The 144,179-nt window shown below is 37.9% G+C and overlaps 4 protein-coding genes and 1 long non-coding RNA gene across 5 annotated transcripts; 2 read left to right on the top strand and 3 right to left on the bottom strand.

Annotated features, from left to right (window-relative positions):
* The first annotated feature begins 49,500 nt into the window (after positions 1-49,500).
* Positions 49,501-74,087, top strand: LOC139145960 (uncharacterized). Its single transcript, XR_011555067.1, has 3 exons — positions 49,501-50,402; positions 52,574-52,698; positions 73,985-74,087. It is a non-coding gene; the product is annotated as an uncharacterized lncRNA (long non-coding RNA).
* LOC139145983 (MICAL-like protein 1) lies at positions 71,195-73,957 on the bottom strand. The gene is made up of 4 exons (XM_070717431.1): positions 73,929-73,957; positions 73,389-73,565; positions 71,829-71,875; positions 71,195-71,487 (listed from the first exon to the last, which is right to left on the bottom strand). Exons 1-4 carry the CDS (start codon positions 73,955-73,957, stop codon positions 71,468-71,470), a joined length of 273 nt encoding a protein of 90 aa, XP_070573532.1. The 3' UTR covers positions 71,195-71,467.
* Positions 74,088-96,761: 22,674 nt separating the features above from the next.
* LOC139145959 (uncharacterized) lies at positions 96,762-105,512 on the bottom strand. The gene is made up of 4 exons (XM_070717411.1): positions 105,111-105,512; positions 101,660-101,798; positions 100,158-100,358; positions 96,762-99,362 (listed from the first exon to the last, which is right to left on the bottom strand). Exons 1-4 carry the CDS (start codon positions 105,222-105,224, stop codon positions 99,127-99,129), a joined length of 690 nt encoding a protein of 229 aa, XP_070573512.1. The 5' UTR covers positions 105,225-105,512; the 3' UTR covers positions 96,762-99,126.
* Positions 105,513-106,958: 1,446 nt separating this feature from the next.
* LOC139145958 (uncharacterized) lies at positions 106,959-127,676 on the top strand. Its single transcript, XM_070717410.1, has 5 exons — positions 106,959-107,336; positions 121,358-121,589; positions 121,895-122,009; positions 125,059-125,159; positions 126,374-127,676. The coding sequence occupies exons 1-5, from the start codon at positions 107,263-107,265 to the stop codon at positions 126,443-126,445; spliced, it is 594 nt and encodes a 197-aa protein (XP_070573511.1). The 5' UTR covers positions 106,959-107,262; the 3' UTR covers positions 126,446-127,676.
* Positions 127,677-128,236: 560 nt separating this feature from the next.
* On the bottom strand, positions 128,237-137,155 carry LOC139145957 (uncharacterized). The gene is made up of 9 exons (XM_070717409.1): positions 137,005-137,155; positions 135,584-135,787; positions 134,995-135,028; positions 134,429-134,573; positions 133,288-133,401; positions 132,089-132,154; positions 131,766-131,909; positions 131,013-131,123; positions 128,237-128,487 (listed from the first exon to the last, which is right to left on the bottom strand). The coding sequence occupies exons 1-9, from the start codon at positions 137,018-137,020 to the stop codon at positions 128,314-128,316; spliced, it is 1,008 nt and encodes a 335-aa protein (XP_070573510.1). The 5' UTR covers positions 137,021-137,155; the 3' UTR covers positions 128,237-128,313.
* Positions 137,156-144,179: the final 7,024 nt, after the last annotated feature.

Genomic DNA, 144,179 nt, shown 5'->3' with positions numbered 1-144,179 from the left:
GGGAATTTACGAATTTATGGTGCAAATTGAAATGTCTAAAATTTAATAAAATAAGCCTACTCGAGCACTTACGTAAACTACTGCAAAGATAACCAGATACGAACTGTAAATGCTCACGTGTTTCATTATATATTGCAACTATGTGTAAATTTCAACCTTTGCCACATGTTTGCAACTTCATTGAAAGTATTATGATCAACATAATGAATCTTCTTTGAAAACATGCAATAGCGAAGGGACAAGCAGATCCTAAACGCATAAGCAAATGTCAACAACAAAACATAGGGCCAAAGTCCCTGAAGCTACTATAGACATGGATACAAAATTAAGTATTTCCTGACTGTATGAAATTATCTCACTAAGGTCATCCTAGGGACCTGTTAACCAAATATTAAAGCTCTCTGACCAGTGGTTTTGAAAAAACAAGCGACTCAACAGTTGACAGAGCTCTGCTGTGTTATGTACAGAATAACCTTTTGTGACACATGTATTGATGAAGAGGGTGGATATCTTTGATAGCTCATTTCAGGATGGCCTGACCAAAAATGGAAAAAAAAATTCCGTCAAAATACAGATTTGCATATTTCATCACAATTTGAAAAAATCTAAGTTGGGTTATCCCTAGGGACCTGTATACAAAATAACACAATATCAATAATTAATAAAAAGTTTCTCAAAATCATATATTTTGTCCACACAACAAATATCAAATCAGTAAGTACTGCAGTTCTCAAGATATTTGAGTGGACGGACGCCTCACAAACGGACATACATACATACATACATACATACTGACAGTGCACGCCGGACAGATACCCATACCAATAGCTTCTATAGACTGTATTAGTCTATAGTAGCTAATAAACGAGAGTTAATTACATTCTAATTAAAGTAAACAAGACTTGCTTAAATCAAGATTTTCATAAAAAAAACAGCATATCTGTCAGGTTATAAAAAATGTTAAGCTGGTTATCTTTTTATCAGTATTTTCATCCTATTAACCAAGCACATTTTAACTTTCAAATAAACATTGTAAGTTCTGTTGAATAAGTTGAGACTGTACATACTCAGAGAAAGCACACTGAAGAGACAAATGTTTGAAACTTAAGAAGTTCAAGGTTATCAAAAGCATCATGTAACACTTTCATTGCACTGTTTACACAGATTGCATAATTGCTATAAAATGGCACGAGGAATCTTACAGCCCAGCCTTACCATAAAAACCCTATCACTTTGACCAGTCTTTTAATTGACCACTCTATTTTTTTCCTCAAAAAGTAATTTTATTTTATCCTTACCAAGTCAACCATATATGGAAATTAGAACTTTCTCTATCTCTATTTATTTGACCGCCCTATCATGACAAACTATTTTGAGCAATTTCTTTTAGATAACATACAGGGCACAATAAATGACGGTTCAGAATATGTCAAAGTTGGGATTCAGGAAAGTTGCCTTTACATGTTTTAATCCTCCAAGATGGTAAGCATTTCACTATGAACTGTCAAAAAAAGTTGAACTTTCTGATAATTCTACACTAAAATTATTTTGGCTTTGATGATTTCCTAATTAATTCAATTATTTAAAATCATATTAATTATTTTTTTCTGGGTGAATTGATAGGGTTTTATACAGTACAAGAATTACATACAATGTAAGTCAAATTTTGATCAAAAATGACAAAAGAATTCCTCAAAAATACAAATTTGCATATTTCATCACAATTTGAACAAATCTAAGTTGGGTTGTCCCTAGGGACCTGTATACCGAATAACAAAGCTGTCTGGACAAAAAATTAAAAAAATAGCGTCAACGACACTGTAGCTCCCATCCTGGACTATTTAGTGTTTGTTCTCTGGTCAGATATTTGAACATGTGTGAAAGGGATAAAGTGCATGAAGTGAAAATACTTAAATGAAATGTACTGGAGACAGTGAAATATGTTTAATGTAATTATTCAGAATATAAAATGGAAAAAATACAGAATTAGATATATCGAATACTGTGATACAACCATTAAATCAACAAGTCATTTACAATGACATAGTCCCCACTTGTAATAGGAGTATTAGTCTTGATGGGGCAGGAAAATGTGGTCATTAAGAAGTATCACTGGAGTGTATATGTTGAGATCTATGGGCACATAGGTCTATGTTGTTTTTCCCAATTTGAAACACATGAGGCATGTCTAAGTTATGGTTCTAAATCGGGAAAAAAGATCAGACCTCTAGCAGTATTGGCCAGCCAAGAAATACATATGTGCATTATAAATGAGGTACAAGATGTGACATCTTAAGGTCTAATATCCTATCAAAATTGGAGGGTATAGAATTTGTGGTTACTGAGATATGCATATATATGTATAATCAAGGTCAAAGGTCATCGAGGTCACATGACATTTTGAAAAAAAAAATTATATTGCTAATTAATCCCTATATGCCAAAAAATCAGATCTCTAGCTCTATTCGCTTGCCTAGAATTAGATGTGTACATAATTAATGAGGTAAAGCGTTGTGTTGTCATAAGGTCTCCCATCCTACTCAATACAAAGGACATAGCACTTGTGGTTACTTATTTATTGACATAAACATATATTTTAGGTAAAAGGTCATTGAGGTCACATGACATTTAGTCAAAAAATTTCTCTCCTATAGTTATCCCTATATACCAAAAATCAGACATCCAGCTCTATTGGCTCACTCAGAATGAGATATGCGCATAATTATTGAGGTACAGTATGTGGCGTCATAAGGTGTCCAATCATACCAAACATGAAGGGTGTAGCACTTGTGGTTACCGAGTTATGGAAAAATATGTATATTTGAGGTCAAAGGTCACCGAGGTCACGTGACATTTTGTCAAAAAAATTGTTTTGCTAAGTTATCCCTATATACCAAAAATCAGACCTCTAGCTCTATTGGCTCGCTCAAAATTAGATATGTGCATAATTAATGAGGTACAATATGTGGCGTCATAAGCTGTCTCATCATACCATACATGAAGGGTGTAGCACTTGTGGTTACTGAGTTATGGACAAATATGTATATTTGAGGTCAAAGGTCACCGAGGTCACGTGACATTTTGTCAAAAAAATTGTATTGCTAAGTTATCCCTATATACCAAAATCAGACCTCTAGCGCTATTGGCTCGCTCAAAATTAGATATGTGCATAATTAATGAGGTACAATATGTGGCGTCATAAGGTGTCCCATCATACCATACATGAAGGCTGTAGCACTTGTGGTTACTGAGTTATGGACAAATATGTATATTTGAGGTCAAAGGTCACAGAGGTCACGTGACATTTTGTCAAAAAAATTGTATTGCTAAGTTATCCCTATATACCAAAAATCAGACCTCTAGCTCTATTGGCTCACTCAAAATTAGATATGCGCATAAGTAATGAGGTACAATATGTGGTGTCATAAGCTGTCCCATCATACCATACATGAAGGCTGTAGTGCTTGTGGGTACTGAGTTATGAACAAATATGAATATTTGCTGTCAAAGGTCACCGAGGTCACGTGACATTTTGTCAAAAAATTGTTTTGCTAAGTTATCCCTATATACCAAAAATCAGACCTCTAGCTCTATTGATGAAATGTACAGCGGTTTTGGAGTTTTTGATGTTGACGGACAGACATACAGACATACAGACACACAGACATACAGACATACAGACATACAGACATTTTCCTAGCCTATAAGAATAGTTTCCATTGCCATATATACATATGGCTATGGGAGCTAAAAAACAGTTCCTCAAAATCATATTTTTCATCTACACAACAAATATCAAATCAGTAAGTACTGCGGTTCTCAAGATATTTGAGTGGACGGACGCCTCACAAACAGACAGACATACATACCGGTACATACATACATACATACAGACTGACACAGGACGGATACCCATCCCAATAGCTTCTATAGACTATAGTCTATAGTTGCTAAAAATAGACAGACAAGGCTTAATAAATAGAAAAGGTGGGTGTAAAAAAATGTACAAGGGATCTGGTAAAAATGTAATGCTAACTCATCAATCTTCTAGCCCCTACCCCCTCCTGAATATCAAATGTTCCATCCCTTGGTATTACATAACGCCAGATGACAGGAAATATATTTACAACCTTGGGAAGTTTTTAATTACAATGGATGAGCGTTATCATTCTAATGTAAACAGCACTTAAGTTAGTTACAGATAGTGAAATTCCTTCCCCTGTGGACGGTGATTACAACATCTGGTATTATCCTGGATCCAAATTTCTCATCAGTTCTTGTATGTCTTACAAAGAAAAGTTGCAAAAATTTGGTTTGCAATGAAAAAATTTACCTCAGCTTTGTTTTATCTAATCAAATTTTCCTACAAATTGATACCAAATATGATAAAATTATGTTCACAGCCTTCAAAACTGTCTCATAATATATCCTGGGTTGGTGTAGGTCATTTAAGGTCACAAACTGAGAAAATTACCTAAACTATACAAATATGGGGGTTCCCATCACTTTGAGCAGAAAATTTATCTAATAACATCCCTCGGGACTTTATACCAAATTACAAAGCTATCAAACAAGTTATTTTGAGAACAAGTTTTCTTGACCAAAAATGACAATATTGTCTTAAAAATACAAATTTGTATATTTCAGGACAATTTCCACATATCTAACTATTGTCATCTCTGTACATCTGTGTACCAAATATAAAAGCTGCCTGTCCAAGGGTTTTAAAAAGAAAATACTGTTTAGGATTTTTTGACCAAAAATGACGAAATTGCTCCAAAATAGTAATTTTCCAAATTGTGTCATAATTTCAACAAATTAGAAGAGTAACACCTGCGCAAAGATCCAACCCAAATTTGAAAGTGATTGGGCTTGCAGTTTCAGAGAAGAATTTTTACTGAAAATGAGAAAAATCAACAAAAAATTTAGACTGAAAGATTCCGTCGCCTGCGGGCGCTCCGGCGCACTGCGACCTACGACCCTTTACCACGACTGAAGGCACACTGTTGAAATCCTATTCTCCAACAAAAGTTTTGTTGGAACCAATCGTATTACAGAAACGAGTTAATTGACAGTATGTAGGGTAACAACACCGCCCACATCGCTCACTCAGTGCGTGATCGTGATTAGCATATTCAAAACTGTCGCCTGGCTTTTGTCCCGCCTAAGCTTATGTCATGTCTCGTTTGTCAACAAACACAAAATGTTTTTTCAAACTCAAAGTATTGAAAATCAAACGGCTGAACTATACTCACGTTGACGTCTGTGTCTAGCGTTCCGATTTGATCATTATGGCCGATCCGAAGAATCGCCGACTCGCATTGCCGAGGCAGTCAGTAAATGTTCTGATGTACATAATATTATGTTGAAAACAGAGCAAAGGGATGCACTCAGAGAGTTTTTTGCGGCGGCAGAGATGTGTTCGCTATTTTACCAACAGGGCCCCACGGTATGGGAAATGTATGATTTACACGCTGGCACCCAAAGTTATGGACACACTTAAGAACCGTTCAGGATCGATCGTTCTGGGGATTTCGCCCCTGATTTCACTCATGAAAGATCAAGTGCAGAAGTGCTGCGAAATTGGTGTGAAGGCGGCTTTGATCGGTCCAGATCTCCGAAACGACGTAGGTACCAAGGAACAAATATTGTGCATGGTAAATTTCAGGTTGCGTTCAGTTCACCAGAGGCTATCATGACGAGAGAGTGGCGGAGATTACTCAGTTGTGATGTCTATCAAGAAAATCTTGTTGGAATTGCCATCGGCGAAGCACACTGTGTTTATTTTTTTACAAAGGCAGGCTCCGCTGTCACAGACGTCAGTTCCACTGTAAAGAGTTGCTTCAGTTTCTCGGCGATATCGGTCGTTTTCAAAAAGATCGACCTTTTCTTCTGAGAGTCTACAGTCTCCCCACAGACTGCACATTCTGCTGCGCTCAGCGAGAAAGACGCTATGGAGTTTTTTATAGGCGTTAATTGAGCCATACAGACAACTGTATATACATGTACGTTTTTTCTCCGACATGCGTCTAGCGTAAGCTTACACACACGTGTCGTTGTTTTAATCTGCCGAGTAGAGCGATTATGCAATGTCGGCGCTGCCGATGCACTTGATTGACATTGTCTTGACTACCGCGTGTTCATTATGCCCGTAAACAGCCCACTTGAGCAATATTCAAATTACACTACCATGATTTACATATTTTAAAAGTCTGTGAAGTCAGTTATGGGCGGTACTTTTTTTCTGTGAGTTTGCCACGGCCAAGTACAGTGTGCCTTCAGTCGTGGTAAAGGGTCGTAGGTCCCAGTGCGCCGGAGCGCCCGCACGCGACGGAATCTTTCAGTCTACAAGAAATTCAGCAAAAATACAAAATTAAAGATATCTTCACAATATTCATAAAACTGTATAAGGTTCACCTAAGGTACTTGCACACAAATTTTCAAAGCAATCAAGACAGCCGTTCTAGAGTTATTAATTCTTGACCATTTGCACATTTTGTAAGCTCATTTGCATAATTTTGGCAATGCAAACTTCATTTGAACAAAATCCAATCTATAGCCCAGGATGCATCCACACACCAAATACCAAGCTGAAACGTGCAGTGGTTTGCATGTTTTTGATGTTGACGGACATACTGTACATACGGTACGTACGTACATACATACATACACACATACATACTGTCTCGGGACCTCCAGTGTCCTATTGTTTTGTAATATATAACAAGTGTGCCATGAGCTTCGTTGAATACACTGATATCAAACAGCCAGGTAGCTGTAAACTGGGGCAAAATGGTTTGATCCATGCAGAAGCTTGCATAGGGAGATCGAATGGAGATAGCACAGCAGGCACAGTGTATGTTTTCTGACCAAAGTACCTTGGAGTTTTCCAAGGGATATTGGAAGATTGGAGGGAAAGTGATAGGGGCTTATCAAAGTTGGTCTGCGGTTCATTTGTGTGCTGTTGTAAGAGGCCTTTGTTCTCTCACGGAACGGATTGATCACACCATACATGTTTTTTATCCAAATGCACACACAAAACAAAGTCCCGAAGTAGCGAATTCCCACCATTTTCAATCCACTGTTGTCAGTGGGGTAAACAATATTCGCAAAATCACATTTCCAGGCTAATAGACTATGTTTTACGAAATCACACGTCCTTATCACGAAATAAAACGATCTTTGTCTGTAAATCAATGCACCAGTAAACAGGTCCAGCAGCTAGTTATGTCATCAAGTCTGTAATGTTAACGGTCATAACAAATGAGAGAAATCTAAAACATTAAATATGTTGTTTTTTATCAATTTTATTACCAAAAGCGCATGAAAATCTCTGATACTTTGAATCAGCCATCCTGCATATTTCTAACATTCATCTAAACCTCATTTCTGTTCCACAACTCATTAAATAGTCCACAATGCAGGATTGGTGTACATTCCAAAACTAAATATACTGGTATGAAAGACCCCTAAAATCGATTAGTTAAAGGGGGGGTAGAAATTTCCCAAAACTATCTCACCGCTGCTCCGTTTGGCTCCATTTTTCAGAATCGGAACCTTGGAACCAGTCTGAATATCGGTATCAAATATCAATGCAGTCTGTTCAGCAGTTTTTGACTTTTTGTCGTTTACGGAAAATGGACGACGTCTGACACCGGTTGAAACTAACCCTATATCACAACTTCCAGTTGTGATAATAAAACGGCATCTAAAAAAGAAATGAAAAAAGCTACGCAACATAAAAAGCCCACAGCATTACACCTGGCAAAGATATCCATGATAACACTGATACGGATCAAGATGTAAGTACCCAATCATTCCCTTTATTCTTACACACCTCATCAAACAACAACATTAAAGGGATACAGGAGTCACAGCTTCACTCAAAGTTTGTGTATGACCCATACTACCAATGTAAACACCATATCCAAAATACGATGGTGATTGATAAAAGTTAAAACTTGTCTGCCAAATTGCTCAGAAGGGTCTTTGGTACGCTGGCGTGTGGCAGCTATCACGGATGTACCACAATATGGGCCATATTTTCTTTTATGATAATTTTTTTTAGTTCTGTGAGGTTGGCCCTTGATCTTTTGAAATCAGGTATGCTGACAAAGTCAGGCAGAAGTATCCAGACCACATGGATGTGCTGCAAGTTAAGTACAAAGTAGCCCTTTGTAAAGTGGACTGCTTTGCCAAGTACCATGCCATCTAGTACCAGTCATAGCCACCAAATCCACACCCCATCCAAGTCAAAACCAAATCCATACCAAACGGCCCTTTTCAGGGCCAGCAAATCTTCCAACAAGAGAACACCAGAAAAAAGTAAAAATAGTGTCAAGGACACTGAAGCTCCTCAAGTGTGAGGCCAGTTGAAGTAGTTGGTTGTTGGTAAGCAGTAATTGACTTGGAGGCATGGGGTTGGGATACGGGATACACAAGATTTGTGTTAGATACATTTAATTGTATATACGGCATGATTTGGCGCATTAATATAAAAACAAGTTGCATATATTAACACCAATCTATCCTGATGGAGTATGTGGCGGTTTATTATTAGGCGACTAGTAAAGTGAGTAAGCACCATTTACTGCATTGGAATGCAGGTGAGCCACCATAATTTCTCTGTCAGCACTCTAGTGAAAATTGCTTCATTGTGTTTTTCAACATTTAAATTTGTAGTATACAAGTGAATTGCATTTTCACATTCATCTGCTTGACCAGAAAATTAATAAGCCTTTTGCTGAAGTACCTTTATATCTTCTTGTGTATATTGGCCAACTCTGAGACGATTAAGTAATTCTGAAAAATGTTTACCATCTTTCTGTCTGCACAGGCGCAATAGAGAAATAAATATGCAAAAAAGATGAAAGGCTATATTAGTATTTGTGAAATCGAGCCCAAAGGTCATCGAAGTCATGTGACATTTTGTCAAAAAAATTGTATCCTATAGTTATCCCTATATACCAAAAATCAGACCTCTAGCGCTATTGGCTTGCCCAGAATTAGATATATGCATAACAAGTCATCGTTGATGACACAGTCCCCACTTGTTAATGGGTACTTTGATTACATGTCCTCAGTGAGGATAGAGTCCTCTTCATTAATTAGGTCTGTGATAAAAATACTGCGATACAGATGGTGCTCAATGGCCAAGAATGAGTTCCATGGTGATGAAAACATAAAACCAATGTAGGCAACCATCCTAAAGTTCATAAAATGAGTCAACTAGGAATTAATCAACAGGATGTTGTAAACACTTTTGCATACAATCCTAACACTTAACAGATTATCACTGTTACCATATTTCTTGATGCAGTATCTACAACACTATAAGATCAACATCTGTATCAAGGTTCATCAAATTGACGTTGTATTAATTTGTGGCTATATCACTCTAATTAGGAAAGTTCATTACTTATGCAATTAAAAATTAATGAAAATGACACTGATAAATGTCTTTTTCAATGTTAAAGCAATGTGAGCTTAACATCTGTACAAAATTTCATGAATTTGATGCAGTATTTCTTGACATATCAGCCTACTTACGAAACTTCAATAATTGACATGTTACTGCTACATGACGTGAAACAAATTGACGAGCATATGTATGAAATAAGTCAATGTCCTTGTACCAACTTTGAATGATACTGGTGGAAATATGTCTGAGTTATGGCTCTGTACATTCGAAAATTGTAACAAAATCACAGCCATGCAGCGATATTTGATCTTACTGTTTAAAAAATCAACACGTATATGTATAACATAAGTCAAAGTCCATGTACCAACTTCGAATAAGATCAGTTGAGACTTGCCAGAGTTATGGCTCTCGACATGAAACAACCATAACAAAATTGCTACCATGTGGCCATATTGGACCATCTCGTGAAACAAATCGACATACATATGTATAAATAAGTCAATGTCCTTGTACCAACTTTGAATAAATTCGCTTGATGCAAGTCTGAGTTATGGTTCCGGACATGAAAAATTCAGAAAAAAAATGGCACCACTGCGGCCATATTGGATTGTATCACAAAACAAATCAATGTGCATATGTATGACATAGGTCAATGTCCTTGTACTATGTTTCAATAAAATCCATAAATAAAATCAGTTGAGATGTGCCCAAGTTTTGGCTAAGGACATGAAAAAATTGTAACAAAATGGCTGCCATGCAGCCATATTGGATCATATCTGAAGCAAATTGACGTACATATGTATGACATAGGTTAATATCCTTGTACCAACTTTGAATAAAATCGGTTGAGATATACCTGAGAATTATGGCTCTGTACATGAAAAAATCGTAACAAAATGGCCGCACGGCAGCCATATTGGATCGTATCACATAACAAATTGACATGCATATGTATGACATTAGTCAATCTCCTTGTACCAACTTTGAATAAATTCGCTTGATACATGTCTGAGTATTATGGCTCTGTACATGAAAAAATCGTAATAAAATGGCTGCCTGGCAGCCATATTGGATCGTATCACAAAACGAATCGATGTACATATGTATGACATGGGTCAACGTCCTTGTACCAACTTTGAATAAAATGGGTTGAGATATGCCTGAGTTATGGCTCCTTACATGAAAAAATCGTAATAAATTGGCCGCCTGGCGGCCATATTGGATCGTATCACCAAAACAATCAACGTGCCTATCTATGACATTGGTCAATGTCCTTGTACCAACTTTGAATAAAATCGGTCGAAACATGTCTGAGTTACGGCTCTGTACATGAAAAAATTGTAATAATATGGCCACCTGGCGGCCATATTGGATCGTATCACAAAACAAATCGATGTAAATATGTATGTATTGGGTCAATGTCCTTGTACCAACTTTGAATAAAATGGGTTGAGATATGCCTGAGTTATGGCTCCTTACATGAAAAAATCGTAATAAAATGGCCGCCTGGCGGCCATATTGGATCATATCACAAAACAAATCAATGTACATATCTATGACATTGGTCAATGTCCTTGTACCAATTTTGAATAAAATCGGTTGAAACATGTCTGAGTTATGGCTCTATACATGAAAAAATCGTAATAAAATGGCCGCCTGGCGGCCATATTGGATCGTATCACAAAAAAAATCAATGTACATATCTATGACATTGGTCAATGTCCTTGTACCAACTTTGAATAAAATCGGTTGAAACATGTCTGAGTTATGGCTCTTTACATGAAAAAAATCGTAATAAAATGGCCGCCTGGCGGCCATATTGGATCGTATCACAAAACAAATCGACGTGCATCTGTATGACATATGAAGTAATCCTTGTACCAAGTTTGAATGAAATCGCTCATTGCATCTCTGAGATATCTGCGTGAACGGACGGACGCACGGACGCACGGACGGACATGACCAAACCTATAAGTCCCCCCGGACGGTGTCCGTGGGGACTAATTAATAAGGTACAGGATATGGTACCATACGGTCTCCCCCATCATACCAAATGTGAAGGGTGTAGCACTTGTGGTTATTGAGTTATGGCCATATATATATATTTGGGTTCAAAGGTCGGCCAGGTCACATAATATTTTGTCAAAAAAATTGTATCTCATAGTTATCCCTATATACTGAAAATCAGACTTCCAGCTCTATTGACCGGCCCATAATTAGATACATGCATAATTAATGAGGTACAGGATGCGCGTCATCATCAGGTGTCCCATCATACCAAATATGAAGAGTGTAGCCCTTGTGATTACTGAGTTATGAAGAAATATCTATAGTTGATTTCAAAGGTCATTGAGCTCACATGACATTTTGTAATTGTATCCCATAGTTATCCCTATATACCAAAAATCAGACCTCTAGCTCTATTGGCTAGCCCAAAATTAGATATGTGCATAATAAATGAGGTACAGGATGTGGCGTCATAAGGTGTCCCATCATACAAAATATGAAGGGTGTAGCCTTGTGGTTACTGAGTTATGAACATATATGTATATTTGGGGTCAAAGGTCATCAAGGTCACGTGATATTTTGTCAAAAAAATTGTATCCCATAGTTATCCCTATGTACTGAAAATCAGACCTCCAGCTCTATTGGTCTGCCCAGAATTAGATATGTGCATAATTAACACAGAAAGTGGCTGGTCATGTGACATTTTGTCGAAAAACTTTGCTCCCATAGTTTTCTCTATGTACCATAAACACATTGAAGTTGATAGCCAGTTAGAGTGAAATCCGATCAAGCTGCAAAACTTAATTAGCCAAGGTATTGTGTATCAGCGATTTTTACGACATTAACAGCTGGGCTTGATGTGGTCTTGTTTATATCTTTAATCAGCTACACCTCTCAGTTACACATCACACCAGGGCCACTCCACTGTACCCAGACAGAGAAACATAAACAAATCACTACACTTTGCAATGTCATGTATCTTTCTTTTTTATTCGTGATGAACAAATGAGCTTGAAAGTTCAGGAAGGTTTTGAAATTTTTGCTTGTCCAGTCTCAGTGAATCTACATATTAAACAATTTTGGGAATTCCTGACAATTGGACACAATGATAAGTTATCTGTTACATACAACGGTCTATCATCATACATCATTGCAATCCTAGTTCTTACAAATGAATCGAATCATGAAATACTATGAGGGAACATTCTCATCACAGTATACCTCAAAAACAGAACGAAAGAGAAAGTACTAGAGCTGTTACAACTTTAAAAATACCTTAAAGCTAAAAATAGAAATAATAGTGAAAAATTTGTCTAAATGGTATAAATGAAATGAGCTACAAGTAATAGAACACATCATAATCATGTTTGCAAGTGTTTCAGTGAAAAGGATGCCTTGTAACAAACTGTCTTTTTTACGTTTTATTAGAATCGTTATGTTGAAAAGGTTCTTGCAGTGCACCATTGAGTCCAATCAGGAACTCCACGAATACATTTACAAATGTATTTTGAACATGTAAGTTTATATGATGCTGGTCTAGCCGGTCAATTCCCAAAGCTACCTGAACTTTCACGCTCACTTGTTCATCACAAATAAAAATGAAAGATATATGACATTGCAAAGTGTGGTGATTTGTTTATGTTTCTCTGTCTGACATTCATGGAGTGGCCCTGGTGTGTTGTGTAATTGAGAGCATGTAGCTGATTAAAGCTGTAAACAAGACCACATCAAGCCCTGCTGTGTTGATGTTGTAAAAATCGCAGATACACACCTACGGAAGCTAGTTGACCAAATCTTGACAGAAGGAAGTCTTGACAGAAGGAAGTAAAAGTTGATGCCGCCATTTCTAGTTTTCAATTCTAATAGCTCCTCAGTATATAAAACTGAGGAGCTAAAAAACAAAGCTTATTCGATAACCTCACATTGCTATACCAAATGTGAGCTAATTAAAAAATGCACATACCCAGTCACTAAGATGTACTGAGGCTTGCAAAATAAAAGATACTAAAGAAAATCTCAGATCAAATGTCATCACCACGCTTTCTTAAGACATGGCAATAACCTCTTCAACATAGACCAGAGTGCACTGCACAAATTTCTAAAAGAACAAAATCAAACTCCTCTACTCCATGAAGCTGAAGACCTTGAGGATTTTTTCCTGCAATCAACAGTGACCTTGAGTTGCATCACACTGAAAACTACCTTGTGAATAACATCATTATAAAACACTAAGAAATACAATAACCACCTTCTGCTCTGTTTTATTTTGCTTCCCTAAAATCTTTTAAATTGGTCCATCATACCCCCTTTAATCACTCCAAGTTCTGTCATTCTTTTGTACAGGCAGCGCAGTTGCAACTCATCAAGCCTTTTGGCAAAACGGCTCGTAAGACAGCCACTCATTTGGCCAGATAAGTAATTTACCAGTCAACTTCACTGGTCTGGTACAGCTACAGTATACAAAAGTCAGCAGCAGGAAGCCTTTCTCTGGCAATAAAATTGATACTGATAATGCAGGCTCTGTAGACATCGCAGTGGTACAAACCATTTGTCTCATTGTATCTAATGCAGGTCTCTTTTCAAATAGAATAAAATATTTTGATTTCAAGTGTGAGACGTTATGTTTCAATAAAACTTGGGTGTTCTGTATTCACATACTTTCATATTCCCGATTAATTTATCGTCCATTGCTTCGTTATTCATAAGCTCTGTCTGCACTGTTCTGTGAAAGTATTTACTAAATGGCTTGACCATTTTCCACTGCATTTTCTACAAGCAAGCATCATCAGAAGTCCACCATAGTTTATTTACCACTCCACTAAAGTCACTGCTTTCATAGCTTATTTACTATTCCACTAAAGTCACTGCTTTCACATTACTCTTTCAGCAACCACGCATGAAAATCATGTTTCTTGATTTTCCTTTACTCACTTGCGACCAGTGACTTTGCCTTTTTGTCAACAATCAGTTATAAAATTTATGTCCTCAGAATCTTCAATTGCGGAACAACCTTTACAGCAACATTTGGTACAAATTTAATGAAATCTATTGCTTAAAAGGACATTGCAGCTGTAACTTTTACCTATTTGTTAGTATTTAGATTCTGTGTATGACATTTCCAGTTTTCAATTAACAGATTGAGCAGCAATGTAGGTTCCAGTGTTTCTGTACCTATTCAGTATTCAAATGGCATCAAGGTGACTTCTCAGATCTGTGCTATGAAAATTTAAAGTCATTTCACCTGCTGTCAGGAACCACCGGTAGCCATACATGTAGGATATTGTCATTGTTCACTTTCAAAATGAATTTTAGTGGTTTTGCATGTCCTTTCAGAATGCATATTTTAAACTCAATGTTGGAATTTTTTCAGTGCTCTAATAAAATCATGACAGTTTTCGCCTTGCTCTTTCAGCTGTACAAATTTGTTTCCTGACTTATCATCTTCGATAAAGTCAGTGTTTTCACATTACATGGTAGCAACCATTCAGTGACCAGATATGAACTGTTTACGTTTAAGATTTCAATTATTCCAAATGGCAGTGTATTTGCCTTGTTTTGAGGCAGCAGTTTGTAAAAAAAGGGGGGGAGACCTTGCATTTGTATTTCCAGTTTGCAATTAACAGATTGAGCAAGAATGTTAGTTTCAGTGTTTCTGTACCTATTCAGTATTCAAATGGCATCAATGTGACTTCTCAGATCTGTGCTATGAAAATTTGAAGTCATTTTACCTCAGGTCAGGAACCACCAGTAACCATACATATAGGATATTATTATTGTTCACTTTCAAAATGAATTGGGGGTTTTACATGTCTTTTCAGAATGCACATTTAAACTCAATGTTGGAATTTTTTCAGTACTCTTAGACTCCTAAATTGACAGCTTTCACCTCGCTCTTTCAGCTGTACAAAGTTTTCCTGACTTATCACCTTATGTAAAAGTCTGTGTTTTCACATTACATGGTAGCAACCATTCAGTAGTAACAAGATGTGAACTGAATGTGCTCACGTGTTTTACAACAGATTCATTTATAGTAGTATGCTTCACAGAATGTTGGATATCCAGTAAACAGACTAGAAAATTTTAGCATTTACTCAACAGAACAACTTGACATGCTAATGTGACCCCTGAATGGAAGGAATGACTTAATGTACAGATGTACAGATTTTGAGTTTGACAAAATTCCAAACTTAGTTATCAAGCATTGAAATTGACTGCTGATGAGTCTACATGTATTGACATTTATCACACACTACTGGAGGCATGAAATAATACAGTATGACATGAATTACTGCATACTTTTTGACTGTTATGAAGTTGTATAAAACAATTGTACCTATGATCTGTCTCATTTTAAAAAGACAAAACAAGGAGCAAGGAGGTGTTATGCAACATACACAGACCTAAGGATAATCACTAACCAAAATAAAAGAACAAAGACAGACATTGAATAATCTGACAGCAGTTCAATTTAGCACAAGACGCCGGAGTGGAAGACAGACTTCTGATAAGACTAGACATGTATACGGTCTACTGCTAGAGCAACTATCTCTGATGAGGATTTATTGTATTATGTTTTTCAATATTCCTGTCAATAAACCCAATTCATAACAATATAATTGACACCCATGTGAGGCGTGTAATAAGAACAATGAGATATCTGTTATATCTTTATCTGTAGCAGGTTTCATCAACTTTCGCACTGTACTGTCAGAGTTAAATCACTAATTACAAAACTTTATTTAATATGTGACACAGCTAATTATTAATGTGACACGGCCAATGCTTCTCAGTGCAATTAAACATTTATCAGATCAATATCTGTAGCAAGTTTCATCACATGTAATGCTGTAATTTTGGAGTAATATCACTAATTACAAAGTTCATTAAATATGTAAATGAACCCTTAATTAACTCCATGCAACTAAATGCTTTACACAACAATTAGATATCTGCAGCAGATTTCATCAATTTGGTGCAGTTATTTCAGAGTTATAGGACTAATTACAAAACTCAATAAAATATGCTAATGAGCTATTTGGCAGTGTTAACAAAACATTTTTTCTACAGGTCAATGCACCAAAACCTCCAGCGACTTTGAAGGACAAAGCTCTCCCAGCACCATCCTCCACAGGAACTCCGATCATACCAAAACGGAAGAAAAGAAGGGCTCCATTGCCTCAAACAGAGAAAACAAAGGTTGGACCTATTATGCTGTCTACATTAGATTTTACGATTATTACACATTGACAGAGTAATGAATGTTTGAAAGAAAAGGTATACGTGACCAAAAGGCACTGTTTTTGTGGTTTTTGCTCCTGGTTCTGTTATGTATTTGGAAAAGAAGTAATTATATCTGTGCACCTTGGACATTTTGCTGAAGAAAGTCGCTTCATATTTAAAAGTTATAATTACGACAGAACATTTACCCGTTGGCAAAATTGGATGATTGCCTCAGCATCTCAATCTATATCGCCACTTTCCAAACTAAATAGAACATTTCCTCATTTCCCGTTCACAATTTAAGGGTTAAAAATGAAAGAATGATGAAAAAGGTCATCAAATTTGTAAGTAACATGTATTTCAATGGCAATCGTACTTCTGTTGTCATGTTTTTAATACGATCGTTAATGTTTACAGATATCAGTGAATTCACCAAGAGGTGAGATCAAGGCTGAACTCGATGATCTTAAAAAAATGAATAAACTTTTCGATGAGAAAATGGCAAATTTGGAAAAGAAACTTCGGGAACGCGAAAAAATGCAAAGTAAGAATATATTTTTATTTAGAAAATCATGTTACATTGTGCCTGACGTGCCTGTATCGATTTTTTAATCTTGTTATTCTAATGTAATTTATTTATATGAAGTCAAACTTGAAGTAACTTGTTACTTTTGACACTTCGACTAGAATTGATTAATTTTCCATGTGTCTGAGGTGATATATAAACATGTGACGACTTATAATTACATCTTTACAACTCATTTGATAGGAAAATATTGTTATTAATCAACCATTTTCATTCCTACCTTATCGACATTCTTACTTATTTTATAACCGAGCCAATTACCGACTTGTTTCTGCAGGCGACGAATCCCTGAGTACCGATGAATCCATTTTAAAAGAATATTTCCTGTTGGTAGATAAGAAGAATGGACTGATGAGACGAGAGCATGAACTTCATCAACTGTAAGTGTCATTGCTAGCATCTCAATCCTGATTTGACTCATGTATAGCGAAATGATTTCTATGAAATGCGACTTATCTTATAGAAGGACCGATTTGAATGAATTGAAATTGAGAGATGTTCTCTTTGAAGCTCGATTTATGATGAAGACCTAGATCTTCTGTTGTCAAAATCTCAGGATATCATAAATCCATCATGTTGTGCCACTTGTGTTGTATATGAACACTACTGTAATCATTATATCTAACATCATTGTTTTACAGAGCTATGTTTTACAGAGCTAACGAGCTCACAAACACTCATGAATATTCGTTTGATGTAATATTGTAATTAAGTTATATTTTCAATTAAAGCTCCAGGCAACAAACTTTGGAGGAAAAACAAGCCAAAGTAGAATCCGAGATTCGTCTCCTGCAAATCTGCCAAATGCTTCTCAGTACAATTAGATATTTATCAGATCAATATCTGTATCAGATTTCATTGACTTGGGTGCCGTGATTTCAGAGTTATATACCTAATTACAAAGTTCATTAAATATGCAAATGAACCCTAAATTAACTTGACACTACTAAGTGCTTTACATCACAGTAAGATATCAGTCAGATCAGTATCTGCAGCAGAATTCATCACATTTAGTGCAGTTATATCGGAGTTATATGACTAATTACAAAACTTCATAAAATATGCAAATGATCTATTTACTAACTTGACACTGCCCAATGCTTCGAAGGATAATTAGATGTATACCAGATCAATATTTGCTGCTCGAATCATCAAGTTTGGTGCAGGAATTTCAGAGTTATGTCACTAATAACAAAAGTTCATTAAACATGCAAATGAGTAGATCATTGACATGACACTCACTGTATCATCATAATGTTTTGAGATTGTCATCTGTTAAAAGTTTCATGAAATTTTGTGCTGTATTTCTTGATATATATCTACTCTGTCATTACCGTCTCCATAGGGAACCATTGTATGGAAAAAAATGATATTGCATAACTTCATTAATATGCGGGCCACACTAGCCACAATCTTAATCAGTTCTTGCAAGTAGCATATAGTACCTGTCTACCAAATCTGACTTGGAATCTGTTCAGATGTTTTTGAGTTATTGTGTCAACAGACAGACAGACAGACAGACAGACACACACACACACACACACACACACACACGGACAGACAGACAGAAATCGCTATGACATAAGCCCACGTGTGAACACGTGAGCTAAAAACAAGTTTAAGATTTCAATTATTCCAAATGGCAGTGTTTTTGCAATGTTTTCAGGCAGCAGTTTGTAAAAAAGTGGTAACTTTTACATCGACCAGATATTTAAGTTTCAGCATTACCTGTTCAGTACTCAAATGCCATCAAAGAGACCAGATTTTCCGCTATACAAATTGGAACTGTCATTTCACCTTATGTGAGGAACCAGTAGTTCTGTGTCATTGTATTTTTAAGTTGTTAATAAGTGCTTTCACCTAACTTTTTGTAGCCATTTATCTTGGTCTTCAAAACCTTGCTATGTCTGTACCCAGTGCACGTGGTCCACCCCATAACACATGACAAAGGGCAGCAGCACACACACTGACATGATCAGGAGTAAGAGCATACAGTTGTTTCCCTAAAAGGGACAGTCGGTCCCCAAATGAAGTCTGTTCCCAAAACCTGTATTGTAGGCCACTGAGAAGGAGACGGAAACGACGTTCAGTAAACAACCTCATTTCTTTATGTACTGCATCATGCACATCAAGACATGGCACTTCATTACTATCATTTCATTCATCTTTGATCAAATTCAGCATATTTTAGACTGCGCAACATGAAAACACCTGGACTTATCTGCATGTCTACTTATACATTACTCATCACTTGGGCCCCACCAAGGCTGCTTGCAGCTTTAATCTTCTTCTTCTTCTTCTTCTTCTTCTGTCACTTTTTTGCCATCCTAGATCTCCAAAACTGTTGCACACAGCCTTTTCAAACTTTCATGGCTTATTAAGCTTACTGAGGACTAGTGCACATAACACTTTCAATACAGTGGGTCATGTGACCTGGCTGCCATCTTGGATTCAAATTTGTTCTGCTTAATTTGTATAAAACTTGACCAATCAAAAAGCTTTGAACAAATTTTGTAAAATACAGTACTGAGCTGCCATAAGCCAAATTTCAAGGTTCATTGACCTTGCCGTTTTTGAAAAGATTTTTAAGTGATTAAATTGATATTTTTCCATAACTAATTAATTATGCAAAATCAAAGTATCCCAGGAACTACAGGGTCTACAGGTTTGGTCCCTTTTTCATAGGAGTAAGTATGGGGCCAAAAAAATTTTGACACTGTTTGGATGACCATGAATGACGTTTGACCTACTTTCATATATCATGGCTCTCATTCAAAGACCATTGTGCCAAATGACTTGCTATTTTACACATAGGTAAATCTGAAAGACAATTTTAATTTATTTGGTTACCATGTCGACTGATCACATGACCCAGCAGTTATCCTCAACAGAAACTTTTAAATCCATCTCATTTGCATAAAAATACCGTCAAGGACACTATGTGCTCACATTCGGTTTGAATTGGTCCATTCGAGAAATATTTAAACCAGGAAAAACAAGAATGACAAAAGCAAATAAGGTTTCCAACTTAGGTACTGGAGGTCATCTTTAGGAACATGCATATCAACTTCTATAGCTATGGGAGAAGCAGATCCTAAATACATAAGCAAATGTCAACAACAAAAAACTGTGAAGGCTTGATAAAAAGAAAAGGTGGGAGTGGGCAAAAAATGCACAAGGGATCTGGTAAAAAAAGTAATGCTGCATCATTGATCTTCTAAACCCTACCCCCTCCTGCATATCAAATGTTCCACCCCTTGGTATTACATAAGACCAAATGACAGGAAGTACATTTAAAACCTTGGAGATTTTTAATTAATGCCATGAGTGTTATCATTCTAATGTAAACAGCACTTAAGTTAGTTACAGATAGTGAAATGCCTTCCACTGTGGGTGGTGATTACAACATCTGGAATTATCCTGGATCCAAATTTCTCATCAGTTTTTGTATGTCTTACATAGAAAAGTTGCAAAACTAAGTCCAAAATGAAAAAAATCACCTCAGCTTTGTTTTCTGGATCAAGTTTTCCTACAAATTGGTATCAAATATGACAAAATTATGTTCACAGCCTTCAAAATTGTCTCACAACATATCCTGGGTTAGTATAGGTCATTTAAGGTCACAAACTGAGAAAAGTACCTAAAATATACAAATTTTGGGGTTTCCCAACACTTTGAGCAGAAAATTTATCTGGTAACATCTTTCGGGACTTTATACCAAATTACAAAGCTATCAAACAAGGGATTTTATACCAAATTACAAAGCTATCAAACAAGTAATGTTGAGATAAAGTTTTCTTGACCAAAAATGACAATATTGTCTTAAAAATACAATTTTTTACATTTCAGGACAATTTCCACATATCTAACTATTGTCATCTCTGTACGTCTGTGTACGAAATATGAAAGCTGTCTGTCCAGGGGTTTTAAAAAAGAAACACTGTCTAAGATTTTTTGACCAAAAATGACAAAATTGCACAAAAATAGTAATTTTCCCAATTTTGTCATAATTTCAACAAATTAGAAGAGTAACACCCTTGCAAAGAGACAACAAATTTGAGAGCGATATGGCCGGCGGTTTCAGAGAAGAAGAATTTTTACTGAAAATGAGAAAATCACAAAAAAATTCAGCAAAAATACAAAATTACGGATATCTTCACAATATTCATAAAACTGTATAAGGTTAACCTAAGGTACTTGCACACAAATTTTCAAAGCAATCAAAAAAGCGGTTCTTGAGTTATTAATTCTTAACCATTTTCACATTTTGTAAGCTCATTTGCATAATTTTGGCAATGCAGACTTCATTTGAACAAAATCCCATCTATAGCCCAGGATGCATCCACACACCAAATACCAAGCTGAAACGTGCAGCGGTTTGCGTGTTTTTGATGTTGACGGACATACTGTACGTACATACATACATACATACATACATACATACACACATACATACAGACGCCATCGACTTCAGCCTATACGATAAACTCACATTGGTAAAACCAAATGTGAGCTAAAAATTAATCAATCAAAGTTCTGTTAACACTATTTGTAGACCATAGGTCAAGACTCCTAAATGCTAAATTTCAAAGTCAAGGGCCATTTCGATTCAGGAAAAAAAATTTTTAAAGCATTATTTTTCACATTTTCAATGACTTTCGACCTGTACCATACCTCTGTAGCTAACCTATGGCAAAAGCTTATTCTGACCAATGCAAGAGTCAGGGAGGGTTACTGTATAACAAGTCATCGTTGATGACACAGTCCCCACTTGTTAATGGGTCCTTTGATTACATGTCCTCAGAGAGGATAGAGTCCTCTTCATTAATTAGGTCTGTGATAAAAATACTTTGATACAGATGGCGCTCAATGGCCAAGAATGAGTTCCATGGTGATGAAAACATAAAACCAATGTAGGCCACCATCCTAAAGTTCATAAAACTAGGAATTAATCAACAGGATGTTGCAAAACATTTTTGCATACAATCCTAACACTGAACAGATTATCACTGGTACCATATTTCATAAAGTTTGATGCAGTATTTACAACACTATGAGATCAACATCTGTATCAAGTTTCATCACATTTGATGTTGTATTAATTTGTGGCTATATCACCCTAATTTGGAAAGTTTATTACTTATGCAATTACAAATTAATTAAAATGACACTGATAAATGTCTTTTTCAATGTTAAAGCAATGTGAGCTTAACATCTGTACAAAGTTTCATGAATTTGATGCAGTATTTCTTGACATATCAGCCTACTTACGAAACTTCAATAATTGACATGTTACTGCTACATGACGTGAAACAAAATCGACGAGCATATGTATGAAATAGGTCAATGTCCTTGTACCAACTTTGAATGATACTGGTGGAAATATGTCTGAGTTATGGCTCTGTACATTAGAAACTTGTAACAAAATCACCGCCATGCAGCTATATTTGATCTTACTGTTTAAAAAATCAACACATATATGTATGACATAAGTCAATGTACATGTACCAACTTTGAATAAGATCAGTTGAGACTTGCCAGAGTTATGGCTCTCGACATGAAACAACCATAACAAAATTGCTACCACGTGGCCATATTGGGCCATCTCGTGAAACCAATCGACATACATATGTGTAAATAAGTCAATGTCCTTGTACCAACTTTGAATAAATTTGCTTGATACATGTCTGAGTTATGGTTCCGCACATGAAAAAATCGGAAAATAGGGCCACACGGCGGCCATATTGGATTGTATCACAAAACAAATCAATGTGCATATGTATGACATAGGTCAATGTCCTTGTACTAAGTTTGAATAAAATCGGTGAATAAAATCAGTTGAGATGTGCCCAAGTTTTGGCTAAGGACACGAAAAAATTGTAACAAAATGGCTGCCATGCAGCCATATTGGATCATATCATGAAACAAATTGACGTACATATGTATGACATAAGTCAATGTCCTTGTACCAGCTTTGAATAAAATCGGTTGAGATATGCCTGAGTATTATGGCTCTGTACATGAAAAAATCGTAGCAAAATGGCCGCAAGGCAGCCATATTGGATCGTATCACATAACAAATTGACATGGATATGTATGACATTAGTCAATCTCCTTGTACCAACTTTCAATAAAATCGGTTAAAACATGTTTGAGTTATGGCTCCGTACATGAAAAAATTGTAATAAAATGGCCGCCTGGCGGCCATATTGGATCGTATCACAAAACAAATCGACGTGCATATCTATGATATTGGTCAATGTCCTTGTACCAACGTTGAATAAAATCGGTTGAAACATGTCTGAGTTATGGCTCTGTACATGAAAAAATCGTAGCAAAATGGCCGCACGGCAGCCATATTGGATCGTATCACAAAACAAATTGACGTGCATATCTATGACATTGGTCAATGTCCTTGTACCAACTTTGAATAAAATAGGTTGAAATGTGTCTGAGTTATGGCTCTGTACATGAAAAAATCGTAATAAAATGGCCGCCTGGCGGCCATATTGGATCGTATCACAAAACAAATCGACGTGCATCTGTGTGACATATGAAGTAATCCTTGTACCAAGTTTGAATGAAATCGCTTGTTGCATCTCTGAGATATCTGCGTGAACGGACGGACGCACACACGCACGCACGCACGCACGGACGCACACACGCACGGACATGACCAAACCTATAAGTCCCCCAGGACGGTGTCCGTGGGGACTAATAAACATTGACAAGCAGGATAGATGTCTGATTTTTGGTACAGAGGGATAAATTTGGGAAAAAATTTTTGCCACAACATCCACAGTACCTTTCATCTCGATTTAACAATATGCCTGTAAATGCCTATAAAAATGCTATATGCTCTAAATTTGATCAGATGAAGCACTTAATGACATTAGAGGGTTATTGATTATCATTGTGGCACCTTTTGCCAGTGTTTGCAATAGTGCTTGGGCCCCAGGAAGCTGCTTGCAGCTTTTAATTATATTTAAAGTTTATGATGTCAAATGAAGCACTCAATAAGGATATCATCTTGTTTCCTCTAAATGATGATATTGACAAAGGATCTCATTGGGTTCTTGTTGTAATTAACTTCAAGAGACATATCATTACACGGATGGACTCTGCGCACAGTGACCACAAAACATTTTTTGTAGAGTACTCTTCTTGGTTGCTGCATGTGATGCAGGGTTGTCCTATCATCAAAATGAATGGGAACTTGTTTGTAAGTAATGACAACATTCGACTGCCAAATGGTTATAATTGTGGAATATACACCATTTTAAATGCATATAGTGTCATAACAGGAAGACTGTACGGCATTATTGACAGTATTAAAATGAGAAGATGGGTGTCGACGCTAGTAATTATACATCAATACAATCATATTCTTAAGTTTCATGATCTCCAAGGGCCCATACCACAACCAATAAATTATGCGATATGAACAAAATACAGATTGTTATGAGTTTGAGGATGTTCAAACACTTCCAACAGAAGTCGTCTCCATGAGATTGAAAGAAGGCCAATTACTACAGAGCAAGCCATTTAAAAAATTAGATTATAATCCTGAAGATTCCTTTATTTATAATTGTTGCCAGTATATCGAAAAAAAATCAGTGGGTTGTTAATGTTTGGGGCATTTGGACATGATTAGAGAGAGGGAGATGAAGTGTGGAAAAAAGTCAAAATGATACTGGCAACAATGTTATGGAATCAAGGTTTGCAGATTTAGCTGATAAACTCAAAAAAATACACTGAGATGCAGGCAGTGCATATTAAAATTCAGTGGCAGATTGCAGACATTTTTACTTTTAAAACCATGTTTCTTAATTACCTATTACAACCCCATACATTCAGCTTTTTTCTCCCGCAAAAGCACATGCTGCTTATAAGGATTTACACAGAAAGGAGCCATGTTTTAACAAATCTATACAAAACCCATCAATTCCTGCTGCTTTTTTTACTTTTTAAATTTCTAATTGCTTATAACACTTCTTTAGTTATTATTGATTTATCCAGCTGCTGATTGACCTGATTCTTAGTTTCTTCAGATTTTAAACTATCAATACTTTGCTGTTGAAAATCATTACACCTGTCATTTTCAATTAAGTAAGAATATCTGTAAAATTTCATCCATGCTGAGGCTGAGATACAATCTCCAGTGAGTATTATTGTTTTTATCATTATCTTTTAAGGACTTGATCAATTTCCACATATCATGTGAATTGTTAGCATGTAGAGTGTGTTGAAATTGCTTTGCAAGTATTGCAACTGTTTATTTTTAACAATTTTTAAAACTTCTTTTTCTTTGTGTAATAGATAACATTTAACCGACTGTCATATGGAGCTTTATTTGATAGTTTAGCTGTTGCTATAAGGTCCCTTTTCACTTCATCACAGCTTTTGTCAAACCATTTAGATTTCTTTCTGTTTAAATTTTTCTTCTATGCTTTAGTCTAATGAAAATTCCTCTGCAGGTTTTATCTAAGATGTCATTTAAATGCTGAGTGGCCAAGTTCATGTCAGATTTGTTATAACCAATATAAGTATTCAAAAATTCTGCAAAATCTTTTTGTAGCTCAGCGGATGCTAACCTATCAATGTAATTAAAACAGATAACTTATCCAATTACCCTTTTAGGACATTTGCAATAAATTTTATGAAACTTGGTACAGATGTTGATCTCACAGTGCTGTAATACAATTCATTGACACTTTGCGGTATTGTGTAAGAAATGTGGTGGTACACGTGATTATCTTTCAGTGTCGTGATAGAATGCAAAAGTGTTTGGAAACATCCAGTCCATTTATTACTAGTTGACTTATTAAATGGCCTTTTGTAATTAGCTAGAAGCCCGGATTGTTGTAACGTTTTCACAATCATGGAACTCATCCTTACTCACAGACCCAATTAATGAACAGGACTCTATCCTCTCCAGGGACTTGTAGTCAAAGTAAAGTACCCATTAAACAAGTGGGGACTGTGTCATCAATGATGACTTGTTTATGTTGGAAGCAGAAATAGATTGAATGTACAGTGGAATTTGATTGAGTGTCTGTTTTGCCTTGCAGAGCTCAACCAGTCCATATGTTGCTTATCATTAGAAAGTAAACATTTGCAACAAATTAAGTCTTTATTTGGTGTTAGATTACAGCGTGCGGCAAACATTTCCCATACACTGTCTAGTCTGAAATCATGACAGTAGTTTTTATATCGCACCATATAGCATACCTGTTTTGTCATACGTGTGTATTCTTCAGAATAAAGTTTACTATCATTAAGTTTAACTATGAAGGCTTTTTTCACAAATATCATTTCAAGCAACCCAGTAGCTTCCAATATACATTGACTATGACAGGTATGTTTATATCTCAAATGTATGACTAACATTATGTTAGGTTACCCTTTAAAAATTGCTGGGAGGAGCCAATATATCATTAGAGGGTAAATGTTCTCTGATGCCTTTTTCCAATGACAAACTGATGGTGTACATATTTTCAATTTCAGAGAAATGGGTAGTCGTTAAATATACAGATGATGGATATATATCCAATGTTTTAAAAGCATTGTTTGGTTGAAACATGCATATGATGGAGAATCTGCGCAAGAATCAACCGTTTTGAAAAAAGAAGATCTGGTCTTGGCGCCATGGAAAAGTCACATGTTAGATGCAGAAATCATTGAAATTTCAAGTAGGAAATTACATAAAATGTTTATTTTATTCTGAATGTACTTATTTTCTTCTTGCAAACATTCCTGACTTACTTGTTAGACAAGTTATAGGAAACTGGTGACCAGATATTTTACTGAAATGGTGTATATCCCATGAGAAAAATTGAGAACTACCTTATGTTTTACATTTCTATTGCACCACAAAGTTTATCAATTACCCGAAATAATAATTGTCCACAGGTATTCACAAGCTAAATTGACAAAAGTTAATGAACACTTTTATAACATGAGCAGTCCTCTTTTCCCCATTAATTTTCTGTCTTTGTTATTTTGATAAAGATAGTCATCCAAGACACACCAAAAGCTCAACAAACTAGAAAAGAACTGACCACCTTTGCCACAGAAACTCTTTACTTTATGGAGTGAATATATATAGCAAATTGCAGTTACAACATGTTACAACTCTGTAATTTGTAGTTCTTGAAATATTTTCCTTTTCTCCGTAAATATGTAAGTGCCGTGATCTTGTTGAATGCATATTTAAATGCATTTTGTTTTATGGTTACAAACATGTCCCTAAACATAATTTTAAATATATAATATGCTCTATGTCTTATTTTCAGCTGATAAAGAGAAGGTCCTTAGAGCACAGTTGATAGCAAAAAAGTAATTGTTAATTTATGTTGAGTGTATGCAAGAAGTTCCTCAAACTAAATGTGCAGTAAGGAAGGTAGGTTTTTGTATAGATCTTAATGGAAAACAACACAGGCATGTACATGATATGTCAGTTCCTAGAAAAGAAAAGATTGAAAATAGTAGCATCCAGAAAAATCTTGAATATAATTTTAAGTCATTCTATACAAATGTCATTAAACCAAACACAGACAGATGTGATGATGACTATACTATCAGCTTCCAACAGAATAATTACAGGAGAATGTGCAGCCATTGATGTTTTAAAAAATATTTATCTTCAGGTAGATCTCAAGTTGTTCACAGACATACAACCAACTGAAAAAAGAAGCATGTCTACTGTCTCCGATGATGATGACTCAACAGAATAAACCTCAAAAACACGTGCATGTCAGTTCTTGTCAGAGAAAAAAAATGTCATCAAAGAAAACAGAGAGATTAAATTAATGACGAAATGTATGAATCGTTACAGATCATAGGTTGAACGTTATTCATTGGGGGACTGGCAAGTATTAGTAATGGTCACTAAATGTCGATTTTTCAAGGTGAGAACATAGTTCTGTGTAAATACGCCATCGTTTTCCAATGGTAGACCATGAAGGTAGACGATAGATGGCATTTCTTTGAGTGCATTTTTTACTCGGACAGATGTGTAAGCATTAATGAAAACAAATTTGCTTCCATTTCCCTTTCAGCAACTCAGTTCACGTATTCTGCAAAACAAATATGTGTCTAAATCGTAGTTAGACAGGGCTAAAATTACAGGGGAGTTATATTGAAATCTTCGAGGAGAATTTCGGTGACAAAACCGCATTTATGATTAATACCCACCAGCTGCCATTTGAGAAAGACACCCTCCTTCTAAATGTGACCAGAACGACAATGGCTGCTGACAAGCTGAATAACTTGACGCAGGATGAGAAGGAAAAGCCGGGTTTCCAATGAGTGTGTGCTCTGGTCTGGGGGCACATGACATAATCGTTATGGTGCTATAACCATCAGAGGTGAGAACACTTTTATAGTCAAAGCCGTATCACAGAGCGATATCATTCTGCATTATGCTAATTAACCTAAGTATAAAAGCAGAAGCAACATGAGAAAAGCTGGGTTTCCAATGAGTGTGTGCTCTAGCCTTGGGGCACGTGTCGTAATGATTATGGTGCTATAACCATCAGAGGTGAGAAAACTTTTATAGTCAAAGCCGTATCACCGAGCGATATCATCTGCATTATGCTAATTAACCAAGTATAAAAGCAGAAGCAACATGTGGTCGTCTCCTTCTTTGCAATAGACCAGGACAGTCAGCACCATGGCTTCACAACCAAGCACCGCTGCCAGAGCCTTCGTGGACTCGCACCAGGACTCCGCGGAACCATCCGGACATCAGACCGGCTGGCACTTCCACCATAACGCAGTCAACTGCCATGGTAGCGTCCTCCGCTACAAACCAAAGAGCAGCAAGTGGAGAGGCAACTAGCACCAGTGGCTGTTCAAATCAGGTGAGTATTTTCCCCTTGCATGCGGCTATTCTCATCCACATGCCACGTTAATGTTTGGCGTTACAGTCTTGTATTCTCCCTTCAACAAGAGTGCTACCAGTAGGATGATGCAACCTCAACCTGTTCACCCAATACCCTGTAAGCCGGTCTGCAATCACCATTAATAACAATGGGTTTGGGCAAAACCATGGTCATGAAAGGGTTTAAAGCATATGTGGGAACTGATGTCTCTTCAATGCTTACCTGATGAAGTCATCCCAACATTGTTCCAGAAACTGAAATCTGGAGCAAACACAGACAAAGTTAAAAAGGTGAGTCATTACGCAAAAAACATAAAATGTCTCTTTACAGTAATCCAATTGATTGATCCTCAGAAAGTCTGTCAACCCCTAGACATTTTCAAAAATTTCGAGTAAAATGCTTTTGCAGGTATTTGCCAAGAGGCATGTAGGGGGAGGCCTTACCAATGCAAATCAAAACTAAAAACAAGCGACCTAGCACATTGGATCATCCCTAAGAACATATGTCAACCAAAGCTATCTAATGAGCAGTTTTTTGAGGATAAAATTTTCTGACCAAAAATGGCAACACTTGCCCAAAAAGGAAATACCGCAGTTTTTGTGAAACACATTTTTTGACCAAAAATGGCAAAAAATGCACCAAAAATACAAAATTGCAGATTTCATCATAAAATCAATATATCATATTAAGTTCATCTGTAGGAACCTGTGTAGCAAATATCAAAGCTGTCAGACAAGCGGTTTCGTTGAAATAAAGTTTTGACCAAAAATGACCAAAAAATTCCTTAAAAATACAGAATTGCATATTTCATCACAGTTTGAACAAATCTAAGTTGGGTTATCCCTACAGACCTGTATACCAAATAACAAAGCTGTCTGACCAGCTGCTACGAAGAAGATGATTTTTACCAAAAACGCCTTTTTTGGCGCTAATTTGCATATTTTCGACAATATCAAACAATTAAAAAAATAGTTTCTCAAAATGATATTTTTCATCTGCACAACAAATATCAAATCAGTAAGTACTGCAGTTGTCAAGATATTTGAGTGGACAGACGCCTCACAAACGGACATACATACATACATTCATACATACATTCATACATACATACATACATACATTCATACATACATTCATACATACAGACTGACGCCGGACGGATCCCCATCCTAATAGCTTCTATATAGACTTTGATATTTGGTATACAGGTTCCTAGGGTTCTCAAGATATTTGAGTGGACGGATGCCTCACAAACGGACATACATACATACATACATACATACATATATACATACATACATACATACATACATACATACATACATACAGACTGATGACGGACGTCGGACGGATACCCATCCGAACTGCTTCTATAGACTTTGATATTTGGTATACAGGTTCCTAGGCTGTATCAGGGTATTTCAATACACCACACTGTTGTTGAGTGCAACAGAATGCAAACTGTTATGTTTGTACATTAAAAGGAAAAATATCACAGGACATCTGTCCAATACTCATCTCGACTGGTTAGCATTTTTGAAAGATGAGTTTTGGAAAACATGAAAAAATATTTAAACAGATGCACTACCTTGTCATTTTTGTTTCGCAATAGAGCTATGATTTGTAATAGCTGTGTTTACCAGATACAGGATGCCTTAAAATTAGAGTCATGAGATTGCTGCTCTTAGGCGTTATAGTAACAATATTTTGTATCAGTGACAATGTGGATAATAATACTTACTGTCAAATAAAATAAATACATTTTATTAATGGCTAGCTCAAAATAATACTTTGTACATTTCACATTTGTTTATTTACAAGCACTCAAAAGAACAAGGCGGCACCCATGAATTTAGAAGAGTACACTTCTGGTTGCCTGCATACATGTAGTATATTATAAATCAGCACATGCGTAGTCAGTAAGCCACTGGTGCGACTTAACACATTGCTATCCTACCTACACAGAAAACAAAGCAAGTCGAACATCATGTAAGCTATTGCTGGTAGCGGGCAAAACTTTATAGGTGCTTAAGATCCATTCAGATTCAAAATAATATGTACATGCTCAAAAAAGTTGATACTTTTATATTTAGTTGTATCGTACATAATTATGTTTACAGTTCATGTATGTGATACAGTTTTGTTTGTTTCTCTTCAAGGACATCGTCAATAGGTGGTAACATATAGTAACAGTCCAAAGGAAGAATGCATGTACCTGCACAAACACAGAACAGAAAGTGGGAGCTGTCATCTGGCAATGTGTATGTTTTATCAGACTGTGGTACCAGTCTGGAGAGCTGAAATCGACATTTGTAATTATCAAATGCAAATTGCTGTTCCACAGCATTCAGAGTGCTTCCCAGGAGTTCCTGTACACTTTTTCATGTAAGGATGGTTTAATCCAAGCAGAAAGATTATCCTCACTTCATCATGGGATATCAGAAAACTTTAGTGACTTCATAAACACTGAAAGAAGCAAGTACTGTCTGTATGCCTGGGCAGCAAGTAAACTCTCTCCCAATATGGCTGTTGAAGTGGACCCCAACCCTGCATCCAGACACAACAGAAGAATCATCTGTGATCATTGATTGCCTGTCATCAAATCCATTCCTTACCAATGTTACTATCAATCGAGACACTCATTTGATATCTCTGAGCAACAAACGTACTGGAAATAAATTGAGCTGTGAAAATTGCACATATGGAAGAACAACATGTGAACATGTTAAAGCATATTACATATGGTGTTGACAAGGTGAGATAGAGACAGTACATTTGCGGTGCATATCATTTAAGCCTATCTCTATGATGATCTCGAGGTGAAACTTCAAAAACAACAAAGTGGAGAACAGCCTGACTGTACGGCATGTTCCTGTACCACAGATACCAATTGATGGCCCCATTCTACCTGTGAACATGGGCATTCCTGGAATGCTGAACATGGGCATTCCTGGAATGCTGATGACCCTGGTACAACAACATTAACTAGTCGGAAATGCAGTAGTTTATTTTGAAACATATTCACTAAAGCCTGTTTATGTGGAAGGAGAAGAATAAACTATCAAGGGTAAGTTATGATTTGTGTGGGCATTTTCTTCTAAAAACTCATCAATTCCTCATTTCGCGTCAAGTTTTGTTTCTTTACCTTTATATTATTGCTGTAAGAAATGCTATGTCCGCTGACTACTTTTGAAATACATGTATGCTAAAACAGGAATGGATAGCATCTTCCCATGCCTAATTAGAATTTTCCTCTCATTTATGAGACACTTTTGACCCATTTGTTTTTACTTTGAAATAGTATTAATGAATGGCAGAGAGGTTACTTAAGAATTGCAGTTCTGACAAGTGTAAGTTTGCACTATAGGTATATTAGTACATAGCAGGATTATATTATTCTAGGGATGCTTTGCCATCATTTACTGATCATCTGCAGATATTGATGGGTCTTATTTTCTTTGCAGTGTACTATCGCCCAAGAGTTGGGACTCTTGCAGGTTGGTTTATGATGGGCAGGAAGATTTAATGCTTAATCTAAATATAAGGAGTGAGTTAAAACCTGCATGTGGCACTATTTTCTTCTCATAATTTGTTTTTCATCGTATTGGTCATAAGATTGTCATTTAAACAGTAGAGGGGTAAATTCTATACTGTCTATATTTTGACAGACACTTGACAACATGCTGTGGAAAGCTGATCGATTGATTACGCTTTTTACCTGAGTCAGTAACACAACACAGAAATGACGAAATATTGAGTTATAAACACTTTTAGAAGGTTGCAGTGAAAAATAGTTTAATGAAGGCATATAAACTATGCAGTCATGTTCTTAAATATTTTGTAGAAAGAAGTAATGAAATTGAGAAAGTAGAATTAGTAAACAACAGAACACTGAAAACTCATCACATCATACTCCTTGATTATATTGGAAGTGAGAGTGAAGCTACAACAATTATTGATTCTTTCAATGATCCTGACTTACTAAATTGGACCTACAATACAGAGAAAGCAACCTTGCAGGAAGCAGTCCAGAAAATTAAAGAAATGCAGGTAGAACTTGATGCAGTAAAGGAAAAACTTATCTTTTGCAAACATCAAAGAAGTTGATACATCTCTGTCAAATTATGCTGCTTTAAAGCTTTGTTTGACCATCTAGAGCCTTTTGCTTCAAAAATCAAATATGTAGAGAGGGAAGTTCAACTACTATAAACAGTACTGTGAAAAATTATATTCAAGGAAAAGAAATCTGTTTTTGAAAATCCAGTTTTTTGCTGTGTTGGTACATCCCAGATTTGGTATGCTAAACAAAGAAGTTGCAAGAAATTTTGAATTTCTGAAAGCTACTTAACCCTTGTCTTTATAACTTGAAATCATATTTTGCCGAATACCCTTGAAGCAATATAATTCAAAGTCCACATCTGAGCTTGAAAATATCTATAGCTACAGTGTTTCAAGAAATACACCAGAGTAAAACTTGTAATTGATTGTACTGAAACATTTCCTGAAAAGCCATCACAAATTAAACAAAGAAAGCAAATCTGGTCCAACTACTAACATCTTGACACATTCAAATTTATAATAGGTGTATCTGCTGAAGGGGCTATTTGTTGCATTTCAAAATCAGTTTCATATGTCTAGAAATGCTGCCGCAAATTTCAGGAATTTTGGTACAGATATTTCTCTCAGAGTTGTTATAGCATATGACATTTAGCAATATCACATTCAATTTATTGCTGATTTGCATATTTCTGTCTGTTTGTCATTTTTTATTTTAATATCTCTTCCTGTCTGTTTCTCTGTTTCCGGATCTTTTCTCTATCTTTGTCTGTCTGCTTGCCCTCCTGCCTTCCCCTCTCTCTGACATTAAAATCTCTAATTTATCATTTAGTTGACGCAGTAGCAAAGGTGTCTTCTTGTTTCATTCCAGAACATGCTACTTGACAAGAAGCGACATGTGCTTTCAATTAAAACTGCAACAGGCTTTAAGTGTTAGGCAGAATGGTATGGTTTACATGTCTGGTCAGCTGGATCCCGATATTTCTGAATACTTCTAATTTGGTGAAAACATATTATGACACCGACTATAAAAACAAAAAGCTGTTGAGGTAAGAACACTAATGATGATAGGGGAAGCTAATAAACTCATTCCAAGATGATCTCCACAGCTTGTGTAAAGGCTTTGTTTGTTTCAGAAACAAATTAGCACAAGTGTTTGGATACAAGCTTAAGATATTGTTTTTACATGAGAATGCAACTGGGTTTTATTACTTACCAGATGTTTTATCAAAGCTTTGCCGCAACCCCTTGACTACCTTGAACACCGGATATATCCGGCGCCATATTTAATTACATATACCTACAGTGCCAGAAATATCCGTCACACTTAAATAGGCATATTTGCTTCGTTTTTGTCCCTAAAAATCCCGTAATTTCAGCATCAGCACACAGCGCAACTACAATGGATGTATTCCAACCTGGCCTAAATGTGATTGCGCCCCCGTACGTCCAAGTACAGCCAAAATCTGGAAGCAAATGTCGTGACCCATGACCTCACCCCTGAAAGGTCAGGCTGACCACAGGAGTGTCGCGCTGATTGTGTACAGTTTTCAGAAGTACTGACATTAATGGTTTGTTTTTTTAATGAAATGAAATGTTTATTTATTGAAAACAAATGATTAATATGTAAATATATTCTATTAACAGCAATATTCTGTGAATGAAACTGGAGGAAGTAATCCAGTGAAATTTTATAGCAGCCATATTGTCAATATGTCTGGTCACGTGATCGGTCATGTGATGTGTTGTTCCCCAAAATATATTTCAAATATTGTGAATTATTTTTTCATAAATCGTAACCATTTTAGATCCATGTTTCTGCAAGGAAGACAAAGCAGGTATTTACAAATAAAATGTGTTGATTTTCAAATACAGAATTATGTCAGATGCTGATGTTTGTGGTTCATTTACTTTGCCTTTTGTGAGAAAAATCTTAAACAGGTATATCTATAAATAAAGTACAGGGTAGTTATATTAAGTATATGGAAAGACAATGCCATGATAATTGCAACCTTATTCAAATTTACGTCATTTTATGGATTCAAAACATGTCCTGATGCTTAAAATATTCTTCCCAAGGGATCACTTTGGGGCGCGATAACGCGATATTTACGCTCAAAAATCAGAAAAATCGCATTCAGAAAAATCAATTGGGCAAAAAAGTCGCGCCGATAATTCAAATGGCGCGTACGTGATACCTTTACGCGATCTAAATTCATCGGTAACATTTGGCCGGTTTTCAGTACAGAACCACTCATTGTGTCGCCGTAGAGAGCGCTATAATTACGCGAGAAAAAAGCTGTTGCAGAGTTACCCGTTTCAACAGCGTTTGTGATTGGTTGCCAACAGGAAGTTTTGCGTTCATTGACAAATCATTGGAGTCGATACAGCAAGTGTTCATTGCTGATGTACAGTGTGTTGTCGTAGCTCAAAATGGCGCTTTCGAAGGAATATTCGTGTCCAGTACGAGTGGTAGTGCGAAGAAAAAACGAAAATGCACTATTCTGGACTACTGTACTTCCGTTACTCCTGCACTGGAAAGTATGGATTCGACCGCCTCCGATTACAACTACACTCAGAATGACAGTTTTCAGACAGGGTAGTGAATTTCGCCCAAAGCCGTTTCATAAATGACGAGCACAACGAAATCTTATTACCATACCCTTCGAAACTTTATTGTGTTTATCCTCAAACTGTTAACACCGACAGAAGTGGCATTTAGGGGGGTCAAAGTTGCCAAATTTTTGCCCCATGTTGAGCGCGTGTAATCGGACTGCTATCGCAGCAATCGGACGTCGTATTTTGAATGTGATAAGGGGCTAAATATTGATATTTTGAAACTTCGAACCCCGATTTTCAATTTCGATGTGTTTAGAAAACTATGTGGAAATATTTCGTGATAATTAGTTACGTTTAATCCATGGACGACGCAACTATATTTCAACGTGTATAGCGCTTCTAGATATCGGACACGGGCTGTCCCTGTGTGTTGCGTTCTACACCTCGTATTGTACGGTGTGGCTAACTTCACCAAGTTTGTAGCGCCCGAAATAGCTTTTACCCCAAAAAAAATCCAAAACGGGACGGCAGCGTCACCTGACTTAATATGCTGTAGCATGACTTGTAAAACGCTATCAAAACGGAGCGAAGGGCGTATAACGAACAGCATGTCATTAAATGTCTGAAAACTGAGGTCGTCCGAAAACTGTCTCACTGAGTGTATTGTTATGCAAATTAACCAATATGCAGAAAATCAGGGAAAGTTAGGTCCGGTTCCCACAGACTTTGAAATTCTCCCACAGTTTTTTTTCATGTGCGATTTTATCTCATGCCGTTCTTGAGCCAGGGTAATCCCTGCTTCCCCAGCATATTTTTTCCAACTCTGGTCAAATGACCAGTCATGTGACCTGGAAATACAAAACTTATGTATCAGAAAGTGGGAAATTTCATACTGATTCAGAAAATATATGGTTTATTGGTACTCACTTAATTTTTAATCTGAGCAGTGTTGATGCAACGACAACACCCTAGATTTTTACATAAGGGGCCTGGTATATAGGCATACATTGGCCTTGGTAGTCAAGGGGTTATGCAAGTGGCAACATTTTGTGCACCTTTCCTACATTCAGACCACCCTGTAGCCGTGTCAATGTTTTTAAATTTTCTCCAATCTACAGCTGTATGAGCCATTTTATCGAATTGGCTTGTAAAAATCATAATATAGATATTTTTATTGATTCATTTAAGATCAAAATTAAATGTGTAATATTTTGATGGCTGTTCTAAAAGTGACCCTTTATATGCAATCCCATCATTGTTTATAGATGCACTTGACCCTTCTATCCATCATGTCGGGATTGTAAGCTTTTGAAGAGCTTGGCGATGGAGTTCAGTGTGCTTACCTCATCAACAGAGAGGAGATAGATGAAGATACTATTGATGGTAAGTAAAATAAAGCTTACTTACATTTTAGTGGATAGAGGTGTACAATGAAGCCATTGATGAAAACAAGAAAAAATGACAGATTTTCAAACCTTCATAACTTATTTATATTTTTTACATTTTATTCAAAATTAGTTTTATATGAAAGACAGTTTTCTCAGCTCTCTATTGATATGAGTGGTTATTAGTCCCCACGGACACCGTCCGGGGAACTTATAGGTTTGCTTATGTCTATCCGTGAGTCCGTTCATGCAGATATTCTGTGCTAGATTATCAAATGGTACTGGTGATAGTGATTTGGCCAAGGCATGTTTTTCAAATTTCAAAGAAACCCAAAAAATGAGATCTCAACTCATCTGATAGTCTCATTTTCAATAGTTCAGGTTTAGTCTCTGATAGGCCGAGTCTGAGTGGTTCAAATATATGTGGACAATTTTGTCACCACCACAGTGATTTCTTTGAACAGTATGTCAAAGGTTTCATAGAGTGTTTCCTGATTTATTGTCAGTAAATATAACTGACAAAAAACTCCTTAAACATATGGGGTGGAAAGAAGGAGCAGTATCTAGGAATATGATGGAAATGGCATTCTGGGACACTCTGTATGAAGCATATAGCTCCATATCACATATTCTGACCGACCAAGTATGAGATTGAAGTCAGATTGCATTAAAAACTGTTCAAGGGATCCAAATGATCACCACTGGGGTTTGACTGTTGATGAGTGGTGAGATGTTCAAGTCAAATTAGATCTGTTTCATAGACTGTACATTGAACAACATGGGGTCCTTCTCTGACGCCGCCATACATGGTAATGTGTGTTGATGCTGCCCCAAAATTACTAGCAAGTGTACCATCTAGAGTGTTTGCAAGATTTTCATCAGAGGGTGGGGAACATACACAGAACGTTGACAAATATTATACATTCAGCCATACACAGTTAGGTGGCGCATCTAAGACAATTCTTCCACAACAGTCATTACTAGTAAATGACTACATAGAATTACGTCAACGTTTACTTGATTACAAAGAAAGCAATGATCCAGTGAAGCAAGCAGCAGGTAGAAGTTTTGGTCATTTCGCACAGCCCAGTTTTGGAAAATGTGAAATTGCATGCAATGCCATACAAAGTCAAAATTGTTACAGGAGAATAAGAGCAAGAAGTAGCCAGAATCATAAATCCAATGAAATAAATAAAACATATCATTGTTGCAAAGACTAAGACAAAACAAAAACTATAAGCATTGTGTATGTTGGTCAACAGACTAAGCAGATTTGGAAAACTCTACAAATTCCAGAAAACAGAGCCAGCATGGAAGATTATAGTACAAATTATTAATTGTGCTCATTTACCCTCCAGCAGTGTGTATATACTGAGAAAATATACATCATTACCAAACAAACCCAATTACATGCAAAGAAACCAAGCAAATCCATCCTGAGGGCCCACAAAGATATTGGCCAATGGTGAGTGATAAATTTGTACCCAACTTTTCCCAAAGTGGATCAACTGATACTACAGCTTTTCAACTCAACACAAAGCAGTTGTTGAAACACCCACATGGGAAAATACCTAAAGTGCACATTGAGCTCTCTTCCAAATATCTAAGGCAGAAAGAGTCAAAAAGCAATAGAAATAAATATCTACATGCTGCCAGAAAAATATTTTAGAAAAAAAGGTTAAATGAGGGTGTCAGTAAACAGCAAAATATTCTTGCATCAAAGAGTTCCTTTATATTATTACAGTAAGAATTAATGGCAGTGTTGCTCTCAAGTGTCTTAGGGGTACTGATCCCCATATCTTTTACGGGCCATTACATGGGGTGGGGGGTAATAATACACACACATGTAAACATATAAACATTCTCTTTTCATCAGAATATACCCAAAGTTATAATACTTCTGTTCATAAAATCCATTTCTCAGAAACTGATGGACTGATTACTTGGAAATTGTGTTTGCAGGGCTGGTGTGTGTGTCCTTGTTTTTGTGTGCATTAATGATTGTGAAAGTGTTTTTTGGTCATATTTAACATATTCAAAAATACCGCAATTATACGGTGTCGCTCAAATTTGATCAGAATTGGTACATACCAGTGTGGGTTAACAAAGATCAACAATAAATGTTGTTTCTATCTGTTCAGCGCAGGAAAATTCTACGGTGATGTTATGACAATGATTTCTGCACAGTACAACCAGAAAAACAACAAGAAATATTTAAACCAGAAAAACAAGAATTACAAAAGTAATTAAGGTCTGGAATTTTAGGTACTGGAGGTCAACTTTAGCAACATGCATAGCCGAAAGGCAGCTAGCCCCTCTTAGTTTGACCATAGACGCTCTTCCTCCCCTCTACTGACGGTCTTCCCCCCCCTCTACTGTCTATGGTTTGGAGAGTTCTGTTAATATGTAAAAGTTCATAAACAACTCCCCTCTACTGTCTATGGTTTGGGCAGTTCTGTTAATATGTAACAGTTCATAAACAATGACAGGAAATGACTCAAGATAAGTGGAGTTTGCCTGTCACTCCTGCACACATGCAGAAATTCCCTTTTTCTTACCTCATTTGCACATTTTTGACACTGATATGTTCATTTGAACAAATTCACATCTCAACCCCTACATCTACCTGTACACCAAATACTGAGATGGTAGCTTTGGCGGTATGGGAGCCTTTGTGTGTGACGAACATACATCCGCACATACCCACAAATATACAGACACCGACGCCACTCAGACTCATCATATAAGCTCTTTTTGGTATTTATATATAAAACCAAATATGAGCTAAAAATTATATTTTTCAGTATGGCTTATACTACTTGTATGTTTTTGAAGTAAAGATTTGGTAGGAGAGGTTTTTGCGGAATGTGTATGATAGTGTCTGTATCTATTTCTAAATAATGCATGTCTGTATATATCTCTATGTAGTCTCAATCGTTAATAATGTATTACAGTGTATCAATGTTCCACTCTGAGCTTGTATATCCCAGATATTTCAAAGGGACTAAGCCCTTCTTCTTCTTGTCTATGTAGGAGAAACAGGTTACACTCTGTAGAACCGCATACAAAACCATCTTTCACTTATCAGAAACAACAACTAAATTGAAACTGTACCGATTCACTTTAACGAGAAGCCCCATACAATAAATAATTTCTGGGTGACGAGTATAGAAAAACAACATCAAAACAACAAAATTTACAGGCAATTAAGAGAATCATTTTGGATGAGGAACACAATAAACAACGGAATCAACAGAAAAAATACCGTCAAGGACAGTGTGCTCACATTCGGTTTGAATTGGTCCATTCGAGAAATATTTAAACCAGGAAAAACAAGAATGACAAAAGTAAATAAGGTCTCCAACTTAGGGACATGAGGTCATCTTTAGGAACATGCATATCAACTTCTGTAGCAATGGGAGAAGCAGATCCTAAATACATAAGCAAATGTCAACAGCAAAAAATAGACAGAGGAGTTTGATAAGAAGAAAAGGTGGGAGTGGTACAAATATGTAGAAGGGATCTGGTAAAAAAGTAATGCTACCTCATCAATCTTCTAGACCCTACCCCCTCCTGAATATCAAATGTTCCATCCCTTGGTATTACATAATGCCAGATGACATGAAATATATTTACAACTTTGTGGATTTTTTGATTCATGCCATGAGTGTTATCATTCTAATGTAAACAGCACTTAAGTTAGTTACAGATGATGAAATGCCTTCCACTGTGTATGGTGATACGACATCTGGAATTATCCTGAATCCAAATTTCTCATCAGTTCTTGTATGTCTTACATAGCAAAGTTGCAAAAATTGGTCCGCAATGAAAAAAGTTACCTAAGCTTTGTTTTCTGGATCAAATTTTCCTACAAATTGATACAAAATATGATAAAATTATGCTCACAGCCTTCAAAACTGTCTCACAGGATATCCTGGGTTGGTTTAGGTCATTTAAGGTCACAAACTGAGAAAATTACCTAAAATATACAAATTTGGGGGTTTCCCAACACTTTGAGCAGAAAAGGTATCTAATAACATCCCTCGGGACTTTATACCAAATTACAAAGCTATCAAACAAGTAATTTTGATATCAAGTTTTCTTGACCAAAAATGACAATATTGTCTTAAAAATACAAATTTGTATATTTCAGGACAATTTCCACATATCTACCTATTGTCATCTCTGTAGGTCTGTGTACCAAATGCAAAAGCTGTCTGTCCAGGGGTTTAAAAAGAAAATACTGTTTAAGATTTTTTGACCAAAAAATGACAAAATTGCTCCAAAATAGTAATTTTCCCAATTTTGTCATAATTTCAACAAATTAGAAGCGTAACACCCTCGCAAAGATCCAATCCAAATTTGAGAGCAATAGGGCTGGCGGTTTCAGAGAAGAAGAATTTTTACTGAAAATGAGAAAAATCACCAAAAAATTCAATAAAAATACAAAATTAAGGATATCTTCACAATATTCATAAAACTGTATAAGGTTCACCTAAGGTACTTGCACACAAATTTTCAAAGCAATCAAAACAGTGGTTCTTGAGATATTAATTCTTGACCATTTTCACATTTTGTAAGCTCATTTGCATAATTTTGGCAATGCAGACTTCATTTGAACAAAATCCCATCTATAGCCCAGGATGCATCCACACACCAAATACCAAGCTGAAATCTGCAGCGGTTTGCGTGTTTTTGATGTTGACGGACATACTGTACATACATACATACACACATACATACAGACGCCATCGACTTCAGCTTATACGATAAACTGGTATAACCAAATGTGAGCTTAAAAGTAGGTTGCCACCCCCACCAGAGGGCAACCTGACACTTGGAGGTGCACCAGAAACTGTTACATAATTGTTACATAATTACTCTTTTGTCATGCAAGGAGTTCTGAACTTGACTGTGGTAGTTCTAGATCAGTGACTGTAGTGGACCCACACCTACGCAAATTCCGTATACCTGCTGGGGAATCGTAAAAATCCAATATGGCCGCTCCACACATGTGCAGTCACGCATCTCACGTCACACAATCCAATGGGCGATCTCACATGTATTTGACGTCATGCCTCATCGTCATTGCGGAGCTATGTAAGCGGTCTGAAATCACCAAAGTGCGCCTGCAAACTGCGCCGGCGCATTTCAAACTGCGCCCCCATTTTGCGCCGGTATATTCATGATATTGCGCCGCCCAAACTGCGCCCTTACTCTGCGCCATTGCGAAGTTTAAATGTCAAGCTCAGTATTAATAGTCTATTTTGGTTTAGACAGGCGATTTCAAAGAAATACTCATGTTTTCGTGGGAAATATGGTGAAATGTGTCACTAAAATGCGGAGGATGGGAGTAATTTTTTCCGACACGTATGTGAAGTATGTAATAACCTCACCCGAGAGGGAAGGTACCTCCGAGCCAGTCGAGTGTCATTTGCATCGTAAATCGACCTTTGAATCTGTTTGTAGTTTCTACCCGAACCTTGTCGGTAAATACTTTCAAAGTTAAAAAGACGCTAAATTTTACTCTCAAACTATTTCGATGGCCAAATATCTCTGCCATTATAAGTTTCGTAGGGTTACTCTATACCCAGTATATGGCAAGAGTGTCCTAGCTGTCTCAGTGTCCCATACTCATTCCCTTGTTTGATCGGAACCTCGTGGACCGTAATTCTTGCTCTAATTCTGCGACCTTTGAATCGTCCAATAATTGCTACTTCCAATTCATGACGACCCCAAATGATAAGGAATGCGACTGATTCTGAGACTCTCAGTTCATAGAAGAGTCAAGTGCGATCACGTTTGCGACTGAACTTGAGACTCCCATTTCGCTTTGTGATGTACATTTGCGAGTGAATTTGAGACCGGGTCTGAGACTCTCATTTAACGTGCAAACAGCAAATGCGACCGTCCTTACGACTGATTTCCTGACGTAAGGTATAAAGGGTACCGGAAATCGACAAGTGCGAGGCTAAAGTTACGAGAGCGAAGTGGGGGCTTGAAGTGTACGTGCTCACTTTGAAAGTGCGAGCGATAGTGAGAATGTGAAGTGAACTCGGACTGTACATAGTTAGTGCTTGTCAGCATTTATTTCATCACTTTGGTCGAATGAAAACTTACGATCAAAGTCATTGCTGAAAACAGCGATACGATCTCCATGGAAGTACAGTGCTGTGTATCATGAGCGAACAGCTGAGTGAATTCATCATTGGAGTCCCTGATGGAAATTATTGCAACACTCTTATTTCCAAACACCAAGAAGTATATATATTCGTCTAAATAAAAATATGAATGAGACATTCATCTTTACATAATGGAGAATAGAATATTATATCTGACTACGAAGAACTTTATTTACCAGGTTTAAAAATCAGCAAGAGACTGATCGGGCTGGGACGTACGATTCACAGACTGATTCAAAGTGCTGGTCAAAGTGAAAGGGAACGCCGTGAACACTCAATCCCGATGGTTATTTATATAGTTATGTCAAAAACGGGAGTCACGACCGTGATTGGATTATTCAGAGTCAATTAACCTTGAAACTGACCAAACGATAGCACACAATTACGTCTACCGTCCTGTGACACTATGGCAGGTTTTCGAGTCCCTGTCGCGGTTTGGAAAACGACCTGCTGACAGCTGATGACAAAACACGCTCATACTTTTGATCATAGACCCTGGAGCGATGTTTTGATGGATTTCTAGCTTCCTTATCCTATAAACAACTTGAAACTAAAATGAAAGACGAAAAAGATCCGTGAACGGACGAGAGGTTTCTGTAGAAACTTCAGATATTTACTGAGGCGGATCATCTTTTTTTTTACATCCATGGGCGGATCATGGCAGTGAAATTTACCTCAATGGATGGATCAATCGGAGCACCGAGAATATGGCATTTCCTGTTTGATTTCCAAAACATCATCGTGGAGTTTCTAACAGAAAGGAAAAAAATTGAAACGACAACTGACATCGTGTCATTTAAATACGGGCTTTTAATCGTTCATTCATTTTAGTACTATCGTCGTGCCGTTTTAGAAGATTTGTGAGGACCTAAACGACATCATGTGTTGGTCCATTGCCATGGAATCCTATGCCAACGAAAGGTGGTGACTTTTTTCAAAGTTGAATAAAATTTCCTTTTTGGTTGTGTTAGTCAATTAATCGAAATATTTTGTTCCCAATTGATCATAAACCCTCGATTCTCCCGTCTATGATTAGATATTCACTGACTCATTCTTTTTCTCTTCTTTGTCGATCGATGAAAGTAATTTAATCTTCAATACTCTTTGACAGATGTAACATCTTCACCTATATATTGTCATTAGTTTCTAACCAACGTACAAAAAAATGGCCCGTTTGCCAAAGCACATGGGTCTATGATTGCGTGAACGGCCGTACTCTATGCATTGGGAAGATATTCATGTTGCAGTCTGCCCGAAAACAAAACCCGAGGATGTTTAGGCGATAACAAAGGCGATGACTCAGTTGCATAAAACAAAACTAAACTTTTCGGACATCATATTTTTATCTTGGCGTCGATTCGATGTGCGACCATACGCTGATCGCCCATATTCTCCATAAACAGATAAAGCTAGTCATAACACTTCTGCGACAAATCCGTGGTGTTTCTCCCCGTGAACATCCTTGAACCCGTAGCCGCGACCATTGTTTTTTTGATGTGTTCCGTGCTTGATGATCGTAGAATTAATGTATCAAAATGTGAAGACACATGTGACTAAATCCTGTGATTGTTAGACAATTGATGGTGTGTAGGGGCGAGACGGAAAGCAACAATCCAAGGACCAAGCTAGGGAGCATCATGCATTGCATGCTTTCTAACAAAGAGCTGCGTGTTTCCATATCTATATACCATACAAAATCCGGCTTTGACCAATGTTCCTGTCCTGTTTCGGAGGATAACTTTCGAGCTGCGTAACCGATGTTGAGGTTCAGATATCCGAATATCTTTCGTGTTCGAAAGGCTTATTGATTTACAGTGAATACAACTTTTGTATAATTAGTTTACGTGTACATAACCCTGCACACGGGCAAAGCCAACTTACCAATACCAGGTTGGAAAATTTCAGCGAGTCGTTCTCATCAGACGTCGAGGAAAATAAATATGTCGGTATCGTTGCTCCGCCATGTTTATTGTTGTTTGTGCGACTAGTTTGAAAGTCATAGACTTTCTATAGGTGAAATTCATATTGCCATTCAATATTTACACACGAAGTCACCTGTCACCTCCATTCGGAAGCAAAAACATTTACACAGAATGTTTTTATAGTGAAAACTAGCTCCAGGCCGTGACATTGTCTCTAGTCACGAAGAAACTTCGTAAATCAAAATCGACATCAACATTGAGCGGTGATCGTGAACCGTTAAATAAATGTCGGCAAAATAAAACATCAAATGGCTAAACTTTTGGGGAGAGAGAGAGAGAGAGAGAGAGAGGGGGGAGGGGGGGTTCTGCAGTCGCGAACTGATCATGGTCTTTAGGATGGATAAATGCAGGGTCGGTTTACACATTTGCGCTGCACAGATATCGAAAATGTACAGATACTTTCCCGAAATTTGACTTATTTTATAACATGAGTAGAACAAAACCAAAAATATTGACGTTACTCTTCGGATGTTTGACTTGCAAGTTTGCTAAAGTTAGATTACATGTATACTTACAGAAAATGGACGCCGTAGTCTTCTGTTCAAAAAATATATGTTCTTCAACACCACGTTTCTTATGATCGGTGATGTCACATTTTATTATTTTTATAAATATAAATTAATGCACCGATTTCAAACCGTAATTATTTTTTCTTGTCGAATTGAGAGATTTTAAGTAGTTCTGTAGACAAAACGATCGGAAACAGCAGAGTATCTTGGCAATGGCACGACATCTACGCTGTCGTTTAGCTGCAATAATTGTACAGTTGCAGCCAGAGCCCCGAATTCGGAACGTAATAACGCCAGTTGCAGCGGCGTCGTGGATTGACTGTACCTTTGTCATTTCTGTTGAAGTACACCTATTATTGCTACAAGAATTGTGGGCTTCATGAAACGTTGTTTCTCTGTACATGTATACTGGTCTTGCCGTTATATTCAGTGTCGTATAATCTGTTGTTTGCATGTCAACACATTGGCCTGTGTACAACCTCCTGTGCACACTAATCGTGACCGTAATTTACACAGACATAAACATTCGATCCCGTCCGTGGATGTCAAAGGTTAACTTGATCCCGGGTATCAAGTCCCTGGCCTTTATGGAGATGCAAAATTCACAAATTTTGACTGCTGCTGAGGCCAAGCCACGATACCGCCAAGTGAGTGTAATCCGTCCCATACAAACATAACATGGTCTCGTACCTCCGAGACTCCGTGAAAACATGTCATATCATTTTTCGAGCTGCATTTTTTAGGGCACGGATATTGATATCTACAGTTTGCACTGCTAAAGCGTCCTGCTACGCAAGTGCGACTACTCGATGTTGTGACACTCGGAAGTGTTTTGGCGCAGAGTAGGCCTAAGGGCGCAGTTTGGGCGGCGCAATATACCGGCGCAAAATGGGGGCGCAGTTTGAAATGCGCCGGCGCAGATTGCTGGCGCGCACTTTGGTGATTTCAGACCGCTTACATACCTGCATTGCGTCACCAATGTGTACATTTTTAAAGGTCACGGCATGCTAGCTTGTACACTATGCTACAGTGGACAGCAACAATGGAAGCAGCTGCACAATATCGTTTGATCTTTCCTCTTTTCATTTCATTCCCCTTCTTGGAGGCACAGGCGATTGACGCAAAATTACAAGAAAACGTTTCTTTGAGCTGGGCGAGTCGTACTATCCTGCCGAGGGACACATGCATGTGCACGTCAACAATGGTGAGTACACGCTAATACATTGAAACAACAAAAAAACTTGAAATGGCAATTTTTCCTGTTCTATTTTCTGAATTTTACAGTTTAAATAAATTTTACTGTTTACAGCTTTCATGTTTTCCTGTTACACTGTTTTAAAGTTATACTATTTACTGTTAATAAGTTTATCTGTTTTAAAGTTTGTCTTAATATGTTATCACTGTTTTAAAGTTTTACTATTTACTGTTCATAATTTTCATGTTTGTTATTTGTTTTTACTTTAACTCTTTACTCACGTTATTTTCAGATGATGGTACAGTATGATCATATTTAATAGGAGGTGGCCGATGGAAAGAGGAGTCTACTTGGTCATTGTCAAATCAAATGTTCTGTTTATTATCTGTGGATAATACAGACATTGATTTAATATCCATTTAAAAAATGACCATGAAAGGAGCACAAATGACACCTCTACATGCTGGAGCAATGATTAATGTCGCTGAAGACAGTAAAAAACTACTGATATTGGGCGGCTATAATTTGGATAACCTTTCCTGTAGCAGTGAGGCTTTCAAGATAGCTATACAAGGGAATACAGTCACCTGTAAGATCTTCAAAGACCCACAGGACTCAAGTTATCACCTTCCGGGAGAGGCTGTGCAATATGGAGACATCCCTTCAGGACGCTGTGGTTTCACACTTACACCAATTAAGGAACATTCTGCTATTTTGTTTGGCGGCGCAGAAATGCCAGACAGATCAGCACGGTTACCAATTTACAAGCAAGAGACGTGTGATGGACATTTTTATATGCTGGATACAGTGACATTGATGTTCCCCAAATAGAGCCAAGGGCATTCCACTCAGCAACTTATATTAACAGTTCATCAACTATTTGTTATGTAGGGGACTTACATTCAAGGAAGGGCGCCCGTTCAAGAGACATCAAATTAATGTCACATTACTGAATTTTGGCGAAAACAATGTGTGTACATTAGTCAGTTTCTTTGACCAACTCGATTCCGCACTATGTCTCTATGCACGGGGCCCTAGAGATTCACAATGTTTTTGGTTTGGGGGGGATACGCTCAACGTGAGCAGATAGTTGATTTCAATGATACACCACCCCAGCCCAGTTCATCCTCATTCATGTTGAATGTGGAAGCACGTTCAATTGCTCAACATTACGCACCACCAGCATTTGCCGCTGCAGGGTTATCCCTATTTTGCTTGGATGATGCAATTATGGGGTTGGGGGAGCAAAAAAAAATATATTTGTTTTCACAAAGAAAGCGATGTGCCCTGCTCCTTGTGATTTTGGTGATAGCTGTTCTATAGCGGAAACCCCAGAAATCAGCCCAATAGCTTGGATCCAATGCGAGGGGAAGTGTAAAAGGTGGCTGCACCAATTTTGCGTCAAAATTGATGTTATTCCCAAAGGAAAATGTGTGTACTTCATGCAAGGGGGCTGCTTCTAGAAAGCGAAAACGAAAGACATAAAGATAGACTTTGACAAAGACAAGACACAGACAGAGATATGACAAAGTTAACTGTGACAGACTTAGACAGAGACTGGCAACACAGAGCAACAAAGCCCAAACTTCATTTTTCCACGAAGCAGTCATTTTTATTGTTTTTTTATATTACAGTATTTAACAAAAATATCTTTGACACTTTAATTGTGTATTTTATAACTTATTTACTTATTTTACTAACTTACATCATTTGCCAAAGACAATAAAACATGGATTTTGCAAAACTCAGACTATTTTAATTGTGTTGGTAGCTGAGACAATGTTTGACTCACCAAAATTTATCATTACCTTGAATGATACTGATTATTAGTTCCAGAGACCAGCTCTGGAACTGTTAGTTTTTGCTCACTTTCCTTCTTTCTTTCTTTCTTTCTTTCTTTCTTTCTCTCCTATTACTACCATAGAACATGCTATATATAAATTTTACCTTCATTACCCAGAATGCATTGCAACACGCTTATGACGTCATCGCTCAGCTCGGACGGGTTTTACAGGCATTTCTTGTTTGTTTATTGATTTACTTTTTATTTTACATTGCACAAATATCAAATTGCGTTGAGCTACTAAGGTAACGGTAAAGGGTAGAGCGACAGTTAAAATTTGAGAAACTTTTGATATTTTTTGTAATTTAAATTGATGAAAAGAAAGTTCATGAAAAAAAAATTCAGGTCACCAAGTTAGAATATATGGAAAAATGAGCAAAAAAATTCCCAGAAATGCGTTATTTCCCCATTTGCTAGGGAGTCTGAGTGTGTCCTCTGTCAGCCCATAAAGGTCCTGACTGTTGTTTTCTCTGTGGGAGACATCCTCACTGTGTGACATGTGACCAACACCGGAGATACAGAATCGCGCCAAGTCACTTTACATGCTGCAGGGCAATCACGCTGATCACGGCACCATGACTTTCACTCAAGAAATTGAGACATTTAGAAGGGATTTTTCCGAGAGAGGGTAAGTATTTTTTTTTCTGTGAAACCTCTGTCAAAGATATTCTATTGCGCTGGCAATTTAGTAATATGAAATATTAGTACTGAAATACACTTTGCATGGGCTTGAAAAATGGGTTGTCCAAACTGATTGGAAAGCCGAATTTGTTTGGTCTGTAGTGAAAACGCAGAAACAGATACTTTTATTCTTTATTCATTTGACTTAACCTTATGTATAGCATCGTGCCCGACCCATACCATTAGTAGGGAGGCCCACATACAGTTGCACGTGTTTCTTTTAATAACTTCGATTTTTGATAGAAAAATACACCATGAATTGAAAAAAATTAAAACAAATTGCATTTTTGAAATCTGCAGAAAAAAATGATTTTATTTCATATTTTCTTTCATTTTTATTTTGCTTTGTAAGCCAAAAAATCGGATGTTTAATTTCCAATAAGCTCACTCTGCGCGTACGCGTTCACAGTGTGTTGAACGCGTCCCGTTGTATCCATGAAAATCGCTCGCACTCCGCGGCCCCAGTTACTTCACTGAATTTGTAATGTTGTCTTTGATTGGAGATTGCAGTCCCAGTTTTTGGTCTACAGACAATGAAAATAGTTCTTTTTAAAGCTCATGAGCAGCACAATAAAACTAGGGGGTCTGCATTTGTTGTCGACGCCATCTTATGTCAGTTTGATGTTGTTGAACAGGCGGAAGTTTTAATTCAAAGACATTTTAGCAAGACCTTAAAAATTCACACTGCAGCTAATAGGATTTAAATAGTTTGTTAATATACTCCATTTTTGGCACGTTTTGAGTCATTCTGTGGAAAATTGTGTGTGCGACTTGAAGTTGAACGATATACTGAAGGTCAGCGACTGGAGCGATCCTCACTGACATGTTGACACTGGGCAGTGAACCGAGCGATGTGCTGTAGAAGCGTGGCTTCATGAATGATACGTCATGGTGAGTTGTGATTCATTGGACACAATTTCAGTGCGTTTCTAGAAAGTTTGAAGAACTAAATTCTTCTCATTTGCTCAATTTGTGAATATTTCCATAGAAACTTTGGACAGATCGCGATCAATTCTGTTTTTGCGGGACGGTAACATCCGCGATCGGCAAATAATTTATTCATGACTACGCCATTCATAGTGAATTGCGTTTGACTTGCGAGTGTGACCTTGTGTTCAGAGGGAGTGTCGTCCTGGTTACATCGAATTTCCGTGTGTCTGTTGTGATTTGTGTGACCTAGAGTTTTATCCAAGACAAATAAATGATAGTTTTGCCTTCACAAATCATCGTTTCAATGATAGGATACTCTTTAGAGCTGTACGGTATGACATGGCGTAGGTGACGCTATTGAAGCTGACTTTCCTATGTGGTTTTTGAGTTTTAAATTTGAAAAAAAATTAACGTGTTTTTGAATAATAGGCCATTTTAATTCAAAGAGGACACAAAAAAGGCCATTTTTATGTTGTTTTTTTAAAGTCAATCATAGTTATTGGTGTGCTTGAATTGTATACTTGTGATTTTAGTAATACATTTAATTTTCACATTAGGTAAGTTAGGGCTTTTATTTTGTACACACATGCATTTGCATTGAATTAATGCAGCTGAAGTAATACAAAAGAATTTCCAGTTGTGTTTATGATGCATCAAATAATCGTACAGTTGGTTGGTTTTCCTTCAGAATTTTTACCTGAACAGAGCTTGAATTTATTTTATTTAAAGTAATCAAAAGTATATTAAGTATTTTAGGGGTCACTTTGTTTCAATTGTATATGTTAACAAAATTACAATATTATTTATCATCAATTGTGGTATTTGTAAGTAAACATATTATTGGGTCACTTATTCTGGGTGTATATATTTGCCATGTAGTTGCTTTAAACTTAAATCACTGTAAATAAGTACTGACTGAATTTTTATTGGTTGCATTTCAGGTCAGTTAGCAGTCCGGTTATGTCCATAGAGAGGATATTACGATTGACCAATCAGCGAACCTACCGCCGCTAACGTCATGAATAATTAACCATGCAAACCTTGGCTTGTACATTGCAGCGAGTTTGGAACTTTTCGGCTTGATTTCGCCTTTTATTTTTAGCACTGGGTAGTTTTTAGATGTAGACGTTACGCACAATGTTCAGTGCGGCCGAGATGGTGACCGACACAAGTGGATAGTACATTGAGAATTACTTATTTGATGAATTTCGTGGCCGGGTACGGCTCCTAGAAATCAGCATTTGACCCATGTAAATCTACACTAAGTTATTTGTCGCCAAATATTGCCTATTTTTGGTCAAATTTCAATTTAACCTTGCCATCTGCAGTATGGAGAATGTTTCAAGCTTTGCAAAGATGGGTCAACTGTTTTAGTCGGTCATCGGAGCACGATGGAGCACGATTTTTTCGATCACCATGCATTGCCCGGTACGATTGACCCTTTGCTCAGAAAAACGCGCGCCGGATCAATCGCCGAGAAGTTAACCAAAAGCTGGAAAAGAGAACGAAAAACGTCCAATAACTCTTTGTCGAATATGGTCAAGGGTAAAGATACTCAGAAAACTATTCCTGAAGAAATCTTACAATTTTTAACACGGTAGAACGTCGCCAATCGACTGGAGCTAAGATACTTCCGGGTAGCCAACAGTCTCACTGGATCGGTGGATCTGTCAGGTCACATCGCGATCTGAACAAAGTGAACCAACGTAACCTTTGACCCTTGTTACATATACAGTACGTGATTGGTTCTTGCCTTAATTTCATTACATATACGGTACGTCATTGGCTCTTCCCTACTATCCTCTATATGGACATAACCCGGACTGGTTAGTGCTGTGAACCTGTCAACAACTTCCCAGCAACCACTCATGCACTGTGATTTTCTTCATCTCCACTACACTAGTATACAATTTGAAAAATATGGTCAGGATGTTGAGTGGGTCATCTGAGGAAGATCTCCAAACTGCCTTATAGATTTGGTGTAGCAGCTTATTGACTATATGCATGTGGAGGTTTTTAACCCTTCAAGCCTGACAATGTATTGCATACATGTATATTGATAATATTTAGCAATGCTCCCGGAAAGTCAAATAAGAACTTTAATATTGCATTTAGGTTTATTTCTTTGTCAGACTCCAATTTTGCTGCATGTGGATGGATTTAATCATAAACAAATGAGATCCCTGGCTGAAATCTCTACAAACCTCTGGCATTGTCTTGGTATCCTGGCTTGGTCAGCTCTACCTGTGACAGACATGTAAGTTCATTATAGAAATTTCAGTCAGGGTCAAATGAACTGACAGACACCCAAGTCAGTTTGCCTGTACTTGTTAGTTTATCATCCAATCAATTATACAGTGTTCTGTACAAGCAATAGTCTGACACAAGGGATTAACCTTCGTGCAATATTAAATCCTTTGCATGACTTTCTGAGAGCATTGCTTAAGTTTATACAGAAGTCAAAGTCCAAGGAAATTCAGGCCTAAAAGGGTTAATGTGCCAACCAGTAATGTGTCAACAGTCGCAGTGTGTGCTGCCATGAATGGCATGTTGGATTTTGGAATGTTCAAAACATTCATGATCAATATCTGTGCTATTACCAGATGAGAAGACGTTTTTGATATAAAATATACCTTATCATTATCAGGAAAATCATGTGCACAGAGAACACAAAGATTGCAGATTTCATCAAATTTCAATATATCAAGTTTATTTCATCTGTAGGAACCTGTATACTAAATTTCAAAGCTATCAAATTTTGGAGAAACACATTTTTTACCAAAAATGGCAAAAATTACCCCCCAAAATACAAAATTGCTGATTTCATCATAATTTCAATATATATCATTTACTTCATCTGTAGAAACCTGTATACCTAATTTCAAAAGTATAAAACCAGTACTTTTTGAGAAACACATTTTTTGACCCCCAAAAAATGGCAAAAATTGCCTCAAAAATACAAAAAATAGATTTCATCATTATTTGAATGTATAACATTTTGCTCATACATAGAAACCTGTACACCAAATATTAAAGCTGTCAGACAAGTAATTTTGATCAAGCACATCTTTTGACCAAAAATGACAAGAATTGCCTTAAAAATACAAATTTGCATATTTCTGCACAATTTGAAGAAATCTGAAAAAGGTTATCCCTAGGGACCTATGTACCAAATATCAAAGCTATCGGACCTGTAGTTTTAGAGTTGAAATTTTTGAAGATATTTTGACCAAAAATGACAAAAATAGTGACAATGTCACTGGTCGCTCCCATATAGTTATCAAAACAAGCTAAATCAAGCTAAAAGATTGTTTTATCACAAATAGAAACAATTCCCCCAATAAAATAAAATTATACAAATTTCACCAGAATTTGATCAAATCTTACTGACGTCACCCGTAAAAACCTCTACACTAAGTTTCAACTCAATCGGACGTTTGGTTTCAGAGTTAAAAAAAATTTTTGATCACAAATGAAAAAAATAGCCAAAAATGCAAATATGCAAATTTCACCACGATTTGCCCAGATTTGAGAAAGGTCACTCCTATGCACTTCCATACCAAGTTTCAAATCAATCAGACTTGTGGTTTCAGAGAAGAAGATTTTTTGACCAAAAATGGGAGAAAATTACAAAAAAATTCATGAAAAATAGCAAGTCCAAGATACTGACCAAAGATGTGCACAATCATTTCAGGTCAGCCCAAAGTACTTACATGCTAATTTTTCATCTAATCTGCTCAGTGGCTATTGAGATTTTCAATAAAATGTAAACTTGTAAACATATATACATGTGGCTATGGGAGCTAACAAACGACCAAATGGTCGACAGAGCTCTGCTGTGTTATGAAGAGAGCAACGTTTTGTGACATATGTATTGATGAAGAAGGTTGAGATCTTTGATAGCTCATTTCAGGATGGCCTGACCTAAAATGGCAAATTAGCTGCAAAAATTCAAAATTGATGATTTCAACATAATTATGTATAAAAATGTATACCAAATATCAAAGCTATCACATGAGTAACTTTTGAGAAACAAATATTTTGACCAAAAATGGCAAAAACTGACCCAAAAATACAAAAATTGATGATTTCATCAAATTTCACTATATCACACTAAGAGAACCCCCAGGAACCTGTATACCAAATATCAAAGGCATCAGACAAGTAGTTTTTGAGAAACACATTTTTGACCAAAAATGGCAAAAATTGCACCAAAAATACAAAATTGCAGATTTCATCATATATTCTGTATATCATATTTAGTTTATCTGTAGGAACCTGTATACCAAATATCAAAGCTGTCAGACGAGCGGTTTTGATGAAATAAATTTTTGACCAAAAATGACAAAAAAATTCCTTAAAAATACAGATTTGCTTATTTCATCACAATTTGAACAAATCCAAGTTGGGCTATCCCTAGGGACCTGTATACCAAATAATATCAAAGCTGTCAGACGAGCGGTTTTGATGAAATAAATTTTTGACCAAAAATGACAAAAAAATTCCTTAAAAATACAGATTGGCTTATTTCATTACAATTTGAACAAATCCAAGTTGGGCTATGCCTAGGGACCTGTATACCAAATATCAAAGCTGTCAGACGAGCGGTTTGATGAAATAAATTTTTGACCAAAAATGACAAAAAAATTCCTTAAAAATACAGATTTGCTTATTTCATCACAATTTGAACAAATCCAAGTTGGGCTATCCCTAGGGACCTGTATACCAAATATCAAAGCTGTCAGACAAGCGTTTTGATGAAATAAATTTTTGACCAAAAATGACAAAAAAATTCCTTAAAATACAGATTTGCATATTTCATCACAATTTGAAGAAATCCAAATTGGGTTATCCCTAGGGACCTGTATACCAAATATCAAAGCTGTCTGACCAGCGGTTATGAAGAAGGAGATTTTTTACCAAAAACGCCTTTTTTGGCACTAATTTGCATATTTTTGGCAATGACAACTTCATTTGAACAAAATCTCATCTACAGCCCATCATCCATGTACACACCAAATATCAAGATGAAATGTGCAGCGGTTTTGGAGTTTTTGATGTTGACGGACAGACATACAGACATACAGACATACAGACATACAGACATACATACATACAGACATTTTCCTAGCCTATAAGAATAGCTTCCATTGCCATATATACATATGGCTATGGGAGCTAAAAATTGCTTTAAAAATACAAATATGCAAATTTCACCGCGATTTGAACAAATGCAACTCAAGTCACCTTGAGTAAATTGAATATCAAATTTCAAAGCAATCCAACGTGCGGTTTCAGAGAAGACAGGGTTTTTTTTACCAAAAACACCAAAAAATTTAGAAGATTCTTAGAGAAAGATATGAAGAAAGGCAGACAGGTCACCATAGAATTGTCAGTATTTAGCTCAAGAAAGATAACTTAGGAGACTTTAAATCCATGCAATTTTCAGGAGTGTGAAAATGTCCCTGGAAATTAAGAGATAAGACAGCCTTGAACTGCAAGCTTTCCTTGTTGGAGACAGGTTACCATGGCGATACTCTAGCATGGATGAAAGGCTTATTCAATCAAAATCCTGAGACAGAACCAAGTGTTGATGTTATTTCCCTTCAGTGGAATAGGCTGTATGACAAGTGTAACAAACTTTCAGTTTGTTTCTGTCCATAATGTACATTAAAATTAAACTACTTGTTATATAATTTAGCTGATACTGTTTCATTTATTCCTCGGAAGAATACTCAAGCACTTGGGGAGGGTCAAGATTTAGAATGCCGGACAAGGGGAAGGGTCACATTTTAGACACAAGGATGGGGAAAGGGTCACATTTTACTGTACACGCGCGCACGAAATCCCCCGGGCCATCCCCCTCCCCCCTGTAATTACTGAAGGCTCCCTTTTCTGTTCTAACTTCGCGAGGCCTGTGATTTGACCTTCGTACCGTCGCGTCCAAGCTTTGCCTAACCACTCACATTTCAGCTTGAGCCATTCCTCCCGGTATAAAATTTCAGTTCTAGACATTTCTGAAGAAACTTCAATACAATTTTTCTGTCGCATTATTTCATATTCAGCGGACTATTATTAAATAAGGCTGGCATATTTTAAATAAGGCAAATGGATCATGTACTGATCCGACGAAGTCAGATCCCGTGAGGAGTACGGTGCCCAGAGTACTGTGATCCAGCCAAGGTCAGTGAGAATAAGGGGAAATTGACGGAAACAAAGTGGTCTTATCTTCCTCTTAAGAAAGCGAGAGAATCGTCGACAATTCCATGAGCGAGACGGTATTATTTTGCAGTGTTCAAAGGCGTTTGGTGAGACGCAGGCAACGTACAGAGAAGCTGTCATATCTAATCAGATTTTAGGCGTGTACAGCTGAGCAAGATTCGATTTGTGGTGACGCCCAACGTGGCCCCGCCACACACTTCAAATGCAATCTGGTATGCAGACCAGTCTCTGCTACAAGAACAAACGATGAGGTTTTCTCAGGTCACTCTATGCACTGATACATCAGACAGCTTGTCTTCTCATTTGTAGTGTAGCCACAAGATGAGGCGTTGAAATCAGTCATCACGGCACAAGACTGAAAGTTGCTAAACGATTTTCCGCAACTCCAACGGCTCAGGCACTGATGCATTCGAACATCCCATGCATGTGGCAGTTTAAGTCATGATTCTATTTTTAACTTTCCCCAGTCATGCTAACTTAAATCAATGCGCATAAGTTCAGGAAATACAAATGGCCACTTTCACCGTAAACCTGTCTCGGTGTCTCTCGAAGATTGAAAAAATAGTGATAAGAAGGAAGCCGAACTTGACTCTTCATGGATTTAGAAACTGTGTACAAATTTTAAAAGCCAGGGTATGGATTTACATTCTTACGTTTGACTGGCGGAAGAACATACAGCAGTCGCTCAGCAGCACGCTGGCCGACTGTTTCCATAACTACAGGGTAAAGACCACCCGTACCCGTACCCCGATTAATTGAAAGCACAGGCGCTCCCACAGTCGCTCGTGAGCTATTCAGCTCTGGGACTATTCGCCCCATAGTGGCATAGAGGAGTGTACATGAGCGAGAACAAAGGGTTTGTTCTCGCTAGGGCAAGGGCGAATAGTCCCAGAGCTGAATAGCTCACGAGCGACTGTGGCGCTCCTTAGCTGGGTAGTTTGCTAAGTAGATCGATTTTCGGATCGCTCTATTGATCCCGTGGTCGATATGCCCGCCACTGTAACCTAAATACAGAGTATTTAGGTTACAATGGCGGGTATATCGACTACGGGAGCAATATATCGATCCGAAAATCGATCTACTTAGCAGACTACCCAGCTAAGGAGCGCCTATGATTGAAAGATCTGATCACAAATGAGACCAAAAAAAATATGTGCTGTTCCGATTACCCGACCGACCTACCCCAATTTTATCCCCCGACCCTAGACTTTTTAGAGCTTCGTAAACCCGGAAGTAAAAATAATGATATGAAAACGTGAAACGCATGAAACTAATTTTAATTCGATTTTGATACTTTTAACTACTTCAATAAAATGCTGTTGAAACGATACCACGCGTAAATTTCCGTACGCTGATTTTGCATGATGAAAGCCTATCGGCCAGTTGAGAGTTACGTTCACAAAAGTTCATTGCCCTAGCCCGATAAAGTTTCTGTGTAACATCATCTCTCTACGATTGAGAAAAGAAGACAAACTCAAGTTTTTGTGCATCATATGAATGTCCATATCGCTCTGAAAATACTTCTGATAGCAAAATTGACACGGAAAATTGGACTTTACCGTCACAGAAACGTGTTCAGTGCAGACTGCACACAAGCTTTGAAGCAGGCTGTGATGTCAATGTAGCTGTGGGTATAGCTGTGGCGGGGTTAAAATCGTAAAAGTCAAAACCAGTCCGTAAAAGGTATGAATCCCGTCTGAAAACACCACAGCTATGGACCCACAGCTAGTGTCAAAAATGGGCCCGGTTTTTGAATTCAGTAAACAGACACTGACTAATTTTTCGGAGCAAATAAATACTAAAATTAACTGTCGGTGACAACCAACCTTTCTGTTTGTTATTTTCCCCATTCTAAAAATGACTGAAAAACAGCAACTGGAGCAAATCTGACATCGAGAAAAACTCGACTCCGCATTCAATTCAAAACAAGGGATCTCACCCTCTAAGTTGTTCGTTTTAGCTCTACTGAGTCTGCGCACAAAACTACAAGACCAGCTAGATACTAGATCACTAGAAAAATACAGCTCACTGGTTCATGGTTGGCAAAGGGCAATGTTGATCCAAACTTACAGTAGTGAAGGATGATATACGCACAGTAAAAACCTGACAAACAAGCACATTTTTTTTTCAGAAGCTACAAAACATTCTTTTATAACTACAATAGATTTTTTTCTTGGTTTGTGTAGTGCAGACAGTTCAGTAAAAAATGAATAATCCCTTGAAGGTACAGTGGGAATGGCTGGCTGTTGTTAATTTTGATGTTTGAATGTACATTAAGCCCTATGAAAGCAAACATACAGAATATTTGAGCATGAGGGAATATGCTACAATTGTTAGGGATATCAAAGCTTATGAATATTAATGAGCCATCCACACTCTTGGAAGCCCTGTACATTCACAACAGAGATACCCAAATTTGTTGACTTTTGAAAAAATCTTAGGTAAAATCTTGGAGCCAGCAGCTTGGATTGTGTGAGCAAGTGCTTTATGGCTTGTAGTATGTATATCACAAGTGACATCACTGCAACATTAAAACTTACATAAGATGTCCTTAAATGTTTCAGTTAAATCCCCCAAAATTTTAAAATCCCCCTCAAAAATTCCAGGAGAGGGGGAGCAATCCCCCTTTTATAGTATCCTAGATGAAACACTGCATTGATGACAGTAAATAGGCCTATTGTGTGTTGTGTCAGTTCTTACAAGTCAGACTTACCTGTGGATAAACAGTTCACTTTCCTGTCAAAGAATTGTAATTCAGCCATATCAATTTCCGTGGCAGTCTAATAAACCACACACTTCAATTCTACTGATGAATATTTTATTTTAATAAATTGGTATTCAATTTGAGTGCATTTCATGAGGAAATTGTTCACTGGTAGTTTGTTTGAACACGTACAAATTGCACATTGAAAAATAAAAAAAATTAAAAATTTCCCTACCTACCTACCCTACAGCACAATTTTTTTTTGTTTTGTTTTTTTTTGTTGTTTGGGGTTTTTTTGGTTTTTTTGGGTTTTTTTTCCTAATGAGTAAAACAGGCTACATGTAGCCTGAGTTGATCAGTCGCAGTCTTTTTAATAGCTCTACATGGCAGGGCTTAGCTGTGATATCGCAGCGGTACTTGTGGCGTATATCGAACGCGCTCGGGTCATTGGGGTCATCGCCCACAGGACTGTGATATCGCAGCGGTACTTGTGGCGTATATCGAACGCGCTCGGGTCATAGTGGGGTCATCGCCCACAGGACTGTGGCGATGACCCCAATGACCCTATCGCGTTCGATATACGCCACAAGTACCGCTGCTATAACACAGCTAGGCAGGGCTGTGTGTTACCGGCGTTATATGGCCTCCCACCACAGCCGTATAAGGGAGCGTTCAGTTATTATGGCCGGGGGTGGGCCGGCAAATTCTTCCTGCGCATCAAGCAAAATAAGTGAACCCCCCCCTACCCATTGTACCAAAAATTGATGACCCCCCCCCACATTGCTTGAGTAAAGCTGCACAACCATACACCTTGGAGGGATAGAATCAAAAAAAGATTCTCAGATATTTTCAAATGACCCTCCTCACAAACTCACAAAGTGTTAATGTTCAAATTTCCCCTTCTGATTGCTATAATTTTGAAATTACCCCTAAAAGGGATTAGACAGAAATTACACGTAGATCGCAATATTTTTGCGGAAGCGTGTGCGTAAAAAATTTTGATATTTGGATTTAATTGATGATCAGCTGTTGATAATGTTGATTCACTATACATGATAGTGTATGAGAAAACTTAAATACTATTTTAATACAAAACTATATCTATGCATTTATAGATGTTTGATAATTGACATAAATGTACTTACAACTGGTATGTGGACAAAAAAATTGACTTTAGAATTTCACCAAAAATGTTCATCCACTATACATACGAGTCTATGATAAAATTGTGAACATTTTTTTTTTGGAATGAAAAACTTGCTGTACATGAGCATATACAGACGTTGAATAATTAACATAATTGTACTTGATTAGAATATGATGGTTAAAGGTGCATATTATGTGTACAAGAAATCTGATTTTGAAATTTCACTGAACGTGTTCATCCACTATACATGGGAGTCTATGAGGAAACTATGAATAATTTTTTTCCAATACAAAATTAGGTAAATCTGTGTATTTATGTACTCTTGATTATTAATATTAATGTACTTGATTAGACTAGGGTGGTTACAAATGGATATGTGTGCAGGAAATTGGATTTTAGAATTTCACCTAAAAGAATTATTTAACTTTTCATGGTACTAGTAGTCTACAGGTAACTGTTTAAAACTTGCCATATCTCTAATATGTAAGTAATAGGAATTGTTCATTGCCCTCAGTGAGCTCCATTGACAATAAGACATGCCTCAGAGTTGCCAAGTCAAGATGTTCATGTGATAGATAATTATATTTTTGTTCAGATTTACAATTAAATGACTTCAGAGAATGAAATCATGCAGCAAATCATTCTGATCTCCCAGAATATTTCTGAACACTGAAACTGCTTTTTGACATGACGGATGCTTATTAAAATTAAGTGACCCCCCCCCCTCTGAGCTGTTTGAAAAATACATGAACCCCCCCCCCCTTTGCAGTTTTCAAATTTGAGGTGACCCCCCCCCCCTGGATTTTGCGGCCACCCCCGGCCGTAAAAACTGAACGCTCCCTAACGCCGGTAACACACAGCCCTGCCATGCAGAGCTATAAACTTTTTTAAATCCGTGACATTTTTCGGCCAATCATCTTTTCCCCCTAAAATCCAGAAATGAAAGTTAAAATATGGAAAAATTTCATCGAGATGCCTTACGCGCGCAATTTTACAGTAATTCTTAGCTGTGATATGGCAGCGATTATAGTGCATGGCCAGTGGTGAGAGGCCGTATAACGCCGGTAACACACAGCCCTGTCATGCAGAGCTAGGCAGCGATACGCCAGAGTCGCTCGAGAGCTATTCAGCTCTGGGACTATTCGCCCCATAGACGAGTATACAGAAGCGAGACATACCCCAGAGCTGAATAGCTCTCGAGCGACTGTGGATACGCCAACAAGTGGCGTCTACCGAACGCTCTCTGGTCACCGCAACAGTGCCGCTGCGAGCCAATTCATGGGCTTTTTGGTAGTTTACTACGACACCGATCTGTGTCACTGATTTAGCTAAATTGTGTTCAGTGGGTGTGGCCTTGTTCTACGGGAGTTTTGTAATCCCCCCCCCCCGCGGCAGTTGACGGCCGTGCCTCGCACGAGTGATCGCTCGCATGGAAGTACGGCTCTAGTCTTCGTACGGTTTCAGAAAACGACAATGTGATAATCGAATACCGGAACCACCGTCACTCGTGGTCTATTCAGCTCTGGGACTATTCGCCCCTATAGACGTGTGTACATAAGCGAGAAAAAAACCTCTCTTTTCTCGCTTATGTATGTTCACACGTCAATGGGGCGAATAGTCCCAGAGCTGAATAGACCGAGAGTGACTGTGCCGTAACGTAACCTCGGCGGTGACACTCTCAGAGTGCATGGGAATCCATGCTCGTTCCACAAAATATCGAGATACCCCTAATCTTGGATTTTTCAACAAAAAATACCCTCCTATTGTGAGAAATATGGGAGAAAATACGACCAAACATAAGCTTCCCCCCTCACTTACAAAATCCAGAAGAGGGAGACATGATATTAGAGTCAGATCAATGCTGAATTATGATATCGTTTTCACATATATTAACACATCAGAGTCTGAAAGCAACTGTTAACTTTGAAACAGGAGTGTCAAACTCATAAAATTTTAAACATACACAACAGATTAAATAACCAGAACAAACCAACCTATTTAGGGGGAGCTGGGATCGAGTCGCAGGGTGAGTCCCGAACGGGATTTCGAATCACAGTTTTAAACCAGGTCAAAACATAAGAAATGCACAATGAAACTTTTCGTGAAGTTTGAGTGTCTGATAGATATTTATCGGGATATTCCAAACCTTTCTTAGGCCAGGTTTTGGAAAAGTACCCCTTTTTCTTGATTTCACAGACCCGTGATAGAGAATAAAAAATACCCCTCCAAGTTCCCCGTGGTTTGGGGAACACGCTTGATAAGCTTACACATTGCCCCCGACAGTGCCACCGCCGGCAACGTAACAAAGTCAAAACAAGGAACGTTCCTAGGAAACGATAAAAGGAAATGTTTTAAACGTATTATAAGACCTTACAATAGTTTAATGTCGCATATTAAGAGGTTCTCATCAGCCAACAAGCAAAATAAATGATAATAAGCTTATAGCAAAGTTTTAAGCTTATGTAGGAACTTGGCGCAGTTACGTTCCAAAAATTCCCAAGGTAGAAAAAATGCTGCAAATCTCAGACTACGTCCATTACTATTCTAAATTATCGCTTAGACAAAGACAACTGCACTTTCTGCTTCGCTAATAGGCGTTCTTTATTACGCTGATAATATTAATGATTGACTTGCACTTCTGACGCGCACATTCTCATCAAGCTATTGTACAATGCTGGAGCACGGGCGTATAAACAAAGGGCACACTCCGATCAAGAGACAAACGAATAAAGTTCGCAAAACACCAACATCCATGTTCATTTGAAGACTCTCGTTGTTGTCGTCCCAGAATTATAAAGACGGTCTTCTCCAAGCGTAAATAATATTGTTCTTTGTGGATATATCTTGACTTATATGAGCGTTCTCTCGGCTGATATCGAAGATTTTAGCGTTGATGCATTGAGTTCGTGGATAGCATCACCCTACATGCAACATCCACCTATGTGGGCACGGCCATCCCCTGTATACACACTAGTAGTAGTAGAAGTAGTAGTAGGAGAATATATATATATATATATATATATATATATATATATATATATATATATATATATATATATATATATATATATATGTGTGTGTGTGTGTGTGTGTGTGTGTATTATATATATATATATATATATATATTATATATATATATATATATATATATATATATATATATATATATATATATATATAATATATATATAGGTAGGTTAAGTTGTACTCGCTGGTTGAGAAAGTGCTCGATGCGGTCATTCCACAGAGCGATTTGTACTTCAGGATTGACTGGAGTGACAAGGTAACTGAGTTGTGACTCTGAGTTTCGCGCTTTACAGCACGAGAGCTTAGAGCGCGAAACTTAGAGTCACAACTCAGTTACCTTGTCACTCCAGTCAACCCTGAAGTATATATATATATATATATATATATATATATATATATATATATATATATATATATATATATATATATATATATATATATATATATATATATATATTACACTACTAGAGTGTATAGAGAGGGGACGATGCCTGGCAAGGTGAATTTAGTCTGTTCCAATGGAAGTCTCACAATTGATCTGTCAGTCGTTTTGTTTGTTTGTTTGCTTGTTTGGTTTTGTTTTCTTTTTTACTTTTTCTTTTTCAATTTTTTCCTGTTTTTCATTTACTTGTCTACTGTTATTCTGTCAGAGTTCCCAGCAGTTTGGTTTTATATTGACCTCGGATTCTTTGCTTTGGCCAATTAGGTGGCATCAGTGTCTGCAGTTCACGAGGCAAAATCCTTGATATACGACAATGTACACACATATACTGACTCCGTACATTTGTCAAATACGTTAAATATACAAGTATACGTATATTAATAAAGTGCACAAATACAGTGTACACTTGGTGTGCAAAGATATGCTTTAGTATACTATTGTTCTGCATAGATATACGCTATGTATATCGACGTATTGATATGTTCCATATACAAAGATATATGTTGCGTATACCACTACTTTTTTGTTCCATATACGTCAATATACGTAAATATACCGAACGTATATCAAGCATAAGCGTATACAAGGCGCGGTACGATAGCAGCCACAATAAACATATTTGTGAAATGCTTATTCGTTAAATTGTGTTTCGTTGCAAGTAAAATGAATCCATGGTACGGATCGAACCACGACCTCAGGTTCTAAGGGAGCCGTCATTATTTACGGCCCGGGGGTCGGAGGAATTTCATCGCAAGCTTCGGAATTTTGAGTAACCCCACCTGCCAACCATGATGAATTTGATTAACTCCCCTTTCTGACTTAGAATTTGACTGACCCTCCCCCCCACTTAGAAAAGTTAAATACTAATACATGTATTTGTAAACTTTACGAAAATATGGCAATAGTAAGGAACTTTGAACTCTCATTATGGTTGAAAAAGGTGACACCAACAATGAAATTCAAAGTGACAACAAAATAGAGATATAAAATTTCATGCTGTAGCCAGTATCCAAAATATAGTATTGTTTAATTTGGATGGGTATCGTGACAGGGTTTTCACGAGAATATCTGACTTTGCAGAGTTTGAAAATACAGGGGGGGAGAACATGTAAGGGACTGAAGGGGAGAGTGTCAGAGGGGGTGACCCTTATCTCGCGTGGAAAAAAAATTGAGGAATTGATGTATGTGTGCAATGGTGTAATCTGAAAGGTGTTTCAATTTGTTTCACACCAAAATACAAAATTATTTTCTTATTTTGTTAGGTTACAATCAATTGGTTGGAGTATTTTCATCTAACTCTTCTTGTATATTTAACAAGGAAAACCAAATCTTTGCTATTATTAATTTTCCATGTGTAAAAACAGTCTACACGATTGCAATCATTCATATAATCAAAGTCAATAATTGAATACATATAGAGGTGATGATGGTAGCAAGTCTTGCATTGCTAATAGAAAAGGACATAACTGATGAATAATCCTTTCTACTTCCTCTGCACATTTTGAGCAACCCTCTTGAAGTTTTTAATTTTTTGAGTGACCCCCCTCACATTCCTCCGACCCCAGGCCGTAAATAATGAAGGCTCCCTAAATAACTTCGCAGACACCCAAGCAATCTAATTGTCCCCAGGGATACGTAAAATAGCAATAATATAATGTTTGAAAATGTACATTTCTAACCAAAGCAAGAGTCAGATCGGTCAATTTAACTTAAACTACCTTACATCACAGTCGCGTGTAATTAGTACAGCACTCGGCTGCTATGACATGTACACTGCGAAAGTAATTTCTCATTGTACATGGTGGCAAAGTGCTATCCCTGAATATCAGGCAACGTGCTATTTGCTATTATCATTTTGTGAGACTGTTCGGTAATGAGAAGCACTTATAATACGACATTAAACTATCGTAAAATACGTTTTCTGAATTCGTACACCAGTGCGAGGTAGTTAAACGACATTAAACTACATCGTATCATACGTTTTCTGTATCATACGTTTTCTGAATCGGTACACCGGTGCGAGGTAGTTATACGACATTAGACTATCGTATAATACGTTTTCTGAAACCGTAGACAGGTGCGAGGTACTTATATCTTGTAGAACTTTGTTATTATCATTTTCCGGGACTGTTGACTGATGAGAGCCACTTATAATACAACATTAAAGTATCGTATCATACGTTAATAATAATAATAATAATAATAATAATAATAATAATAATAATATATTGCTTAAAAGCGCACTACACTACGTCTCAGTGCTCTGTACATTACAATAAAATTAAATGTAGATATGACATCAAATCAATTTCAAATTAAAGACTACAGTCACCTGTGGTCTTTATACGACATTTATAAACTATCGTCTAATACGTTTTCTGAAACTGTACACCTGTGCGAGGTCGTTATATGACATTAAGTGACATTAAACTACTTTTTCTTAAACCGTACACAGGTGCGAGGTAGTTATACGACATTAAACTATGGTATTTATACCTTATAAAACTTTGCTATTGTCATTTTCTGGGACTGTTAGCTGATGAGAGCCACTTTAATATAATATGATATTAAACCATCGTATAATACGTTTTCTGAAACTGTACACCGGTGCGAGGTGCCTATACCTTGTAGAACTTTGCTATTATCATTCTGTGACACTGTTGGCTGCGGAGAGCCACTTATAATACGACATTAAACTATCGTATAGGTACTTTTACCTTATAAAACCATGCTATTATCATTTTTTTGGACTGTTGACTGATGAGAGCCTCTTATTATGCGACATTAAACTATCCTACGATATATTCAATTACCATATTGTCGTTTTCTGAAACCATACGACGACGACAGCCGTACTTCGATGCGAGCGATCACTCATGCGAGGCATACTGCAAGACATTTCGGGAGAAATTGGCTAGGACTAGATAGTCGGACGGCGGGAATATAGTGACGGGTATATCCGATAAAGAACTGACAATTTTCCGTACATAAGTGCGTGAATAAGAATGTCAGCGGCGGGACCAGGGTATAACTGATTGTCCGGTAAAAGACTGATAATCTTCGGTACCAAAAGCACGGGTACATGAATGTCGGATGGCGGCGATTTGACGCGATTGGGACGACAGGTGTGCCGTACTTAAAGTGCGACGATTCGAATTGCATTGAATGGGCTGCCGGGGACAGGTATGCCGGGAAAGAGGTTGAAAATTTCCCGAACAAAAAGCGCGTAGGAATCGCTGTCAACGGGCAGCAGATCACAGGTGTGCCCGGAAAAGGGTCGAAATTCTCCGTCGCAAAGAATGTGAATTGGGCAGCATGCGAGCTCGATAAACAGCTGACTATCTTCGGTACCTAAAGTGCGGGAATATCAATGGTCATAAACGGGCACAAACTGATGGAAATACATATATCTATACCTGCCAAACATCAATTTAAAATTACCTTTCAATGAGTCAGCAAAAATGAATGGCGGAAATGCCTATTGATGTGTGGGAGAGGCACTGTTCTACGGGGATTTTAATATCTTCCCCAAGGCAGTTGACGCCCGTGCTGATAGAAGCTTAATAAAGTCTCGTACTGCTGCTGAGTGGTCAAACAAAGTCTTGACAGAATTGATGTAAGACTGTGCTGTCGAGTATGGGGAATTCGGCGACAAATGTGGTCAGTAAAGGTTTGGCAATACCGACCACTAAAATTGCCGAGGACTAGAAAGTCGGACGGCGGGAATTGGTGACAGGTGTATCCGATAACGAACGGACAATTTTCCGTACATAAGAGCGTGAATAAAGATGGCAGCGGGGGATCAGGGTAACTGATTGTCCGGTAAAAGACTGACAACCTTCGGTACCACAAGTATACGGGTATTTGGAGGTCGGATGGCGGCGATTTGACGACAGGTGCGCTAATTAAAGGGGCGACAAATTTCCTGTATTTAAAAGTGCGATGATTGGAACTGCATTCAATGGGCTGCCGGGACAGGTATGCCAGGAAAGAGATTGAAAATTCCCTGTACAACAAACACGTCAATTGGAATCAACGGGCAGCAGATCACAGGTCAGCCCGGAAAAGGGTCGTCATTTTCGGTACCAAAGAATGTGGATTGGAATGGCCGTCAGCGGGCAGTTAGCGAAAGCTCTTCCCGAAAAAAAGATTGACAATCTGCCATACATAAGGTCCGTGAAACAGAATGACTCTGAGCGGGCAGCTTGCGACAAGTGTCTGATAAACAGCTAACCGACTATTATGCCACTGCAGTATACCACCAACCTCCTGTTAGAAAGACAAAATGTACAAATTTTACCTTTAAATGAGTCAGCAAATGCATATATTGATGTATATAAGAAGTGGCACGGTTCTACGGGGATTTTAATATCTTCCCCGAGGCAGTTGACGGCCGTGTTGAGTGGTCGAACAAAGTCTTGTAAGTTGTATGTTGTTGAGTATCGGAAATTGGGCGACGAATGTGCTCGATAAAGGTTTGGCAATACCGACCACTAAAAATGCCGAGGACTAAAAAGTCGGGCGGCGGGAAATGACGAGAGTTGTATCCGATTAAGAGCTGACAATTTTCCAGACATAACGAGCTTGAATAAGGATGTCAGTGGGGTAACAGAAGTATCCGGTAAAAGACTGACAATCTTTGGTACCAAAAGTACAGGTATTTGCATGTCGGATGTGACCTTCCCCAGTGGCGGGTGTTCTGAAAATCAGAACACTATAGTACCAAGCCATACGATACATCATAGTAGGTCCTAATTGAGTTCCATAGCGACAAACTCGATATGATAAACACAAACAGCACAACACAGATAGACAACAAACAAGTACACACACCAAAGTTAAATCCCTAGAAGAATGTCATGTGTTTGGAAAATCGTAAACGCATTCCGCCCCACATGTAGCATCCGTCATATATCAATCTTTTAGTCAAAATATGAAATGGACAAATGTCATGGATGCCACCAGTGAACGTTTGTTTAAGTGATACATCATACCTATCCATCAGTTCATGACACCTGTCAAAAAAGCGGTTGAATATGTGGACAAGCCTTTTTTCTTGAGTAACCCTTATTGACAAGCTTGAAGGGAGATCGGTGTGTCTCTCCACAAAAATATATGAACTGTCTACTGTGAATCAGTACCGATCGCGAAGCGACGTGTCCAGTGCCTGTGATGAATGAAGCCTGTTTACACAGATATTTCGATATTTACACGCAAGGCGGAATAAAAGTAAAGCCTAAAAACTTTTCACAAGTCATGAAATCAAACTGATATTTCTAGGAGCATTTTAGGAAGGGATTTACGTTGTCAATTTTCATTGAAGGGATTTTCACTGTTCGATGTTGTTAAATGCTTTCGACAGATACTCCTCATTCAAAATGCAATGAAGTTATCACTGGTATCCATTGGCAATATTCCAGCCACCAGAAATAATAGAATTGATAATTTTGTTAACTTTTTAATTATTTGATAAGCATCCATCGCATCGCAAAATGAATTATGTAAATTATTGACAAGGCTGTTGGATCCAGCATTTGAAGCTACATCGCAGTTAAAACCATAAATAACATAGAGTTCATTTTCTGTTGTCCGATCGGATTTATACACAGCTCTTTCAACGAACTGAAAAGCAGCTACAACTTGGAGGTCGATACTGAGTTCCTAATAGAATTGGTTTAACCTTCGTTAGTTGTATGTGCATGTCAATTAAAACAGATTCCAGATTTTACGAATATATGTACATACAACTCCTCCGTTCTTGTTTTTTTTTCATGTCTTTCAGAAATAGAATTAAGAATTTGAATCTCACCATCGGAGATGATAACATCCAGCTCATTATGATTAAGAAACGTACATTTTTTTGAAAACATCTTGTTTTTTACGATTTAACTCAGTACAGCAGCTGCTCGAACAGCTTTTGGATGCAGTATTTCTCGCTGATCGCGTTAGGCTTTTGAGAAATGCCAACCTGGTAGTTCCATTCTCATTATAGTGTCAGTATTCAGTGTCGATTAGTCTTAAATAAAGGTCTGAGACTTCAAAATACATTTTGATAAAACTTTCTGATACTGTACAAATTGTTAGTTTCCCCTCTTAGCTCGCTGGATCAAATTTCGTACATAGGTAATTGAACACCCGTCAGCCTTGAACAACCTGTGCTGAAGCATTTTCATTATTTTCACGAAACTATGCATTACCTGGAGATAAACTGTACAATCCCCTTGATGTCATCATTTAGTTTTTGCAATCTTTCCCTCAATGAGATTGTGAAAATGTTGGCAAGTCGTTTATCTTTGCCTGATTCGATGTCAGAATAGCTGTACTTCTATATTTGTGGTCCGGACCATTTAGGTTTTGTTGACCGAAATGTTTTCCTATACCGATCTACTATTTACATAAATGACCTTGTGAGAAGTAGAGATAATCAGATATGATTTCCTTTTAGAAATACTCTAAATCGTTACAGATACCATTTAAGGTAGAATGCGCCTTGGGGACAGATATTCAGACCCTCAAACTTGTATAATTCTTTTCTGATCTGCCAATTGTGGAGGTTCTTTTTACCGTCTTAGTTTTTTCGAAAATCGAAAATATTATTTTTTCTGCATAGAGTTAATACAGAGTTGGCGGACATTTCGATTTTCAAATGTCAGTAGATCTCGGGTAATTTGTTTCTCTGGTACCGAACTTTGCACGGTGACCCCCGATTTTTATTCTCGATTTTGAAAGAGAGTAGTTGAAAGATTCCTTGAGAAAATTTTGAGCAAAAGTTTAAATCTTTCACTTTCGAGGCGCATACTACCGTTAAGAAACATACCAGCCATGCACTTTATTCATAGCATCACCGAAAGTAGTGTGCACCTGGAAACTGAAAGAATTAACTTCAAACTTCGCCCAAACTCTCCATGAGGAAACTATAAATCATCCATTCCGAAACTTAGATAAAGATAAGGGTCATCGTGAAATTTTGGTACTAGAGACAAAACTTGCAATATTACTATTCTTTCAAAAGGTCGCCATCCCTGTGTTTTTCTCTGTTGATAACTACCGACAATGATGTGCATGTAAAAGATAATTTAAGGAAAAACGTAAAGTCTATTGTAATAAACCTAATTACGATACCGCAATCGTTTGAAATGGTTTGGATGGCGTATTATTTGTTAATTACAGTACGACATTCACATGGGAATTAAATGTCAAATTGTCAGCAATGGTGGAAGTCATACTTTAAAAAAAGAGTAATCCTTCGATACAACACAAAGTCAATGACAAAGTGAATATTTTTAGATTGAATATATGTATATTTTCTCCTTCAACCCATCAAATAAACAATCAACTGATTCAACTGTATCAGGCATATCGAAGAGACAGAAACGTCAGCAGCAACCAGGCTTTTCTCCAGGTCTTATTCTTCCTTCTCGCTGTCCCCTTTTTTTCTTCTTCCTCTCTATCTTCTTGTCATTTGCCTCTTATTTGGCTTTTTGTTACGGATTGTCGATCCAACCTGCCAAGAAAGGGAGAAAGCGTTTAGGAAGCTAAGTTTACAAATGCACGAATGTCGGCTGTGAGACTTTTTATGTACAGACGCGCCTACGTTTATACAACCACTAAAATCAATCACAAAAACAATATTTCTAGGATGCAAATTTTGTTTTGAAAAAATGAACATTTAGGCTTGAACGATTGTTTTTTAATTTACCTGAGACCAAATCTAAGTACATTTGAAGTGTTTCAACTCAATGTTCATCCGTGATGCTATGCATTCTGGGAACAGTATATTACTACCGAGAAGAAACTTTACATCAAAATATCTGATGAGTGGACGTCATTCCATTGCCAACTCACCTTTCTTAATCATCATAGCTTTCACAGATTTATCTTCCTGGAGTTCTCTAAGAAAATAAAAAATACAGGATAGTTGACCAATCATTATCAAACTGGGCAAAAAAACTAGTCAATAGGTGAACTAATCATGACATTGTGCCTGGCCATTATTTGTTTCATATCAATTCCAAAGTGAAATAAAGGTGATGGTGGATAAACTGGTATTTAAATTCAAATGCGTAAAAACATTGATTTTGAGTGACCTATAGTCCTAGACGAACGAAAATTAGGTATGAATAATAGAGTCAACACCATGTTATTGTTGGTGAAGAATGTGGAATGAGGCCAAATATGACTTGTCGAAAACGTATATATACTAGTATTCAACTGTATCGACAGAATGAAAATGACTTGCAATGCGAGAAATGATGTCATCTCTACAACGTAACGTAGTTTCTTGAGCCCTCGTCAGGACACTGAACTGGTGTGAAAATACATCTACAAGGAGTACACATAGCTATTTACGTAGATGGCTGAATGTTTGTTGGGATCATAGACCCTCGAGAAAGGATTGGCAGTTGTTACATAACAATACTTTGTTACTGTTATGAATATTCAACTACGAGAACTAATGTACAGAGCGGAATGGATAGAATAGTATTTAAATTCATATGCGTAATAACATTGATTTTGAGTGACCTATAGTCCTAGACGAACGAAAACTAGGCATGAATAATAGAGTCACAATAGAGTTGTTGCATAACAATGACTTGCTTCTGTGTCGGCATGATGAGAACACAAGTTCGCTTCTTTTGTTGATCATGAAATATTCCGGATGGTGGATTATAATAAATTTCTCTGTCAAACAAAGGTTGCAACGCTGTTTAGCCGCTATAATATGGCTTGGCTCCAGCTGGGACCTTTCCATGAATTAGAGTGTGTGATGTTGTTGTCCTTTAAGTTCAAATGTGTGTCCTGAGTAAGATGAATGTTCTAGAGCGTACGTGTCGGAATGATGTAATGTGGTTTCTGTATCTTGTCTTGAAATCATTCTCCATGAGTCCATCGTCTGGCTTGGTAGATGATCAAAATTTGTAGGCAGTTATCGTCATGTAGGCATGCGTCTTTTTGTTGAGAGTTGCATATCTTGCTGTTGTTTGTCCCTGTGGTATTGTTGTTGCAATGTGACTGTGTGATTTTAAAATGTGTTTGTTCTGGTTGTCTACGATCTGTTTCGTTTTGTTCATGCTAAAAGGTCATTTTTATCATGTTTCTAATGAATATTTTTCTGAGCTTGAGGTATGTATATTCCGCTCTACTTTTGTTTTGAGCAGTTTGTATATATGCACAGCATAGTGTGTGTGTGTGTCTATCTATATATATATATATATATATATATATATATATATATATATATATATATATATAACAGCATAGTTCGTGTGTGTATATATATATATGTATATATATATATATATATATATATATATTTGCCTTTCAGTGAGCATATTCGTAGAAAAAGCATAGCAATACACGTTCCATACTATTCTATGAATACCGAGTACAATTTCTCTTACTCACCTCAGTCTATCTTGTTCCATTGTATCGACGATTCTGTTTCTCTCCTGTACAATTTCTTCGAGTTTCTTTAAAAGATCAGTTGTTATCTCCTTGTGTTCTTCGTTATTAACGGTTTGCAGGAGACGAATCTCGGATTCTACTCTGGCTTGTTTTTCCTCCAAAGTTTGTTGCCTGGAGCTTTAATCGAAAATATAACTTAATTACAATATTACATCAAAAGAATATTCATGAGTGTTTGTGAGCTCGTTATAATAATATGAAACATAGCTCTGTAAAACAATGTTTTGAGATATAACGATTACGGTAGTGTTTATATACAACACAAGTGGCACAACATGATGGATGTATGATATCCTGAGATTTTGAAATTCATTGACAACAGAAGATCTAGGTCTTTATCATAAATCGAACTTCAAAGACAACATCTCTCAATTTCAATTCATTCAAATCAGTCCTACTATAAGATAAGTCGTATTCCACAGAAATCATTTTGCTAAACATGAGTCAAATCAGGATTGAGATGCTAGCAATGACACTTACAGTTGATGAAGTTCATGCTCTCGTCTCATCAGTCCATTCTTCTTATCTACCAACAGGAAATATTCTTTTAAAATGGATTCATCGGTACTCCGGGATTCGTCGCCTGCAGGAACAAGTCGGTAATTGGCTCGGTTATAAAATAAGTAAGAATGTCGATAAGGTAGGAATGAAAATGGTTGATTAATAGCAATATTTTCCTATCAAATGAGTTGTACAGATGCAATTATAAGTCGTCACATGTTTATATATCACATCAGGCACATGGAAGTCGAAGTGTCAAAAGTAACAAGTCACTTCAAATTTGACTTCATATAAATAAATGTACATTAGAATAACAAGATTAAAAAATCGATACAGGCACGTCAGGCACAATGTAACAATGATTTTCTAAATAAAAATATATTCTTACTTTGCATTTCTTCGTGTTCTCGAAGTTTCTTTTCCAAATTGGCCATTTTCTCATCGAAAAGTTTATTCATTTTTTTAAGCTCATCGAGTTCAGCTTTGATCTCACCTCTTGGTGAATTCACTGATATCTGGAAACATTAACGATCGTAAAGTAAAAAAAATGACACAACAGAAGTACAAACGTTTCTCTTATTTATGATTGCCATTGAAATACATCTTACTTAGAAATTTGATGATCTTTTTCATCATTCTTTAATTTGTAACCCTTAAATTTTGAACGGGAAATGAGGAAATGCTCTATTTGGTTTGGAAAGTGGCAATATAGATTGAGATGCTGAGGCAATCATCCAATTTTGCCAACGGGTAAATGTTCTGTCGTAATTATAACTTTTAAATATGAAGTGACTTTCTTCAGCAAAATGTCCAAGGTGCGCAGATATAATTACTACTTTTCCAAATACATAACAGAACCAGGAGGAAGAACCACAAAAACAGTGCCTTTTTTGTCACGTGTACCTTTTCTTTCAAACATTCATTACTCTGTCAACGTGTAATAATCGTAAAATCTAATGTAGACAGCATAATAGGTCCAACCTTTGTTTTCTCTGTTGGAGGCAATGGAGCCCTTCTTTTCTTCCGCTTTGGTATGATCGGACTTCCTGTGGAGGATGGTGCTGGGAGAGCTTTGTCCTTGAAAGTCGCTGGAGATTTTGGTGCATTGACCTGTAGAAAAAATGATATTATTATTATACCTTCTGAACCAACCATACATTTCTTAAAACATTCCGTGAAAGTTTAACCACCATTGATAAAAGATAATAATGAAAATATCACAGGCAATGTGGATGAAATATTATTATGAAACTTATGCACCATGCTATAACATGACATGACTGCGATATCTTCGCTTCGCTTTCCGATACAAAACGAGGTAAATCTGTGTATCTATAGATGCTTGATTATTTATATTATTGTATTTGATTAAACTAGGGTGGTTACAGTGCGTGTGTGTGCAAGAAATTTGATTTTGGAATTCAGCGAAATGTTGATTCACAATACATTGTAGTCTATGAGGGAACGATGAATTTGACAATTGATATAAATGTACATGATGGGAATCGGATGTTTGAAAGAGCAGATGTGAATAACAAATATGATATAAGAGTTGCACCCAAGTGATTATTTGTAAATGTTAAAAACTATTGTTTGAAAGTTCAAGATCATATGGGAAATTATATTGATACGGACTGAGACACTCAGGGGGAGATCACTGGTTTTTTTCTGCAAGAAAGAGGGGAGGGTCGCTCTTTTACGAATAAACACTTTTGAAGGGACACTGTTTTTCGTGCAGCGTCATTTTGAAAAACAACCTCCCTCCCCCCACCCTCCACCACCCCTTGTAATTTCTGTCCAGTCTCTCAGTTCGACATAGTTCTTCTAGAGTCATGTTGATACTTTATTACCTTGAAACACAACCTGGTTTCACAAGATCACTAGAAAAATTACCAATAATGATTTAGACTGACCTTTCTTTTCTGGAGTGGAGGCAGAGGTGCCTTTTTCTTGATTTTAACTTGATCAATGGGATTTTTCAAAGTCTTGTCTCCGGCAGCATTGAGTGACAAATCTGTAGTCCCTGTCATCACGGCAGGTTTCCGAAAGGAGTTCACCTTGTGTGCATCACATGGTGGAGGACGTGCAGGCCGCTTTGTCTTTATTCTGGTTTGGGTTTGACCGTCTTTTTCGTCAAAGTCGTGTCGGTTGTCGAAGTCGTCAGAAAAAGGGTTTGTTGGGTCAAACTTGTCTTGTGTCAAGTCAGTCTGTTTGTCGTCGTTATGTCGGTCGTCGTAATCGTCAGAAAAAGGGTTTGTTGGGTCAAATTGACTTGCGTCAAGTCAGTCTGTTTGTCGTCGTTATGTCGGTCGTCGTAATCGTCAGAAAAAGGGTTTGTTGGGTCAAACTTGTCTTGTGTCAAGTCAGTCTGTTTGTCGTCGTCATGTCGGTCGTCGTAATCGTCAGAAAAAGGGTTTGTTGGGTCAAACTTGTCTTGCGTCAAGTCAGTCTGTTTGTCGTCATGTCGGTCGTCGTAATCGTCAGAAAAAGGGTTTGTTGGGTCAAACTTGTCTTTTGACAGAGCGTTCTGTTTTTCACCGTCCTTATGCCGGTCGAAGAAGGCATCAGTAAACGGGTTGTGTTGTTCAAAATTTACTTGTTTTTGAACTTTTAGTTTTTTATTCAATGTTGCCTGGTCGTCAACCTCCTCATCTTTTTCCAGATTGTCAATGCAAATGTCGCAACCTCCCTCGCTTTCTTCTCCAACCTGTTGAACATATACGCATGGTCCAATGTCAGCTATTTTATCTCTAATGTATTTGTAACGCTAGCACTCCGCTCCCTGCTTTGACATAGTGCAATCTATCAATCCATGCACACATCCATGCATGCATGCATGCATGCATACATACATGCATACGTACGTATATACGTACGTACATACATACACACATACATACATACACACACCCATACATACATACGTACACATGCATACATGCGTACGTACGTGTACTTACGTACATAGGTACATGCATGCATGCATGCATGCATACATGCATGCATACATACATACATACATACATACATACATACATACATACATACATGCATGCATACATACATACATACATACATACATACATACATACATACATACATACATACATACATACGTTCATGCATACATGCATGCATGCATGCTTCGTGTGTGCATACGTATGTATGCATGTATGTGATACATGCATGCAGACATACTACATATATACATACATACATACATACATACATACATACATACTCATGCATACATACATACATGCATGCATACATACATGTGCATTCTATGCATTTCAGTAATATGATCCTTCAGGTGGTGTAGCAAATGAATGACATGTAGATGAATTAAGTTTTATCCTACCTTTTCCTCGAAGTCACCGATGAAAGGCCTCCAACAGCAACAGAGACACCTTAACCACATCAACAACTGTCTGAATCCGTGGCTTCCACTGCATATTGATTTTACATATGAATAAAAAAAATGTACATTTAAAACGTATGATATTTTGCAAAGTTTATTGTATTTGATTTACAGTTTCTGATAATGGCCACTGTAAGTATAGCCCAGTAAATTCAATGATCATACAGCATAGCTTGTCCTCTGCCCATTCTGCAATGCTTAGATCGTTTCTGATTTGTGATGAATGATAAATTACAACAATTAATCTCAATGATCGATATCGTCATCGAGTTGAATTTCTTGAATGAAGTTCACTTAAAATTACTTACAGCGTATCGTGTGAAATTTCCGTGTTGTCTTTAACCTTGCTTTGATCATTGATGTTATTCATGTTGAATTTATCCTGGAAAATAAAATAATTTTATGTTTCTTGCAAATAAGTATGACAGTATGATCAAAGCCTTACAATATTACCTGAAATTGCTCAACTAACGATCACGTCACCCGCTTTCGAATACTAGTATTGTATTGTCAGCCAGGTTCCAATTTCTGTCATTTACAAAGCGCATGCGCACGAGATCACATCAAGCGGCTTTTGAGTTGGGACGACGCGAGATGTTGACCAAGAAGCGTGTGCGTTCATTTACACTTTAACAATAAATTGTTCCACAATTCGAACAGTTCAAGCGTCTTTTGTCACATCAAAAATCTTGGAAGTTAAGAGAGCTGAAAGGAACTTTCATATATTATGCACCGGAATGTTTCGACGTATTGAAAACATCTTTAATATTAACTTCTTTAACTCCTGAAATTCGGAAACAGGACTTAAGCATGTTTTGTTAAAATAAGTAGCTCTTTCAAATGAAATACGAATTTATTTACAAGAACTTCAAATGAAAATACCGATGATATGTTTTCTTTATTTCTCCGACTGCTATACGGAGATGTTATCATCTGACTTTTCTTGATGCCAAAATATAGATATGCGTTTTGAAAATTATTAATTTTATTTAATCACAAACTCAGCTTGTGTATATAAATATAATTTCATATCCCGTTTTTAATCTTAGTAATATATGTCTGTGAAAAAACAGAATATACTTACTGAGATATTATTCCGCACTCCTTACTGTTCGGACGTAACACGCAAACTGAGGCTTCTTGACAGCGTGTGTGACGTAATATTCGATGGTAGCCGTGGTTCCTGTGACTTTTGACCAATCAAAATTGTAAGCGATAACGCTGAAAGAATTCTTACATACGAGATCTCGCTCTGACGTACATTGATTGGAAACAATTGTGTTTATTTCAGCAATAAAACACACTGTCTATGACGAGATTTTGACAAGGTATGCACATTTATGCACTAGCGGTAGCCATAGCATATATTCCTTTTAATCACCACATTTTCAAATCATGCGTGAAACGTTAAAACGACTTTTCTCTATCTGATGGCATGTGCATGTTTAACTATTCAAATCCCAAATGCGGCACTTCATTTTCACATATCTAGTACTAATCAGATTGCTGGGAGTTTGGACGACGATTTCAAGTTAGGTGTAGATATTATCGTATGTCCACTTCATCTTTCGCGTTTTACCAACGGTAGGCCTATTAAATCACTAAAGCAATTAAATGATACGAGGAATATCAACAAACTGTTATTTGGGTTATAGTAATTTAATTTAATTGATTTGATTTAATTAAATTTAAGTCTACATTTGATAGAATCGACAAGACTATTGCGCTTTATTTCATTGAAGACTGTCTTTCTATTTGTCTGTGAAGTGTGCAGAATAATGGATGAGCGCATATTTTTATCAACTAAGATTGAAATGTTTACAAGAAATATTCAATGCCTGTGTTGCAACCTATCTTTCAAACTCTAAGAAGATTTAATTTTTGTGTAGTCTAGTTATCCTATATTCATAACTTTCTGTTCAGAAGATTATAACTTTCGCTTTCCACACAATTGTGTTTTTTCGTCTATACTTGACATTTTTATGTCTCGGAAACAAGTTCTGTTACCCTATCAAAATAACCATTGTTGATAAAACAGTGTGCATGTTATTAAATTCTCTTTCGTTATTAAATAACTTCAGTCTCTACAATCAACAACCCAGTATTTTTCGATACCGCCCCGGCACACCCGTAATTTTTGTTTTCAAATCTCCCCGGCCATTCTTCCGCCCTCTGAAGTGTTTGTCGACAGACTTTCATCAGCCCTCAAATGAACTAATTTCAGTCGATAAGGTTTCCCCCGATTGTGGTGCTTTGTATAGTAGTATCTCAGATCGTAGACTTGGTTCAAGTGTTGTGCATGTGTGCTCTGTGAATGTTTGAGTGGGGTGAACGAGGACACCGCGAGATTGCACTTTTTTATGATATCCGATATATTAGACTATACAATATCGAAGTTAGATTGGCTTTGCTAGATCTATAAGGTGGTGAAATCTTCGATATTTACCCGCGATTTGACAAAATCAAGTATCATCCAGTATCGAAGTTAGGCTTCATTAAAAAAATGGCGGGGGGCGGAAGCCTGGAGGAATCGCGATTGAAATCATTTTTTTCACATCCCCCAATACCCTACAAAAGTTTCAAGTCCCCTCCTCAATACCCTCAAAAAGTTTCAAGTCCCCCCCCCCAAAAAAAAAATTACCATATAGCCGCATATTTATTAGGAATGGACGCAGAGTAAAAATAAACATGTATTGTGTAGTTCTGCAAGCAGATGTTCAACACTACCTCTTATCAGCAGGCTGTAGAGTCATATACCTAGGGCAAGTTCTGAAATTGATTCATTTTTAATACATCTGTGGACTTTTTTGATTTCTCAGTCTAGCCGACTTGAGTTTATCCAACTCTGGCCAGTTCAATGGCACCAGCTGAAAAGCACACAAAATGACGATCATGAGAGAGTAGGAAAATTGTGTATTCCTGGCTACGTTTTACCAAATTGTGAAAAAATGATCACAGTGACCTACCGAAAAATTTTTTTTTCAAAAGTACAAGACATATACAACTAGATGCCACTTATAAATGTTTTACAAAATTGACAATACTAGAAAGTTAAAATAATCCATCAAATTAATGTTTTACTTTAGTCTTCTATGTGTTGCTCTCTGGCTGGATCTTGTGTACAAGTAGATGCATGTTTCACTGTCAATTGAGTGTCCTATGACCAAAACTCTTCTTAAACTACATCAGAGTCAGAGTTACATGTATCACTGTCACTGTCAGTATGTAGTAGCAGGGCAGTAGTTGTATTACCTTTTTATTTTTACAATATTTTTGTTCAGTTTATACAATTGTGTTCTTGTTCTACTCCTTGCAGCATATTGAGCTGTCCAGAATTCAGCTTGCTAACACAGCTTACGTGAACCGTGCATTTGTATGGAAAGCCGTAGCTGTCTTAAGTGAAGTAAAATGATGATTTGATGCGCGTGCCTTATACGGTGATCGGCATTTGTTACATGGTGATGCGCCTTTGTTATACAGTGATTGGAATCTTTTATATTGTGATGCGCATTTGTTATATGGTGATGCACGCTTGTTATATGGTGATATGCATTTGTTATATGGTGATGCATGCTTGTTATATGGTGATGCGCATTTGTTATACAGTGATTGGAATCTTTTATATTGTGATGCGCATTTGTTATATGGTGATGTACGCTTGTTATATGGTGATGCGCATTTGTTATACAGTGATTGGAATCTTTTATATTGTGATGCGCATTTGTTATATGGTGGTGCACACTTGTTATATGGTGATGTACGCTTGTTATATAGTGATGTGCATTTGTTATATGGTGGTGCACAATTGTTATATGGTGATGGGCATTTGTCATACAGTGATTGGAATCTTTTATATTGTGATACGCATTTGTTATATGGTGGTGCACACTTGTAATATGGTGATGCGCATTTGTTATATGGTGATGCAAACTTGTTATATAGTGATGTGCATTTATTATATGGTGATGGGCATTTGTTATACAGTGATGGGAATCTTTTATATTGTTATGTATAAGTTAGGCTCGGCATATGACTTAAACAAAGACAGTTTAACAAAAATGTTCGTGGGTCTCAAAATCGTGATTTTGTGGTACCCTTCAACATATGACCGTGACAGCTGTTGCGTCCCAATATTTTTTCAGTTAAAAGTCTATTTCATATTTGTGGCATGGCCTCGTAGCAAATAAAACAGATTTCACACAAGGCATCGCCCAAAAGTCTATTTCGTATTTGTGGCAGGTTCTTATAGCAAATAAAACAGATTTCATACAAGGCATTACCCTTTATTATCTGTCTAGGTTAAAAAATGATAGAATATGACGTGTAACAAAAAAGATGCAATTCGCAATACTTTGACTTTACAGTTCCCTTTTCCAATGCTTTTTCTGTTAAAAGTCTCTTTCATATTTTGATATGTCTCCGTAGCAAATAAAACAGATTGCATATAGAGAATTGCCCTTTTTGATATGTTTAGGTAAAAATTGGTAGAATTTGAGTGAGATAAGCAGTGACAGTAATTTGCAATATAAAGTTTGGGGTATAGGGTAGGTTTTGGTCATATTTTATAAAAGCTTTGGAAGATATTGCATATTAAAATATGTCATCTAAAAGAGGAATGAAATCTCTTTTCAATGTTAGCCCACAAGCTAGGTTATGTAAAAAAATAAGCTCAGCAGATGACTTACAAAAAGACAGGTTAAACGAAAATGCATACGAGTTGGCAATACTGTAATTTTGCGGTACCCTTCAAGGTATGACTGGTAGACCTATAGCATCCCAATATTTTTCCTATCAAAAGTCTATTTCACATTTTGACATGTCCTTGTAGCACATAAACAGATGTCATACAAAGCATTGCCTTTTGTGTTATGCCAAGGTAAAAATTGGTAAATTTCAGATTTTTGGGGTATTGGGTAAGTTTTGGTCCCATTTCATAAAAAAATCTATCGAAGATATTGCATATTACATATGTCATTTTAAAGAGGAATAAATTTCCATTCTAATGATATCCGACAAGTCAGATTACGTTAAAAAAACTTAGCAGATGACTTACAAGTACTACAAGAAAAAAGCACATGGATAGCAAAATGGTTATTTTGCGGTACCGTTCAAAAGTTGACCATAACAGTTAATTGCATCCCTATATTTTCTATGTCAAAATTCCATTTCGTATTCTAGGGATCCCAAGGCTTCTAAAAAGATAGGTTTGTTATCCTGGGGGTGCAAGTAGACCCCTCTGGCCCACGGCCTAACATTTCTTGACTGCTGACATAGCGTCATCCTTTTATAGGATCTAATACCGTGCATTTTATGCATAAGAATTGTGTTTTTTGCCTGTATTTACCCGTTTAACAAGTCAGATCGTGAAGAAAATTTAAAAGAATTTTCAAATAACTCTTTCCACAGCTTCTTATTGAAATTATTCAACCTAAAGTTACCCAACGACTTATGTAGTTGACATTTACTAGGTGAGAAATACCTGTCTGGCAGCCATTTTGAGAAAAATGGTTGCCATGGCAACGCTTTTGCTAGATTTTCAGTGGCTCGGTATCTGAATTTGTTCAGCACATATCAAGACACATCTGAGCCAAGTTTGGTGCTTTTATCACAAAATGCATAATGGGTTTGCCATGCCGCACCACTATTGGTATTGTCTTCGCTAGTCTGTCAGACAAGCACATGACTCGCAGAGTCCACGTTCTTGCTCTCTTTGCTCTAGCCCGGCTGCCTCGCCCTCGCCCCTTCCACCTATCACCACCCTGTCTGTTTGCCGGGCTAAACAACATGTTAGCCTCTCTTCTGACTCTTGCTGCTGCACTTTCAGAAGAACCCGACGTAGAAGCCATATTATATTCATCACACATTTCACGGAGACTGAAGAGATCTCCGAACCTAATCACACCGAATCGTCCGAGTTGATCATCGGACATTCTGTCGACCATTCGTGGGGTGATGCCATTTTCGTTGAAAACAGACCACAAGGTCGACAGACCTAGTCTTGTCAGAATATTCTCCATATTTTAAGTGCAAGAAGCTGTGTGCATGGCAAGCAGCAGGGCAAAGGAAGGCTCAAAAGGGTGCACGCATTTGCTCCCCATGAACAGTGAAAGCATTATGCGTATGCTCAATCTGTTGGCCCTGCCTACAGGAAAATTCATATTATGCCTATAGGCGTTTATTTCGAGACCAACTCTTTTTTATCAACAAACTCACAAAGTGTAACAAGACCACTTATTCTTGATTTCATTACATCGTATCACATGTATAGTTAACGTTTAAAAACTAAATTTCAAGATGTTAGACTTCTCATTAAAATACAAACACTTATTTGCATCCGATTAATAGGGGTTGTATGGTCCTCATCACTTCATGGAGAGTCCACATCACTATATAATAAATCACTATTACAACATAAGAAATCCACATCACCATACAACAAATGCGCATCACCGCATAACAAATACGCATCAAGATTAACAAACGCACATCACCATACAAAAAATCAGCATCACTATATAACAAATGCCCATCACCATATAACAAACGAGCATCACCATATTACAAACGCACAGCACCATATAACAAATGTGCATCACCATATAACGAGCATCACCATATAACAAATGTGCAGCACCATATAACAAACGAGCATCACCATATAACAAACGCACAGCACCATATAACAAACGTGCATCACCATATAACAAACGCACATCACCATATAACAAACGAGCATCACCATATAACAAACGCACAGCACCATATAACAAACGCACAGCACCATATAACAAACGAGCATCACCATATAACAAACGCACAGCACCATATAACAAACGTGCATCACTATATAACACATGCACATCACCATACAACAAACGTGCATCACTCTATGACAAATGCACAGCACCATATAACAAATGTGCATCACCATATAAGGGACTGGTCAGTTTCTTCAGCCTGGGGGGCGGTGGATTCATGGGGGGGTCACCCTGTTTTTGACTTTGGTGATAGGGGGGGTCAGATTTTTTTGAAATACCCAATGGGGGGGGGGGCGGTCGTGTGTTTTTGAATTTTGACACAGGCTCATCATTGCCGAAAATGCTAGTGTCAGCCACAAATTTCTTCATTCAGTTGTATTTTTCGGCGCGCCCTTCGGGCGCGTAACTTTAATAATAAGTAATATTTTCAGCATGCCCAACTTTAACATATCAAACATACATACATCAGAGATATCTGTATGTTCAATATTTTTCAGCGTGCTCTTCAAGCTCAATACTTTAATATATCAGACATTTTTCAGCATGCCCTTCAGGTGCATGATTTTAATATACAGGCATATATATCAGAGATATCAGGATGTTTCATATTTTTCGGCGCGCCCTTCGGCGCCATACTTTAATACATCAGAGATATCTTGATGTTTGCAAAGTGAAAGTGTACATTATGAAATCTGCATTTCATATGAAAAGGATGACAAATTCCTGATACTTTTCTGTTCTCTCTATGAGAATTCAGTATGAGAAAGCAACATGCACAAATATTTCACAATATATATTTGATACAGTGACTTATTTTATGGATAGAAAAATGACAAGATATCTTTCCTTCTCATTGATGCAATTATTTTCTTTGTGTCACAGGTTTTTCTGTAGAAAGATGCTTTTTTATGAACAAAATGACAGTTAAAAAGGCAGTTTTTGTCATTATTAGCTGTGCTTTTATGGTTTCAATGTTACAAGAAAAGGTCCTCTCAGACACTGTACACATCAGATTTGGCTAAAAAAGCTCTCTATGGCTCCTCAGGAGATTTAATTGGATGGTTGGCAAGTCTTAACACCCATCAAAGTTTTTGATTCACTGCTTTTTCCTCTTTGACATTAATGATTGACATCCATTTCTGTACAACAGTTCAGGACATCTGGGTAAGCATAGAAAGTGTGAAATACATTCACAGCTCATTCAAAATACAGCTCATTCAAAATGTACCGTATTCAAACTTTAAGATTGACACTTTGAAATTCCTATCTTACAACTGACATGTTAACAATTTCATTAAAAAACATAGAATGACTATTTAAAATATAAATATATATGTAAAATGTAATATATATATATATATATATATATATATATATATATATATATATATATATATATATATATATATATATATAGTCCACCTTTTGTTTTACCTATGTCGCGCGCCGGGGGGGGGGGGTCACCCTGTTTTCGAAATTTGAATGGGGGGTCACCCTGTTTTCAAAATTTGGAATAGGGGGGGGGTCAGCCACTTTTTGACGTCGGCAAAAATAATCCACCGCCCCCCCCCCCCCCAGGCTGAAGAAACTGACCAGTCCCTAACACATGCACATTACCATACAACAAATCAGCATCACCATATAACAAACGTGCATCACCATATAACAAACGCACAGCACCATATAACAAATCAGCATCACCATATAACAAACGTGCATCACTATATTACAAAACACAGCACCATATACAAATGTGCATCACCATAAAACATATGCACATCACCATACAACAAATGAGCATCACCATATAACAAATGTGCATCACTAATAAAAAATGCTCATCACCATATAAAAAACGCCTATCACCATATAACAAATGTGCATCACTATATAAAAATGCACATCACCATTTAACAAACGCACATCACCTTATAACAAATGTTCATCACTATATAACAAATGCCCATTGCTGTATACAAATGTGCATCTCCATATAACAAATGCACATCACAATATAAAGGATTGCTATCACCATATAACAAATGTTCATCACCATATACCAAACCCATCACTGTATAACAACTACGCATCACATAATCATTTTCTTTACTTAAGACAGCTACGGCTTTCCATACATTTGTGTCATTCAATTATCACCAATATTTAGACAAACGGGCTTTGTTGACAAACTGAATATTGTATTTTTCAGCATGCTGTAGAGAGACACCAAGAAACTGTGTTTGATACATTGCATAGAAATATTGAAAAATTACCAACAGTTGTAGCTCCTGCCCCCTTAAAAGGCCGACTTGTTTTACGAAAATTCAATGGCATTCGTACATATTTAGATTTTTTCGAGATTAAAGACATAAAATGCGGCAAAACGGTTCTAGATTTTGTTTAATTATTACTAACATTTGAAACCATTGGACGACGACAAAATGTTGAGGCATAATATTGTTTTAGCCCCCCCCCCCCAAGGCAGAGCAAAACTTTCAAGTCCCCCCCCCTCTACTACCCCAAAAATGTTCGAATTCGCCCCACCCTTCACCATTTTTTTAAATGCGGCCTTAGAGTCAGTCCACAGAAGTCGGGTTTGACCAGACCTACATGTGACGTGTGAAATCTCCGAGAGATATATATATATATATATATATATATATATATATATATATATATATATATATATATATATATATATATATATATATATATATATATATAATATATTCGGATATTTACCCGTGATTTGACGAAAACTATCATATAGCATCGACTTAGAGTAAGTCCTTGAAAGTCGGGTTTGACTAGACCTGTAAAGGTGGTGAAATTTCCGATATATATCGGATATTACCCGCGATTTGACAGAACGCTCGTATCCATCTATCGACATTTAAAGGTCTGGTGAAATGGTCCCGGTCGTGTGACAGAATATCTTCCAGGAGGTCAATACCATTACACTCGCAACAAAATTGCAACCTAAAAGTACGCGCAAGTGTTAATTTTTTTGATATTTCTATGCGCGGCTTTCATGGGGTCATTTTGCGACACTCAGGTCACGCCCTCAGCGGGAGTCAAGGTTGGCCGTCTGTGACGTCACAGGTGTGTTCATTTACATCGAATAGCGGTCCAACGCCGCCTTATCTCTGCCGGTATCCGCTAACAAAACAGGCTTCGCGCTGCGCCCATTCGCCACGTTCGCCAATGCGAATCGAAATCCGAAGTGGCGAAAAAAAATCGATCCTAATTCGCCACAGTGGCGAAACTGATTTTTGTTTAAAAATATGGTAAATAAAGAAAAAACGTGGGTTTTTTAGTCTTTTGTTTAATCTGCGCTTCTCTCTCGGCGATTCGCAAAAACTGTGTCTACTTCCGTATATTGCGTTCTTTCCGTCGCGTCGTACGTATTTGCAATCGAGCCAAGTCTCGCGAGAGATTTGACGTCATCTAGTCTAGTGTACAGCATGCATAAATGGCTCTCCGCGAGAATTGAAACTTATACACACGCAATCGAGCCCTTGTGATAAATTTGACGTCATTTTGTCCAGTGTACAGCGGGCATAGGAACGCTCGCTCGCGAGAATTGAAACTTTTGCTATACATAGCAGACATACGCATTTTAATCGAGGCAACAAGGTTCGGTGTTATAGTTGATTTACACTGATTGCGGTCTAGATGTTCTGTGTTGTGCATTTTAATCACGGTCTTAAACATTCCATGTTGTGGTCGAGTTGCATCGCGTTCCTCGTGGTCCGGTATTCCCCGTTGTTCTTCAATTTAGCCTCAGTAATTGCCGTCCCAACGACGCGTTCCGTGTTGCTGTCGATTTGTATCATGGAGGACTCTACCTCCATGATTTGTATCGCGATCTCTACGTTCCGTGTTGTTGTTCGTTTTTAATGGTAGTCTCAACGTTCAGTGTTGCTGTTCATGCAGCTGATTTGCATCGTGGTTCCAACCTTCCGTGTCGTAGTTGTACTAGTGCATTTTAATCACGGTCCCATTTACGTTTTTTACTGTCGATTTGCATTGCGGTCACGACGTTCCGTGTTGTAGACTAGTGCATTTTAATGGCAGTCACAACGTTCAGTGTTGGTGTTCATGCAGTTGACTTGCATTGCGGTCCCAACTTCTGTGTAGCGAGTAGCGAGGCAGGCTCAGCCGAGGGACCGTGGCCGATCGTACGAACCAGCCGAGACAAGCACATTATGGTTCAAACACTCCACACTTGACGGGAACTTGAAAAAGTTTACAGTTGAGCCGTTCATGTTCTTGCCGCTGTCACAGCCACCAAAAGAACAACGTCTATCCAAAGTGAAGGAGGACACTGTCCTGATCATGTAAGCGGAAACCCTAGAAGTTACCCCCCGTGGGGAGCTTATGGAGGTGTGAAATACTTCACTTCCCGTTATGAGATACGACGTCGGGCAAACTTCGGAAAGCCGAAAAAAGTCGACTGGAGAGGCTCGGGGGACACGCCCACATTGCATTTTTCTTTTGCCATATTTCATAATCACGCGCGCTAAACGAAAAAAGAAATGAATGCAACTGTTTTATAGACCATCAACTGTATTTTGTGATTTTGCAACGTGGGCATTTCACCAGACCTTTAAGTCAGTCCTTGGAAGTCGGGTTTGACCAGACCTGTAAGGTGGTGAAATTTCCGATATATATCGGATATTTACCCGCGATTTCACACAACCTAGTATGGTCTAGTATCGAAGTTAGTGTCAATCCTTGGGGAGAATTGAGGTATACATAAAAATATCGGGTAAATATCGGCGATTTCACAGACCTGGCGTGCCGAGGCACAAGGCAAGTCATTCTTGTCCCGATACCAGAATCGTCTAGTATCGATATATTACAGTCCCGAAATCGCCGGTAAATATCGGCGATTTCCAGACTCGGCGTACCATAGCAGAAAGCAATTTATTCTGGTATCGTCTAGTATCGATATTAGAGTCCCCAAATCGCCGATAAATATCCGGTAAATATCGGCGATGTGACAGACCTGGCGCGCCGTAGCACCAGGCAGGTCGTTCTAGTATCGTCTAGTATCGATATATTAGAGTCCTGAAATCGCCGGTAAATATCGGTGATTTTACAGACCCGGCGTACCATGGCACAAAGCAATTTATTCTGGTATCGTCTAGCATCGATATTAGAGTTCCCAAATCGCCGATAAATATCCGGTAAATATCGGCGATTTCACAGACCTGGCACAAGGCCGTGGCACAAGGCAAATCGTTCTCGTATCGTCTAGTATCGACATTAGAGTCTCGAAATCGTCGATATGTCAAACTTTGATACTAGATGGTAAATATCCGAAATTGTGCAAAGTCGCGCCTTCATGAGGTGAACGCGATGATTTGTGTTCTGTTTTCATGTAAAACGCCTGAGTAGGGTGAACGCACAGGTTATCGTAAAGTTGCTTGGATAGTCGTTCCGAGGCGGGCGGCCGCAGGTCGCCGTTTACTCTTTTTTACCAAGTAAACGGCGACCTGCGGCCGCCCGTCTCGGAACGACTATCCAAGCAACTTTACGATAACCTGTGGGTGAATGCTGTACAGGAAAGTTTCTCTCGGAATCAATCCGGCAGAAACTAACTCACTACTGCGCAGACTCAAGGGTAACGCGTTCAATTAAATCGCAAGAAAAACCTGGCCTGAGGCCTTGGCTGCTAAATTCCAAATAGGTTTGAATGAAATAGGGGAGACTCAAGAAAAACTATTACAATTTTTTTTAGTAATCCGCTGACTTGAACCAAGCAAGACTTCTCAGTTCACTGACTGATGGCATTGCGATGGGTATTTTATTGAATTACATAATAAATCGTATGCCCAGTGCACAATATAACACATCAGCAATGTGCAGTCTTTCAGATTGCCTTGTCAATAACTTTTGGAATTGCTCATACAGCATTTGTAATATCGTCTTGTGCAGATCTTACGAGAATTATCGCCATTAAAAGACGACATTAATTAGGATAGCTTTTATCTGATCATCGCTATGCTCACTGCTGGTTTTCTGACTGCTCATTTGTTTCGCGCGAACGCACCTAATTAATGCGCCATGTTTGGAATGCTCAAAATTCTGTTTAACTAATACCTATTTATTTTCCTTTTAACTTTCCAAAAGGTCTTTTGTCAAATCGCATTTCGATTTATCGATGTCTGCATGGCCATATGCCATGGTGAAAAGTAAACTGCAAAGTCGATCCAATATCCTAATTTCTATTTTAGTTAAGGTGCGGTCTATTCGGAGTCCCCCCTGACGTAAATAATGGACACCTCGAAACAGTCAATCAGATTGAACCAAACAGTGACGTTGACACATCACTTATAGTATCAGCAAGCGTGGTGGCCATGTTGTGTTTGGATCTGGTGTGGTGTCCAATCTGATTAAAATTAGAGGTAGAGTACGATGTTTGATAACTGATACATGTATTCTACTGGAAGTGGGAGGTATTAAAGAAGTGCACGCGGATACATGAAATTTGCAAGTTTTGAATTTCATCGAAACTGTTGTATATGTTGGTTATGAGAAAACCATTTTTTTTATTTATTTATTATTTATTTATTTGACGGATCAACAGACCCAAAGGCCCAATAATAGACCCAGAGAAAATAAATACAAACAAACAAAAAGGCTAACAGTACAATATCAACAAATAGTAAACATTGAAAATACAATATGTACAGAATGAATACAGAGGATGGCCGCTATAAAGGATACAAATATTTGGACGCAAACGTCTTAAAAGCAGTACTAGGTAAAGATATCCACAGAAATGTCATTACATAGTGTAATAGACCTAAAATGATAAAAGCATATTTTCTAAGATTCGACCTGCAACGTGGAACTTGAAATAAAGACGTGGCTCTGAGGCATCTGAGTGGTGCATAAAATGACAATTTATATAAAAGGGAGGGACAAGAATACACAGTATCTGCCTAGTAATAAGTTTCTCGACAATAATAGTACTCTCTATGCAATTACAGCCGAATGTCAATGGTGGTAAACATTACAGCCAATGTCCCTTCAAACTGAGATAGCCAATTGTACTTGGGGTAGTTGATAGAATAATTCTCGTGACGTGTGATCTCTTATTCATCAGATGAAACATTGCATAAAAGTGATTATTTACAACACTGAAAAGTCTTCTTTGAAGCTGGGGCAAATGAGAAATAATTCGTCAATTGAGATATTATTGATATCGACTGTGACATAATAACAGGGAAGGGCACTGTTTTTTGTGCATGAAAATTAGGGAGGGTCATCATTTTTATGCAAGCACTTTTAAAGGATCACTTTTTTCTATACATCGTCATTTTGAAAAACACTTAACCTCCCGGTACGTAATTTATATTCAGTCCCTTAGCACAATTTAACCATCCGAGGGAGACTCCCTTATACTTACGGTGTAAGCTAAGATTAAAGAAATATTTCAATATTTAATACACTGCTATCATATCATTTCGCTCATCCTTTAACATATAAGGTACATAATTGCAGGGCTATAATTACACTCTGGTACGTGTAAAATGAGTAGGCAAATATTTTCTCAGAGGGTGCGCTCTATCATGATATTCAAATACTGTTTTTTGGTTATCCTTAGGGAGTGTTCTGAATTACATCCAGGGGACCCGGAAGATTTTCAGGGGGGACCATCCATTTCCCCCAAGAAAAATTATTTTTTTTGGGGGGGGACAAAAATACCAAAATCTTTTAGCGAGGACCAAGGAAAAAAACACATGAATTCAATACACGCCTAGTGTCATTAATGTTATGTTTGTTTTCCCTTGTCATAGTGTATATTGTGTATATTATTAAATGTTTGTCTGTGTATTATAGTGACTTTTTTAGTATTGCAGAACAGAAAGGACGCACAAGCCTGATAAAATACAATCTGATTTTATGAGTAATATTCACTCATAATTACTCCTCTCTTTTGTGGGGAAAACAACAACGCCCGCAAACAATTGTTGAACATTCGAACACACTACAAACATTGTGTCACAGATATTCATGCTGTTAGGCTGTGTTCACAAATACCGGTGGGGGGGGGGAAGTCGACGAGGCAGGCCAGAGTGAGTGTACATATACAACGTTTGGCTTATGGGGGCCTTTAGCTTGTAATAATCATAATGTCAAGTGCATTTGAACACATTTTCCATCAAATATGTAAAGGCAAAGTATGTAATGGTCGACAACTATTGCAATTAACACACACACACACACACACACACACACACCAAACACACACACAATACCATGCAGCCTGGTACATCAAAATTTAAGTGATACAATCTACCATACTAAAGTAAAGCTGTCCCCCTATGATATTTTATTACATGGGATTAATGTAACGGTAAGTAATATTTGGTAATTTATCAAACAGTAATGTTTAAGAAAACAACTTATTATTGGCTTGGAGATCTTTGGTTGTTTCTGTGAAAATATCACAAACATATACAATTCTGCCTCACAGTTATTGACATAGGAAATAAATAGGAAACACTTTTTATACATTCTACCTACTCCTCTCAAGGATTTCATTGGGTTCACAGGAATCCATTCTGAGAGATAAACATACACATGCAGCTCCATGCACAATTGTCGTAGGTATAAACCAGCTAATTTATTCCACAGTATTAAACATAACAACAAAATTGTGCAAAGTATGCTGCAAATACAATGAGTATTGTGCATTCATGATACACCAAAGTAAAGTGAAAATACACAGTAGATGAATTGGTGGCCTGTATGGTCAAAGTTCATTATGATGCATTTAAGGACCCCACTGTGTTGTGCACAACTCATACAGTTACTGAAACTCTTGGTGTACCGGTATGGTGACCATCATGGAACAATCTCTAATGTTCAATTTGTGAAATGTCAACATTGTGCTGCTGATTCAAGCATGCACAATATTATCGTACTATCATATGCTAAAGCCACGTTTGTGTCTCTGAACAGAAAATACTGGAATTTATACTCTGGTTGTTCTCATTCACGACAACCCACATCTATGTCATCAATTTTGGTGTGTCTGAACTTTTTGGGATTGATCATCAATGTGATCCTCAATGTAAACAAAACAGCATGGCGGCTGTATACCGGTAGACTAACCTCATTGAGCTTTGTGACTTTAGTAACAAGCTTAGGGAGAACCATTTGATTTCTGGGGGGGGGGGGTATGGAGGATTTTGAGAAAAAAAATTTGTCACCAGGTGAGAGAGAAGAAAAAAAAATTGATCCTGTCATGGCCTGAGAAAAAAAAATTGTCATAACAGACAGAAGAGAAAAAAAAAATTGTCACAATGCACCAGAAATAAGCAAATTTGGAAACCTTATTCTCATGTATTCTTTGCCGGCGCGCCGCCATAGGCGGCGCAAATGTTTTACCACAAGCAATTCTTATGTTTCTTTTCCCAGCACTTATGATATAAGCATGCACTACATGGGTCTACTTTACACCTCAGTACACTCAATGTTTTCCTTCCATTTTCTGACCCAAGAAATCATATTTCAGGATTTCTGTTGCCATATCTCAATAGCATAGGCACTATCTAAAGGGGACTATTTGACTTCTGTAAATTGTGAAAATTTAAAACACAAGACAGGAGTCAATAAACTAGTGTTAAAACCAATATTATTTTCTCAATATGAATTTGTTAGAAAGATGTACCTTGACAATGAAAAATTGAGGAACAAGAAATATGATGAAATACAATGTGTGTGAGCCTTGTTTTTCTGACCACAAACACCGGATCGCAAACATACCATATTCAGGCTTTTCATTAGAAGCTGGCAGCTGGAGAAATGACACAAGAAGGTCACAGATTTTCCATTCCTGTATATTCATTTGTCTTCAGTCTCTGGCAAACAGAACTGTTTTTCACAAATTGTATTGTCATTGTTTGGTTGTTGAATATTGTGACTCAAAAACTGATCATGCAAAAAATGTAAAAAATATCAGTGTTCAATGTCATTTTCAAACAGTTTTACCGAGTGCAAAATAAACTGAAACTCCTCTCAGATTGCACCATTAAACACATCAATTTCTCAAAATTTCCAATACGAGAGGGGGAACCCCCCTCTCGTTGCTCTCCCCCCTTGGGGTATTCTAAAAGTTTCACTTAGTAAACAAATTAAAAAACTCTCAGATTGCACCAGACTGCACCATTGCACACATCAATATCTTAAAAAATTCCATGTAAGATAGGGGAAAGCCCCTGTGACACTTCCCCCTAAGCCTCTCTCATGTTCTCCCCCTGTACTTTCAAATTCTGCCCCGTCAGATATCCTAGTGAAAACCCTGTCATAATATCCATCCAAATTAAACAATATACTATATGGTTAGATACTGCGTGATCTTTTATATTTTTATTTTATTGTGACTTTGAATTTCATTTTGATGTGTTCACCTTTTTTGAACCATCATGAGATAACTGATGATAGTCTAGCAGGGTACATCAAGATTTGAAAGGTCTTTACTGTTGCTGTAATTACATGTATTGGTATTTAACTTTTCTAAGTGGGGAATGGTCAAAATTTCAGAGTTAGAGAGGGAGGTTACTTAAATTCATCATGGTTGGTGAAGGGGGGCGGGTCACTCGAAATTTCGGAGTTTCAGGCCGTCAATAATGACGGCTCCTTATATGCAACACATTACAAACTTGATGACCAATAAAAAAAAATTGCACTGCTACTCCATTTGAAAAAAAAAATGATGCAGGTCTGACAGTAGAAAAAAAAAATTGCTGTCACTCTGACAGGAAAAAAAAAGTTGCTCCCATACCCTCTTCCTCCATACCCCCCCCCCCACACATCAAATGGTTCTCCCCTTAATTCTGTTTCAATGGAAGAAAAATCGCAGTAGACAAAATACAAAGTGCATAGATTCAATCAGCACAAGCTGATACTACCTAAAATCTAAGAAGATATCATCTACAGTACTGACAGACGCATTATAAAAATTACCCAGTTCAGTATACAGGAATAAAACAAACATTGAGAGTACAAGATTATGAAAACTCCTACAAGATATTCATGAATGTTTTTAAAGTCAACATTTTTTACTGAATGGGACATTCCTTAAGCAAATGATAATACCGTGATCCTAACCAGTTTATTACATGCCTCGATGTAAGTGCAACAATCAATGGATTGATTTGAATAGGAACATCCAAGGAGTTAGCATGCCGTATGAACGATGCACTGACCGGTTTCCATAGTTACCCGGTCCAGTGAAGCTCTTCGACGATTTCGACATCAAGGTACTCTTAACACTAAATGTAAAATATCCATGCACACACTGCTACTGAGAATGCCCTGCATGTAACTAAATATCTTTTAGCGTTTAGTAAGAAGAGATAAAAATAAAAATAAAAAATAAAAATAAAAAAAATAAAAATATTATTGCCTGAATACATGGATTTATGTGCCCTCGCAGCAGGAGACAATCTGTCATCCTTGCATCCGGCAAATTGTCACCTGCTCTCGGGCACATAAAGCCATGTATTCAGGCAATAATATATAATATTTTGCAAGATTACACAGACTAATTACATTACAAACTGAAACATTCCCAGTAGCTTATCCCGTAGCTTATATACAAATTGATTTAGATTTAAATTAAACTGAGCAAAACATACAAAGATCCACTTTGTCAAGAAGCACCTCATATGTAGCTTTGCTGTAATTATAACAAAAAATGTTGATACTGAACAATTATGAAGGTCATTAGAAAATTGATAATTCCTTGTCACAATTTAGCCTTGTTAACTCTTTACAAGTAGTAACAAAATCTTCATCCATGATTATTTCCATAAAGAACTGAACATTGTTTTGACTTGGCTTACAACAAACTTAAAATGTTACACATCAAAAAGTAGTTTGCAGTCAGTATAGTTAATCTTAATTAAGGAGCTCACTTGTGCCTAATTCTGTGTACCCAGAAATTTGATAAAAGTGTGCAAAATCGCTCTTTAAATTTGAATTATACCAACAACTGTTGTCACATCTAGGATTTCTTCAGCATAAATAACAGTCAATAAGGCCAGGAGTTTCTAACCATGACAATGGCTCTTTGATGAAAATTACATTCTAGTAAAAACTAAAGTTAATACTCCAAGAATTCATATATCTGCATCAGTTATTTCCTTAACTAAACACAATATCATTGCACTCTAAACTTTGGTGTAGACCAAACATTGAAGACTGAAACAGTCTGGCTACACTACGATCACAAATATGATGTACTCTACATATGCAAATCACCTGAGAACAACAATGGTCAAACATACAAAATATTACCCTGGTTACACTGATGGTGACCTTAAAGGTCACACATCCTGGTATTCTGTACATAAAAAGAGCAAGAATAAATACATACAATGCTTGAAAAAAATCCCATCCTGCTGATCTTAAAACTATACCGGTTTCCAAAATCCTTCCAATTCTGCATGAGAATTTAACTTGATTTTTTTTTTCATTTTTGTGAAGACACAAGTAAAGCTTTGCATGACAAATTCAACATGTACTAAAACTTCTATGAACAGTCACTATATATACACCACATATTACCAGTACAATATCAATTTCTTTTATGAGAAATAAATCTAAAAGGAATTTTAACAGCTTCATTGTGCTGTATTGTTGATAAGATTCCAAGATTAAATAATCAAGACATGAAAATACTTTAGTATTTCAAATTACATAATTATTTTTCGTCTTTTTAACAATGTCATCTTGTGGAAACACAGTTCAATAGAAAGTCTAGCTAATATTGCAGGTACAATGTATGTTGCTAACATCTCCATAAAGTAAGCAATAACAATAATGCATATTTGAAAGATGTCACCAACCTACTTTTTGGTATATATACATATATCAAATGTGAGCTAAAAATGACATTGAGAACATTCACATCTCAAAGACCAAAAAGTTCCAAATTGTACCACCATTTCAAGGTACATTAAGGGGTACAAGATTTTGTCTGAGTGGTCTCCCATAAACGTTATACAGTGTACATTCCATAACTGGATTACTGAATTTTGTACCTAAGCTTTATCAGATTACCAATGGTTCCGTTCTCAATCTATCAAAGCTACATGTATCCATGCATCATTGGGCTGTTTAATACCACACAATATACCAGTATGCAATTTTGCAATTACAATGAATGATAATGTGCTGATAATATATTGTACAGAAGCAATGATGTATGCAAATGATAGTATAATAATGTGCTAATACAATATTTATTGCATTGAAGAAATCATTTTTCAATGACACATAAACACTTTGGTATATTAATGCAATAATATACAGTAGCTGATGACCTGTGTACCACTGCAATTATATACCAATGTAAACACAATACGGAAACTTAGTATGACATCACTATCTGTGTTATCTCATAGATATAAGCTTTAGATGAGCAATGATATCCATTTATTGAAAACCAACTATTCAGTCAGGCACATTACAAACTGAACAGATCATTACTTATAAACTTAAAGGGTATTAATAACTCAAGGACGATGGACAAGTTTGATGAGAGATTCAAAGCTTTCATGTAAATTTGAAGATTTGCTGACAAGGTTAATTGGCTGACAAAAAGTATCAGTGTATGACAAAGTAAAGCTAAATTGCACTCCCCAATGACAGACATATACTACTGAAAAGTCTGTCATCAAATACACAAATAAGAGTAGTGGATATCACATTGGCTACTGAAATTAAGAGAAGTTATCAAAGTAACATGTCCCAGAGTATCCTATACTCCAGGTACAATAAAAACTGACAAAAGTTACAAACACAATGCTGTCAAACAGACAATTAATGCAGACCAAACGCACAAGCAGCTGGCCTTAAGTCTGGGTCACAGGTCATGGAAGGTGGTTGACCTAAACGTATTGAATATGTTGCCAAGAGGTGCCTTTCCACTGAAACTATCGCACCCTGGATGACATGTATTTTAGTCAATGCTACACTACAGACAAAGGTTACTTTATGCATCGTGCATTGAAATCCTCACTAATGATGTTACATATCAATGTTCACTCTTTACATGTGGTATCCTTGAATGTCTAAAACCTATTTTGTTTTGATTTGAATAGTAAAGATTTTAGACTGTACTGGTAGTTGAGCTGGACTATCAGCAGCACATTTCTGTCCATTAAATCTGTATGCAAAAACTTTAAATTCATAAAAACCTACAAGAGCTGTTGCTTTCACCATCATAACAGTCCAAGTTAACCCTACTCCAAAACAGGTATCTTCAAGGAGAAACTGAACAAATTAAACAAATACTGATATTCATAATAGCCTTAATGAAGACTTTTGTTACATTATGATCACAGATTGGCCCGTACAAAAGAAATCATTTATGGCATTATTTATTAGTTGGCATACAACAAATTTGCTGGTAAGTGTTCAAAAAGCGCTGCAACTTTACATCACAAATCTGCACTGTACAACAAGTCAATGCAAAAAATTTTGTACAATATTATGGTGAGTTTTCAACATGAAAAAATACTCCAAAAAGTTGACATTTTCAATGCTATAAAGTATTACTAGAACATAAGAGACAATCATGATGAGGTAAACGTTATCAACAAATTGATGGATTTCAGTTGAATTGGTCTCACCTTACCGTGGGATATATTAGTATGGATCTCTGATAAAGATCAATGACAAATGGTATAATGTATCTGGGTGGATTTTTTAGCTCTGTAGGACCAGTGCAGGGACTTTCTATTATCTTGTGTGTCTGTAAATATCTCTCCCTAATTACACAACTTTTGAAAACAAAGATTTCAAGCAATGAAAGCCACTAGTGGCAATATTGAAATAATGGGAGTAAAAAGTTCCCCCTGTATGTTTGAAATGTTTTTAAACCATGACTTCAAGGTAAAAGTAAAACCACTTCCTCCAAATAAACATACTAAAAATTCATATATTTCTTTCAGACATCTTGCTGAACTTTTTAGGAAGAAGATCCGGCTGCCTTGAGTTCATCTATTGAGCCTTGCATTGCATCCAATTTGCCCTCCATCTCAACCACACGTCCATGGAGGTCCATTATTGCATGGTTAAGCTGAACAAGACCCATCTCTGAGGAACGCCTCTTTAGCAGTTTGCGGAGGATGTAGAGAGAGACTAAGATGCAGGCTGCAACTATGGGATTGTTTGCCAGGGCATTCAAAAGATATAACGTGAAGCCTGGCGAGGAAGAAAGCATAAATAATCCATTTCACATTTGCATTTCTGTGGAAAGACCTTATTTCTAGAGAATATGGTGTTAAGTGTGTGTTTGGTTTAAGGACCAGTATAATAGATTTGATGGTCCTATAGAATAATTTGGAGGTTTTCTGCTGTTTTGTCAAACACATCCAGCAGTATTTAACAATTTGTACAGCTACCGGTATCAGAATCATAAATCAGCTGGTTGAGAGAAGAAATCTGATGGTCCTCAACTTCTGATTACTGGATTTGCACACTCCTGTTGTAAATTTTTCAAAGCTGTGCTTACTCTTTGCTGTTGAATCATGTACTTCTTGAAACAATGCCTTTAATTCTATGCCAGGATCTGTAAATTGCAATGACTGTGACTTACGGTAGAATGGCATCATGGGGGCAAATATTCGGACTCCAAAACTTGTCTTTTACAAATCTTTTCTGATGTACCACTTGTGGGAGCTAATTTTGAAGCTCTTGGAGTAAGAAACATTTTTACCATCCTAGTTATTTGAAAATGTTATTTTTTGCTGTAGAGTTGACACAGGGATTGCGACCATTTTAAATTTTAAATATCATTAAATGTCAGGTCATTTGTTTCTCTAGTACTATGATTTGCATGTTGACCTCTGATTTTTATTTTCATTTGGTGAGACAATGGTTTAAAGTTTCATTTAGGAAAGTTTTGAGCAAAAGTTTAGATATTTCACTTTCAAGGCCCATACTACCTTAAAAGAAGTTTTCTTCTCTCCAATAAGATACATGTAAGATAAATCTTACCAGTTGCATAGATAACTCTGCGGAGACACCAGGCTGCTCCAAATATTCCATACAGTAGAAACATGACAGCCATGAGATAGAGGCTTGTACCAGCAGAAAAGAAAATGACAGTAATCAGAGCAACAAGTAACCAGGCCACTGTCAACACTGCTGTGACAACCTCTGGGGCATTCTTTTCTGCATGTCTTGGAAGTTTGGAAGCTGAAAACGATCAAAATGATTTCATTTTAATATAGCTGAATTTTTGGAAAAAATATGATGGTGAAAAGTTCTTTATAGAGCCAGTAATGCTTTTGATAATTTTATTATTTTTGTTTTTATCAATTGGAACTTCATATTCTACTCCCCATAGAATGTTGAAACATCCACTATTTAGCTTGCTCGTCTATATGTGTAAAATGCATTGTTATTGTTTACATTTGAATTCCAGTCTAGACCAGAATTCACTTTTCAACAATAACAATGCAGTTTACACATGTACAAGTTGTGTTGACAAGCTAAACACATGTACATGTATATATCAACATGCCTTGTGAAGTAGAACAAGGAAATATGGTTGACATTCAAAACAAAAAATGGTGACAAAGTCATCAAAAGTTAGCATTACTTTACTTTATTGCTCAACAACACACTCAGGGAATGCGGTAAGGCAAAAATGACAAAACTCAAAGATGCAGACTTCAACAAACACTGGATGAAGCTGCTGCTGGGGGAGGAACTAAAGTACAAGAAATACATTTCGCAAGAGGTAGTTTATCTTTGTGAGTAAAGACATACATAAACTTTTCTCTGTCAATTAATGTCAATTACTGGCCCTTTAATTTTCAGCTCTTCAGAATTTTTGCAAATGAGAGATGTGAAGGAGGTAAATGAAGCTTGCATCTGAAAGCTATATTTTTCTCATTGTCTATAGTGCCAGGATTTCTTGAGGGTCTGTTATTTGCTTTTACAAATGCAGAATAACCCACATTCTTGAGGGTCTAAACCGATACCTCCTGATAGAATGATCTAAACCAATACTTCTTGATGGAATGGGTCATTTTTCTAACGTTATTTCAAAGGCTGAGTAATTGCACCATAAATAAGTTCACAAAGAATACTTGACATTGATCGGTTATTAGTAGTTGTACCACTCTATGTGGCAAAGGTTTATACAAAATGACCTGAGGTCTGACCATTTCATAAGAAGCCTGAGACTATTTGTGGTAAATTTGCATGCACTGCAAAGATGGGAAACCTTTATTTAGTGTACAGTCGTAAGACTGATAGTGTGTTTATTGAGAGCTATCAAGGAGTTTCTGACATCTCATCTCAGTATCATCATTTGTGAATGCAATTAAGTTCTTCAAAAATTGATAATGATATGTGTTCAATGATAACAACAATTTAAGAAATGCATAGTTCCTTCTTTGCATTAGCGGTTTACACCTATTACAGTTTCAAAAACAATTTATGGAAAGTGATAACATTGGAAAGATACTGTAGTCTTCAACTCCACTCACCTTCCACTCCAAAGAATTCCTTGCAGGTTTCATCAGTAAATGTGTAGGCGCCTTGCAAGTAAGGTGTGATATATTCATCAACATATGGCTGTACTGCTTTGGTCAATGCCTTCCAACCTTCTTTTATGTTGGTCTTAATCTAACAACGAAATAAACGGCAAACATAGTAAGCAAGTATGGCTGTTGTACAATTTCTGCCAATGCACTAAAATATGACCCTCTAACCCTAATTTCCTTCAAATGACATGCACTTCATATGGTTAGTGCATTGTAGCTGATTAAATGTAAACAAGATTACATCCAGCCCTGCTCTGTTTAATGTTGTAAAATCGCTGATACATGTCAATTTAAACCTAGCCTTGGCCAATTGAGTTTTGCAGCTTGAAAGATTTTGATTGTAACTCCTCCAGAGAAAGATTAATTTCTACTGCATAAACAGTGTTAGCTTTATCAATTACCCTGACAGTAGATATTCACATTGCCATGTTTCACATGTAACTGATGAAATGTATACACCAGTGACCTCATGTCAATGTTTAAAGCAATTATGGGACCACAACCTTACAAAGATGGCATTTTTTTCATTTGCAGTTTGAGTCTTATAATGCTAACATTTTGCACTCCAACTTTCAAATGATGTATTGAAATTAATAAAATGATACGTTGCTTTATCCAGTTGTATTGGTGTTGTTGACAGAAGGGGAGTCGCATTTTGGGATGATAGCAATCATTTTAATTATTCTTCATTATCATGAATTCTTTAATATGCTTCTCTATTTGCATTCATGATGTAATGTGTTGAATATTTACACTGATTAAAATGGAAGACAATATTATAAACATGACTCTGTGCTACTGTGTCATGAAATATTCATCAATTTGTAGGTCAACATGAACACTTGACAGAAATGATATATCATACTCTGAAGTACTGTCAAGCTTAATGCAATGACTGACAAGAGATATTGAAGGACTGGAGTGCATGAGAAACTGGATAAATATGGGAATTGTATTTTTACGGGCAAATGAATGTATCAAAACCATTGATGGAGTGAACAGACAGAAAAAGAGATTATACAAGTATAAACAAGTATTCGACAAGTATAAACTGTGTATTTCTAAAATCACATATTAAATGAAAGTATAAACTGCAGAAAGCTGTATAACTACAGATAATTATTATTTTGCCCAGCACTACAACATTATTGGGAATATACCATTGTAATGTGTTTTGCATATGCAGAACATCTTATTTGTTAAGAACATCTATTTTTAGAACAAGATGTCATTGCCTGGTAGAAGGCTAACGTGGTTTACATATAGTCATAGTTTTGTAAATTTAAAGTTTCCCCCTAACAAAATTGGTCATGGATTAGACTTTCAAGAAAAAATGCCCTTTATATATATATATAGAGAGAGAGAGAGAGAGAGAGAGAGAGAGAGAGAGAGGAATTCAAGTGAAAAATAAAGTCATAATTGTAGAGGTTAATAACAAGCAAATGACATGGTCTTCTATCCAAACCAATCGTGCTATGGAACTGAAATGAAGGGTTATGCTTATAAGTTCATAATTGTAAAATACAATCAGTGAGAGTGTTCAAAAATTATGACAAACCTGACATTTTTGAAAATGTTTGCCTGCTTCTCTATTTATGGAGAAATTACATATGCTAAATAAAACTGTGACCTTAGGGATTGCAATAACAATGCTTGAATGACTTGCTAAGCTTGATACATTGTCTACTTTGTATTAAAATGTATCTGCTGACATTTGCATAACAATAAATACTACATTGTGTTCAACCATTGAGCTCCCTCCAGGGTCTACAGTTAAAATACCAATTGCAGAAAAAATTACCAATTTTTACCTCTTTCATAGTAAGCACACTTGCTAATGTTGTGCAATTTTCCTTTTGATGAGAAACTTCACAACATTTTTTCATCGTTATCAGAGGGATGCAAATGTTTTAATTATCAAACTGAAGCTACTAAAATAGATATAACAATAGATGGGTAATTGAATTGTGCTATTCTGCTAAATTATGAAACCAATGACCTGCTTTTAGACAACAATCAACTGTCATATATGAATAATGATTTTAAAAAACGCTTTACATGAATAGAAAAATAAAAACAATATATTATGATACTTTATGTCATGTTATCATATTTGAAAAAAGCCAGTAGGTGGTTGCAAGTTTGTTCTGAGTTGACTTTCCACAGAGCGTACGTAGAACAAGTTTCTTTACGGTCTAATACAATCATTTGCCGATGAGTAGGTAAAAATAATTGACCTGTCCTGTGTTTATCACTCTGCCATTTGGTCAAAAAGACCACACGTCCTATAGTGTGTCCATAAAAATTTCATTCATATTTTTGCACTTGAGAGTATCGACACCTTGTTTTCCAGTTAGCAATATTTCCCGTTTATCATTCTGTGTTCCGATGATATTAATATCCCTGGTACACAGATAAGTAACACTTGATACTGGATTGTGTTATGATGGACTACAAATGAATTAATGCTGAACTTTATGTTGAATGTTCTACACCAGATGTTACAAAATTTATGCCTGGTCGAGCTTGCTCTACATTGTGCATTCAAAATGCGTATCCTTGGTACCATGTAATTGTTCTCTCATACCTGCACAAATAATCCACTGTGCCCGGGCTCAATAAACTATTGCCTTTCAAGAGTCATAAGACTGCAAAACGAGCTACCCAATGCTTATTTTTGGTATTGTGCTGTAACAACAGGATTCACTGTCAATTCATATTGATAGGATTTTATCCATTTTTCCTCGTTTTGTACTTTTTAACAGTCTTGTCAAATTTTTAGCAAGACTGAAGATAGGTGGACACAAAGAAATTCTGTTCGATTTGATTTAATCTAGGGTTAGAATCAGGTTCATTGTTAGAGTTATTAAATTGACAGTCCCCTGAGAAATCCCTTATAGTTTGCAACCATAGGGGTGTCCACTAATATCTTCACTCGTTCCGGTTTTTTTATTGTATCTCACTATACAATCTTTCAATGAAATTCTGGACAGGCCTGCTAGCTGGTATGGGATTGTATGATATCCCTAATGCTATTGTGATGAGTATTGTCATGTATTGCAGTACAGCTTCTCTGCTAGCTGCATCCATGTTTCAGGAAAAAATAACACACTACCTCATCATCTAGATCCGAAACATTCATTGGACCTCAGGTTTCGGATCAAAAACATACTACTTGTTCATAGGAGGACTCACTGCTACTTCAATGGTTAAACAATGTCATCGGTCGTCTGCACTTCACCAGTAAAAGATAACATCGCAACGAACGGTGACATTCAGGGAGGAAGGGTGATTGAGACTGCTATGGTACACACAATACATGATGAAATTGCCACCGCCTCCAGTCCAGGCGCCATGGTCACAGCAATAAATTGAAATACCGAGCCACACATACCTGTTTGAGAATGTCCTGTACTTGGTCGGTGATGGATTGTTCCGCTGAACACGAGACGATAAAAAATACGAGAGCGATTGAAATAATTGCCAAACTCCTGCGAAGGGACGCCATGCTTTCAGACTTTACTGACAGATGAAACACACAAAGGGTTTCTACTGTAGATCGATGCAACGACGATCGGCGTTTTTCTGGTGAAACGAGAGATAATTCAGGTTGGGATGCTGTAAAGCCCTACACCACGCACCGTTTGGTTCCTACTGTTTGGCTAAAAATAGCGACGCTCTTTCAGCGATGTGAGGCTGTCTGTAAATGATAGTTACGTGTCACACACCGCGCACAGGACATAAAAGAGGTGGGCAATGTAACCTCGGAAAAGAGGAATTCCCGGAAGTGAACCCTCCGCTGACGTCATCGCGTCACATTTTCTGCGCAGTCGTTGACCCCGATGGGATTCCCCTTGTGACAGTGTGTAAAGTCTACAGTGCTGGCGCAACTTTCAACAGGCAGAACAAAACTTCAGTCATTGCCTTTCCGATGAAATGCGATTAAAGGCCTGGGTGCAGAACACAAACTTGATCTTCACGCTATGGGATGTCACACATTGCGAATTCTTCGTTGTAACCTGATCTGCAATCTAAATTCGATTTGATTCAATGCAGCTGCAGTAGAGAGAGTGTTTTGGCAGACAATAAAATAAACATTATACAAATCTAGAAACACAATAAAAAGGACAAATCATCGATGACGTACTTTTGGAAGATCGAAATGTTGCCACGGGCGGAAAGGCATTTCTCGTCTGTGCAAAATATAAATAGTTATCAAATATGAACATTATTAATAAAATCAGATTGGTATTTGATCTGCATTGAGGTTCCTTTCCCCACTGCAAAACTTGAAACATAACTACAATGTAAACAGGTTCAACAAGGTTAACTTTTCTTTCTGCTCTGCAGTACATGGAAAAGTCAATGAATGCGTATGGATCACACTTACTTGACATAGTTTACCATAGTTTACGGGGCGTCCAATATTTTCCATGAAGATTAACCGTGCTGTACCCATTTTCCGTCAGAGATGCTGTGTGGAAAACAACCAAAACATTACTTGAAATTTGATAGGTGAATATGATTTATGAAAAACATTGATATTCACAAATATTAAGCTTCCCAGATAATATTCGTGACGTCAAAGATTTTCTTCATTTGTTTGCTATGTTCTCACGGAGGCCTGAATCTTGTTTATAGACAAGTGACGAAAAATACCAAACTTCTAGGCTTGTGCAGGACCATCTGTCAAAGACACTATCGCCAGCTCATTCCAAAAGCATCGCAGAGAAATTGAAAGACCACAAATTATTTAAAGAGTCGCTATAATTTTTTTTAATTTGTAATAGCGATTTATGGACTATGAGTGATGTTGTTGTACCTTCTGGTCGCTCATAATTAGGAGAATAATACAATATCGTGTAGACAGAGGTTCACGTAATGTTTGAAATGACGCCAAGTTTTTATTGCCTATCCCAAAATATTTGGACAATGGTTCACGAATTTTGACAGAGGCCACAGGAAGAATTTGCCAGCCGTTGATGTGGTTGAGCTGCTAAGTTGGTATTCCAAGAAATACTGCATTACGCGTAACATTACTGCTCACAAATGTTTGAAGATAGCGGCAAGTTCATTTGACATGCACGGACATCATTTAAATATTTTCTCAGGCAGTTTGGGGTATCTGAAAAAAAAATGTTTTCGGTAAAGACATCTGTGTGCGAATGCGATGGGGAAGGGATTCCCGGAAGTGAACTACAACAACATGACGTCATTGGTGTATAATCCAACGGGCTGCGCTGCGCAGCTGTCGACCTTGCAGACGGGATTCCCCTCTACCGTTTACACGAGATACAGCGTACATGTTACCGGCGCTCTCGCTCTATGTTCTGGTACCCGGTGGATGCGATTTACGACGCTACAAACTGTACTGTAAATTGCTAGATATCGCCAGTGTTTCAAGGAAACAGCCAGTCGCCGTACGCATGACGTCGATGAGAGGACAACGCAATGAGCAATATTCTTTGAACAGTAAACTACAGATCTGATTGCTAATTTCAGAGCCATTTTTATCGACTTTGGGAATACTACAGCAAGTAAGCACGATGCAACGTGTCCGAAGATTTTTTGGGTATTCCGAAAGTTCGAGTGACAACTCGACACCCGAGGCAAAGGAAAGGTACGTATCCCTGGGAGTGTTACTTAAAATCGTACAGTTGGAGTAATATAGGTAGGCCTACTATTTTCATGAGCCGACGAACTGATTACCTGCAGGCCAAGCTTTGGATGAGATTCACGCGTTATACTAGCGTGCTTTAACATGTAGGCGTTTTAGCCCCCACCCCCACCCCCATTTTCAGCGAGAGTCTTTCTTTCGATTTTTAGAGCTCCAGCGATAAGGCCATATTGTGTGTGATCCACACACAGAGTCACAGACTATCTCTGGATGGATGGGTGGGTGGGTGTTAGGGCCAAAGTCCGTTTATGTCACCACATCTAGGACACTACCAGTCAAAGCGATCCTTGTGCTGTCACGGGTTTCTTACAATTTCTTAGGCAAATATGCCTAAGCACATCAGGAACTAGGTACAACTATCTTGAAATTGCTATTCACAATTTTATAGTGTATTGTACATGTTATAGTAAGACTATGGGTCATAAAATTCTCAGTAAATACTGAAACATAATCCATATAGGCCTACAGTGTTCTCTCCAGGAATTTCTGATAGCATATCGGCTATTTTGCATAACAATGTAATTTTATGTATCGTTTTACCGAAATGAAAGAGCAGTGTCCACTATGCTTCAATTACCCTGGAAGAACAATACATAGAAGTGAGGTCAACTGATTAGTAAAATAAATAGAACCAATAATGATTCGGTATTGGCAACTGTAGCTTAGTGAGAAGGAAACAAGTTAGGAAATCACGAAATTAGATATGTCGATTTGAGAAGATTTATTTGTTTTAAACTTTAGGTAAACAATTGTTAAATTTTGAATTGTCAATTTGGCATTCAAGAGAGAAAAACATTACATGTATTTGCATATTAATTGCAAAATAACTAGAACAGCAGATCCTATGCACCGGAACTGAGCTATCGTCTATCTTAATTGTAAGGACACCCATAAACGGATGTCTGCGACATACACCGAAATATTTATACGTACGCGTGCTGAACACATCGTAAGGCATCCCGTTTATCATATTGTATACGCTCCCGTGCATTATATCAGGAGAATATGCTTGTGCTTAGAGAGAGAGAGAGAGAGAGAGAGATATCATTGAAGACAGAAAAACTGACAAAGAAGCGAGTTATTATCTTCCCGAGCTGCATGCCAACGAGATTGTGCAGTCAGGGCGATAATCCTCAGCGTTAGAGATTCACAGCAATGACGATATAGAGGGAGGAGATTTACAGATATGGACCATTGTCTTTGAGATGTTACACGTCAATATCCGTCCAGCTTGTTTTATGTAAATGTTGAAAATATATAGTAGTTGTTTATCAACTTTAAATGACACATTGCATTGCATGCAAGACGTTGTGGTATCAATGACAATTCACGTCTTTGAGTTGAGCACGGTGATAGAGGCCCCAGAGACCGTGAGTTGAGCCACAGTCTCTCCATCAGGAATTGTGATGGAGCTTATCGTCTTCGTTCAAAGTGCGTGCCGATATGATATAGTCCGATGAAACGACTGAGGAGCCCCAATCTAAGTGAGGTTTAGATTAAACACGAAGTTTACACCACGGCACAGTTACATATAATTATTTTCAGACTGTTAAAGATGATGTAATAATTTTAGAGCAACAGTGAGCAAATAGCCTGAACAGCAGTAAGACAGTTTTTGCAATGATAAATACAAGTATTGTAAAGTTTAATATGTACGAGAACATTTATCCATTAGCAACACAGTGTTATTGTTGATTGTCTTGCTGTTGTTTTTGTTGTTGTTTTGTTGTTGTTGAATTATGCGATACAACATATGTACAAGGCTTTTAACAAATTTTTGATTAAATGCTATAACACAAAATTGTACAATCGATTCAGATTAATGATGTTCTTCTCGAGCTAAGGGTAGTTATGAGCATGTGGTGGCGGCATTCTAACAAATTCTTCGCGTCTACGGTCTATATCCGGAACTGCCAACTTCACAGATGACAAAGTGACCATGTTTCCCCATGTTTCCATCGTGTAAGTATAGGTCGGGATATACGAAAGCTTGCACTTTATCCTTTGGTAATTAGCCAGTAGGACAACCACATCCACCACTAATTCGATCACATTTACACCTAAGAATCGTACTGCAAAGTCGCCTTCGGAAACTCGTATTAAAGTGATTGCTATCATTTCCTATACATCGTCAAAACTGTCACTCCAAGCATAAAGGAGTCACTGTTACCCCTATACCGTACTAATCTACCTAATGGTCCTTTAGTGTGACATACAGCCTGAATTGCTACCCGAATAATGTCCCTTCTCATCGGAAAATTTCTGAAATATATACAGTCAGACTAAACTACATGTGATGGTTTATATTTTAGTCTTTTTGCCTTTTCTGAACAGTGTGTTCTAGTGGCAGACTGCCATAATCCCGATGACAGGATATATTTATTTTATTATTGAAACTTTATTCCTATTTAGAAGTCGGGAAAGGAATGTTAAAGTTTTGGCGAAACGAAAGCAAGGAAACTAAAATTAAAAAGTGTTTAACTAGTAGCAGCACTGAAATATTACATAATATCAATGCTAATCGATATTCAAACAAATTTATCATGACGAAAAGCACAATAGAGTTCTTCATGAGTTGGTGAAAGGAATGAGCACCTATGCCCCATTCTATTCACAGGTTATGTGTACTTTGCAGAGGTTGCAACCTCCTTGCCCATGAATAGTGCATGTTCTGAAATGGGTGAGAAAGCCGAAAACATAACAGAAATAGGCTGGGCTACAACATTCTTGGCATAATGTATGTCATAATAAATTTACGGTAACCACAAAGTCTGGTCTTATTGTGAACATGGCTGTGGATAGTGGTTGGGATAAATTATCTCTTCTTTGACCTTTTTTCATGAATTTTGTTGATGGAAAAGGAGAAGTTGTTGTTATTTGACTTCTTGAAAACATTTGGAAATACTGGTCAACTGTGCACAACCTCAACTCTGCTCTTGCAGCCAGACAAGATTCATTTAGGGGAACATTTTATGATCTGTGCCAAACAATCTAGTGCAAAAATAAGTGTATAACTCTCCGCATGCATATAGCTGTACACTGTTACATAGAGTTTGGACCTAAAAAAGCAAGCTTTTGCAAAGGAAATCTTAATTGATGGTACCCTTCATATTATTACGGATAGGGGTCAGTAGGCCTACACGAAGTTCGGTCGATATCGCGTCGTATTCGAGTGATGTGTCAGTATTTTGACGAGTTCGCAACGACTCGACGAGTAAGAATGCGAGTCAGAATGCGAACACAATACGAGATGACGAATTTCAAATAAAGATATCAACACAGGTTTTCACAATTTGAAGGACGTTTTGCATTCTTCGTTCAGTACGACGGTAGATGTAAAATGTAGAGTTGTACAATGAGTGTTTTTGGTTTTGGGAAAATTATCCCCAGTCCTTCACGGCCTGCCAAAAGCGCCAGCATTCAAGACAATGCTCCGTCTAGTAACGGCGCAGCGGACGGAGCGTCCAGCTCTATACCGTATATGTACCTCCAAGAATATGCAAGTCCTTCGACATCTCATATGCCAAATACACAATCTTAGAAAATAAATTGTGAGCGGATTAGGGAAACCTGAATTGAGTACAGCGTCGTAACTCGTTCACAGTGCATTTTGTTGTAGTATACGAATAAAACATTCTATAAGTATTTACATCGTCTGCTCGTATATTTTCGTTTCTGGCTTGCCTAAATAGAACTCAGCTTGTTTAAACGACCGACACCAAAAAGCTTGACTTTCTTGGAATATCTGACACTTAGTATACGAAATGTCAGCGGAACATGATCATGACATCTCTGATTCACAACGAATCGGAAACATAATGACGTGTACTTTCTCGGTCGTGTATTTTCAGTGTAGTCAATTCTTTGCACAGACGAACGAGTATATACTATATAATCTAAGAAATATCATGTCAATGTCGTAATTATGAAATACTATGAAATATGGAATATCAATATTATTAATAAAACAGTTTTGATATTGCATCAGGGTTTAGCGGCAGTCTGCTACGCATTTTATGAATTATACTTGACATCTTAGTCTGCCGCGCGATCTACATTGCACCTTTTTATTAGGACGCGCCGTGGAGGGGCCATACTGTATACACTACACTCAGTGTGACAGTTTTCGGACGACCTCAGTTTTCGGACATTTAATGACATGCCGTTCGTTGCACTCGCTTCGCTCCGTTTTGATAACGTTTTGAAAGTCATGTTACCGCGTATTGAGTCAGGTGATGCTGCTGTCCCGTTTTGGATAGTTTTTTTTTTTTCTGGTCGAAGCTATTTCGGGCGCTACAAACTTGGCGAAGTTAGCCACACCGTACGATACAAGGCGTCCAAAGCAACACACAGAGACAGCCCGTGTCCGATATCCAAGCGCCATACGCGTCGAAATATAGTTGCGTCGTCAATGGATTAAACGTGACTAATTTATCACGAAATATGTACATACAGTTTTCTAAATACATCGAAATTGAAAATGGTGTTTTGAAGTTCGAAAATATTAATATTTAGCTCCTATAATCATATTCGACATACGACGTCCGATTACTGCGATAGCAGTCCGATTACTACGCCCTCGACATGGGGTCAAAAATTTTGCAACTTTGACGCCCTAAATACCACTTCCGTCGTGTTAACAGTTTGAGGATAAACACAATAAAATTTCGAAGGGTATGGTAATCAGATTTCGTACTGCTCGTCATTTATGAAACGGCTTTGGGCGAAATTCACTACCCTGTCCGAAAACAGTCACACTGAGTGTACGATGTTAAATATAATGTGCTGTGATCTTATCAAGTATTGCTGAACAGAAAAGAAACACTAACCTGATGTAATACCGATCGGTTGTATTAATAATATTAATATTTCATAATTATGATATCGATATCATATTTCTTAGACTGTTTACTCCTAGTTCGCCTGTGATTTTTGTAGCTCATTTATTTCTATACTCGATATCACTCCACTATCTGGACATTACTTCTCGTCAATAGGTAACTTGTCGTTAAGCTGTTTTGGCATGGAATTGATGCACTTCGACCAGGGCCGTACTTTTCAGCTGCGTTGACGAAATGAAAACACAGTACAAGACCGTGAAACGCGAAAGATGAAATGTGTCGTTCGCAATACAAACAAATGTTTAATGCGTTCCTTTCTTTATTGTCGATAAAACTGTGCTTGTACTTACGGTACTATCTGCCTCGAAAGTGAAAGACCTAAACTTTTGCTCAAACTTTACTCAAGGAATATTTCAACCATTCTCTTTCAAAATCAAGAATAAAAATTGGGGGTCACCGTGCAAATTTTGGTACTAGAGAAACAAATTACCCAAGATTTACCGATATTTCAAAACAGCCGCCATCGCCTGTGTGAACTCAATGGGGTAAAATAAAAGTTTCGCTTTTCGAAGAAGACGGTAAAATGTTTTCTCACACGAAGAAGACCTTTACAATGAAGCCCCAAAAGTGGTAGATCAGAAGAAAATTGGAAAAGTTTGAGTCCAATAATGTGTATCCCGAGGCGCAAGGCCCAGAACTGAATGCAAACAAATTCTGACCGTAACTATCAATGATGTTTCAGAGTGTCATAAGCTCTGTTCGCTCTGCTGTTTTATGTATATGAACATACCAACGCGAACGCCCAGCTCTACGAAGTTCGGGTTACGGTGAAAATATTAGGGTGCAACATGAGAATGGTAATACAGGCACTTTTGGAGGGTCTGTGGCATAGCATGTGTGATAAAGATAAGGATTGTAGCTTCCCTTTGCATTGTGGCAGTATACGTTTGTCATAGAAAGTCAGAAGAGGACAAATCTGTTTTATGTAGAGGTCAAAACGAAAATCATCTGTTTGCATTTAGGAAAGGGGAAATTTTTGACGCTTGTAAACTTACCCTTATGTACGGTCGTCATTTTACACGCTGAGTGACTTTATACAAGTATTCCACGTGTTCTTGATATCAAAAAAGGTCAAACAAGAGTGAGTTTGTCCCACTAAAGAGGTAAAAACTGCACTCTCTCAATACATCACAAAGGAAATCACCATAGATACCAGAATCAGTAAATGTCTTGGTTGAGTGATGCTGCCATTGAAACATCTTATCGGATACCTGAGTAGTAAAGCAAGGGCTCGTGTGCCTACAGTGTCCTGATTAATGAGATTCGAATTTTGGTTCTCATGTTACGAGACAACAGCTGCGGCTCTAAATGATTTATTGAGTTCATTGCTTCTGAGTACATTTTCTAGGGGACTTGACAGCTTCTTCCGCCGGGGTGTCATCTTGCATGTTTTTGACTTGGTTATGAGGGTCACCATGTTTTGAAATACCCAATGGGGGTCAGTGTGTTTTTGAATTGCGACACGGGCTCATACTTGCCTAAAGTGCGTCGTGCCCCACAAATTTCATCATTCAGTTGCATTTTCCGGCGGGCGCGTAACTTAATAATGAGACATATTTTTACCTCTTCAAGATATCAGACATATATATCAGAGATATTTGTATGTTTAGTATATTTCGGCCTCCCCCTCCCAGGCCGAAGAAACTGACCGGTCCCTAAAGCTCTTCAGCCCCTTTAGAAACTCAGGTATTCCGTCGTTCATTTACAGCATGTTACTATGGCACGTATCTTCATACATGAACGTCATTGTTCACATGCACACAAAGTTGTCTGTCCCCCTTTAAGCTGTAAATATGTATGAAATTGTTCCCAAACTTTTTTGAATTTTCAAAAAATTATCTCATTCTGCGAGGGAGTGTCCCCTTGCCCTCCATCGCCCCAGCCCTCCACGGGCGGTTAGCAAACTGGCTGCCTATATACGTAAGACTTTAGAGAACCCTCGACACTCAGTATCGACGATCGGGGTCAGAGAGCTGCTTGCTTTACAGTAAACGGCCCCTCAGTCTTCAATGTACGGCATCGATAAGAAATGTCTTGGAGCCCACAAGTAACTCGATATTGCTCGTCTCCGAGTGATCAATTTGTCCTGTTTCATAAGTAAGGTCCGAGACAAATACACAAGCTAAAATGATTGGAATCTGCGGTACTATATAAGGTCCGCTTACAACCAACTCATGGCTGGACCCTTTCTCTTTAATAGGTTTCATTACCATGCAATGTTTAGTTCACAGCATCATGAGTGGCTGCCTCATGTCCCTGTGTTAGCCTAGTTTTGTAATGTTCATGACCTCGTTATGCAGTGTCTCGTGAAGTTTATGGAAACCGTTGTAGTGAGTCATTCATGATGTTTGCATGTTGTTCGACCGCAATGTGAAGACCAACACAGAGAGACTCAATGTTCTCTGAGAAACATGAAGTCAATTAATTTGGTGATTTTATTTTTGCTCTGCTCGCTTGTTGTTCACCGATTTCGCCTTATAATAGTAATATTTTGATATGGTCGGTAGCGCAAAATAAGCATAATATTTTCTCTGGGCCTAAAGTCGGAAAAGTTTTGCCCAGTGATGGATGAGGTCTTGTGCAATGTGGAAAGAAGTCTGGTACCAACCGGTTGCATAAAACTAGTAATGTTTAAATTGTTCAGACACATGAAGCATATGATTCCAACAATGCCACTGCCCGTATAGCGAAGAAACTACTAAAATTTTGAATGCCGCATTCCTTACGACCAATGTCACTGGTTAACCGTAAAAAAGTTTGGACGTTCGAAAGCAATGCTGTAAATATCATTAATTTGAACGGAGAGGTGTCGATGTGGTGGATTTACCAATATTTCGATTTCATTCTGAGAAAATATTAATAGCATTCAAAATGAATTATTATAAATTGCGTACTATATGCCTTATTTACACCAATTGTTGTTGCTCTCCTAACACTAAGTGAACGAATGTAAAAGGCTCTCCGGCCGCCCGATATTTCAGTAATGCTAGTTATCAGCGCTAAATTCAGGGTACGCTGTCGGCATGGAAGGAATTGAAAACGGTCCGTTATAGTGCATAAGTGTTACATGGTTCACAAACCACATTGATGAACAGTCGATATGTTCGATGATGTTCATAATATTTAGAACAAATTTACAATAGAAGAGACTTTGAGTTTACAACAGCAACCGTCAAAATAAGACCTACAAACTTGATCGTTTGAAGCAAGTATTCAGAGCCAAATAGACACGCGTTTTATGAACAAGTGAATGTTTCTCAGGCAAACTCGGCCTTTTGTCTAATACCTTTGTACGTTGTGATGGAACCACGTGCCAGGTGGAAACACTTTAAATAACTTTACCACAACGGTATCTAGGAAGTACATTGGTCACTTCATTGTTAGGCAGGGAACACAACAGAACGAGGCTAACACAAGGACAGAGGCAACCAATCAGAGTGCCGTGAGATGAACATTACATGGTAATGAGACCTAAGAGAAAGAGTCCAGCCAATCAGTGAGCTGTAAGTGGACCTTATAGGACCGCAGACACCAATCACTGTGGCCGGTACATGTGTTTAGGATATAAATCGTAGGCCATTTTGAAGCAGGACTGTCAGGTCTCTGAGCTTTTATCCGTGATGTGTACTTTAACCCCAATTGAAGGCGTGGCTTTGCTGGATAGGTTTGCTGGAAAGTGCCTTTCCTAGATTTGCAGGTTAACCTTTACTGCTGCTGTGTGGTTTGGCTATCGCGTCGTTTGAGTCAACTACTAAATGTAAGGTAAGGGATAGCAGGTAACAAACTGTTATTTGGTCCTTCATGTTTTTTACAAGAAATCTGCAATATCTTTGCCTCGACTATTAAAATCTGCCATTTTGTGTAGGCCGTGGTTCGTTGTCCTCTGTGATAGCGTCTTTGCAGTGTCCATTTGCAAGATCCAAGCTCATAAACGGCGGTTAAACAGACCAGTTTACCATATTAATTTCTCTGCTTGACTTCACGAACACGTTATTGCAAATCCGATCGTGCTTCAGCCGACTATTAGAGTAATGGGCCTTGTTTGAAATTGTGACATTTCAGGGTCACGCACGCCTTGCGAAGTGACCTCGATAGATATGCTTCGACATTGTTCAACACAATCTGTTTGTGAAGACTTCTTATAAGTGAACAAGGATAAGGACATGAGGGCGATAGGACTTTCTCTTGCTTTTAGAATTACGTGGGAATTGAACATGACACTATATGGCAGTGCAGTGTTCATCGAGAAGAGAGCATTTATTATTTACCAGTAGGGTGTCGTTTGAAATCTGATGTTTGAGCTTTACAGAAAGGTTATGGAGGGGTCAACTTCGTACTGACAGTTTGACAGGGGGACATATTTTACATACGATTTGTATGGAACTATGGCAATAACAACAAAATTGAACTAAATGTATGCACCATCACAAGCCCTTGGACTAGGGCACAGTACAAATTTTGATTCTTTACCGAAACCCACGACAGGGTAATGGTATACATGTTGATATATATGACAACATATATGACAACGGCGCATGGCGGAAGACTATTTTATAGTGTATTGAAAAGTCCCGAATTAGCATGTAAAAATATCGTACCCTTGTCAAGACAGGTGAAATTTGTGTCGTCCCCAGATTGCTACTGATAATGTATCCGAATATGATATCCAGTATTTTTCACCAAAGATGTTCATTAAGCTGACATCCCAACTTCACAAGCATTGCCAAAACAATAAAATGATAGATGTACCCCTTCTGGTCCATTAGGGACCCAAGTAACTTTTCATCATAATACAGTACAGGAGAAAGCCATAATACAGTACATTATGTCGTGCAAAGTTTGCTTTCATCCATTGTGGGCGCGGCTGAAGGAACATAATTGTTGAAGGCGACACTGAAGGATTCAAGTATCTATAGGCAACAGTTGGTAAGGAAAATTTGTCAAATCCACGAAAATAATAGTTTTTGTGCAGTTATTAACCCGAAGATGCAAAACAATGGCACCAAAAACCAAGCAGACGCATGGTTGCCGGTCATGGAACGCGTGACGTCATAGATATGCAGATTAGCACAGCATGTTTTTAGGGAAACCTAAGTCCAGCGAATTTCATCATTTAACCCTTCTGATAGAACCCGGATAAAATGCAGCTCAAATTTGCAACATAATTGCACGCGCTGACGACTACGGCGCGACAAAAGAGAAGTTGAAGTAGACAACATTTATGAAAATGAGCTCTGAATTCCATGGGCGCGAAAGGACTCATGGGGGGAGCGTGCATGACGTCATTGGCGATACAGACGACTGGAGCTTGCAGCTAGAGGAGTACTGTGAACAGTTCAGCGCGTTCGTAAGACGACTATGGAGAGTTCGGACAGCGATATTTCTGACATCGAGTATTGCTTTTCCTCGACTGAAATTCAACCTTACCAATTTGAACCAAGATATGTAATAATGGGAAAGCATCTCCACACATCGTTCATACCTTGGTTGTTTGCATTTTGTGTATGATTCCGAGGGACCGTAATGGAGGGAGTCACTGTGCTTGTACAGACCCCGAACTGGATTGGAGACACTAAGTGACCCTGCGATCCTTCACAACGCTACATTTCTAAAACAGAGTTTTCTTCGTCAGTCGCTTAAAATGTAATTTTTGGTTTGTGAATGATACGGAATGATTGACTGTTTGTGTGTGTTACAATGGTCGAGCTTGGCCAGATCTTTAAGGTTGTGAAATCTCCGATATATATCGGAAAATATTTATCCGCGATTTGTCAAATCTATAGTATCGTCTATTTTTCGAAGTTGGGGTTAACTAAGGAAGTCGGGCTTGCTCAGATCTGTAAAAAGATGAAACCTCCGAACACGATTGGAACTAATTGGGATAATTGGATTTTCATATTTTTTCAAATTTCTCAAAAGTGTGGCCGTATAGCTGAATGTTTCAATATCGCAAATTACTCATAAAATCAAATGTGTAATGTAAAAAGAAAAGCAGATGAGATTATATTTGTAGATTAAATCGGCATTACTTCACCATCCAATTATCTCAAATTAGTTCCAATCGTCTTTCCGATATATATTGCAATGGATATCTACCCGCGATTTAAAAAATCTAGTATCGTCTATTGTTATAAAGAATGTATTTCGTGGAATTTAAGACCAGCCAAACCTCCCAATGATGTCCGATTGGTCCCCTGTCCAAGTCCCGATCGTCAAGTAAAATGTATTAAGCTTACAAGTAAAGAATTTATTTCGTGCAAGACCCGTACCCTCCCAAACTCCCGATGATATCCGATCGGCCCTCTCGACGAAGTCCCGACAGTAATGTGTATGAAAGTTTCGTGTTGACATTTAATTAAAAAAAAATATGCTTTAATGAATAAATCTTATAATGTAAAACATGCAGGATTCCTTGACTTCTGCCCATGGATGCTATTTCTGAAATAAGAATCAGGCAGAGGTAGTCGGGTGGTCAGATCTGTTGGGTGGTGAAATCTCCGATATACATCGGATATTTACCCACGATTTGACAAAGTATCGTCTAGTATCAGAGTTAAAGTCCGAAATCGCAGATGCTTATCGGGTTAATATCAGTGATTTTGCAGACCCGGCGTGTCGAGACACAGTGCAAGTAAATCTAGTATCGTCTGGTATCGATATTAGAGTCCCGCAATTGCCGATATTTATCGGGTAACTATCAGCGATTTCTCAGCCCCGGTGTGCCGAGACTCAATAGGCAAGAAGTCATTCTAGTATCAATATTACCAGGTATAGTCCCGAAATTGCCCATATTTATCGGGTGTATATCGACGATTTCGCAGACCCATGGCTGTCGAGATAAGAGACGCTTTGTGTGGTTTCCTCTTCGGTTATTTGAGTCCCGAAACTGACTCAGCATGTCAAGATACGAACCATATCGTGTAGTATCGTCTTGTATCGATATTAGAGTCCCGAAATTCCTTATAAAACAATCATCTTTGAAAGGTGCAGAGCATAACTTTGTATCTGACAGTTTTTAACATTTCAGGCCCTATTACCCGGCTCGCCCGACTTTCTTCAAGCACTGTCTTTGAAAAAGCTATTCTGTGGTAAACGGTTAAAACTAACATCGTTTTTGTTCTTTTTTGAGTCATTTTGCACCCAACTGCACAACAGTTGATCATTTTTCATGCTACTGAGCATTAAAAAGTTGTAACGTGCAGAACTGCACTACTACAGTCATAGACTCCAATGCTACGGTAAGCTGTCACACACTTTCATATTTCATGTATCGCCGATGACGTCACGCACGCTCCTCCCATGAACCCTTTCGCGCCAGTGGGATTCAGAGCTCATGTCGTCAACTTCAACGTCTCCTTTCGTCGCGCCGTAGTCGTCGGCGCGTGCAAATATGTGGCAAATTTGAGCTGTATTTTATTCAAGGGTGATTTTAGAAGGGATAAATTGGGATATTCGCTAGATTTAGGTTTCACTTCAAGCCACTCCAAATACCCTCAAAAGCCCCTGAAATTTTACACTTGACATAGGCCTATAGCTTACTCCTTCGAGTCCCGGGCACGGATTTGGTCGGCCGTGAAACAAACACTATGTTTTGAAATGGCAAAATACTACTTTGTAATTTCTTTAAATGTTTGTAATCCTATTCCTGCCATATCACAAAAGTTATTGAGAATTTTCTAAAATACATGCTTAGCCTTATTTTTCTTGGCGGTGTCTACAATTCTGCCGAGATTCATTTCAACAGATGGAAAATTGGCCGACTTGAAGAGCAGAAGGCGATAGTACCTAGAAAACTATGTAAATGGTAACGATTTTCATGTGCAAGCGTTACGTCACCCACTCGTGTGGCACGCGCAAGAAATGATTCAGCTCGGCTTGTGTCCCCGTAGTCTGTTTCTGCATCACAAGGGTAGCTCAATGGTTATCCGGTATGTCGCGAATCGACGAAGAAATTTAACATACCGAAAATATATGAATATCTTTGAGGATGTCGCTATCATATATCCAACTAACAACGTCACATGAATGTATCACAGTTTATATCATGTTTTGACACCTAAAGATGAGAATAAATTTACACGTTTAAAAATTACGTGAAAACAGCTATCTCCAGGTAAATACGAGACGCTCCATGTATGTGGAGAACGTACGCACAAGTTGATGACATCATCACAGAAATTCGTGACGTTACGCGTTCACGTTCAGGTAAAACGTGTAGCCAAACCTGTCTAATATGTCATAAACACACGTTAAGGTAAGAATAAACTCAGTCAAAACTTGACTGTTGTCCGATGTTTAGTAGAGTTATCTTTGAAAAACGGAGACACACGTGCTTTTGAAAAATATGTGCGATTTTTGAAATGTATGTATTTCTGCCGAAATTTGAACAAAACTGCACAGTGAAGATATTCTATTTCGAAACAGATGTGTGCGTTGACAATCATTCAAATTCATGCTTGGCGATATGGGCAGATTTGTCATCAAAGTTCTTAAATATCGGATATGTTTGAGTCAATTTTGAGTACCATAATTGTAAACTTTAAAAGACTTGTTGAATTCCAATGTATTTCTACATGGCCAAACGGTTCATAGCAAACTACCGCAGGTCGTTACTTTTCAGGTTACATCAACATATATCATTGGTGCAATAAAAGGCTATGAATCATATGAAAGAGAAATAGTAAGTTCCATAAGCGCACTTATGCGGGGGGAGGGGAGTCAAACATCAGGAATGGATAGTCGGAACTCGCTGCACGGATTGGCATCTATATTTGTACCCCGCTGTTCTTGTTCTCAGGCTTTCCATAGGTCTGTATGCATAGCTGTCTGTCTCTCTGTCTGTCTGTATGTATCTATGTGTGTATGTATGTACTTGTAAGTGTGTAGCCTACATCATGTACGTACGTAGCGTTATGTATGTACACATATGAATGCACATATGTGCGTGCGCTGCGAGTCATTCGTTCACAAAGTTTACAATTTAAAACAATACGCCGAAGAATAAACTACTATATGTTTTAGAAATGTCATTATTAATAACGACACATGTTTTATTTTTTGTAGTTCGGACGCATCATCTGACAGCGAAACTGAAGAAACAGAAGGCAGTTCGAGAAGACCAAGCATGGCGATGAGGTTGGCTATCTCCTCATTCAGGAGGAAATTCCCCAATATCAAAGGCGCTTCTACCGAACTTGTCCATAAATGGTACAAGGAAGGAGTCGGTGAAACGACCTCGAAGGGCAGAAACCAGGAGGCGACAACAGGATCGGACAAACGAACCTTCGTCATAGTTGTAAGTTTGATTTCAAAACATTGGTGTACCTATGAAGTGATAGTAAAAAATGAACACACCGAGTGCATGATTCTAATAAGTCTCCTTATTTTTGAAATATATTCAAAAGTATCCACTCTAATATTTATTGTATTTTCATTAAACATTTTCTGTACCACGGCATACATGCAGTATCTTGAAACGTTGTGACAGTTTTTCATGTACTATAACCATCGGTATGGCTGTCAATACATGGTCGTTATGGGCGTCAGATTTGTTCAAACCAAATTTGTGCGTTCCATCCATTACAATCTCATCACTGACAGGACAGTAGACCAGATGAAGAATACAAGATCAGTCATATATCTGGCTGTGTCAGAATTGATTTCACCATTGAAGATGACGCAAACCTTATCCATCTAATTGACAGTGCTATAAAAGGTAATCCTACCACAGATTGCTCCCGATGGAAGCAAAACTTCACAAGCAAACACTAAATGCCGATTGGTTCTGTAAGTGTAATCGATGAGTGATGACTGGTGCGATAGGTGTTGTTTATTTATTGTAACATGAATACTGTTCAAAAAGGAGCAAGGGGTTGGAAATGATGGAGTAATGTAAGAGTGTCAGAGGACAAATGAATGAGAACAAGAATCAAATAGAAGGCACAGGATAATAACGTAATGAATCTTCGATATCGAAATCCATAAAGTACATGTTTTATTATTGATATGAGTCACGGCCATGTTACTAAAAGAAGCTAACTAGAACGGTAAACCATGCCATCCACTATGTATACAAAATTATATTAGAGTGGGTCAAAACCATCGAAGGGTCAGAATAAAGTAAGTCATTTGTGAAGGGGCCAGGGTTGTGGCCTCACATCAGTTGCCATGCTTACAGCTAATTGTCTGAATGTATTCATATAATTATGACATTACATGGAGCACAAAATGACATGTCTTTAAAGCCCCAACTCCCGTATAAAAGCGCGAGAACCTACGAGAGTGGTCATAATGGTGGGATATTCAAACGTACTCGGTACGCTCTGGACGCCGTCCATAAAAACCGTTAATTTAGAAATCTACCGATTAATTTTTTCTTGGAAATTGAGGGATATGTGTATAAGTATTTGGAGCACAATATACTTGGTTTCTGACGAAATTAAATTTGAAATGACGTCTGGAACCAGAAAAAGGATAAAATATTTGCCGGTAATATCGCCGGTATAACGTTCGATGTTCAGTTTGAATCCGCATGATTGACATGATATGCAAATTGCAAATGAGTCATTAGCGATACCTTGTTTACTTTTTCCGTACGTAGCTGTGATTGTTCAAGGCGGGGAAAACACCAAATACTCGGAGCGTACCGAAAGATACAAACGCACACACACTGTGTATAACAAATACATGCAAACACATTTGATTCGGTAGTTCTCTTTTTGGAAAATTTGTTGGTCCTGAAAAGGACCGTTTTCATTTATGTTGGCCTACCTGAGCCTACATTTTACAGACAGGAAGGCCTATACTGTCATTCATGCCCGGCATAAAGTACGTCTGGTATGTTCGGGTTGAGACCACGGACAAGTACCAGCACAAATTCTGGCATGATCTTTCACTTTTACTACACTGTCTGACATCTTCTGTCTTCTTTTCAAATTTCAAGTTTTACCCTCTAGTCAACGTACTGTTGAAAGCGCAATCATCGCAATACGATATGCGTAACTATCGCTTAGCTGTTTCCAAAAGTGATATACATTTTCTTTCCCGATCTAAAGCCGTGCATGCCTATGTAACACTAAGCGAACAAAGTCAAAATTCAAAAAACAAGTGCCTTCAATGTGCTGACAAAACCGGGATTTTTTTTACGCCTGCAATCGCCTTCGGCATATTCGGTCGTCACTGCTGGGTCACTTATGCTGATCTCAGTGATCAGACGTCGAGTTGACAAACGTCGCCGGCGGCAGCTGAGGTCACCGTACTAATCAGTCCCATAAGTTGCACTCAAATGTCCGCGCTCGATCCCCATCACAGCTAGCTCCAATTCATTCCTGGCAAAGAAAGTTCCCGAGGCTACCTCTAGTGCTCATCAGTGACCGCTACCTTCATAAAGCTAGCTGACATAGTGTGATTAGCAGTCTGACTCTGACTACCCCACGCGTTTGTAATGAACTAGTATCGCGACTGCGTGCATGAGAGTGCAGAAGTGCAGTGCACTCGATTTTGGCGGGATCGTTCAAAGTAGCGAAATACTAGAACTCACCATTTTATAAGGAGGGATGAACATTGAAACGAATGCTCCGAGAATTCATGAAATCACTTTATTCTGATTTTATTTTTGGTGATTAAATATTAAAAGCTTTGATTTCTAAAATAAGTATTTTTCAGAAGCTTTTTGAAATAATCATAAGACAACAAATCGACACCACATTTCATTTCGGTCACCATAAAACTTGTAATCGAAGCCGGGGGAATAGTCGTCGGTACCCTCCCATCCGCGACAGCGCCGAGTTCATGAGACAACGAAATTTTTGAAAAGGAAACTACAACTACCATCCAAGAACTGTGGAAAACTACGTTTTATAATGGAGACAGAGCCCTGCCTCGCTGAACTATGGTCGAATGAGGAAATGATTGTTTGTAAGACAAAAGCTCTACAAAATTTGGTAGACGACTTGGCCGTTGAGCATTGTGGTAAGTGTCCGTCGTCCATTGAAATAACCACACTCGATAAATTTGGACATCTAGTAGGCGAATTTGCTGTTCTTTCAGAACTGTTTTGATTTTTTCCCGTTCTTTCCTGAAATGCGGCATTTCTAGGACGGCGTTTGGACAAAACGGTGCTTCAATCAAGACTCCCTGCAAGAGTGATGTACACTATACTATGACTGAGCCAAGGAAAACCCCGATAATAGATCCCGTGGCAGAAAAACTACATTTTCTACGATTTCTGCATCGTTTACCCGTATACAAAGATGCGGATAGCTATTGCCACTGTCATGATATGCATTATGTTGAATCATTCAAAAACGCGCTGAATACAATGACAAACGCTTCGTTTTCGGACGAGAAACGTATACCATGAAGCATGAGAACTAAGGAGTGTCGATCGATCGCCTGGCAACGTCATCACGGTTTGTACAAATCCGAAGCGACGCCGCGCCGAACCTCTGCTCCAGTAGACTTCGAAAACGTCTATGTTCAAGACAAACCTATTGGGGAAATGAGTGGATGTATCGTATGGAAAGTAAACCGTAAAATTGGGTGAAAATAGTATACGTAAAGTCACCGTGCAGTCAATGTTTACATTATGTGGCGTGCACGATCTATTTTTGGAGGTGTTCAACCAGCTGTTTTAATTTGCTACTTTTTGTTCACAAAGAAACCATATTAGTTATGTTTTGCTCCGCCCATTTTTATCGATTTTTCTCGGTAGGGCCCTACCGAGAGTTACCGGTTTAATTCTGTAATGGTATTCTCTATTTCAGAGGATGAACGACATCTACCTAAAACTGTTGTCATGTACTGTTCCCTTGGCTATCGATCGTGTATCCTGGCTGATAAACTCATTAACGCCCTTAAACGAAAGGTATCGGGTTCATGCGTTCTACAGCAAAAAACAGGATGGTGGACAGTCTCATATACATTACATTTACTTTTTTGTACGTGGCACACAAGTTTTGTAGATAACATTGTCAATAAAAGAGCCGACTCATTTCAGTGTCTGGATAGAACACACAAGGGAATTGCTAAATTAGTTATCGAATTGATCGTAGAGAGGGAAGTTAATTAGGACAGCACTCGGCTAACAAACCATAAAACAATGTATACTTACTGATGCCAATCTGTTTTTATAGACACACATGGATAAACAGTGTATTTCACTCAGAGGAGTCGGTTCTTTTATCTACAATGTTATCTACAGAACTTGTGTGGGACATACAAAAAAGTAAACGTAATGTATATGAGACTGTCCAACCATCGTGTTTTTTGCTGTATTACATGTAGTTCATTGCACTGGCCTTCACTTTTAGAGTTTGCACTGTGTTGACGTTACCAATGAAAGTTTCACAACATCACAATTAACGTTAATTTGGACTTTACTTATGACAAATTTCGGAAATGTTTCACGACTGCAAAACACCCATATGAGATTATGGAGAATCGATGTTAAAATAGCCAACAGGTAAACTGATTGCTGACCATGCGAGTATCAGACCAGAACTTTATATTTGACTCGCCATTAGCAGGTTAAGCCAGGCATTTGTTTGTAACAGAGGATTTGTTTGTGCATAGACCCTAGAAAAAAAGGAGAGTCTAGAGGTTTTGAGAGAGATAACGTTTGCAATTGATAAGCCACATGCCGATAATTTGCAAGCGAACGTGGACTATTACCACTACCTCACTCTTCATGAACACAGTCTGTTATGGAATCAAAACTAGCAGAGTCTCACCTAGAAATCGACGACATGGTTTAGGCCAGTCATCCCGGGTACACTTACGTACTGTGGACTTTGCTAGTATTGACACAAACAGAAAACTTCCAGCCATACAAAAGACTAGTCCGAACAATGACAGACAACTTCTAGCCAGATCAAAGGTAGACCGACATTTATAATCGTGCCACATACAACAACTTTTATATCTACCAGAGACAGCTTCTTGTCCCTATCACAAGCAGACAACTAATACCGTTGATGAAACTTTGTAAAACGGCTTTTTTATATTAATAAAAAGGGATGTTGAAATTTTGCGATATAACTTACAGTAGAATAAATAATAATTATTTTTTGTCTTTGATAGGTGCTGGAACAAGCAGTCTTGACAATATCGAGATATACAACATGGAGGGTGGTTTGTTTAAATGGGCTCTAGAAGGCTCACCATTGGTTGACATAAAGGGAAAACCAACCAAGTTTGTACATCCGTACAGCCCGATATTCGGACAACTTCTGCATCGCTCTATGCGACGATACAAAGACGACGATGATGATTAGTGTTGACGTCGTGCTTTGACCGAACTCGTCATGAAAAACAAAATACAAACTGCTGCAACCGTTGATACCGTGCGACTTAACTGAACCTGGGGCTGTACACCGAAGGGGGGTTTCTACATACACATTTTAATCAAGGAACGTGTGAAGTTTGGTTCTATTTAGATACCACATTAAAAACAATGTGATTTTTTACATTTTTGTGTCTTTTTTCCATTCTGAGAATGAAACAGTTGTCAATAGGTCACCAAACTTTTGAGTAACACTGTTGTCCGTTATACCTTTTTCCTTTGGGTTTAAAGTGTGCAAGTATTCACATCTATGACTAGCAAATTCACTTCATGTGCAGAATCTTGAAAAATAGCTTTTTCTTGTCTGGTTAATGAAAAAATATCCATAAACTAAAATATGCATGGGCTATCAGCCATCGTCACTGGGCTACCAACTTCAGAAAATGGTAGCTAAAGTGGACTACCAGGGAAAAAGTTAGTTTCGAGCCCTGCCGGTGCATTAGAAGGCGTAGGTCGTCATTGTAGAAGTACGAAATTCGAGTGCCAAACACTTTTTGCATAACTTTGGGTAGATGGGAACGATTTAAAAGTTGATATTCGGTAAAACGTTGCGTAACGTGTATCATAACATGTTCACCGTGCATTGAGCGCCTTCAGCGTTTGATCCAATAACTACAACAGGTATACCTTCACTTTGAAAAAAAAAACTGATGCGAGTCGACCCAGAACAAGAAAACAGTATACACGGGCAGTCAAACAGTATACACGGGCAGTCATTTTATCCCTGTTTTGGACAACAACTTGTTTGCCCTTTTAACAAAATCTGACATCATGAAAAGAAATTACTAGAGCGTAGACATGGCCAAGGTTATTTTTTTCCATCACACTTTCACATAATAGAAACCGCCAATGACCTCTATGGGAAGTGAATCGTTTGTGAACAAAAATATTGAGACATGCGCAAATGTGCTGACATAAAATAACAGACAAAGCAGGACTGTAGAATAATTAGCATTGTAACCATTCCCTATTTACATATTTACATATTTTATGTTTATAATAACCTATATAATAAAGGATACTCTGCCATGAACAGTTTTAGACCCGCCATTCAGGGTGATTCATTGAGCTCTGTGGAAGACGGTCAAATCTACATCGCCAAGGAATGAACTGGAAGCGTCCAAAATAGTCTTTGGTGTTCGTTTTAATTTGACCATCCTTCAGTGTCAGACCTCGTCCCCTGTTACCACAGGTGCTTGCAGCGTTGCAAGGATAGTCGATCGAAGTGCGAGGTCGAAGGCTGAACCTCGACGCTGGTATAGACCCACAGGTCAGCCCTCGGCCTCACGCTTCGGTCCTGGGCCTTCGATCGACTATCCAAGCAACACTGCAAGCATTTGTGCTGTAGGCCTGTTGAGGTGCTATTCACTGTATGAACTGTCCCAAAGAATTACTGTTACGCCGTCGTTATGGAACCCGAAGGTGGATGCAGGTGATACTATCACACCAACTTCATCAGACTCCTTGTATTTCACTCGTATATTTACTGTAATCACATTACATCACTCCTAAATGAGCGTCTATTATGAAATGTGTGTTGTGACAGTGCCAAGGGCACTGCAATGAGACCCAACTTTCTTTACTTTTGTATAAAAACATTTTCTTTAATTCACGATAAGTCGAATACAAATAAAGCGAATAGGTATTTCAGTATTATGCTGTGTATCCAGTCACGTGATCAAACCTTGAGAAGATCTTCCTCTACTACGTCGTCGTTATCGTCGCTTGCGTTCGGATTGGTCGAGCAAATGGTTTGCTTGGCTCTCATCTGATACGGATCTTTTCCCTCCAGTGTCAACAGGTACATGTCCTCAGCCTTGTCAATGATTTCGATAAGCGCCGCCAGATTCACCTAATCAACCAAAAACGAAGCCATGAAAGTTGCTGCCTTTCAGATGCAAAGATAGAAGAGGACGTCTATATTCGGAAATTCTCTCATATTTTTATTCACATGTCGCCCTAAGCTCACCTCACAGGTTTTTGTCAGCTTTATCTTTGGAAAAAATATTGACAGGACACAATTTTCACAAAAGAAGAAAGGGCTGACGTCACATGAATGTCAACAAGCGCTAATTCGAGAACCTGGAATTCAGGACTGTCGCTTTAATTACACGGCACAGAATATGTATCTCTATAGATTCTTCGTTCGTCAAAGAATGTCCAATAGTGATAAATGGCATGAATTACAGAAGGACAGCCATCGCTAATTTCTCTGGTACGCTTGTACAGTGTGAATACTAGGGTAAGGGACTGGTCGATTTCTTCGGCCTGGGGGTGGTGGATAATTTTTTGCGGACATCAAAAGCTGACCTCCCCCATTCTAACTTTCGAAAACATGGTTACCCCAAACCCGAGACAAAGAGGAAAAGGTGAAATATAAATTCATATTCGGAAATTTTCACACTTTCTACATGTATGCATAACCAGACGTCCAAAACTGTTGTACATAAATTGATGTCAATCTCTTATATCAAAGAGAGAACAGTAAATTACTTCAGTGAGTATTTAGACTGTTGCCAGCCATCCAATTACATCTCCTGAGAAACCTCAGATAGCTTTATTTATAAGTTTAAGCCAAATCTGATGTGCACAATGTCTGAGAGGACCTTATCTAATATCGTTGAAAACATAAAAGCACAGCTATACATTTTGTTAACTATCATTTTGCTCATGAGTCATGAAAAAATACCTGTTATTTGAAAACCTGTGACAGGAAGGAAAATAGTTGAATGAAAAATTGTATTGTGAAATATTAGTGCATGTTGCTTGCAAAACAGACTTTCTATTTGCAAACATCCAGACATCTCTATATCTCTCTGATGTATTAAAGGTATGCGCCTTAAGGTCGCCCCGAAAACTGTCACTGTTTAATGCAATTTGTGGCTGGTATGATGCTTTGCAAAACAGACTTTCAATTTGAAAACATCCAGATATCTCTTATATATATGTCTGATGTATAGAAGTTACGCGCCAGGAGGGTCCGCCGAAAAATGGCACTGAATGATGCAATTCGTGGCTGGTATGATGTATTTTAGGTATGAGCCCGTGTTGTAATTCAAAAACACACTGACACACCCCCATTGACCATTTCAAAAACATGGTGACCTCATCACCAAAGTCAAAAACAGGGTGACCCCATGGATACAACGCAACCCCCCCCCCCCCCAGCTGAAGAACTGACCAGTCCCGACGATCGTGTTCTTGCACTCTCCATTGTCGCTCTAACGACTTATATTCTCACGTTACGAATGCCCGATGGTATCATTCCCCACTCTCCGTCTTTGGAAAGCGAATTCATTATAGAAATAACGGACGACGCGCTGACCATTAACGTTTATTTATGGGCAAGGGCGAGAGGAAAGCAAAAAATTAATGGGCGAGGCTTGCCGAGCCCGTTACTTGGCTTTCCTCTCGCCCGCGCCCATAAATAAACGTTAATGGTCAGCGCGGAGTCTGTTATTTCCATTATATTATCAACGAACCCCGAAAAACCGTCAAAATGTACGAAAATTTCCTGTGCGAACGACAACGGGGCCCCAGAACCTGTCAGAGAGTAGTGCGCGCTGCAAAATTTTTGCAAATCCGGAGATTTTTGAAAAAAGCGTCTAAACTTGGCCGACAAATGCTCTATTTTATTTTGTGGTTGATTATGAATTGTGTAAAAAATCACAATTTTCGTTTTAGCTGTAAAATTACTATGTTTACGATATTATTCATTTTCACGGGCATGAAAACAACCCATTACTGTGTATTTGTGGTCAGTCACGTGGTTCAGCTCGACCAATTAAAACGCGATGGACAGGGCATGGTTATATGATGACCAATAGGAGGCCGTAGTGAACGACTAAAACTTCACAGGTGAGCCTGGGAAGACGCCGCACTGCCAAGCGGACGGATTTCCCCGATGATAGTTCAACATTGGTAACAAATATAGGAACATATAGCCAAGCATGATATTAATGGAGTTACTTCAATTTATACATCCAAAATAATTAGGATACGAAAGGTACTGGCGAGAGATTAACTTTTATCGATAGAACGATACTTCACGCATTTCAAGTTGATAAATCTGAACTACTTTGTACTTTCTCCTACAGTGGAAATACAAATCAAACTAGGAAACGACAAACATTCGAGTAGTATTCTCAGCGATATCTTTAAGTTCTGCAAGTTCTCGGGCTAGTGTCATACAGAAATCTCCCATCTCGTGCGAGACATTAATCTTAACACCTATTTTATGAATATCCAATTGGGCAATAGATAGGCCCTTCTGTTTAAGTAAATAACTATTGGCAAACACAGTTTCGTTTTCCTCTGTAAACTGACATCGGCTTATTTCTAGTAAGTGTTTGTGAATTTTCCATTGCAATATCTTACCTTGAAGAATCCATTAAACGGCGAGTCAAAGTCCGCCACCACGTAACAGAGCAGAGAAATCGAGAAAACTGTGATGATACACATGGCTAATTCCATACGGTAGGATTGCGTCTGTGTTGTGTGTGAGAGGAAATAAATGTCACTTTTACATCGATAAAGGTGCGGAAAAACTTACGACAAACTTACACATGTACACCACCCACACGCGCTCGTTAGCTGGGTAGTCTGCTAAGAAGATTGATTTTCGGCTCGATCTATCGATCCCGTAGTCGATATGCCCGCCACTGCGACCTAGAATATTTAGGTTGCAGTGGCGGGCATATCGACTGCAGAATTGACAGATATGGATCGAACCGAAAATCGATCTACTTGGCAGACTACCCAGCTAACGAGCGCCTGTGACACCACCTCACACCACTGAACGTCGTTGCACCAAATGTACTGACTAACGACAAGTATCCTGTATTCATAGTAGCATGGATAAGCTCACATTTCGCACAAGAAAGCATTAATCTATAATACATCACGGAAGTATTGAAAATGTGATATTGGGGACAACATGAAAAAGTTAACATCAAGTAAAAAATATTTCTACATGGCCTCATTCTGCTCCTAGTATATTTCTTTGTCATATTTGCACAACTCTCTCTCTCTCTCTCTCTCTCTCTCTCTCTCTCTCTCTCTCTCTCTGTAGAAATAATTTTGTGTCGGCAACGGTTGCCCTCAGGTCCCCGTCTTCGCTTTGACACTTACCTGCAAAAGTAGAACCCCGAAAAAGGAGAAGAAACCGAGGCATTCTAGAAATATCCACTTGAGTGGATGGATGATGGCTTGTAACGTCTCATCTCGGTCTGAGCATGCGGTATTCAATTGCATTATGTGAGCCAACATTTTAGCCTGGTGGAAAGAAAAAGGAGTATAATTCTGCACTAATAATTCATGTCTGATTAATCACCAATCTATTTTTAACAAGTTTTTTTATTGAGACCATCAATCGCGAATCTTCACACATTCACAAACATCGACAATTTTGACTTAGCCGTTCCATTTACATTTACGTGATGAAACCTGCCTACCATTATGATTTGATCCATATTCCAGCGACGGTCTCTGGTTGTTGCCCTGTGAAGTAGCGTCAATATCTGTGAACAGCAATGAATTCAAACTGACTATCATTTAACGTATCTATGACCACCACATCGCCACATCGATAATATTATTTTCATGAACATCAGTAGGTTCAATCAGTGACTTTCTACTTTTACCTTGGCTACCCAACAAGAAAACCAAATGTAGATTTTAGGACATATACGTCATGATGGTATTAGTGCCGGTATAGCTAAGGGTCCCGGGAATTACTACGTGACAAAGTATGAACAATTGGACAGATATAGAGGAGTATACATAGGTCTGAACATAGGGAACTCAGTCTCCGATATTTTCTTGCTTTGTTTGTTTGTTTGTTACGAATACATACATAGAGTAAATATCAACATAGCTGAAACATTAAGATGTGTATTTGTTTGAAATAAAGCCACTAACAGAAATTAAAGTCAGAACAGCACGCGCACACTGCCTAAACTAACACTCGACCTGGACAAATACATTCGATACGAGAGGGCACTTCTTTTACTTTGAAAACTTTAAATCATTTTATGTATTGTACACAGCGTGAACCTATACACATTTTGAAGATCCTTAGTCAATATTGATGCATACTTATGAAAATGATGAAAATTAACACTAGTTAAATGAAAACTTCAGACTATAAATGCAATGTCTATTTGACAAGAGATTCACAAGTGATATAAGAAGAAGGCTCCTCATAAGAATCATTGTCTTGCCGACATTGCTATGATGTGTGCAATCCCCTCAGCTACAGTGCAACTAACTGTGCCTACTTTGCATATGATGGAGGCGGCGCGAACAGAAGTAAAATGTCTCTTTCGAATTCGGAACTCAATGCAACCTCAGTTATTCTATTGGTAAACACATAAAATCCGACTTTTCGCCGACAACGACCGCTAACTTCTGAGACTACACTTTCAGAGTAAATACATGAATCACTATGTACGGCAGTTGAGACCGGAGAGGATTTAGCATATCTTCATATATACTTCAAATAAGCATTTTGATATGTTGCTTGCAAGTCATTTATCCCATCAACATTCAGGTCCATGAATCGTCTTTCCCTGTCTACTGTTCCTATATATTGTGTTCCCGGGAAACGATATCCATGAACGATTAACATGAAAGGGAAAAATACGAGGCATACCTTCCAAACCTGTCCACTGGATCTGTCTGATTTATAGTCATTAGAACTATACTTGACTTTTCCCTGAATCTGAAGAATTATTGACACTGCTTCCTCCTTGATGATTCGGTAAATCTGCAGACAGCGTAAGGAGTGTAAACTCGTTAGTGAGGTTACTCTACTATACCCCCGGCGGTGGCAGTCCCAGGGTTGGTGGGTACCCATGCGCGTTACCTAAGTTTGAAAAGTACCCCCTTTCCTAGAATATTTCTGAGAAAAACACCCCCTATTTGTGGCAAATCTGGGAGAAATTAGCTGTAAAAAACATACCCTTATTTTCGAAATCTAGGAGGTTTAGTATGTTGACTTCCAGGGTTGACCCTGGAGGTTGACTTTGTATACATGTACATACATCACAAATGTTTGTCCTCGCCTGATTTTAGTCACATTCATACACAATCATCTTATCCGTTTGGATCTGGAGTTCTCTGCTGGCTCCTGTGTGACAATAGACCTCCCATCATCTACTGTCCCTCGTGTTTCTAGGATTCTTTGCTTATTCTTCTCATTGTCAGTCTGTTTTTCTGGATTTTGCATTTATGTTTTTCACAAATTCTCGGAGGTTACTCTGAAAAAGTACCCCTTTTTCTCGATTTCACGGACCTAGAATCTCCGAGGTGACTGAAGAAAAACACCCCTTTTCCGTGAATTTGGTAACGCGCATGGGTACCCACCAACCCGGGGACTGCCACCACCGGGACTATACCATGATGAAAGTACTGTGATGAACTTGCACAAAGTACATCGCTTTGTTGTATTTCATTTTTCGATCTTCGTTCAATTACCTCAGTACAGCTGGATGTGTATGGGTATACTTCGAAATCGCGCATTGTGTTTCACTAGTTTTTTACAAGGTTCTAGCCAGTACTTTTACTTGAAGATATCAGTCTTTAGAGTTTCCGACATGCATTCCGAACTGATCGTTATTGAGCGTAGATGCTGATTTGTAATGAATCTGAGTTGCAGTTCTTATCGGCAAATAGACTTACGGCTACAAATGTTTGGTGTGAAAATAATAACAAATAATATCACCCTGATCAAATGAACAGAAGACCATTTATAGCGGCAAATAATGCAGACCTCGATGCTAACTCAGCATTACCTGTAGTCGTTCCTTGCAGGTGGCATTATTCAGATTCGATGCGAGGATTATCACTTGGTCTAAGAGGGCAACTTCTAGCGATATGTTGTTCAACAGTGCACGCTGTTTCTGCATGGCTCCCTGGAAGGAGAACCCAAAAGACGTCCTGCCAAGGGAATAAGTGTAAATATTAACGTTACACGTTGTTTACCGTCAGCTATGCAAGGTGCAAACATATTTATTGACTATAGAATTGTCCACTGATATCACATATGTCGAATCGAGGACAAACGACGTCTGTAAAAAAAAAGCGCCGTCTATCTACAGAAGTATATACGTACAGAGCACGCCTGGTACGGTGTATCAACATGTCGACTGTACTTCGGCATGTATCCCCTCCCGCATGAAATAAGAGGAAAATCTGAGGTCAAAACTTTGAAAACCTGAGTGAAACACTAGTTTACGGACAATCATTGAAAGCTCGGAAATGCTTCCGAGGGTATAACTGCGATTATATTTTTTGTGTATCTCTTAAAAGAGACAGTTTGTACACACAACCCGTAAATGGAATGTTGTAGCCTACTTACGCATACACAAGACCAGCTGGCGCCAAGAAACATGCTGGAAAACAAGATGAAAGTTTGAACACGGTCAACATGAAAAGGGACACCTGCTTTCCTCAATATATGTGCATTGGATACACAATGATAATAGGGTTACTTTGCCCGTTTTGTGGAGGTTAGTATGCCAAATACTCATTCAAGTGATACATTTCAAAACAAGATTCGCCACACCCTTTAAAATTGATCCAAATACACAAGCAAGTTTCAAATTCTGTTGTGTTCATTGAAATAACGTGTTTAACTTAACGTGTTTAACTTTTGCCTTTAAAGTGCTCAGTAAAACTGTACCATTCGTTTGAAAATACAAATTGCATGGGTATATGATGCCAAGTATTACCTTCTACACAACTGCATTGCACGTAATATGTAATTCCGATTTGCCATCATCGAAATATCGTTACGTAGGTAATTCATAAAACAATGAATTGCAATTTTTTAATAACATTTTTGTCAACTTTTGAAAAAGATGTTCAAAACCATTGTTTTCGTTTACATCTGTCTGCATTTTGCACTGTGCATCAATTTACACTTTTGCCGCGTATGATTGACTTACATATCGCTTCGTTGATGTTCGGTGGCCCGCTCGGAAATAAACTTGCCGGCCAGAAGAATTCGACCATAGGTTTATACATAAACAAAACCAGCGGACAAAAAGCCAGAGATATTAAGGCGGGAAGTGCAATGATGATCAGAGGCACGGGTTGGTTGAAGAAAGAATACAAACTATCGATCGCGTCGATGTCACTTTCTGCAAAAACTGAGAGGAAAATCATACATCAGTTAAAATTATATATCAGTTAAAGGGAGGGTATCGTCAAACTCAATTTAAATGTTGCCGGGGACCCCGCGACCGATGTAAACACTTTATCTAGGATACGTTGGCGATTGAAAGTTAAAGCATGTTTGTTAAGAATGGATATCGTAAAAAAATGTTGCAGTTATGTTGACGTGATGCATTCTAGATATCATGTATGAAATACATTGTTTGTAAACAAAAAAGTCGCCATGCGCAGTTCCGACGACACCTTCCCTTCAAATCATATATCAGTTCAAAGCGACATTTACGTCCACAGTTGGAGCCTAGCTGTGTAACTTGTTTCTGTTTTGTATTCTTACATGTAAGACCATTGTGTTATTTCATCACATTGACCGTTCTTTCTGTTTTATACTCAATTCTCGCCGGTACAGTTTCATTTAGTCTATGTAGATCTAATAACCCGGATTAAAGGAATTAAATCCACCTTCATCTACACTGGCCAAGCACTGATTTTCACTTAGAAGGTCACACAAAAACAAGTGCGTCGCTAGTACTTCATAAATCGATCTTACATGAGTATACAAGGTTGACACTACTCGTTTAATATGTGGATTTGTCCAACTTATACTTTGTATTTTCTGAGTTTCTCTAAATAACAGTGTATCGGCTGTATGTCCATTTCACAGTCATGCGCAGAGTGCACGCTCAGGTTCGAAACACGTCCAGTGCTTATCTTCTGATCGATGAATAATATCTCGATACATTTATTAATGTTAACTTGTTCGTAAAGATACCATTGTTGGGATAAGATAATTCTAGTAAACAAAGTATATTTGGGTAGGATAACTTTTGAAACTACATCAATTTGCATCGATATCTTTCCATGTAACACTGTCGATATTTTCATCTCCATACTTCACCGTGAATATCATTGAGTCCATAGTTACCAAAAGCAGAGTATACGAAGTAACTGCCTTCCCGAGGCAGATACGGTAGAGCTTTGATCGGGTTGGTTAAATCTAACAGTGACCTTTCCGATTGGCAGTGGGTGGAAATAATTATCATAACGACTGAGATCAGAAGTGACGTAATATGCATCACCCGAGGCATATTAGGGTTGATACTGTGTTATTTCAGCAGGTTACTTTTCAGAGTCACCTGCCTGGAATTCGGTCAGAGTTACCTGCCTGGAATTCGGTCAAAATCCAAAAACTTACATGCTTGCATATCCATGATTTTCAGTTTTATTGCGTCCACTGATGTTTGGCCCGACTTTCCATTTTCGGTTGACCGAACTGAATTTTGGAGGCAAATGAAACTTTTAACGCTTTTCCGATTAAGAAATTGCTGATGCACTCTGCGTTCGATACGCTTTGTCCTGCGTCGTAATTTTGAAGATGCCATTAAAACTCCAAGCCCTGAAACAAAAAAGTCGCACAAGGGAGGATTTTGGCATGTTTCCGAACAGACTTTCAACGTCCAAGACAGTACAAAACGTGAACAATGTAATCACATTGTAATTTAGATTTATAGATCATCGCCTTCCAAAATTCATTAAATTAAATTTGTCCTGGGAATGTAGACATCGAAATAAAGGGCTTATGTATCAAAAGCGTTATTTAACTGAGTATTAGGGTGGCTTGCTGATATTCTATCCTGAGACACTTAGTTACAACTCCGAGCTTAATTAAGTCAGTGTTGAAAGTTTGAATAATCATGATTATCAATATTCATCAAAGTGCTATGTCAGGCTTGGGTCCAGATACACTACATTTTTTTCTGAAGTGACACTTGAAAGTTCACAGTGCGTTGGTAGTATAGAAGCAAGCCTGCCCTTGACAAATGTAAGGTTAGACTAAACCATGCAGATGAGATAGGTAGAAGGTGGCAGAAATTACCAGAGATTATGATCGCTATGAGTACGAATGGTGGAGTGACGATTTCAGCAACTGTTGCTCTTTCCTTTTCTCCGGTCGTTGTTGGCTCAACAGCATCGGAAAGAGGCTCTGCCGACGATAGCTCTGCTGTGGCTTCAGATGTCGGCTCGCTGACTGCCAACACTGCTGTAGCAAAAATAAGGATGCAACCTATCTTCATGAACATGTTGAACATCTTTTATGCTGAGAGAGAGAGAGAGAGAGAGAGAGAGAGAGAGAGAGAGAGAGAGAGAGAGAGAGAGATTCATTCTTCTGCCACAAGGTTACCCACGTACGATAAAACAGCACACATTATTTCAAACGATGGTTTCGATTGTGTTGAGGCTAGCCACTCACAAGACTTGTTACATCATTTGCTGTATTGAATATGAAAACAAGTTTTATCCGCACACGATTCGCAGGATCCAGATCATTTCTATGACATCGTAAGAGTGTACTCAGACAGACGATCCATTCATGATGTTAAATTCTGGGATCATCCAGTTGAGGCATCATTTCAAAGTAACGTGTGATCTTGTAACACAACTGGATTACAGATTCGAACGATTGACACTTCAAACGCACATTTCCTTTCTTTTTTCGAAGATTATATCGAATTCCACCCAAAACTCTCGCGAGCCCGTGGGTGCGTTCGATTATCTCACGCCAGGGGGCTTCAGGTTCCATTTAACCAGCACGTCACGTCTGAAGGAGAAAATTGACACACAGTGACTTTCTGTTTCAAAGGAAACAAATGATAGAAAAGTAGTGACAACACTTTTAACTTCACAATAGGACTGAGCCCATAAGCTCGTGCAGCTATGTAATTTCAACAAAGTGACAGTTAAATGTGTTGATGACCTGTTTCGTATGAAGCAAACGACAGAATAGTGACACAAATACGAAAGATTAAACATTCTTCCTAGAATGTAGGTAGGCGTGCAAGAAACGTTAGGTCACATACAAGGACAAAAAAGTGTCTATGGTCAGGTTAACATAAACGCAGGAAGCCTACATTTCTGAATATTGACAAATACTCATTTTAACTATTGTTCATAGCTTCAGCAGGACGAACTTACCGATCACTTCAAATATTATAAAGAGGAGAGGAATGGGTAACTTTTATGCTGACCTGTCATCAAAAGTATACTGTTCCTTGGAAAAACCAGAGAAGCAATTTTACTTTATTCCGTAGGAGGTATACCTCCAGAAGCTTTCTGAATTGATAATAGCAAACGTCATCAATAGCATTATCCTTTTACCTTTTGCTCACATATTTTAAAAAATCTGATGGTCCTTATAGCTCCTTAAATTGTTACTTTTCATGACATGTATTTGCAGATTGTTCTGTTTGTCCGGGCGGACGGCAAACAGACAGACAGACAGACAGACAGAGACAGACAGACAGAGAGACAGACAGATAGATAGATAGATAGATAGATAGATAGATAGATAGATAGATAGATAGATAGATAGATAGATAGATATTTTGCAAAATTACACATAAATTCTTTCTTATGGCTTGGAAAAAATAACCAGGCATTGGTGCTTTCAAAATTGCATGAATTAGCAGGAAGTACACTTACCTCCAATCCCCTCCCTGACTGGGGGGGGGGGGCGGAGTTATACAAGATCACTTGAATATTAATTAGAGGGCATAGTATATTACATCTAGAGGCAATAAGACATACTTGTTTAAGGTAGTGACTCAGTTTCGTTGACACATATTTTCAATCAAAAGTTTCACATAGAAACAGGTCTCACACCCAACATGTGGTACATTTTCTAAAGGTCTATATTTGAAGAAGGTAAAAATTTTTTTAGTTGTCAAAACATGCATTGGTATGTTTTTTTAAGTCAAAAACATGTGATTTTGAATTTTTTCACTTAAAAGAGTATAAGTAAGAATTGGCAGCACCCCTAAGTGATCTGTTAACGGCACTAGACAGCTGCATATACAGGGGGAAAAACCGTGTTTTGGATTTTTGAAATTCGCTTTTGTTTCTGCACAGTGAGCCTTCGAAGTGTGAACTGTCGGATTTTCGCATAAATTATCGGCTTTTGTTCACGTTTGTCAAGTTATCGTCACTTCAGGGGGGTTTATCAAAAATCTAAGACACGGTTTTTCAGGTCTATTCATGAAGTGTTAGCATGCGAAAAATCGGGGAAATCCGCCCACGCGTCGCCGACTTACACTCATTTGAAGGTGCGCATACATAGCAAAAATCGGAACTGAGAAAATCGACGATTTGTGTAAACGTCCCATTTTTCACACAAAATCGCCGAAAAGTCGGATGTTTGTGCGTTTCAAAAAAAAAAATCATTCGATCTGGGTCTAGGTTAAATATTGGGCATCAGGTTAGAGAATTTCTGACAAGTCCTAAACATTAGTTCGCCTAAAAATGATGAAAATTGTGCGTAGAAACGTGAGGCTGGTCAGCGTAAGCGGTGGGTACTATTTACACGATAAACACTAGAAAGATAATTCAGGGCATAATCTGTTTGTCAAATACGTATCTAGCTTATAATTATATTAACTGTACACTGTTTGGTAACGGTTAGAGTCTGGTTACAAGACGAGAAAAGTTTAAAAAAATCATACAGCCGGAATGGTTTACAGGTCTGCGTTCTGCCGACGACGCGCGCTCGCTCTCTCGCAAGCGCTCGACTTCCGGTCTCACAGCCCGTAATTTATGCACGTACCAAGTGTGAAATGGTTGCCAGTTCATTTTAGTGCCGATTTTTGTGCCTATAGTACAAGACGTCACTTGCTTGCTTGCTTGCTTTCGAAGATGAGACGACCAACTCTCGATGCTCTAAAAAATTCTGTAGTTGAGAAGTTCAAGGAATGCGGGAAAGTCGCACTTGTTTTGTGGTTTTCACATGTGATCTGCTGCAGTCCTTTTGCTCACCATAAAAAATGACCGGGTTTTCGTGCGCTATTTCGCTTTCCACTGTGACATGTACTATTATGGCCTCGGGTATGAAACCAAATCAACTTCAGTTACACGTAAAAGCGATTCTTCATGACTTAAAATAAACGACTGAGGCGATACTCGACAGATTCACTCATTGTAAAATTGAAACGGCGACATATCGCGACACCCAGCGACACTCTCTTGACCACAGATAGAAATTGACCGGCAACGATCGTGAAGCGACGTTTCGCGTACGTTGCTGTGCTCTAGACCGACATAACAGTGTCGGATTGACAAATTGGACAAACCATGCTTCCTACATCCATGGACAAACTAAGTCCAAGATATGGGCTGCTGTTATAGAACCATATTTTCCAGTGAAGATTACACTCGTTCTCATCTATCATCGAACGCGCAACTTCATGTGAATGTTGATACATCTCATGAATTCATCAGTGTGTTTCCTTTGAAACTTCATGAGTTGATAAGGAACTTCCTAGGAAGATTTCAGACGCCGCCGCGCCGCGCTGGCGACAAGTTTACAAGTTTATGTAAACATAAGATACACTGTACGCAAACGACTGACGTGAACGTCATATTCCTAGTTCCTAGTACACACTTCCAAAATGCAACGTGGTTTTCCGACACCATTTCTGACGCGAAGACGCATCTGAGAACTTCACTTGAAAGGCGTTTCTTATGGTGAAATTGCATCGACGACCGGAGTGTCTAAATCAAAAGCGCTCAGTATCTGCTGCAAATACGAGAGAACAGGCTCCCTTAGTGATAGACCAGCGCGAGAACGTACTAAAGTTGTCGACAACATTCTCCAACATATCGAGTTCTATAAAAGGCGGCAACCAAGTATTTACTTGCACGAAATCAGAAGGTAACTTCTTGATGATAACGGGTGTACGGCCGAAAACGTACCATCGCTGGCGACAATTCACCGAGCGATAACCGACTACCTGAACATGAGTCGAAAGAAAATATCAAGTCTTGCTGCCGAATCGATGACTCCAGCTATCGGACAATATACACTGGATTTCATAGAAACTGTTTCTGATTACAATATAAATCAAATTCATTGGTTTGACGAGTCTTCGGTGATCAGAACTACAGGCAATCGTCGTTTTGGACACGCAGAAATCAGAACACCGGCAGTTCAAATACAACGCCATGCCATGCATCGCTACGTACGCGATCAACATCCTTGTCAGTGCTACGGTGTCGATCATTCCGATGTGATCGTTGGACCATCAAACGGGTTGGAGTTATTGAACTTTTTCGATGAGGCTGTTCGAGTTACGTATAATTTTGGAAATCCTTGTTTGGCCGTAGGTGACTGTGTAATTATGGATAATTGCGGTTTCCACCACGCCCGATATGTTGAGCAAAATCTCCAAAGACTATTGCAGGCGAGAGGGGTTCGACTGATTTACCAGCCACCATATGTTTTTAACGTTTGCGAGCCGTGTTTCAACTATATAAAGAGCGAGCTGAGATCTCATCAAGATTTCGCCTACAGGTTCACTGAACTAGCGACTGCACAACTACAAAAACAGTTCAGTGGAAGATGTTGCTACTGCCCTCTCATTTAACTAGTATTGATCAGTGTTATACCAAATATGGGAAAAACAAGTATTAGTTATGTATGATATACAATTAAGGTATAGTTCGCGCCTCGAATATGAAAGACTTCAACTTGTGCTCAAACTTTCTTCGGGCAAACTTTCAACCATTCTCTCTCTCTAAAATCAAGAACAAAAATTCAGGGGGTCACCAGGCAATATTTGATTCCAGAGAAACAAATTGCTCAATATTTACTGATATTTGAAATTCGAAATAATCGACATCCTGTTTTCTATCTATGGAGGAAAATAAAATTTCCAATTTTAACAAATTAAGGCGATGAAACTTTATTTAATCCATTCACTTCAAAATGATCTCCCGCAAGTGGTAGGCTAAAAACATATTGTAAAAGTTTGAAAGTCCACATATATGTCCCAGAGTGGCATTCTACCTAACTGGGTGTTTGACTCAAAGTGAAGAGCTGACTAAACAAATACTGGAAATATAAACAAATTTCATTGATTGGTGGTATATAAACTGAAAATACAAGGGATGGGTGCTGCTTACTTCATGAAAGATAAAAAAGAGAGAATTCGTACAGAAACAACACGAGATTTACTAAAACAAAGCGATAAAAGAAAGACTGTCAGTAAAAACGAGAGTGGGGAAATTATAGCCCTCGTGTAACATAACGTAGATAATGGTTTTATTTCGGATAACGACATTTTCCTCCAAGAGTTAAAATTCAGGAAAACGGGTCTAAGCTTTTGAAATAAGTGAAAGAGGGGAGCCATTACTTAGCACATAAAAACCGATTTTGATAGCACTATTCATAATAATGATGATGATTATTGTGGTGGTGGCGATGATGATGATGATGATGATGATGATGATGATGATGATAACGACGATGAGTTTGACCCATTGTCGTAAACCACGGGCCTCTTTACAGTAACAGCTATACACGCGTTGCCATGCGTGATGCGGATAAACTCCGGCTCGCAAGACTGGGTTTAACCCACTAAAACAAATGTTCCTTGATCTCCATGTAAGTTCCGTGTCAGGATTATATTGATATGAGGTGGATACCAGTTATACTTACAGTTTGAAAGTCAAGAAGATGTTATAATGGTTTTGGTCTATACATTCTGGTGTATACTTCATAATTTGTTGTTGTCATAGTGTACTCGACTAGGGTTTTTTCGCTGAAAGCGATATTCTAGGTATAATTACAGCGAGGAGTTACTCACCTCTGTGAAACCGTAAAGTATCAAATTAAGGAACTGCTAGATTGTCTCATGCTCTTTCACTGCACCATAATCCAGTGAATGAAAATGTGAATAATTGGAAGATATGTGGTAGATATACGGGTTTGCCGTACATACGGAGTAAACAAAACGACCATGTATTAATTTTTTGTAGCCATGAAAGTACGAAAAAAATACATGTACTAGTACTTTCAAAGACCGGCATGCCAGTTCAAAATTTAGCCCATTTTCACACAATTCCTTTAAACTGTCGCAAATTGCCCTGCGTATACAAAGACATGTAAAAATGACTTTCCCTAATCGTGGCATAATTGTTTTAGAGAGTTTTGCGTGTGTGATACTCTAATCCAATCTGTCATTTTGGTTTTCGAATTTTGTTTATCTGTTAAATTTTACCTCTCTATGATTAGAGACTATTATCTCTCTGGGTTCTTATTCGGTACAAGTCCATTTCTGGACGCATCGATTTTGAGCAAAAATTTACATTCATTTCAAATATTCCTGTTTTATTACATTTCTCTAAAAAAATTGAAGTTGTAAATACATAAGATAATGCCCAAGTGTCAGTGACTGAAATAATTCCTGGTCTTGAAAGTCAACTTTCCTCTCGAAGTAATCATTGTAGTGAACTTATTCAATGCGAGAAGGTGAGCCGATAAAATGAGCAGGAAGGAAAATCTAGCAAGAATGTCACGTGATCCAATCAATTACGCAACGA

Source organism: Ptychodera flava, chromosome 12, assembly GCF_041260155.1.
Source record: "Ptychodera flava strain L36383 chromosome 12, AS_Pfla_20210202, whole genome shotgun sequence".
NCBI classification, from domain to species: Eukaryota; Metazoa; Hemichordata; class Enteropneusta; family Ptychoderidae; genus Ptychodera; species Ptychodera flava.
Note: the sequence above shows the minus strand (reverse complement) of the source record. Positions and strands in the feature narration are given on the sequence as shown.

What these genes read in the sequence shown, in the direction of transcription:
- LOC139145958 (XM_070717410.1), top strand. Translation starts at nt 107,263, where the DNA reads ATGCAACGTGTCCGAAGATTTTTTGGGTATTCCGAAAGTTCGAGTGAC. An exon ending in ACACCCGAGGCAAAGGAAAG is followed by an intron (nt 107,337 to 121,357) that starts GTACGTATCCCT and finishes TATTTTTTGTAG; the next exon opens with TTCGGACGCATCATCTGACA. An exon ending in AATTGACAGTGCTATAAAAG is followed by an intron (nt 122,010 to 125,058) that starts GTAATCCTACCA and finishes TCTCTATTTCAG; the next exon opens with AGGATGAACGACATCTACCT.
- LOC139145957 (XM_070717409.1), bottom strand. An exon ending in GAACATCAACGAAGCGATAT is followed by an intron (nt 135,029 to 135,583) that starts GTAAGTCAATCA and finishes CTTGTTTTCCAG; the next exon opens with CATGTTTCTTGGCGCCAGCT. An exon ending in CGTTTAATGGATTCTTCAAG is followed by an intron (nt 128,488 to 131,012) that starts GTAAGATATTGC and finishes TTGGTTGATTAG; the next exon opens with GTGAATCTGGCGGCGCTTAT.
- LOC139145983 (XM_070717431.1), bottom strand. Translation starts at nt 73,957, where the DNA reads ATGAGACGAGAGCATGAACTTCATCAACT. An exon ending in GAGCATGAACTTCATCAACT is followed by an intron (nt 73,566 to 73,928) that starts GTAAGTGTCATT and finishes TTTCGATTAAAG; the next exon opens with CTCCAGGCAACAAACTTTGG. An exon ending in AGCTATGATGATTAAGAAAG is followed by an intron (nt 71,488 to 71,828) that starts GTGAGTTGGCAA and finishes CTTTCTTGGCAG; the next exon opens with GTTGGATCGACAATCCGTAA.
- LOC139145959 (XM_070717411.1), bottom strand. Translation starts at nt 105,224, where the DNA reads ATGGCGTCCCTTCGCAGGAGTTTGGCAATTATTTCAATCGCTCTCGTA. An exon ending in TACAGGACATTCTCAAACAG is followed by an intron (nt 101,799 to 105,110) that starts GTATGTGTGGCT and finishes TTTCGTTGTTAG; the next exon opens with ATTAAGACCAACATAAAAGA. An exon ending in CAGAGTTATCTATGCAACTG is followed by an intron (nt 99,363 to 100,157) that starts GTAAGATTTATC and finishes CTTCCTCGCCAG; the next exon opens with GCTTCACGTTATATCTTTTG.